Raw genomic sequence first — 128,630 nt, 5'->3', positions numbered from 1 at the left:
GGTGGGTCCTCCTGGAGGAACTCCAAAGGAGAGTCCAAATCAAGTTTACTGAGCCAGATTTTTATGCATAGGGCTATGAGGGGTTATAGGGACTGGTTTAGGTGGCCTGAGTAGAGGGGAAGCATAAGGCGGGGCACATCAACACTGGGGGTGTGCTGTGACCTGAGGGCGCCACTGCTCCCCCAGAGGGAGATGCAGGCAGCTGACTCAGCCACTGTGGGGCAGACAGGGGCAGTGCTCCATTTCTCTCATTATGAGACAGAATGTGTTTTCATACAATTAGGGAGCATTAATCTCTTTCATGGGAATTTTCTGAACCTGTCTCTTTCCCATTTATGATTTACTTTTAGGTATCTGGGTTCTCTGGGATCTGATAAAGGGTCCTGGAGTGCCCATGGCACAGTGCTGGGGGTGGAACCCAGGGTCTCACACGTGCTAGGCGAATGCTGTGCCACTGAGCCACAGCCCAGGGCCACACCCTCTCTTCCTTCTCTCTCTCTCTCTCTCTCTCTCTCTCTCTCTCTCTCTCTCTCTCTCATATTGGGGATTAAATCCACATGAATGCTTGGCAAGCATCCTGCCACTCAGTAGCCCCCAGATCTTTTTTTTTTTTTTTTAAATTTATGAGACAGGCCCTTGCTCTATTTCCCAGGCTGGCCTGGAACTTGTGATCTTCTTGCCTCAGCCTCCAGAGTGGCTAGGATTACAGGCCTGGCAAGACCACATTGGTGTCCTTAGCAGTCTCTGGGCTTCAGCCTAGGGGAGTCACATGATTCTGCACAGGATGCAGCTCAGCTCAGGCTGGAGAGCAGCTGCAAGGCCACTGCCTCCCTCCTCATTTATTAGAATTTGAGAAATTCACCAAAGGCAGGGTAGGGGGGCTTCCTCTGCACTGAGGGTTTGTTCTGAGGGTTAAATGTGCTCCTATAGCAAAGCTGTTACCTCACCTGGCCACAAAGCCTGGGCGGGCCAGGCCTGGGTCCATGGGAGCTTGGTAGGGGGGTTGGTGCTCACCCCAGGTTGCCCTGTCCACTGCTGGATTGATCGAATGGAAGAGCAACCACTGTCACCAGCTGTCTCCAGAACACGGCAGGGCAAGGTGGACCAATGGCCCTGGTTGGGGAAGAAAGCAGCTTACAGGGAAGCTGGAAGAGCTAGGTGGCTGCCAGGTGGCCTTTGAAAGCAGAGCAGTAGGTACAGAGATGAAGCAGTGTGCATGCCTGCCAGCAGGTGTTGGCATGCACTCTGAGTAGTACTAAGCCATGAAGAAGGATGCATTACCATCTGTAAGAAAATGAATGACTCTTGAGAACTTAATACTAAGTGAAATAAATCAGACAGAGAAGGTTAAGTAGTGCATTGTTTCTCTGAGACCCAAAATATAAATCATTTAAAGAGCAAAACAGATAATAAAAAACAAAGGTAAACTGTGGAAAAGGGCGAGGCCTGGGGAAGGGGAGACCAGGGAATAAATAAAAACCATCAAGATGTGACCCATGTGTGTTTCATCCCCCAAGAGGACTTCAATCACTGCATCACCAACACAGACAAACAAGTAAAACAGGGAAGCCCACCGGGTGTGGTGGTGTACGCCTGTAATCCCAGCATTTGGGGGAGGCTGAGGCAGGAAGATCATTGCAAATTCGAGACCAGCCTGGGCTACAAAGTGTGTTGGAGATCAACCTAAACTACATAGCCAGACTCTCTTTCAAAAGACAAAAAACAGGGCCAGGACGGTAGCTTAGCTGCACAGCACTTGTCTGGCAAGCATGGAGTTCTGAGTTCCATTCCCAGTACAAGATAAAAAACAAAAAGACAAAAACAAGGGGTGGGGATATATTTCAGTGACACAAGCACCTGCCTGGCAACTTCGAGGCCAGGAGTTTGAGTCCAGATACCAAAAGGAAAAAAACAAAGAGGAGTACTTTCAGGAAGACGGCGGAGCCGTGGGCAGCGGAGAAAACAGCCTCTCTGAGACACCTCTAGGCGCAGGAATATGGCCTTGTGCGAAGACAGGAAAAGTGGGTTCTCCGAGCCCAGGAAGAGTCTGAAGCGTGAACTGAGGCCCGCAGCGAGTAAAAAGAAAAACTTCGAGAAGGGAGTGTAGCTGGCGTCGCTTTCACCTGGAGCCAGCTCTGCATGAGGGGAGCTGCTGGAACCTGGGGACCGCTGGTCACGGTGACAGTGGCGGCAGGAGACCCGCAGGCCTCTGCGAAAGGACTGGGCGGCAGACGTGGAGGACCGTGCGGGCTGGCGGTGAGTGCTGAGGCCTGCGTCCTCCCGCGGGAGGAAGGCTCGGGCTGGGAGCCATTTGGGAGCTGGGCCGGACAAGCCTGGAACCAGAACTGGGGCCCTCCAGTGGCCCCCAGCTGGGCGCAGGCCCTGGAGACTGCGTGGACTTCGGAGGCCCAGAAAGTCAGGCTCCGGGCAGGCCTGCTGGGCTGTCTGCTGCTCCTGGCTTGCGGGGATACTGTGACACGGGACTGGGGACGCTGTCTTCACAGCTACCAGGGAATCCAGAGACAATCCTGGAAGTGGACTCTCTCTTTTTGAGTGTGAGTGTTCTACCTTGTATCTCTCCCAGCTCTCTTTTTCCTCGGTTTTCTATATCAGTTTCCCCAAGTTGGTGGGATCCATCTTTGTCCTTCAGCCTACTTGTAGTCTCTTTATCTTTACCCACTTTCTGTTTTCTCTTTAATCCATTTTGAATCTTAACCCTTGAGGACAGAATTGGCATATTATGGTCTTATATATTGTATATAACTGTTTTGCATTCCGTTGAGAAGATAAGAGAAGACACTTGAGATACAACCTCAGATGCCCAGTTTACCAAGGCAAACCCAGGGGGCAGTGAGGCTGGAAAATCTGAAAGCCCCCTATCAGGGCTCCCGGAAGTGGTATCAACACAGTTAAATGAGGCTCTGGAAAAAATGAAATCAGAAATAATCTCTCAAATAACTGCAGAGATTACCAAAATACACATCATGCTTAGTGATGTTAGAGCAGACAAAAAAATAGACGAGCTTAAGCAAATTATGGAAGTGTGGCACAGGAGACATAAAGCAGATTCAAGCAAATATCCAGTAGAATAAAAACTTTTGAAAGTATTCAAAGCAGATTAGGTCAATTGAGAACAGGATTTCAGATACCTAAGATAGGATTGCAGTTAGTGACCAGGAAAAGAAAGTTTTCTCAAAAGTAGGAACATGAGAAATCAATCCAACAGATGCTAAACAAGCCAAAGAAGAATAGTTTAAGATTAATTGGAGTTCTAGCTGGGGATTTAGCTCAGTGGCATATGCGCCTGTCTGGCAAGGTCATGAGTTCGATCCCCTGTACAAAAAAAAAAAAAAAAAAAGCCACGCTGGTAATCCCAGCACTCAGGAGGCTGAGGAAGGAGGATCATTGTGAATCTGAGATCAGCCTAGGCTATAAAGTGAGCTCAAGGCCAGCCTGAACTGCATAGTGAGACCCTGTCTCAAAAAGACAAAATGTCTTGTATCAGTCAGGGGCAGAGTAGACAACAGTCCTTTGTTCATCCTAGCTTGATGCCTGGGTGGTGGCCAGAGCTGTTTCATGCTTAGGACACATGAAAAAAAAATAAAAAAATAAAAAAATAAAAAAATAAAAAGACAAAATGAAAAAAGATTAATTGGAGTTAATGAACAAGCAGGAGATACCACAAATGACATGAAAAACATCTTTACAGACATACTGACAGAAAACTTTCCTGGTAAAGAAAAAGAATTTGACGTACAACTAAGTGAGGCATATGGGATTCCAATTAGCAACAATAAAGAAAAAACCTGGGCATATCATAGTCAAGATTCCAGAAATTCAACACAGGAATAGAATTTTAAAAGCTGAGAAAAGAAATAAATCACTTACAAAGGAAAGCCTATCAGAATTACAGCTGACTTCTCAACACAAACTTGCAAATCAAGGAGAGCTTGAAGTAAAGTATTCCAAATTCTAAAGGAAAACAGCTTTCAACCCGGATTGATGTGTCCCACAAAATTACCTTTCAAAATTGAAGGAGAAATAAGATACTTCCATGGCAAAGAATATCTGAGGAAGTTTATGACTACCAAACCAGCACTCCAAAATGTTCTGAAAGAACATTTTAGAAAGAGATAATAAGGACTGCAACTTCATGAACCATAACAGAAGAAATCCACCAGAAAAGGCAAATAATTAGAGGGAAGGGAAAAAGAAAAAAAAGAGAGGGGGAGGGAGCCAATTATAGGAAAATAAAATGATAAGGATAAATGAATATATATCAGTTTTGACAATGTTAATGGTCTCAATTCACCAGTCAAAAGACACAGATGGAAGAATGGGTCAAGAAGCAAGATCCAACAATATGCTGTATACAAAAAACACATTTTTTTTTTGTCTTTTTCGTTTTTATCGGTACCAGAGATTGAACTCATGACTGCCTGCTTGTAAGGCAGGCACTTATGCTGCTGAACTAAATCCCCAGCCCCCAAAAATCACATTTAATCCAAAAAGAAATTCATAGAAGAAAGTTAAAGGATGGAAAACAATATTCCATGTACCAGGAATTCAGAGAAAAGCAGGAGTTGCCATTCTGTTTGCACATAAAGTAAATCTCAAGCCAAGACTGATTAAGAAAGATAAAGAAGGTCATTATATCCTGGTAAAGGGAACAATCCAAGAGGATTGCAACAAATATTAGTGCACCCAGTTGTATAAAACAAGTATTAATGGACATGAAAAATCAAACAAGCCTTAACACAATTGTATTGGGAGACTTGATACCCCACTATCACAAAAAGATCAATTAGACAAAAAATCAATAATGAAATATTAGAACTAAATCAAACTTTTTAGCAAATGGACTTAGCAGATGTCTATAGAGTGTTCCACCCCACAACATCAGAGTGCATAGTCTTCTCAGCTGCACATGGGATGTTCTCCAAAATAGACCATATACTGGCTCACAGAATGTGCTCAAGTAAATGTAAAGGAACTGAAATTATCCCATGCATACTATCAGACTGCAGTGCAATGAAATTGGAGATCCATGTCAAAGGAAACCACAAGAACTTCATCAACACATGGAAATTAAATAGCACCCTATTGAATAATCAATGAGTCACAGATGAAATTAAAGAAGAAATTAGGGGCTGGCTTTAGCCTAGCGGTTCCTTCAACTCTGGCTTCCCAGCCGCCTGGGCCACTGGCTTCCATCAGTCCAGTGGTTCGAGACCCACGGGCGCTCTCCAGTCCTTTAAAAAAAAAGAAAAGAAGAAGAAGACATTAGACAGTGTGTACAGTTCAGTGATAAAGTGGAAGCAGTCTTAAGAAGGAAATTTATAGCTGTAAATGCCCATATCAGGAAAACAGAGCAAACACATATAAACAACTTAATGTTGAACCCTAAACTTCTAGAAAAAGAAGAGCAGGCTAAACCAAGAGCTCATACAAGAGAGGAAATTACAAGGATCAAAGCAGAAATTAACACACTGAAGACAAAATACAAAGAACCGAAGAGTTGGTTTTTTTAAAAATTAAATAAGATTGACAAACCCTTAGCCAACCTTATCAAAAAAAGAAAGACACAAATCTATGTAATCAGGAATGGAAAGAGTAAATTTACAAAAGACCCTGTAGAAATCCAGAAAATCATCTGGATCTTTGAAAACTTGTATTCTAATAAGATGGAAAATACAGAAGAAATAGACAGATTCCTAGATACATATGAATTACCAAAGCTGAATCAAGAAGATATCTAAATCCTAGATAACCCAATATCAATCAGTGAAATTTTCTTTTTTCTTTTTTCCAGTACCGGGGATCGAACTCACGACTGCCTGCTTGCAAGGCAGGTACCTCAATCAGTGAAATTGAAGATGTAATTAAAAGCCTGTCAACAAAGAAAAGCCTAGGCCTTGATGGATTCACTGCAGAATTCTACAAGAAATTTAATGAAGACCTAACACCACTACTTCTTAAGCTCTTCAGTGAAATTGAAAGGGAAGCAATACTTCCAAATTAATTCCTAGAAGCAACCATTACTCTAATTACAAAACGAGAGAAGGACTCAACTAAGAATTACAGGTCAATCTTTAATGAATATTGATGCAGAAATTCTCAATAAAATACTGGCAAACAGATTGCAACAAATCATGAAGAAGATTGTACACTATAATCAAGCGGCATTTATCCCAGGTATGTAGGGATGGTTCAACATATGTAAATCCATAAGTGCAATACATCATATTAACAGAGCCAAGGGCAAAATCATATAATCATCTCAATAGATGCAGAAAAAGCTTTTGACAAAGTCCAGCATCCACTCATGATAAAAATTGGAATAGATAGTCTCTATCTCAATCTGATAAAAGCCATCTATGACAAACCCAACAGCCAACATCATACTAAATGGACAAAAATTGAAAGCTTTCACTGTAAAAACAAGGATGTCCACTGTCTCCATTCCTTTTCAACACAGTCCAGGAAACTCCAGCCAGAGCAATAAAAGAAAAAAAATAGGAAAAGAAGAAGTTAAATTATCATTATTTGCAGATGACATGCTACTCTACTTAGAAGAAGGAATGAAAATAGGAAAGAAGAAGGAATAAAAATAGGAAAGGAAGAAGTTAATTTAAGAAGTTAAGTTATCATTATTTGCAGATGACATGATACTCAGAAGATCCCAAAGATTCTACCAGAAGACTTCTAGATTTAATAAACAAATTTATTAATGTAGCTGGTTATAAAGTCAACACTCAAAAATCAATAGCATCCAAAAAAATGAAACACCTAGGAATTAATCTAGTGAGAGATGTTAAAAACCTCTACATTGCAAACTATAGTACTTTGAGAAAGGAGATTGAAGAGGATATTAGAAAATGGAGAGATAACCCATGCTCTTGGGTAGGAATAACCAATATAGAGAAAATGACTATACTTCCAAAACTGTTATACAGATTCAGTTTAACTCCAATCAAAATTCCAGAATTAGAGAAAACAATCCTAAAATTCATCTGGAATCAGAAGAGATCTAGAATATCAAGGCTATACTAGTCAACAAAGACAGGGGCATCACAATCCCAGACTTAAAATTTTACTATTAAGCTACTGTGATAAAAACAGTGTGGTACCGGCAAAAAAAAAACAGACCTAAAGATCAATGGAATACATTAGAAGATACAGAAATAACTGCAGACACACTAGGCCATCTTATTTTTGATAAAGGTGCCAAGCACATTCACTGGAAGAGAGATAGTCTCTTTAATAAATCATGTGGGAAAAATTGGATTTCCATGTGCTGAAGATTAGAACTGGACCCGTATCTTTCACCCTGTACTAAGCTAAAGTCAGAATGGATTAATGATCTTAATATTAAAAAAAATACTAAATCTTCTGGAAGACAGAGTAAGTAAAACTCTTGATGACATTGGCGTAGGCGAAGACTTCATGAATAAAACAGTGTGCACAGGAACTATCGCAAAGAATCAACAAATGGCATCTCACCCTACTGAACAGCTTTTGCACAGCAAGAGAAACCACCAACAGAGTGAAGAGACAACCCACTATGTGGGAGAAAATGTTTGCCAGCTGTTCCTCAGTAAAGGATTATTATTGAGAATGTATAGAAAACTAAAAAGAAAACAGTCCTCCCAGATTTAAAGACCCAATCCAAAAATGGGCAGCTGAGATGAACTCACACTTCTCAGATGAAGAAATATGTAAATATGTGAAAAAATGTTCAACAGCACCAATCAATCGAGAGATGCAAATTAAAACAACACTGAGATTTCACCTCACCCTAGAAAGAATGGCTGTTATTAAGAAACCAACCAATAACAAATGCTGGAGGGGCTGTGAGGAAAAAGGAACCCTTCTCCACTGTTGATGGGGGTGCAACCACTGTGGAAATTAGTGTAGAGATTCCTCAAAAAACTAGGATTGGAGGTTTTTCTCTTCTTTAATAAAGAAGAAAATTTCTCTTCTTTAATAAAGATTCTTTCCAAAAGAATTAAAAATATCAGGGGCTGAGGGTTTAGCTCAGCGGCATAAGCGCCTGCCTTGCAAGCAGGCAGTTGTGAGTTCGATCCCCGGTACCGATAAAAAAAGAAAAAGACAAAAAAAAGAATTAAAAATATCATATCACAGTGATATATGTGCCCCCATGTTTATAGCACAGTTTATAATAGCCAGATCTTGGAAACAACCTAAATACCCATTGACTGAGGGATAGATAAAAAATGTGATATTTCTATACAATGGAATACTATTTAGCCATAAATAATGATAAACTGGACATTTTCATAGGTTAGTGAATGTGCCTTGAAAACAACTTAGTGAAATAAATGTCACACATGCATAATCATTACATTATTTCATTACTTATGATAAGGAAAAAACATTTATTTCGTCCCAAAGAGAATGACTTCCACCATGCAGCAACTCAGGCCATATCTGCCTTCACTTTGATCCACTGTGAGCCATTTTAAATTGACTTTTGGATGTTTTAAGAAATTTTTGATGTGTTATAAGGTTTGGTTTTTTGCATGTGGATATCCAGTTGTTCCAGTATATATAGTAGAGTATAATCCTTTTTCCACTTAGTTACTTTTGCATCTTCACCAGCAATCAATTGTCTGTTATGTGGATATCTATTTTGGGATTTCATATTGGTACTTTGGTGGTTTATCTATCTTGATATCAATGCCATTTTGGCATGATTGGTGTAACTTTGGGATAAGTTATGGGGTTGGGGAGGGTTGTAGCTCCAATTCTGTTCCTTTATCAAAGTTTTTTAGACTATTCTGAGTCCTTTTTATTTTTACAGAAATGTAACATTCAAAATATTAATCTATGTGAAAAATGATATTGACAGTTTGAAAAAAAAAAGAAAAAGGAAAAAAGAGAAGCCTATGAACATTCCAGATATTATCTTTTTTCTTTTTATTTCACCATGGAAGATGCATGGATATTATCTTTATAGAGTGGATTTGGACACACTTGCTTTTCCTGCAGTGATTATACACACACACATTTGTTAAAATAAGTGAGTATGAATTTTGTAATCAAAGAAAATTTGGAGTCTGGACGTGGCAGTCCATGTGTGATCCCTGTCAATGCTTTTGGGAGCTTGAAATTGGAGGATCTCAAATCTGAGCCCTGCCTGGGTAAGTTAGCAATTTTGTAAGACAAAACTGTTTCAAAATAATTAAAGGTGCCCAGTGTGGTGGCCTGTAATTTCAGCTCTCTGGAGGCTGAGGCAAGAGAATCCTTGCAAGTTTGAAACCAGCTGGGGCTACAAAGTGAGCCTAAGGCCAGCCTGAGCTGCGTAGCAAGACTGTCTCAAAAAGACAAAAACAAATTAAACACAAAGGGCCGGGGTTAGCTCCCTGTGAGAGGCCTGTATCCCACCTCCCTCAGAGGGCTTCCTGGAGGTCTCAAGCCTAGGAGCTGTGGAAATCTGCTCAGCCAGGTCTAGGGCCTGGCCTGTGTCCCTGTGGGCTTCACAGACTGGATCCATCCTCCCCAGACTTCACTGGGAACTGTGACCTGTGGTTGAGTAAGTGAATGAATGCACATCCTTATTTATTTTTGGTACCAGGAGTTGAACTCACGACCTGCACTTGCCAGGCAGGCACTTATGCAACAGGGCTATATTCCTGGCCTCTTTTTTTCCCCCCCTGATACTAGGGATTGAACTCACAACCCTGTGCTTGCCAGGCAGGTACTTACACTACTGAGCTAAGTCCTCAGCCCTCCAGATCTCTTGTTATCTGTGAACATGGTTCTTTCTCAGCTATGGATCAACGATGGGAGGAAAAGCAGCAGAGAGTGAGACTATTTTCAGGTTGCCATTGCTCCCTGACACTGAGCAACTAAATAAAGAAAATACAATTTTTAAAAAATCTTTTTCGTTTTTTATCGGTACCAGGGATCGAACTCACGACTGACTGCTTGCAAGGCAGGTGCTTATGTCGCTGAGCTAAATCCCCAGCCCCTAGAAAGTACAATTTTAACAAAAAGAGAGACCAGCTGGTACTCATAATTGAATAGAGTATTGTAGGCTCTTCACTTCTGATAGGAGACTATATAGCATTTTATTTTGTTAAGATGGACTCTCACTATGTAGTTCAGGCCAGTCTTGAACTAACTGTGTAACCCAGGGTGGGCTCCAACTCACAGCGATCCTCCTGCCTTAGCCTTCTGAGTGCTGGGGTTATAGGTGTGCGCCATCACACCTGGCTAAGTCTCTCTTTTTCTTCAGTTTCAGAGGTGCTGTCCCTTAGAAGGGGTGAAGGCTCGGGTTGGGAATGTGACACTCTGCGGTTCAGTTAGAAGCTGGGGAGACTGGATCTTCCTAGCTTTCTCCTGCTCCTCTTCCCGTTACTAAACTGCAAGCTCCGTTCGGACCTTGAGTCTTGTCCTCTGCCCCCGCACAGTAAGGAGCAAATTGGCAAATGAATCTGATAATGATTTTGTTAGTGACCACCAGGTGGCTCTCGTTTCCCCAAGTCACACTGGACTCTCTGGAAGCCTGTGACCACTCGGCACCTGGAGGTTTGTGTGGGTGAAAGCTGTTTGCCCGGATCTCACTGTTGGCTGGGGACGGCGGGGTGTGTGTGGGGTCTCAGGGGTGGGACCTCGCTCACGGCTTCAGCAGCACCCAGAACCTATTCCTGGAGCCGCTGTTCAGTGTGGCCCTTTGGGCCTTGAACTGGGGACAGCTACTAAGAACCCCAGCGCCCAGCCAGTGCGCCCACTCTGGGCCTGGCGGGCTAGCCCTCCTTGGGAGCCGAGTCAGGACCTCAGGTGTCCCCGGTTCAATGACTCTTGGCGACTCCAGGGGCATGCTAAGGGCTCCCCGTGCCTGCGAACCCGATTTTCCCAGCAGGGCACTACCGACACCAATGCAAAAGGACTCTTTTCGTTATCTTTGGACAGACTTAGTAGTACAGGCTGGCTGCACACAGTGGTGACCCTCCTGTCTCAGCCCCAGAGTTCACTGGAAGCTTAAGATGGGGCCATTTTTAGGGGTCAGTGGCCGTGTGCGTCCCCCAAGAAACTGAGGGCTGTGGTGCTCACTGGCTTGCTTCTTCTGGCACGAGTTCCCAGTCCTCCGCCCCTTCCTTACCCTTTAGTGTCCTCCCTGACCATACCCTAGAGTCATCAGGGGGTGAGGAGGGGCAGTGCCTCTGGGCAGTTTGTGCGGAGCAGGGGCACTGCTGGGTGCAAATGCACCCCGCAGCCTGCGTGTGCTGGGTCTGTGTGCAGCCAGAGTCTGGAAGCGGAAGAAAGAGGGAGCTGAGGCAGTGATTACTACAGGGTCTCAGCCTTCACAGCTTTTCAGAGGGTAATGAATTGTCCAGGCCACTGGTTCTCAAAGGGTAGTCCAGGGTTCCAAGGGGTTCCTGGAACTTCCAGAGTCTGAGGGTGAAACTGTTCAGTGACAGGGTCACAGCCTTTTCCACTTCTGTTTTTAGCCCATAAGGATTCTCCAGGGACTGAACAATGTGATGTCACCGCTGAGAAGACCCAATGTGTGCCCTTATTTGTGTCTTGAAAAATCTCCTTTCTAACATCACAGGTATCTGCACATACAGTCCAGAAACACTCTCCAGGTATGGGCTTGACATCGTGGCACACATGTGCAATCCCAGCACCTGGGAGGCTGAGGCAGGACTGCCACCCTGGGCGATGCAGGGAGACTCCACACAAAGAACAAAACCCAACAGCAAACTCAGAATAGACTACACGGTTTCATCTCTCCTTTAAAACTGGGGCAGGAGAAGGCTGTTGCCGAGGAGTCAGCTGGGATGGCAGCTTCCTGCCAGCCACTGTAAGGACACAAGGAAAGCTAGGGGATGAAACCAGTGTGCATTGTGAGACAAAGCCTGCAGCTCACTGGCAGTTCTGGTTTTGCACTGGCTGAGCTCTGCACCTGCCCAGCCCCCCTCTGAGATGCCCCAAGTGAGCCCCCTACTAGGTGGGTCGCCCTATGACCCCTGAAGGAAGAGACACGGTCACAAGGTTGTCATTCACTTTTCCGCATACTTTATTTGTTACAAACATACAATTTTTTAAATATAGACTGTAAAACTCCATTTGCAAAAGTCTGCTATCATAAGGAGTGCACACCAGCAGGAAGGGTTCTTAGACTTTTTTCTGTGAGTTTTTCTGTCAGTTTTGCTTGTTAGTGGTAAATACGGGACCCGCCACTTTACAGACCTGTCTGAAGCTTCTGGCTGGATTCACATCGCTTTCTCCAAGCAGCCCTGCTCGTCTCCAAACTGGTAAGAATCTGAGCTTCAACCTACAGGCAGTGAGGCCAACAGCCCGCCCGGACTCTGCTTTGAACGTTTTCAGGAAGGGTGATTTCTGAATGGGTGCTGCACCTCACGGTTGGTTTCAATTGCCCGTGCAGCTGTTTGTTAAAGTGCATTCTTCTTTTACAAAATAAGCAAGAGGAATAATCTTTACTCTTTAACCAAGGTACTTAAAAAAATGAACTTTTTGGTCTCTCAGCAGATATTCCCAAATTGATCCTAGCACTACAAATTTTAGTGTTCTATTTACAAACAGGTATAGGGTTCCAGGTGGAGGGGACCTTATAAAATGAAAGGTGCGGCTTCACTTGAAGCAGAAATCAGTTCTACAAATTTATACATAGGCAAACACACTTGGTTTACAATGCATAATAAGCACGCTGGTATTTACACAGATTGAAGACATACCAAAAAAACCCTTTTTAAAGTAGTTTCCAACCTACACTCTAATTGTACATCTAGGTCAGGAAGCTGTTTCCTGCTACCAAGATTTGGTTTTAATTCACTTAAATGACTTCTGCATCCCTGGCAGTCCCAGTGCAGGCGCAGAGAGATGCCTACGCAACGAGCCAGGTGTCGGGAAACATGTCGCAAGATGGGTGATTCTTATGATAGTCTTGGAAAGACATCTGGATGAAAGTTCCAAAGGGAGAGTCCATCTCTATCAACCTGACTGTTCCAGAGAATGGCTTCAGAAGAGGGAAGTCCATACCTCATACAATCTTAGTTGCTACTGAGACACGGTTAAGTCTTGGAAACATAAAGACCTGCCTGCTACCAAGATCTGTAAGTCCACAGACTCCTGGTAGAAAGTATCTGCTGATTTAAACATAATTCCTAGACTTTCTGCCCAATCAATGACATTTAGGAAGCCAGAGATTCTGTCCACAGGGGGTGTCAGGTCAGAGAAAGGGTTTATGCTTAGTATCAGTTTAAAATGAAACTCCTGCAGGGTGTGATGGCACACGCCTATAGTCCCAGCACTTGGGAGGCTGAGGCAGGACTACTGTGAGTTCCAGGCCAGCCTGGGCTACATAAATGAGTTCAATGCCAGCCTACACCATATAATGAGACCCTGTCTCAAAAACAACAAAAAGAAACTCAAATTTCAAATGTTTAGTGATATAATCCTGTTCTTTTAAAATTTCTTGGAACCTTCCCTATAGTTTTTTGTCTTTGAAAAAAAATGTATGGAGAAATAAACCACTCACCATTCTATTTCCAAATATTAAGATTTTACTAACCATCCCGATTTTGCAATAGAAGTAGATAAAATATTTTGCCTTAAGAAAAATAGGACAGCACCCAAATAAATTTTCTTAGCTACTGACAGTACAGGGGGAAAAAAAGACATAACCTGCCTTCTGCAGAATGCTAACACCACTGACTAGGCTTTCTCTCCAGTACCTGGGACCCACATTTCATCACACAAAAAAGGTATGGTCAGTCGCCTCTTATCTATGCAGTGAATGTTAAATAACATGGGGAAAGTGAAACTGGCTCCTTAATTCAAAGTCCCATATTCTGAAAGTTAGAATCTTTCATCCAGAAAACAAAACAAAAAGCCAAAAACTTTCCTTAAACTGTTAGAATCATCTACGGAAGAAAATGGCTAACATGTCAGCTTCTCACCAAGTTCTGCCGTCTCTTTACTCCAACTCTTTACTCCTACTGAGCAGTAAGATAGCAACCTGGTATCTGCTGCTGGAACATGGCTCCTCTGGAATGTCTCACTAGAGCTTCAGATGAGAGATTGCGACTAGAGATCACCTTGATGGCATACTCCCTATTTCACCAGGAAATATAAAATACATTCATAAAGGCCTTACGTGGATTGGGACATAGATATTAATTGGGAATCACTAGGGGAACAAGACTTCATGACAACATTTTATTATTTTTCCAAATTTAATTTTTAATACTGACACCTGGACCATTTGTTCAAACTCAGTCTGTTAAATCCATTATGACCGGCCCAGAGGACTTTAACCAAAACTCACCACTCCAGAGTCCAGTTATCTCTTAGAACTTCTGGGGACTAACATTTTAAAATTAATGTCTTTGTTTCTCTAAGTAAAGAAAAGGGGAAATGAAGTTATATGTGTCATTTCCTCGTTACCTCTGGAACATCAAACAGAATATAGGACATGACCTTTTGCTTTTTCATCTCTATTTTCTAAAGGTAAACATGGTTCTTTTTTTTCTCTTTTCTTTTCTACAAACCATCTCCCCCCCACCCCAGACCCACCCTACACACCCACTATCCAGTCTACTGAACAGGAGTTGAAACTCTTTAGGAAGACAGCTAATTGATTTACAGTACTCTAAAACCAACCCTGAAAACAGATAATCTCATTCATTTACTATAACTTCAGTGCTGTTGTTGACAGAAAAGAAAAAAAAAATTACCTTAAGGCTCGAGGGAAAGTAACTCATTAAATTGTGAATGCAGCATTGTTTACTCTCCCATCCATTGGAAACTAGCAAAATGCATTCTGGATCAGTAATACAAACTTCCTAACATTAGCAAAGATTTCTACTCTTCTGACACAGAGTTAGAACAATATTCATAAGCAGATTATCTAGGGGGGAGCCTGAGAAACCATGATCCACATCACACAACGATTCCATGTATTTCATGATCAAAAAGTGCTTTATCATTGAGAAATGCCAGGGTTAAAATGGAAATATACAATGCAAGCTCACTTGACTTTTTCAAGTGAAGTACAGAGCGGAAAAGGAGCAAAAGGATGGAGGCTCTGCTTGGTGAACAGGCCTTCGTATGTGACTTCTGGGTACACGAAATTAAAATTGTTTGAATCACAATAGTGGGATTTTACACCACTATATTTTAAAACCTGAGATTGGATATCAAAGCAGTCAACTTTGTTTTTCATCAGAGCAATTCTGATACTTCCTAAAAACAGAAGAAAACTCAATTAGGTTATCTTCAGGGTCAGAAACATCGACTTTCCCCAATCAAAAAGGAGACTGATCAAAAACCACACCAAGAGTGCCGCAAAGTCGCCACTCTCAGCATTTTTACATCAGTGAAAAAGCCACTTCTCTCCTCCCTTTCTCACTCATCAAGGCCACACTATTTTCAAATGAATATCTACTGAGAGATCAGTTGTGCATTGGACAAAGTACCATAATTGGGTTATAAATGAAAACAAAATTTACAGTGAAGAATACTTATGTGCATGGCTTACACACTCCAGCCTCCCCTTGGCGCCCTCTACCTCGAGCGCAACGCAGACACAGCACAGTCACCTCAGGTAGACTACACCCGACCCCCTGGAAAGCCAGTCAAGGTCACATTCACACAGCGTCTGAGCGACCGACTGTCGTGCCGGAAGTGTGCTGCCGTTTACAGACCACTCAATATGAGGGCATTATTATAACCAGCCTCTTCTGCCCACAACCCTGCATTTTCAGATAAGACAGGAGAATTGTTTTGTTTTGAGAAAACCGAAGCTTGACTTTCTTAAAAGACCTGCAATTTACTGCAAAGTGACCCAGTGGTAACAAAGGGAGCAGGAGGTTAATGGCTGCCTGCGCCACGAGCCTCTCAGTCACTCTGCAGTAAATAATTATGGAAAGTGACATATGACAAGCAGCCGTGGAGGCCACTGTCACTGGTACCACCTACATGCCTCCAACAGTTACATAGGGTGTCTGGGTTTTTGGTTTAGTTTTCACTTGGATTTTTGGTGCCATACAGATTTGTGTTTTGTTTTGTGTGCAGCATATGCACTGAAAAATTTGCTGACTACAACTGCTGTTTCACTGCTAAAACGATGGGTAGGGACAATAGAAACCAGAAAGGAGCAGGATCTCATTCTGTTCCTAAAATCCGACTTCTCGTTCGGTAGTTAAGGTAGTTAGAAAAACAAACCTTCCACCGATTATTTGAAGGAGCTTTAGAGTTCCCTGCTTCTCAGGAATACAACTGTTTTGATTATCTGGGATGCCTGCCAAATTTAAAAACCTCTAAATCCTTCAGAGTACTAACATAAACAGCACTCAGCGCGAAAAACAAAAAAAGTTGGTTGTTTCCCATACTCTGTACAATGCCATCGTCTCACTGGGGCTGACAAAGACCATTTCCTTCAAGAAACTCATATTTACGATCGAATCTCTGTGATTTGCAGGTTTCCATTATCCCTAGCCACTGGAATGAGGATCAGTGAAATGCTACAATTAATCTACAACCTTCTGCAATCTTCCTACAGCGGGAAGAGAGGCTGCTAACCACCCTCTGCAGGAGAAATAAACCTTAGAGATTGGTTAAGACTTAAAAACCCACCACTATGACATTTACCACTTAAATCTTACATAGGCAGGTCAAAATTTTAATATAAATTACTTTTGCCAACACATAGCTTATGCATTCTTTGCTCCTTTTTTTGGAGGATTCTCAAATTGATATCTAAAGATTTACATATGATATATTACTGTTATATGGTCTAATGACTAAGAAAATTTCTCTGGTAACCAAAGCTGATGCCATATATGGTAGTGTTCTTGGCATATTGCTCTATATGCCTCAGACCACTTCCACATTCTTTCTATTCAGCTAATTATAGCTTAGTAGCCACTGGTGAAGGATTGTGAAGACCCTGTCATTTCTACAGAGTAGAATGGCAAGGCTAGTCACTGCAATTCAGCCAAACAAAAAGAAAAATAAACCAACCCCTTGAAAAGGAGAGGTACTGCACCTTTGCAAAATTGAACTGGCTCACTGCAGCTGAGCAACAGAACCACCGAAGCAAGAAAACAAGTTGGTCTATACAGGAATTGTACATGGTTTGAAAGCGCAACAGTTACAGCAATCAACTAATGGCTGCAACTTAATTTTCATTGCTGCCTCAGAGTTGGAAACTTAAGCAGTTTCTGCAAACCTAATGCTAGCTTCTCAGCTCCTTTACTAAAACTAGGAATTTGTTCTCCGCAGCAAAGAAATAAACACTCAAAACACATAGGTAAATACAGCAGGACATTATTGAAAACAGCTGCCTTGTAGTACAAAATACAGTACAAGTATACGGATGTCATTAAAACATCAAAAATACTATTGCTCCCATACAATTTAGGAAACATTCTTTGCAACGGAGAAAAATTTAAAAGAAAAGCTTTTAAAAAAATCTGTTTAAAAATTCTACTGTGGATGATGAGAGTAGAGAAAGTCTGAAAAGGGCACCAATGTTTGTGGCTCTTCCACTTTTTGTTGTTGTTTAAATCTAAGATCAACAATATTGTGAATCATAATCTATTTTTAAAAAAGCCTAATTTATATACACAATTATTTCCCTCGATCTCAGCCACAGATACATGAAAACCTTTTTGTATATTACTTATTTCCCAATAAATACAAAAAGATTGTATAGATTGAATAATACCAAAATAAGATAATAAAAAGGATATGCAATAAATTAAAAAGGCAGCTCAAATGAAGGGCAGGCATGCAGTTAAAAAAAATACTAAGATTGTGGAGGTGGAGTTACTTGCCTCCTGTTGAGAAAGTGTCACACCAAGAATACCTGAAAACTTTGGAAAGAACATGAGCTCTCATTCAATTCAAAGTTACCTAGGTCTATGACATTTCTAGGAATACCTTTCGATGGGAGTGGGATTAACTTGACTAGTAAAAATCATTTCTACTGAAAATCCACTTAAAATATAGAAGAGGCGATCCTTGAAAACCCCAACTTTTATTCTTGAACGACAGCTGGATAAACTGGCAAAAGCCAGTCTGTTGAAATTTCAAGATGGTATAAAAATGCTTCTAGGATGTAGTCAGCACATTCGTTCACTTCAGTTCCATTCGCAGATGGATTTCCGCTTCCACTGGTGCATTGCTTGAATCACTCATCCATCATTTGCCAACTCTGATTGTGAGGTACTGATACAATGGATCAAGTTCTTAAAAATTTATTTTAAAAGAATAAATGATGCTGGAATTCTGGACCTGAGGATCTTTAGTATTCGTAGAAATCCACAGATTAAACTGAAGGTAAATTAAGACTTCAGTTTTGGTTATTTCCAACTTTCCTGTGAGGATGTATATTCCATTAAAGCTCAAGCTCGTAGCCACACTGTTCCTTTTGCAGGTAAGTCAAGTTTTATGGTTTAAAATGCAGCCAACCAGTGGCCCAAACAGCCGAATTAGCCATAATTCACTGGCTCCTACGTTGGAGCCATAGGGATCTGGCTCTCAGTCATATCCAAGCCATCTCTTGGTAATGACCTCCATACTTAGAGATCAAGGGAAGAACTTTAGTGAGCAGCAACCAATCCACTCAAACAGTCTGCCTTGTGCTTTATGTCTGACTTCTTGTGCCTACCTCAGCAATCCCCAACATAAACTTGCTTTTATTTGTGGAAAAAATAATTTTGCCAACTTGTAAAAACTGTTTTAGTAATGGATTCTTGTTGAAGCATTGATAGCCGGATTCATTTGCACCCTAGAAAACAATTCTGCAAATTAAAGACATGGGCCTTGGTCCAGGTTTCATGCAGAACCATTTTCTAAAAAATGGATTCAAATTGTTTTTCTGCATTTTCAGTGGCTTCTCAAATTATTCTTCTGCCCTGTCCGTGACTGTGTAAAGTTGCATTCTTTTCCATAAACCTGCACCCCAGAACTGGGTATCTGCAAAGGCCTCTTTCTTCTAAAGACTCCACGAAGATCCAAATCCAAAATGCTGATTTCAATGGAGGTGAAGACACTGCAACAGTGATGAGGCCTAGTGAGATCTTGAGATTACCCAGGTACAACACAAATTCAACTATCAATGGGTGGGGTCTGGGAACACTCAGATGTTTTGGGAACCAGATGTTCAAAGATCTACTCTAGAGCTCCATGGTTCACCTGATGGATTTAGGAACCCGGGTTGGGAAACAAGCTCAAACTTTTGTAGGTTGAGGAGACGCTGTTGTCCTTCTTTGCAGGTTGCTGTCAGTTCCTTGTAACTTTACTTATTTCCTCGTATTGTCCTCGACTGTTCTCTTAACTATATTATTTGTTTTGTTTTCTTTTCGGCGGCCTCCCTCGCTCTCTCTCCATGAGCTCACCGCGGATGAGCAGGAAAGAGAGCTCTCCAGCCAAGGGGACGATGGTGGGGTGGGGGAGGCCGCACGCTTCAATCCTCATCCACCTCCTCGCCCTCAGACTCGTCGCCACCGCCGCTCCCCCCAGCGCGGCGCTCGTAAAGCTTATCCCTCTGTCGCTCCTGGATCTCCTTCATCTCATCCGCGTACCGGCAGAAGGCGCCTCCGAACTTGCCCCAGGCCTTGAAGGGCACAGTGATGGCGTTGCGGTAGGACGGCTTCACCTCGCTCACTCGCAGGAACACGCCGTACTTGTTGCAGCCTACGTCGAAGAAGAAGCGCTTGGAGTCCACCGTGATGGAAGTGCCCTCGGGGAGCTCCCCATAGAGGCCGCCCCCGGGCCCGCCGCCGCCACCCGGGCCGCCTGACAGCTCGTCGTCTTCAGCCCCGTAGTCGTCGATGAGTTTGGCTAGCGCATCTCGGAACTCGATGAGGCCCTGCGCCGGCAGGGCGATGGTCTGGCCGCTCTGCAGGCCGCCTGGCCCGGGCCCCGCGCCGAAGCCGCCGCCGCCGCGGTTCACGGTCTGGCGGATGCGCAGGAAGCGGCCGCGTTGGTTCTCCTTGAGGTCCAGGTAGTATTTGCGGTTCTCACGCACTAGGAACTCGCTCTTGAGCGCGCGCCGCGGCCCGCCGCCCTCCTCGGCGCCCGCTGCCAGCTGCTCGGGGCTGCTGGGGCCCAGCTGCGCGTAGTGCTCGATGAAGTCGCCCAGCGAGTCGCGGAACTCGGCGGCGACCGCCATGGACAGAGTAAGGCGGCTCTTGGAGCCGCCCGCGCCCACCTCAGCGATCTTGAGGAAGCGGCCCTTGGCGTTCTGCTTCACGTCCAGGTAGAAGCGCTTGTTCTGAATGTCCAGCCGCTTCGAGGCCAGCTCCTGCGTCTCCTGCTCGCCGCCGCCGCCGCCGCGGGGCGCGGGCTGGAAGCTGCCGGGCCCGCCGCTGCTGCCACCGCCGCCACCGCGCTCGCTGCCGCTGTCGCCGTCCGCCATCTTCTCGGCTGCCGCCTCACCGCCGGCCGCCGCGCTCGCGCCCCCGCCCTCCGCCCTGCGGCTCGCGCTCCGGGGCCCTCCGGCCTCGCCCGCCGGCTTCTCACGCGCACCCGCCGCTCATCGCCGGCTACGGCCGCCGCCGCCGCCCCACATCGCCTCCGCGCCCCGCCCCCGCGGCTTCCGTGCAGCTTGGTCCGCTTCCTGTGCGTAGCTTCCGGTGACGTCACCTCAGCCCGCCCATCGCCTGTCTGGCGGCCGGAAGCTTCGCGAGCCACGGCGGCGGGGCGCAGAGGTGACATCACGGGCGCGCCACACCGTGGCCCGCCCCCGCCTCTGTGTTCGCGCGCTTCCAGGGAGCCTTCTCCGAGCGTCCCTGGGGCAGCCACTTGCCTACTCTTTCCCAGCGCCCTCGGCTTTCCCCGCGCTCGGGCGCGCCCGGTTCGGGCACTGTGGACGGAGACTGTTTGCGCGCTGCGCTAAGCGGCGGGAAGGGGAGCTGCAGAAGGCGAGGGAGAGGGTGACCGGGCGAGGATCAAGGGACAAGGCCTACCGGAGGCCTGAGGACCAGCCAGGTTGCCCCTGGGTTTAGGGTTCCAGAAGACTGAGCCCTGCATGGGGGCTCGGTGCCCGGGCTGTAAACTCAGAACAGTTGAAGCTTGGGGAGTCTGGGAAGATGGAGCGGTCAGAGACGAATTTCGGAAAGACCATCCTGAGTTTAATGTAGATGGCTAGGAAGATGAGATTTGGGATTTATAGTTCAGTTCACAAGGTCTTGCTGTCCTCACACCTCCTAGCCACATCAGAGGCCTACGTCAGTGCGCCCTGCCAGACTTTAGTGTGTTTACATGTAAAATATGAATAGTTCCTGTGGAACCTTTGGTTGTGAGCATTGCAGTGTGCGCAGAGGCCATGTTGGAAGAGCATTAAAAAGTGTAGGCGTGCCGCCTCACTGTTGAATCTATGTCACCTTGACCAGCTATTTTTCCAAGCCAGTTACCTTTTTCTTTTTGCCTGAGACAAGATCTTACTTCTCATTCAGTCTTACCTTGAAATGACTATGTTGCATTCTCCTGTTTCAGTGTACTTCAGTGTACTACAGGCGTGGGCCAGCATGCCTGGCAGATTTTTTTTTTTTTTTTTTTTTGTCTTGAGACGGGCTCACTATGCAGTTCAGGCTGACCTTGAGCACACTTTGTAGCCCAGGGTGGTCTCGAACTCTCAATGGTCCTCCTGCCTCAGCCTCCCGAATGCTGGGATTACAGGCGTGCGCCACCACACCCAGCTCTCTCATTCTTTTTTAAAAATTTTTTTATTCTTTTTTTATCAGTAACAGGGATCGAACTCAGAACTACCTGCTTGCAAAGCAGGCGTTTATGCCGCTGAGCTAAATCCCCCGCCCTCTCATGCTTAACTGTAGCAGTTATGTATCCGATGTCTAGCTGTCTGGAATACATAAAAGACACTAACAAAACTATAAAAATAGGCAAAAGATGTTAACAGGTATCACAAAAAATATACAGTAGCTGGGAAGAGCATGAAACTGTTGGTGAAATGTAACTTCATATCATTATAAAATAGCACTGAACACCCACCCACTAGAAAAGCTGAAATGTGGAGAAACTGGACCACTGCTGATAGGAACATAAAATGGTATAAACACTGTGGCAGCCTAAAGTTATTTTTTGTTTAAATTAACAATAATGGGTCGGGGGCTGGGGATTTAGCTCAGCGGCATAAGCGCCTGCCTTGCAAGCAGGCAGTCGTGAGTTCGATCCCCGGTACCGATAAAAAGGAAAAAGACCAAAAAAACCCCCAAAACAATAATGGGCCAAGGATTTAGCTCAGTGGCATAAACTATTGCCTGACAAGTAGAAGCTTGTGAGTTTGATCCCTAGTACCAAAAAAAAAAAAAAAAAAAAACAAACCCCAAAACAATAATTGGGGTATGTATATTCATGGGGTATGTATATTGACACAGATTATATTGTTTAGATCATGCATTGTAAACTTATCTACCGTGTGGCCCACTCTCAACTGTCCATTACTAGGTTTTTAAGGAAAGTAAACATATAACTGTACAAAGCACAGCGTATGACTGTATGGATATAAAAGTTTAGAAGTTCATGTATGGGTGGGAGATGCAGCTGAGTGGCACAGCATCTGGCTGGCAGGCATAAGGTCTGAGTTTGATTCCTGGTACAAAAAAAGTCACATATATATATATAATTTTATATATATCTATAGATATAGATAGATATCTATCTTATAGATATCTATGGATATCTCTCTCTATATATAGATAGATAGTAGCCATTGGGCCATAGGTTGAAAAGGTCCAGCAGGAAACAACGCAGTGACAGAGATACTCTCTGTCTTGGTTATGGTTGTGGTTTCATAGATGTGCCCAAACTCACTGAAACATAGTTCACTTGCAGACATTGTGAGCCCATAAAATAGTTATTATTTTTTGGGTTTTACCCTTTAGTTATTAGTTTTGGAAAAGGAAATTAAGGAGGATGTTAGGGAACATATGCGCTAAAAATATGATTGTTGGCCAATAATCCTTAAAAAATATTAGGCAGTATGTAAGTTATATTGGGTTCTCAGTACATCAAGAGAGGTGAAGAGTAGAGATCAGATTTGGATCCTCCTGTAGACAGGGTGGATTTGATGTCCAATTTCTAGGAGGAGGAGAGTCCAGAGTTTGGTCTCAAACATTTCCATGCCTGGCAAGGATGCTGATGTTTCAGATCCCTTGGAAACCATTTTTTTTTTTTGTCCTTTTTTTAAAAAAAAATACAATCTTGGGGCTGGGGATTTAGCTCAACAGCATAAGCACCTGCCTTGCAAGCAGGCAGTCATGAGTTCAATCCCCGGTACCGATAAAAAGGAAAAAGACAAAAAATACAATCTCACTATGTAGTCCAAACTGGCCTTGAACTCACAGGCTGGCCTCAAATTTGTGGCAATCCTGCCTCAGCCTCCTGAGTGCTGGGATTACAGGCGTGCACCACCACTCCCAGCCTATCTCAGGGTTTTGATGAAAAATGCCCATCCTATTCCTCAACTTTCTGATTTCTACCCTAAGGCAGCTTCCCTGTGTGGAAGACCCTGAGGTGGGTTCCAGCCCAGCCACTATTCCTTACCAGTCTCTCACTCTGGTTTTAATGAATCAACTTCTATTGATGAGTTAGATGGATTGCTTGTTTTCTTTAAAATTTCATTCTTTGCTTTTCAGCCTAGAATATTCTTTTCTTACATCCATTTTATTTCAGAGAGGTGGGCCAGGGATTTAGCTCAGTAGCCTAAGTGCCCGTCTGATCAGTGCAAGGTTGTAAGTTCAATCCCCAGTACCAAAAAAGCCTAGAATAGTCTCCTTTCAGATATTCAATAACCACATATTTTAAAGGCTTTTATTTATTATACTTTATATGTAATAATATATTATACTTAGATATTTAAAGGCTTAATTTTTAAAGATACGTGATTATATTTTTTTGCTTTAACTTGAGTATATCTGAAATATATTTTGATGTCGAGCATGAAGTGAAGAATCTAAAACATTTCCTTCAAATGACTAACCAATTGTCCCAGTACTATTTATTCAGTAATCCTGCCAGGATGGATCTCAACAGGTGGAGATGGGGGAGGTTATTTTGGGCAGAGGGAACACATGGCCCCAGATGGTAGGAAGGAGTTTGGCTGGAGCCCAGGGGCTTCAAGGAGTGGGTGGTGAACAATGGAACCAGGGTGGGGGGTGATGACTGGAGTTGCTGCGGAGCCCTTGGTTTGCAGGCGGGGAGCTGGGGCTTGGTTGAAGAGCAAACGGGCAGCCATCAGAGCCACTTAAACCAGAGTTAGGTGGCTCTGGAGAGAGCAGAATACAGTGTGAGTGGGCTGGAGCAGGACCCAGCTTGGCTCTTGCTGGCTGGCTGCCTCAGGAGAGATGTCCCCAAAGCTGAGGGACCCAGAGAAGTGAGTCCCATCCCAGGGTGAGGGGCAGGCTGTGGGCTGCAAGCGGACAGGTAGAGGGACAGGCAAGCAAGATGAAGGTGATGATGGATCACTCCTGGCCGTTTCTGCTGGGCCACATAAAGATTTCCCGTGTGTCTTAGAAGTCACAGTTCTTAGCAAGTGACACAGGAACTGGGGCTCCAGTCTTCCAGTCTGAAGGCTGTGTCTCTGATGGGGCCAGGGCAGGAGATGGAAGCCAGATGTCAGAGTGCTTGCAAGTGACGGTGTGGGTCAGGACGCCCCAATCTGTGACAGGGGGCAGAGAGGATAGGACTGTGCACAGAGAAGCTGGACAAAGGCTGCTGTGTCCCAGAGATGTGAGGGACACTGAGGGATCAGAGCCTGAGTGAGAGACCTAGGGCCAAGCAGGAGATGGGGGCTTGGGGAAGGAGCTGGAGAAACACCCTTCTCCATCTGGAACAGGGCAGGGAGGAGGAGCCACGCGGGCTTCTGGGAGAGGGAGGGAAGTTACAGCAGCTCCCCACAGGGCCCTAGGCCAGGCCACATGCCAAAGAGGTGGTCCTGGGGCACTGTGGGGCCAGGCAACCAGAAGCCCTGCTGCCTGGCCCTGGCCACCATGGCTAGGAGAAGGCCGGGCCTCAGGGCAGCAGATGGGAGTTGGTCTTGCCAAATATAGGGGGTGCCAGGCCTGGGGCAGTAGCCTTGGATGGCCAGCATGGGGGAGCCAACTGGGCTTTGGAGAGAACTGGGCCAAGATGATGAAGAAGGGCAGACATAACTTTTGCCTTCTTTCTTGTTATTTTCCATTTTAGTTTAGTTTTGTATTGTTTTGTTTTGAGACAGGGTCTCTGAGCAGGCTGTTTAGGCTGGCCTTGAACTTGCTGTGATCCTCCTACCTCAGCCTCCCAGGTTCAGGGATTAGTGGTATGGGATCCTATGCCCAGCTCTTTTCCATTTCGAGCTTGAAATTTGAAGAATTAAGATGTGTTATGTACATGGACCAACTCTCCACAATAACCATAATCATTATATACTGAAACATGTACTAATAAAACATGTAAAAAATAAAAAACAGTAAAAAAAAAAAAAAAAAGCTGGGTGTGGTGGTGCACTCCTGTAATCCCAGCACTTAGAGGAGGTTCATTTGCAAGTTTGGGACCAGATTGGGCTGCAAAGTGAGCCCAAGGCCAGCCTGACCTGCATAGGGAGACCCTGTCTCAAAAAGGCAATAAATAAATAAATAAATAAATAGGTAAATTTTATGTATTTACCACCATAAAAATACAATTACTCCCCCCCAAAACCCCTGATACTTCTTTAAATTTAAAGGACAGTCACAAGAGTAATGGCTCTTCCCACAAATTCCCCTGATGATAACCTCTCACATGTTATCACCTGTCTCTTGGTCTCTGTCTTTGTGTCTTTATCTCCCGTCTTTCTCCATCTCTGTTTTCTCTCTCTGTCACTCTCGACTCCCTGTGACTCTGTTTGTCTCCATCTCTGTCTATATTTGTATTTCTTTCTGGCTTGTTTGAGAGTGAGCTGTGGGAGTGATGCCCCTTCACGCTTCGCTAGTCTGCATCTCTTTCCCAAGATGGAGACCTCCACTTATCTAACTGGAGTGCCAAGGTCACAGGCAAGGAACTGGCGTGGTCACACTGCCGCCGGCTCCCTGCTTTGCAGATTGATTCAGGCCTTGCCTGGGAGAATCCAGAGCATTCGTGGCTGGTGGCCTCTGTCCCACCTGGAGCCACCCGGGTCTGTCTCGCAGATCAGTGACATTTGGAAGCGTGTAGACCCGTCGCTTGAGTTTGGAAGAGCTTCTTGGCCATGCTCTAGGCCCATCTGCCGCCCTGGCCCATCTGACACCCAGCTGCCAGCATACTGCACCCCCGTGTCCAGCCAGGCTGTGCCTACAGCCAGGAGCAGGAGAGACAGTTGGAGGCCCTGGGTCACTGGGAAGAGGCTGGGGGCCAGTGCAAGGGGTTTGTGACCAAATCCACAGTGGAAACCATGCTCACCTCTTGGGCTTTCCTGCTGAGTGGCTCTGAAGCAGTGGGACCCCGTGGCCTTTTCTGCCCTCACCCATCTGGGGTAAAAGCAGCCTGAGAGGTGGCAAGTGAGAGGTGGCTTGCAGGGACCCAGGGTGGCAACTGCAGCCAGCAGAGCTGCTGCGACTCCTGTGGGCCCCTGAGCCTTGACCACTCACCGCTGTGGCACTTCTGGCCAGGTCCTGCCCATTCAGGCTTAGGTGACATCGTGACATCATTGTCCTTGCACCGTTCAACAGGGTTGCCTGTCCCAGGCCCTGGGCAGAGGCTACACATGGTGTTTGCAGCCAAGCATTCTGTCCCAGATCCAGTCTTCCCACAGGCAGCAGTTTTTCAACCTCAGCAGCCAACCTGGTCGCCCTCTGGCAGCTCCCAGTCCTCCTCGCCTGTCCACTCTGCACCATACCCCACCTAGGTACACAGGGCAACCGCATCCAGCGGCACCCATGGGGGCTGCCCTGCTTCCAGGGTTCAGGTACAGGGCGATGGTGTGCATTTGCACCTCGAGGTGTGCGCAGGTGCCTTGGGGGCCAGCACTGACTGTCACCAAGCTATGGGAGCGACCTGGAGGCACGTCGATGGGCAGTGTGCATGGAACAGGGTATTCCTCATCCGTGAGGAACAGCCAGGTCTGTCATTTGCAAGAAAATGAGTGCGTTTGGAGACCTGCATGTTGAACTAAATAAGCCACACTCAGAAAGATGAATGTTACATGCTGTCCCTAACATGTGGAATCTAAAGGAGATGCAGGAAAGTGGAAGGGAACCTGTGATCCCAGAACTTAGGAACAGGAGGAGGGCCTCGAGTTCAAGGTTAGCCTGGGCTGCATAAAGAGTTCAAGGCCAGCCTGAACTACACAGGGAGACCTCCTCTCAAAAACGAAAAGTAGAAGGCAGACTATTACTAGGCAAGAGGAAGAGATGTAGAAGGAGGGCAAAGAAGAACCATGAGGGGGAGAGACGGGGGAGATGAAACAAACCAGAAAATACACTGAGCCTGAGGGTGGGTGGGGAACTAGGCGACAGGTGTGTGTGTGTGTGTGTGTGTGTGTGTGTGTGTGTGTGTGTGTGTGATGGTACAGTTTTTAAAATGATACTTCTGAGATAGTCACAACTAAGACAGAAGTCAAAATAACAGCTACAGTTTCTGATTTTTTTTTTTTTTGAGACAGGGTCTTACTTTGTATTTCAGGCTGGTTGCACTCACTGTGTTGCCCAGGGTAGCCTCAAACTCACAATGATCCTCTTACCTCAGCCTCCTGAGTGCTGGATTACAGATATATGCTGCCACGCCCGGCTAAGAGCTACAGATTCAAAAAGAAAGGAAAGAGGGAGGAAGGGGGAACGAAAGGGTCGCTGCTGCTATTGATGGGCTCCAAGGGGCAGCTGAGCTTTCTCCACAGCCTTGGGGCTGGCTCAGAAGGGTGCTGCTGGCCTCAGCCAGTGTTGCGTGCAGAGAACACAGAAATAAACCAGACCCGCCTTTGTACGTCTGTTGGGCAGCAGAGATGAAACCCCAGACACACAACCTTCCAGGGGCCTCCTACAGCAGCGAGGTCAGAGACAGCAGCGAGGGATGTGTGGTCCGGAAGCCTGGCCTGGGCTGGAGATTGAACCCCGGGATGGGGGAGAGGCTGCGCATGGGCTCTGGAGGGGCAGCCACCTCCCTGGGCTCCCCCGGGGTGTGGGGACAGCTGAGGGTGCAGGCTTCGGGCAGCTGCCATGCGCACAGATCCCCCAGGTAGGGCTGTTGGCCCAGCTGCTGTGGGAACAGGTTCGCCCTTGGCTACGCTGCCTGCCGTGGCTTTCTGCAGAGCCGCCAGCAGCCCATCTGTTCCAGCTTCTCACTCGCCCAGAAATCCCAGCGCTCCCCCCACTCCGCCCTGTCTTCCTGTGGATTCTATTTCTGCCTCCCCAAACCTTCCAGAAGGGGCTTCTGGCTCAGAAGCGACCCCCGCCTGCTTGCTCCATCTGCCCTTCTGCCCGATCAGGGCAAGAGTCTCACACAGACCCAGCTGCACCCCAGTCTAGAGCACGCAGAGCCAGGCCGAGTGAGGGCAGACGACTGGACGGCTGTCTTCACGGTACATGGCCTAGGAGTCTTCTAGGAGCTGAGGAGGAAGCTGCACAGATACAAAGCCCAGAGAGTCAGTAAAGCCTGCTGGATTGAGCAGAGGCCAGAAAAGTTGGTGTCCATGCGTGATTTCATTACATGCGTGTGTACACACATACACACATGATAAGAAACACAAGCATCTGTACTCACGCAGAAGTATAGAAATACAAAAACACACACACATACCTACAGACAGATAAACAAACACACCTATGCACAGACAGCCATGCAGAGAGATCCAGATACGAGTGTATGTATACTCACACACATGTAGAATATGCACACATAGACTCAGTGAGACCAAAAGAACTGGGGATGTAGCACAATGCAAAGGCCTGGGGTTTGAACCCCAATAAGATATTTCTTGTTTCTCAGGAAGCTGGGGCAGGAAGATCACAGTGAGTTCAAGGTTAGCCTGAGCTACAAAGTGAGTTATTTACTATTTGGATTTACAACCAAGGCATAAGATCCACCACTCAGATTTACAAGCTGTCTTTTTTTTTGACAGTTCTGTACATCCTGTTTCTAGAGCTTCAAATTCATTTTTGAAAAGTATAGTTTATTTTTTGAGACAGAGTCTCACCATGTAGTCCAGGCTGGCCTTGACTCACCAGGATCCTCCTACCTCAGCCTCTTGAGTGCTGGAATTACAGGCATGCACCACAACACCTAGCTCCTACCTTGTTTATATTGTACTGTATTTTTGCTTTACAATACTGTGTGTAAGAGCTATGCAAATAAAAGCAAAGTCCTCAGGTGGGAGTTTCCTTTGACCATGTCTTTGTTTTGAATGTTACAGTGTACATACTTCATACAAAAACCAGTTCAGTGGGGCTGGGGATTTAGCTCAGCGGCATAAGTGCCTGCTTTGCAAGCAGGCAGTCGTGAGTTTGATCCCTGGTACGGATAAAAAAGAAAAAGACCAAAAAAAACAAAACAAAACAAAACAAACACCAGTTCAGTTAATGACCACGTCACAGGAATGGAAATCATCAGTTGTTAAATGAACATCTGTATCACAAAACAAACTGTCAGTCAGACATGGTGGAACACACCTGTGATCCCAACACTGGGCAGGCTGAGGCAGGAGGATCAACATGAGTTTAAGGCCAACCTGAACTATACAGCAAAACTCTGTCTCAAAAAAACAAAAACAAAATAATAATAATAAATAAGTAAGTAACAAGGGCTGGTGTTGTGGTTAGTTCAGTGTGAAGAATCCTCATTATGAGAAATTATTTTTTTAAAAATGAATAAGTAGGGGCTGGGGATTTAGCTCAGCAGAAAAAGTGCTGGCCTGGCAAGTTCGAGGTCGTGAGTTTGATCCCCAGTACCAAAAAAAAAAAAAAAAGAATAAATACATCCTTGTATATATTCATGTACACAAATACATACAGGCAGAAAAGTACAGAACTATGCAGACACGTAGGACTAGACGTACACATTTCCACAAGTAGACACAAAAATACATCTGTGCTCACACACACCACACTCTGGTAGTGTGGAATATACACAGGTGGACACCTAGGTGTGTATGTGTGTTTGTGTACACCTAGAGCCAGGGATGCCCCATGGGAAAGACACATCCAGCATCCAGATCTCAGCTTCTTAGCTTGGTTCTCCAGTGAAAGCACCCAGATGGAGCTGGTGACATGACTGACTCCAGGGCTTGGGGAGAGGGAGCCAGGAGTGGTGGTGCCTGCCTGTAATCCTGGCACTCTGGAAGGCTGAAGCAGGAGGGTTGCAACTTTGGACCCAACCTGTTCATTTAATAACTTAGCAAGACCCCATCTCAAAATAAAGTGGGGCACTGGGGATGTAACTAGGTGTGAAGGTCCTAACTTCAGTCCCTACGACTCAAAAAGAAGGGACTTATCAAAAGGGTACTGCTCACGGCCAAGTTTGAGATCATTTTAAGCACCAAATAGATAGTGGTAGGGCTGGGGATTTAGCTCAATGGTATAAGCACCTGCCTGGCAAGCATGGAGTCGTGAGTTCAATCCCTGGTACCAAAAACAAACAAACAAACAAAAAACTCAAATAGATAGTGGTGGTGACAGCTCCACAGGACGGAGTGGGATTCCACCCACATGTGCCGATGTAAATAAACAAACAGGGGAGCCAGGAGAGCTCTCCCTTCTAGTGCAGCCCCAAGAGTAAATACAGAAAGAGCTGTGAACCTGAAAGCCGTGGTGAGAGGTGCTGAGTGCAGCGGGTATTAACGCAGCTTCAAGACCTCTGCCCTAAAGCTACTGTGATCAAAACAGTGTGGTACCGGCCAAAGACAGACTCGAAGATCGATGGAACAGATTAAAGGTGAAGGAGCAACTCCAGACACACTAAACAACCTTATCTTTGACAAAGATGCCAAACACATTCACTGGGAGAAAGACAGCATCTTTCGTATATGGTGCTGGAAAAACTGGCTCTGCTCATGCCGAGGATTAAAGTTGGACCCGTATATTTCACCATGCACTAAGCTAAAATCAGAACGATCAAAGATCTTATTACTAAAAGAGAAACACTAACTCTGCTGGAAGATAGAGTAGGTAAAACGCTCAAAGACACTGGTGTAGGCAAAGATCACTGACAGAGTGAAGAGACAGCCACAATGTGGGGGAAACTGTTTGCCAGCTGTTCCTCAGACAAAGGATTATTATTGAGAATGTAAAAGAACTAAAAAAAAAAAAAAAAGAAAGAAAAAAAAAGAAAGAAAATTAGTCCTCCCAGATTTAAAGACCCAGCCCAAAAATGGGCATCTGAGATGAACACACACTTCTCAGGTGAAGAAATGCAAACAAGAAATAAATATGTGAAAAAATGTTCAACATCACTGGTCATTTGAGAGATGTAAATTAAAACAACACTGAGATTCCATCTCACCCCAGAAAGAATGGCTGTCATCAAGAAATCAAGGAATGAGGGCTGGGGATTTAGCTCAGTGGCATAAGCACACCTGCCTTGCAAGCAGGCGGTTGTGAGTTCAATCCCTGGTACCAAAAAAAAAAAAAAAAAAAAAAAAAGTTTAAAAAAAAAGTCACACAGCCGTTGTTTCCAAAAAAAAAGAAAAGAAAAAAAGAAATCAAGCAATAACAAATGCTGGAGGGGCTGCAGGGAAAAAGAAACCCTTCTCCACTGTTGGTGGGAATGCAGACTGGTGCAACCACTATGGAAATCAGTGTGGATATTCCTCAAAAAACTAGGACTAGAGGTCCCATTTAACCCAGCTACTTCCCTCCTGGGTATCTTCCCAAAAGAAATAAAAAGATCATACCATAAAAATATATGTGCACCTATGTTTATAGCAGCACAATTTGTAATAGCCAGATTTTGGAAATGCCCATCCACTGAGGAATGGATAAAAAAAGATGTGGGGCTGGGGATTTACCTCAGTGGCATAAGTGCCTGCCTGGCAAGTGTGAGGTCGTGAGTTCAACCCCCAGCGCCAAAAAAAATAAAAAAATTTTTAAAAAGATGTGGTATTTTTATACAATTGACTACTACTCAGCATAAAGAGGAACAAACTTGAGGCCTTTATAGGTAATGGGTGCAACTTGAGACTGTACTCATAAGTGAAATAAATCAGACTCACATTTGTAAACATTGTGTTGTCTCAGTGTGAGAAGCTGAGAGAAATAACATGTGTATGTATATATATACATATATACATATATATGCGTGTGTACACACACACACACACACACACACACACACACACATTACAAATCCTACTATGTGGGGCTGGGGATTTAGCTCAGCGGCATAAGTACCTGCCTTGCAAGCAGGCGGTCATGAGTTCGATCTCCGGTACCAATAAAAAAAATGAAAAAGACAAAAAAAAAAAAAAAAAAAACCCAAATCCTACTATGCAAATGATGTGTAGCACTGAGTGTTTTATTTTTTGTTTGTGCTGGAAATGAACCCAGGCTCCAGTGCATACTAAGTGCTGTCAGAGCCACAGCCCCAGTTTTTTGAGATGGAGCCTGAGGGTCTTGCTGTGTTGCCCAGGCTGGCTGCAAACTTGACATCCTCCTGCATCAGCCTTCTGAACAGTAAATTTTTGTTTCATGAGCAGAATTAAGATTTACCTGTCTATCTGAGAGACTCATTTTAAGGAGTTAGCACATATTGTCATGTCAGGATTGCATTTGGAACCTGCAGGGAAGGCTGCAAACTTGAGACCAGAGTGCCGGTGACACTACAGCTGGAGTCTGAAGGCTATCTGAGGCCCTAATCCTCTCTTAAAAGACCGCAGGCTTTGAAGGCCTTCAACTGATTAGGCGAGGGCCACCCATACCATGGAGCATCATCTATTGAAAATCTGCTAATTCAGCTGGATTTGGTGGCACATGCCTGTACTTCCAGCATTCAGGCAAATGAGACAGGAGGATCACTATGAGTTTGAGGCCAGCCTACACTACATGAGACCCTGTATCAAACAAAACGAAACAAGAATCTGCTAATTTATCAGGGCACGATGATGCATGCCTATAATCCTATCACTAGGAGACTGAGGCAGGAAGATTGCTTTAAGGTCAAGGTCACCCTAGTGTACATAATAAATCCAGGCCATCCTGCCCTCCCGGTGGTGCCACCTTCCCACTGATGCCACCAGGCTCCACGGTGGAGCTGTCCCTGCACAGGTCCAGTCCCTGCCCACTGCTGGCTATGGCTTGGGGGAGGGTTCCACATGGGCCACCTCCAGCTCACCAGCCCTGACTTCCTGTCACTGCTGGACCTGCTTGCTTTGCGTGTGTGGTGGCCGCATTGCACATCCTGCCCAGCTGTGGGCTCTGTGGGGTGGCTGAGACCAGTCCCCTGAGGCCCCAGCCCTGCCCACCGTCCCTGTCAGAGGCCACATCACACCATCTGCTTCCTCAGGATCAGAAATGGAGTCAACGTCGGCCAGAGCCCGGCCGCCACAGCCTCAGTGGACCCTGTTCCAAAGCATGGCTGCCCTGTCCTGGATGAGGCAGGGCGGCCTGGCAGGGTGGCTGCTTCGGGAGGGGTCTTTTCCTGCTGGCCGGCACAAGGGCAGGAGATCCCCACCTCTTTGTCCTCCACTGGTTGACCTGCTTTCTTTCTTTCTTTCTTTTTTTTTTTTTGTCTTTTTTGTTTTTATTGGTACCAGGGATCGAACTCACAACTGCCTGCTTACAAGGCAGGTGCTTATGCCGCTGAGCTAAATCCCCAACCCCTTGACCTGCTTTCTTGCTTAGTCCAGTATTAACTGAGGCAGTAGAAGCCGTTTTAAAATTATATTTTGTTAAAAACTTACTAAAAAGTTCCCAAAGGAAATTTAAAATGAAAAAAAAATTCCTGATTGGTGTGTTTTGAAATTTTGTTTTAGTTTTCTTTCTCTTTGAAAAAAAATTTTTTTTGTTTTTTTCTCTTTGAAATAAAATGGATGAAAAAAAAAGAAAACTAATTTCACAAGGTTCACACATGGTACACACCTGAAATTCCAGCACTCAGGAGGCTGAAGCAGGAGGGTCACCTTGAGTTCAAGGCCAGCCTGGGCTGCATAGCAAGATCCTGTCTTGAAAAACAAAAGACAAAATCAAAGAAAAATTCCTAGAGTCCTGTCATTCCATGCACCTCCTCTCCACTGCCGTCTGTGTTTTCCGATTCGCTTCTGCTTCCTAACAGTGTGTGCGTCTGTTTCTGTACCAGGGTGACACACTGTTGTCACACACAGGATACTGAGAGCGAAACAGTTGTCTCGCCCCTCCTCCGTACTGCACAAAGGAGGCTGTGGTTTCTCGTCATCTCAGTGACTAACTTGTTTTATATTTTATGCACTGGGAATTGAACTCAGGATCTCATGCTTGCTGGGCAGGCCCTATACCCCTGAGCAATATCCCCAGCCTGAATAAAAATTTATTTATTTATTTATAGCAATTTAAATGGTCTGGTATCATTATTTAGATGTTTTGTGGTTGGACATTTAGGCCATTTCCAGTTCTTATTTTGTTGTAAGCTAATTCACATAAGCAGCTGGGGTTCCCACTCTCTGCCATACTGAGGAGTGAACCCAGGGTCTTTGCACTGATCTGCATGCCCAGGCCTTGTCTTTTTTAAAAATTTTGAGACAAGGCTTCATTAAGTTGCCCAGGCTGTGTTTGAACTTGCAGTTCTCCTGCCTCAGGCGTCCCAGAGTGCTGGAATGACAGGCACGTGCCACTAATGAACAGCTGTTTTTACTCGGTAAACCTGCAGCACTGACAGCTGGCAGATCCTGTAACACACACTGTAGAGCTTTGCTCTCTTTCTTTTTTTCTTTTCTTTTTTTTTTTTAATCGATACCAGGGACCGAACTCATGACCACCTGCTTGCAAGGCAGGTACTTATACTGCTAAGCTAAATCCCCAACCCAGAGCTCTGCTTATGTTCTGTTTTGTTTTGTTTGTATTTTGAGGCAGGCTCTTGTTACATTGCCCAGGCTGAATTCCTAGACTCAAGGGATCCTCCTGCCTCAGCCTTCAAAGTAGCTGGAACCACTGTTATGTGCCACTTCTCCTGTCTTTTTTTTTCTTTTTCTTTTGAGGCAGGGTCTTCCTATGTAGCACAGGCTGGTGATTCTCTTGCCTCAGCCTCTAGGTTGCTAGGATTACAGGCCTGGTCTCCTGTCCGATTGTAGCTCTCTGAATCTTTCCCCAACACTGTGGTCTGACTGTTGCCCGTTAGCCAGGGTCCAGGCCATGGTGGACCCCTGCTTGGCGCTGTCGCCTTGTCCCTTCTCACTGAGCATGGCTGACACTTGCATAGGGCACGGCATGAGGTTTGCAGATGGCAGTCGGAGAGGACGGAGCCTCCCGCTGTCTGCACAGAGCCTGGTTCAGCACCCGGGAAGGCGAGCAGTTGGATCTGTATAAAACCGCAGGGTTTTGTAGCTTTTATAGAAAACGCTCACCAATGTTTCTTGGGAGAGCTTCTCTGCAAACACACATGATAAAGGAATCTTTCACAACCCAGGAAGCCAGTATGGGGCTGGGGGCCTGGCTCAGTCATTGTGGGTGCCTGGCATGTGTGATGCACTGGGTTGACTCCTGTACCCCCAGATAGAGGGGAAGAGAGCCCTGTGGCAGGGTCTCCCCACACCCTGTCCTCCTGCTCCCTCTGCTATAATCAGGGCTCAACCTTGACATCATCTACTCCTGAGTCCCGGGGGTTCCCACTGCCAAAACTTAGTGGCTAAAAGCAATACATACTGGTATTAGGGATTGAGCCCAAGACCTTTGCACTTAGCTACATTCCCCCACCTCTAAAAACTTTTTTTTTGTTAAAAAGCTTTTTGAGGCCAGGTCTCACTAAACTGCTAAATTAAGTGAACTGGGGCTCAAACTTGCAATTCTCTTGCCTCAGCCTTCCAGGACTACAGGCCCATGGCTTCCTGGGATTACAGGCATCTGCCACAGTGCCTGACTACTCAAAACTCCACAGTCGAGCAGGACTCAATGGGGACGCCCATGGGTGCTGTGGAGGTAGGGGCCAGGGCCTTCTGATGCTTCTCACACTGGCTAGGGTGGCCCAGGCAGGGCTGGGACTGGGCCCACTTGGGGACCTGGGCTTCTCCTTACCGTGGTGGACAGCAGGAGAGTGATACAGAGGAAAGAAACTCCCAGCCTGCTAGATGTCTGGCAAGAGTTCGGGTTGTCTAAAACTGAAGAATGAACTTTAGGAACAATGGAGCAGAATGTATTTGAGAAAAAGTAAGCTTCTGTCTGGGAGAGACAGAAGGGGTACTGGGTGGGTTGCCAGGGGCTCTCTTTTGTAGGGACTTCCCTAGAGTAAAGCCACAGAGTAAGGTGGGTCTAAGGTGGAAAAAATGGGAACTTGAAAGGTTGGCAGAGGTGGGACAGAGCTATGGTCAACCAGTAAGATTAATTGCTCAGGTAAAATTGATTAAATCGGGGACAAATGGGGAAGCGAGTCCCGTAACAAGCGGGCATCCATACAGAGCAGTGCTTTTCCTGTAGGGGGTTGGGATGGTGACTCCTGGCTTCCTCAGGGTGTCAGAGACCCTGTTAGAATATCAACTCCTGATGTTTATCCGTAGGAAGTATGTGGGTACATTTGATTTATCTTTTGTCTTGAGATCTGGCCCACAGCAGAGGCATCTGTCTATCCTACAGTTGCAACATGTCTGGCCTTCTGCACTAGCTCCTTTGAGGACTCAGCCTTGTCTGACTACCTATATTTCTATCTAACTCTGTTGCCTGTTACAGGGTGATTGGAATAATGATCGTACATTAACTAAGCTGCCATCTGTGTTTGGGGAAGATGTTTAGTATGTATATATGCATATATGTATGTGTGTATTTATAGAAAGGGTCACTATGTAGTTGTATTGGTTACTTTTCTCTCTTTGCTGGGCCAAATACCTGACACCCAAAATTAAGGGAGGAATGTTTATTTTGCTCACAGTCTGTGTCGAGGTTTCAGTCAGCTGGCTCCAAGGCAAGGTGGTGTGGTGTAGATGTCAAGGTGACAGAAGACAGCAAAAGCAGCGAGAGCAGGAGGGGAGAGAGAGCCTCTTTTCCTCCCTTGAATTGTAAGCAGGCTACCAGCACCCCAGGATGGATGTAGTAATCACAAAATCTGGGGTGGAGATGTTGCCTTTGCCACAGCCTTCTTCAGAGCTGGTCTTAAATTTCTTGTGTGGGTTGATTTCTATTTCTCTCGGACTCGTTATTTTAGATTGCTGGTTCCCAGACATTTGGATTTCAAAGGCAAGCAAAACTCTCCCAAGTTTCATCTACAATCTCTCCTTAGTCCAACCTGGGCTTAGTGGATCCTGTCTCAAAATTTAAAATAAAAACAAGGCTGAGAAGGTAGCTCAGGGCGAAGGCTGTGAGTTCAATCCCCAGAACTGTCCCTCCCACCAAAAAACTCTAAGGGGCAGCTGAAAATCAGGTGTGGAATTTGTTTTTTTTTTTTTTTTTTTTTTTTTGAGAGAGGGTCTCACATAGTTCATGCTGAACCTGAGCTTGCTTTGTAGCCCAGGTGGGTCTAGGACTTGCAAGGATCCTTTTGCCTCAGCTACCCGAATGCTGGAGGAAATTCTTAGTTGGGATAGACATTGTGTGTGTGACCTTAGGAGAAAGGCAAAACCCATTCATCCTCATCCCAGCCCTGACTCTGCAGCCCTGCTGCCCAACACCCAGTGTCTCAAAATGCAGGTCTCACACAGGGCCTGCTGTACTTGTGGTCCTTGTTCTGTAAGGGCTCTCAGAGTGTGAGTTATGAAAATGCCTCAGGCAAATAAAAGAAGGTCGAGAGGATTAGCAGTGCCGGGGTTTGCCCTGAATGACGTTAGTACACCTCAGTGAATAAAATCATTCGCATCTGTATCCACAGCCATCCAAGGGTGATGCTGTGCAATTCAAGGCCCACTTTCCAGGGGAAACACGGATGTCAAGCAAGGCCACACCTCTGGGTGTCAGTGGAGACTCCCCCAGTTCCCCGACGGTGCTAGGAAAAGGCCTTCTCCCCTCTGAGATGAGAGAAGACAGCAGACCTACAGCTGGGTGTGCTGTCACACGCCTATAATCTCAGCAGTCTCGAGGCTGAGGCAGGAGGATTGCTGTGAAGTTCCAGGCCAGCCTGGGCTACATAGTGAGTTCAAGATCAGCCTGAACAGCACAGTGAGATCCTGTCTCAAAAAACAACAAAATGGGGCTAGGAGTTTAACTCAGCAGTGTAAGCATCTGCTTGGTGAGCACAAGGTCATGAGTTCAATCCCTGGTACAAACAAAAACACAAAACAAACAGTCTGGAAAGATCTGTGGGCTCATTTCAGTAATTCTGGTCAAAGGTACAATCAGGCCAGGTGTGGTGGCCCCCAGCTGTAATCCCGGCACCCAGGAGGCTGAGGCAGGAGGATTGCTTTAAGATCAAGGCCAGCTCGGGCTACAGTGAGTTCAAGGCCAGCCTGGGCTACATAGCAAGACCTCATTTTACATTTTGTGCCAGGGATTAAACTCACAACCTGGTGCTTGCCAGGCAGATGCTTATGCCACTGAGCTAAATCACCAGCCCCTAGACCTCATTTTTTTTTTTTTTTTGTCTTTATCGGTACCAGGGATCAAACTCAGGACTGCCTGCTTGCAAGGCAGGCGCTTATGCCGCTGAGCTAAATCCCCAGCCCCTCTCATTTTTTTAAGAAAAGAAAAATTTATTAAAAGCAAAAGAAAGACAAGGACCAAGGCCATCATAGCAGAGCTGCTTCCTGTAGTCACAGCCTCTTTTACAGTGCTAGTGTTCAGGTGGTGCATGTCTGGAGTCCCAGTTGCTGGGGAAGCTGAGGTAGGAGGATCGCTTGAGCCGAGGAGTTTGAGACCACCTCAAGCAACAAGGTGACGCTGTCTCAAAAGCAAAAATGAAAAAAAAAAAAAAATCAGCGCTGATGGGACCTGCGTTTTCTTCTTTGGACGCAGCCTCGTCAGTCCCTGATTCGAGGAGCCCGAGTCCCTGGGACGCTGCTGGCTGCCCGGCAGCAGACTCCGGCTCAGCAGCGCCGCCTGGCGTGGAGGAGCTGGCCCTCTGCCACCGCAGCACCACTTGGCAAGCAGGCCACGGAGGCCTGGCCTTGAGACAGAGGAGAGTGTCTTGCCTGTCCCCCTGGTCAGGCTGACAGCTGTCATGCCCCTCCCCTCACAGCCCTCTCCTTCCACATCCAGACCCGTTAACATCCCGACCTGGCCAGCCTCCCGGGACCCCCTGTTTGGCCCCGCCATTTGCATGGAAACGCAGGCTGCCAGGTCCCCTCCAGGAGGTGCTGGCCTTAACCTGCAGTGAGCTTGAATCTGAACCAAGTCGTAGAATTGAATTTGGACCAATCAGCACGCTGGATTCGGAAGGCTTGAGATTAGAACAAGTAGGCCAATTAACAACAGTCATGGATTTGGACTAATTAGCAGTCTCAAACAGGGACCCAGTCACAGACCTGCTGGTGCTCTGTAAGCAGCCTCTGTTGGTCTCCAAAGGCTCTGTTCACACGTGACTCTCTTCTCCCGCATGGTAGCCCAGGTCCTGTTCAATGCAGCCTCACTGTGTAGACCTGTAAATCCGCCTGTGATTTATCCCTTGGGCAGTGTGAGCTCAGAGGTGCTGTAAATCTACTTAGGATTCTTAACCTAAATAAAGTGACAGAAAAGCCTTTAGACAAGCGCGGCTCTAATCTCTGTGGCTGCCTGAAAATCTTCCATGAACAGCGGCCAGCAGGGATCGTGTCACAGGAGGTCACCCAGCACTCGGTGACTTCAAAGGATGCAGTGCCGGCTGGCATCAGCAGGTGGCATCATTCCCTGGAGCTTAACGCTCAGGGCTGAGGCGGCTGCTTTCAGGCCCCAGGGGCCTTGGCAGAGCCGCACCATGCAGTCAGGGCTAGCACGTCCACAGGTGGGTGAAATTCTTAGGGTTTTTGTTTTTTATAAATGTATTTGTTTAGATCCAGGGTCTCACTATTAGTCTAAGATGGCTGCAAACTCATTATGTAGCTCCAGTTGGCTTTGAACTCATAATCCTTCTATCTCAGCCTCCTGACTACTGAGATTCCAACATGTACCACCATGAGCTTCTTCTTTGTTTATTTTGTTTTGTTGTTTTTTTTTTGTTTTTTTTTTTTTTTTTTTTTTTTTTTTTGAGACAGGTCTCACTACACAGTTCAGGCTGGTCTCGAGCTCACTTTGTAGCCCAGGCTGATCTTGAATTTGCAAGGACCCTCCCGCCTCAATCTCCTGAGTGATGGGATTACAGACATGAGCCACCACACTAGGCTACCATGTGCTTCTCATTCTTGATGCCTTTACTCAAAACTGGGAAACAAAATTCTTTTTTCGGGGGTAGTATCACTCAGCCTTAAACAAGAGGGAAGTTATGTCATTTGCAGGAAAATGGTTGGATGTGGAGATCATGTTAAGCAAAATAATCTAGACTCAGAGATACTACCTTTTCTCTAATATAAGGAATCTAAAAGAAAAGGTGGCATAAAAACTGATGTAGAAGGTGACCTGAGCAGCTCTGCTTGAATGCAGAACAGTTACCTCTGTGTTAGTTAAATGAACCCTATCTCCATTTACTAATACCTACAGAGCTGACTGAGCTGTTTCCTTCTCCCTTCAATTGGCTCTAAGAATGTAAATAAGGCTGGCTGAGGTCCTGATATATAACCCGTGAAGCCGGCCGACAGCTTCCTGACTCCATGAATTGTGTTCCCTGTAAACAGTTGAGCACAGAGCGGGATGGCAGAGCCACACAGCTCCAGGAACATCAGCTGGGTTCCAGCCTCAAGATGAAAGACTGTCTACGGCCATACCACCCTGAACGCGCCTGATCTCGTCTGATCTCGGAAGCTAAGCAGGGTCGGGCCTGGTTAGTAATAAAAATACAACAGAACAAGAAAAAGAAAAAAAAAAAAAAAAGATGAGAGACTATGACTTCCCAGGGCACAAAAGTTTACATATCAGAAACTGAAACAGCAGCCTCCTAAATCATTCAAATTCTCCCCTAAAAATGTGGATTGGTCTTTCTGCACGCCCTTCTCCCTGTATATTGCAGAGATGCTTTCTCTCCATCAGGCCAGCTCAGCTCAGTTAGTCATGAAATTCCTGCCATCCTGTCACTCATCCTCCAGCCACTCCCTCTTTACAAGTTAATAAACGCTGGGTGAGGCCTTGGATCAAGGCCTTTGTTCCCTGTATCCTCACCTGGACCAGACTCAGGACCCCTCGGCTGCTTGTAACTATGAATATATCTTAGTGTCTTTATGCTCACTGTGGGGTTGCACTGGAGGTGGCAGATTGCAGTTAACTCACTGGGATTCCAGCAAGGTTTCAATGGGATTTACAAATATAAAACCTCCCGGACCTCCAGGAGGTCAGAAGACGGAGTGCAGTAATTGGATTACCATATTGTAAGAGATTACATTATTGGGATTACAATAAACCTAAAGGAAATTTACCAGACCAGAAAAAGGAGCAAGGAGGAGGAAGCAAGGTAGAGGGAGGTTGAGATGATCAGGATGTTGTATGCATGTATGAAAATCCCACCTCTCACTCCAAGGTGAGACCACAATGCTTGGTCACAAGACCTCATGAATACAGTAAAATTACTGAATCGCACATTTATCAAGTGGTGACTGGGATGGACTGAAAGTTAAATGCTAATAAAGAAGCAGCAGCCACATATCCAAGGATAATTACAAGAATTAAGTCTAAGCGTTTGTTGGAAGGAGACTAATTTAAGTTTAAATTTTAAAAAAGATATCTACATAGCAAGGTGAAGGCCAGCCTGTACTGCATAGTGAGACTCTGTCTCAAAAAACCAAAAATGAACAAAAAAAAAAAAGAAGAAGAAGACAAAGGCCACCTTTAGGATTGTCCCTTTGAACTCACCATGTAGCCCAGGCTGGCATCAAACCTGCAGCAACCCTCCTGCCTCAGCCTCCCAAGTGCTAGGATCACAGGTGTACCTCACCACTTCCTAGTAGGACATGTGAATGGGCTGTGACAGGCAGAGAAGCTGTCTCACATCAGTGGCCACATCCCAACACCCAGGTGTCACTCCTGAATACAAAATGACTCTCCTGTCCGATGGCACCACCTACGTTGTGTGTTGAAATGGATTGTGTGGGCCTGTCACTGAGGTCACTGGTATAGGGAGTCCTGGCACCCGCCCCTTAGGAAATGAGGTGCTAGGAAAGTCCTGGAAATGCTTTCCTCACCTGGAATTAGGGTGTTGGTGATGATGTATCATGTGGAGGACACTCTGGAAGTGTTAGAGATGGCACTTGCTGAGCGCCATGCAAAGGTTTGCAGAGTGACATAGGGCATGTATGAATGGTGCCCTAGGGCAGATACCAGTGGCCTGGCCTCCTGCACCCCTGGGTGCCCTGAAATCTTGTGCTGCAGGAATGCTTGACTGTGCATGCTCTGTGTGCACACATGCATACCCGCCTTAGGGTTCCCTAAGGACCCAGGAGGCTTTGTTTGAAAAGGGTGTTGACCCCACAGCCCTGGCAGGGCTCCAGGGAAGGCATTTGGACAAAAGCCAGCAGATGCTGCTGGGTGCTCTGACAAGGCATTCCTCAAAGGACCAGGGACACGGCTAATGTCCAGGACAGCCCAGGGGACCCTTCGTGTCCGATTGCTCTGAGGGGCTGGATTGCTCAGAAGCTGCCAGATTTGGGGTGGGTGGCACTGTGGTGGCTCCTGGAGATACAGGGTGGGCACCTTAGCTGCCAGTACCTGCAGATATCTGGCTGCATGGGCACTGGGCAATCCTCAGTCCCTGTGCCTCAGAGGTCCTGGTGACAGACGCTGAACTTCGACGCTGCCGTACAAATGAGCAAGGGTATGACCCCAACCTGAGTCCCAGAAGGGAGGTCCCAGCAACATCGTGGGAGAGGGGAAAATGGAGGCTGGAGGCTGAGGGAGTGAGGGGCTGAAGACACGGCTCCGGCCCCTGTGGCCCTGGCCAGTGGGTGCTACTGCTGCCTGACCCAGGTTCTCAGCAGCCCTTTGGGGAGCGAGTCCCACCTCCCACACCTCACTAGTAACCTGGCACAGACAGTGAGTGGCCAAGGAGCTGTTGGCCCTGCCACCAGCCTCTCTCATGACAATCCAGGGCTGTTCTGTGCCCCAGTGGCCTCCACAACCTGCTTACAGCAGTGACCCTGGGCTGCAGTCTCCTTGAGTGTGGGGCTGTGACCAGGATGCCACAGGTGAGGCAGGGGGACGGGGTCCCTGTGGCTAGCGGGGGGTCTAGAGCTTCCACATACCCAGGGATGGTGCCATGCTCAGACCACAGGCTTCAGGCCCACCCAGATGGGGCTCCAGGCCACATCCTCCAGATTGGGAGACCCCCTCCCACCAGCAGTGATGGGAGTCACCAGACGCCCACACTGCCCATCTACCAGGTCTGACCGCACTGGACGTGGACATTGCATCTTTATTAATCAGTGTGCAGCACCATGTAGGGACAGCTGTGCTGGCTTCCAAGTGGCCGGACTGGGTGTCATGGCTGCACGAGGGGCTCAGCGGCTTGGCCAGAGAAGGGTGAAGGCCCCACGGCTGCAGCGGAAGTCCGGCTCCGGCTGCTCGGGCCTGTGCTCCACCGACACGAGGCGCCGGGCCCCACGCTGGCTCAGTGGGATGCAGTCGGAGACGCGCACCTCCAGTGCCTGGCCCTCCCTGCAGCAGGAGTGGGGGGGGGGGTCAGGCGGGCAGGGCTCAGGGGGGCTCATGGGACTTTCTGAGCCCCATTCCCACCCCCCAGGCTCACCCCTGACAGTGCGCGGCCAGCACGCCCACCAGCTCCCCGATGCGGTTGTCCAGCGGTGGGTGGGAGCGGTGCAGACACACCACAAGGTCATCCTGGTTCCGTGCGTGCAGCACCACCAGCTGGTCCTGTCCGCTGGTCACACTCAGTCCAGTCACCTGGGCACAGAGCTCAGGCTCATTGTACCTCTCCCTAGCCAACCCCAGGGAGCCCAGCCGCCCCCAGCACCCCACCTTCCCACTTGGGACCCTGCCAACAAGAGGATGCATTGAAGCTAGGCACAGTGGTGCATGCTGGTAATCCCAGCACTTGGGAGGCTGAGGCAGGAGGATCGCCACTGCATGTTCAAGCCCAGCAACAGTTACATAGTGAGTTCAAGACCAGCCTGTCAGCACCATTACTGGGCGGGACTTCACTCGCTAGGAGTTTCTGCCCTGACAGAACATTCTAGATCTTTCTGTTGGTCACAGCACCACTGCTCACCCATGGCTATGAAGCTCTCGTTTGTGGTACTGAAGTAATTTTCCCATTTGCCTTTTGCATACCTGGAGATTGAACCCAGCGCGTTTACACAGAGCTACAGTCTCAGCCCACCCCACTCTGTTTTCTTAGTCTTGCTAAGTTGCTGGGGCTGGCCTAGAACCTGCGATCCTCCTGCCTCAGACTTTAGTGCTGGGATACCAGGCAAGCACAGCACACCTGGCCAAGGAGAGGAGCTGAGGTTTTAGTTTTCTTTCACTTTAATTACACTTTGGTGGCCACACTTGCACCTGGCTACTGCCTCTGACAAGAGCCTGATAAAGATTACACTGCTGTGACAGTCACAGGACCCCAAAGTGGGGAAGCCCTGGCCCCTGCCCAGAGTGCTCCTCCTTCTGTTGGGAAGAAAAATTACAGGAGCAAGGAGGCCACAGAGCCAGGCAGGAGTGGACGTAGGGACCCTCTGGAGATAGTAGGGACGCTGTGGCCCTGATGGTGGGGACAAACGCTGCAGAGGATCCAGGTGCCCAGGTGTTAGCAGAGACTGAGGCAGCGCCCCCCCACTCAGGGCCCCTCCCCCAGCTCACCGTGTCCAGGGGCACAGAGCGCATCACCCGGTACTGCCGGCCGGGGTCCAGCTTGTAGAGGTGCCGGTCTGTGAGCAGGAGGGCCCGGTCCCGCCTCTTGCGGAAGCGGTTCACCTGTGGGAGGGCAGCTGGACCCAGGCTGGCGAGGCTCACCCCCCTGCACCCCACCTGGGGCACCCCTCCCCTTCTTGGACCTGCTCCCACCTCACCACACTGAACATTTCTGGGTTTTAGGAGCAGCCGAACCTGGGCCTCTCTGATCACCCCTGACCCATGTCCCCCATGGTCCCAGGCCAGGTCCCAACCTTCCGGACATGACTAGAAAAGAGCACAGCCCCGAAGCCGTCCTTGTCCCGCAGGGTCTTCAGTCGATCGGCAAACAGGCCCGAGGCCGCAGGGTTGTCGGAGCCCTGTGGACAGAGGGTGTCAGGGTTGACTGGGGTCTCGGGTGCCTCTCATTACCGCAGCTGCCCTTTGCTTGGGAAACTGAGTCACGGCAGGAGCTGGGCAGTGATGGGCTCCATGAGGGCCGAGGCACAGAGCCCTCTGTCTGGGATACCCAGGGACACCGACCACCCTGCCGCCCTCCCTGCCCTGCTGCTCTGCCCGGCTGGTGGCTGCTACCCCAGCCCTCTAGATGCAGCTCCAGAGACAGAGCAGCTTGGATGGGAAGCGAGATGGAGGGGTCAGGGGTGCAGCTATCAGCAGCTGCAGGCACGGTGCACCTCCAGAGCCCGAGGGCCCATGCAGCACTCACAGATGACAGGTAGTCCCGGGCCCAGGCCCGCCGGCAGCCCCAGTCCTGACGCAGCCCCTGCAGGGCGCCCATGGCTGCCACCTTGGCCTTGATCTGAGCCATATCTGAGGGTGGGATATTCTTCACCAGCTGCCGGGCCCGCCACCTGTGAGAGGGTGAGATCAGAGGCCAGAGCCTGTCGCCATCTATTGTCCTCCCATTGGGTCTGCCTCTCTGGTCTCTGCCCCTTGTGGCCAATGCTTGTTCCCAGACCCTCCCTCTCTAAGCATACTTGCACGTGCCCTTCTTCTTGGAGAACTGCTACTCGTCCTTCAACGCCCTACTCAATTACAGAGTCCCCTACTGCCCAGCCCTGATGAGCTATATTCCCCCTTGCTGACTATGGCCTTGAACCTTGAAGGCCAACACAAATGCTGGGAGAATCAGGTCTCTACCACCAATCCTAGGTTGTGACAGCCAGCCTGTGTTGTTCACTAAAGGCACTGGTGTGTCCGGTCTGATGTCCCTAGGGTGCTGGGGAAGGGACTAGCATGGCGGGCAGAGGGCCTACCTGCAGAAGAGGGCCTGGCAGGTATCCTGGAAGGGCTGCAGCACAGCAGGCGGTGAAGGCCACTCAAGGTCACGGCCATAGAGAGGGGGCTGCCGTGCAGCTTGGAACCTCCGCTGTAGCTCTGCCAGGTGAGCTCGGACCTTGTGTCTCCGGAACCAGCGCATGATGGTGTAGACGGCCCGCAACCGCCGGCAGCGCCACCTGGCCAGGGTGCCCCGCCATGCCTGGGGGCCCGGCAGGATGGGACAGAGAGTCAGGCCCAGCCAGCCCTGCCCCCCAACCCAACCCTGGCCATAAGTGTCTCCCGGGCAGCCCTGTGTGCCTCCTGACCCAACCCACTGTCCCAGGAGCTTTGGCAGATGTGGCCACATGGCCAACTGGACCAGCCCAGCTCTGTGTGAGGCCTCTCAGAGTCAGGAAGGAGCAGCTGGTGTGTGCCAGGCTTGGAAAGCTGGGGCCTGGTATTGCGGGGGCCGTAGGTCCCCCAGGAAGGGAGCCAATGTGGGCAGAGGGGTGGCAGCAGGTCGAGGTGCTTTCTCACCCCTGAGAGCACCAACAGCTCTGGGAGACCCCAGCACATGGCCATCAGTGTCAGACTGGACACTCACGGGGCAGACACCACGCCTGCAGCCTAGGACCCTGACTTAACCTGCAGACACCCCTCCTTGGGCCCCATGTTGCCCCCACCCCCAGCACCTTCTGCAGCAGCAGCACGATGATGGGGATGAGCTGGGCCCGGCTCTGCTCCAGAGTGACCAACGTGCGGGGCGAGCGGATGAACAGCTTGTTGTGGCCGAAGGCCACGTCGCCCTGCAGCCCGTGCTGCTCCAGCAGGGCGCTCACAGCCGCTTTGTCGGAGCCCAGCAGGTGGTTGGGCCAGGTGTACTCACAGGTCATCTTGTACCTGTGGCCGAGGGATAGGGTAGTGGGGACCTGGTCCAGGAGGGATACAGATGGGGGTCCCTGGAGCCCTGTGGCACCTGTGGGCATACCCTCACCAAGTGTGTCTTTTCACACCTGTCACTAGTGTCATGTGGCCCGGCTCACACCTCTGTGCACAAGGCCCTGCCTGGGGACCCTCTGTGCCCCCCCAGCACTGCTTGCAGGGGCCCTGAGCCGATGCCTGTACCTCAGCAGGAATCGTGGGTAGGGCTGGCGGGAAGCGAAGCCAGCCCTGCGCACCCGCACGTTCTCCAGGAGCCCCAGGTAGGAGACCTGATGGCGACAGTGGTTCTCATCCAGCCTCCCGGGCACTTTGTCCTCGTTGGGCTTAATGCAGCGGACATAGAAAGGCTCCTGCAGGGACATGAGGATGTAGGGGTCCCAGCCAGTGACTGCTGTGTGTCCCACCCAAGCAAAAGCATCCCTGAGGGATAAGGGGGGGAAACAAGGAGAAGAGGTGGAGAAATCACTGCTCACCAAGGTTATGCAGGTCCAGGGCAGAGAGGGGAGGTGAAACCAGAGGTAGAGAAGGGGCCAAAGGCAGGGGGGCAGGATCTGAGCATGAGGCAGGAAGGGGAGGGGCCGGGAGAATCGCCCATTCTGGAAGGGCTGGAACTAGCCCCACCCCCTTTCCCATCCTAGCTGGCTGCTATAGTCTTCAGATCTGGGGCCTGGTCCCCAAGAAAGTGAGTGCCTGTTTCCTGTCTCAGTGGTCTCCCAGACCCTCCTGCCCAAGAGGCAGTGGGAGGAGTGGAGGGTCAGGTTTGAATCCTGCCAGTGGCTCCCTGCCCTACCAAGCCTGACCCTGGGGTCCCATATCCGACCTTTGCATTGGGCAGACAGTGCCGGGCACGGAGGAGACTCTGGAATTCTAGGTGGAGGGGCCCAGGGTACCTTGGAGGCCAGATTCTCCACCAAAGCCACCATGGAGTTCTTGAAGATTGTGCCTGCTGTCAGGGGCCGCTTGGTCACCTCCGTGATGTCCTGCTGCCCATCTGGCCACATGGCCCGCAGAGTGGGATCTGAGCTGTAGACACACGCACAGGGGCTGGTGCCCAACAGCCTCGGGACAGTCCATACCCCAGCCTGGAGCTCAGCTGTCACCTGACCCAAGCACCCAGCGGCCACGCTCACCTGTTGTACAGCAGCCGCTTGAAGTCCTGGAAGAGAAAGTCCCGGTTCTTGTCGATGAAGCCGTCCACCGAGTACCTGCCAGGGCCAATGTGCTGAGGGGACAGGGCCCAGGGACACCACACACCTCCCACCTGCCTCTCCTCACAGGCCAGGCTGCCCTGGGGCTCCTCTGTCTCCCACATCTGCATTTTCTATCATCACCTAAGACTTGCCGGTGGAAGTTCCTCCACGGGAGGACAAATTCAGTGGCCAGATGCCCTGTCCCATCCCAGAATCACAGCTTTGCCCGCATGGGTGCTGTGTGACTTGGTCCAGTGGCCCAGCCTCTCTGCTTCAATTATATCAAACGCTTGAACAGGACCCACTGTGATTCTGTGCCAGCGGCTGTAATTAAGATCACGAACAAGTCTTGGGCATGAACACCTCAGCACAGTGACCTCCTTGGATCACCAGCAGGCTCGGTGCCGTGTCCCGGCCCTGCCTAGCCCTGTGAAGGCTCAGGCATGGATGACAGAACGGATCTCACACCCAGCTGCTGCACCTCCAGCCTCTCTAGTTCCTGCCCTGGAGAAGCTCAGGGTAGACACTTGACCTCTGTGAGTCACCTCAGATCCCTTGGGCTGGGTGAGAGCCAGGACAAGCCCCAGTACTCAGGAGTGCCTGAGGACCTCAGCGCGTGGCCCAGGGGGAATTCGCAGGAGATGCAAGATGGAACCCCTCGCCCCACCTCCAGCCTTGCAGCACTGGACTTCTTTAAAGGTTGCCCAGGATACAGTGGGAGGTGTAAACTGCATCCTTTCCACCTGTGTCCTACCAGGCATGATGGTGCATGCCCATCATTCCAGCACTCTGGGAGGCTGAGACAGGAAGACTACAAATTTGATCAGCCTGGGCAACTTAGACCCTGTCTCAAAAAAAAAAATTTTTTTTTTTTTTTAAAAATCTGAGGACATAGCTCAGTTCAAAAGCCCTGGGTTCCATCCCAAGAACTCAAAACAAGCAAAACCCAAAACACACACATCCTGCCCTGTCCATGTGCTGAGTAAAGATGGAATTTCAGCACCTTCAAAGGCAGGGACCTGGCTGCTCTTTGGGGACATGCAGAGGATCCTGCCACCACCCGGGCCTTACGTGACGTCGCCTGCGTAGTGCTTGATCCGAAAGTCTCGGCCGAACTCCATGGTCTTGTCAGTGGGGCAGAGCTATGGGATGGACCGGGTAGAGACATGGAAGGCACGGTGAGGGGACAGCAGGAGGGGACAGTCCTAGAGCACCTGCCTGGACAGAGGCAGCAAGCTGTGTTCCTCCTAGGACCCATGCGGCGGGGGCGTGGTGACCCTCTGGGCACGTGCTGCCACCCTCTGGGGCCACTCAGCGCCCCCAGGACTCCGCACCTGGCGGCTGGAGTAGTGCGGGTGGTGGCGGTGGTGCGTGTCCAGCGTCTGCAGGAAGATGCGGTCGGTGATGGTGCCCGCAGTGCTGCAGGCCTCATCCAGCACCGCCAGGATGCCCCGGTGGGGCCGCTCCACCAGCTCCACGATGGTGGCGTTGTTGAAGTACTCCACCTGGGGAGGAAGCCAGTAGGGGGCGCTGGGGTCGATCCTCCTGAACCTCGCCGCCCCGCGCTGGCCCGCCCTGGTGCCCGGCCTCACGCTCTGCCAGGCGATGCCCTCGCGCTCGTACTCCTCCTGCTCCTGCTTCAGGATGAGCTGGATGAACAGCTGCTGCAGCTTCTCGTTGCAGTAGTTGATGCAGAACTGCTCGAAGCTGGGGAGGGGTGCAGGGCTTTCAGGGGGGCTCCTGTTCCTCCTCCCCTGCTGGTGCAGGACCCTATATGGCCTCCCTGTGGCTCAGGCACCTCCAACCCCTCCTCTGCCACCCATCACCATGTACACATTCTGGGATGGCCACGGGCAGGAGAAGTGAACCCCAAAGGTTGCCTTGCAGGAGGGCGTCCCTGGGCTGGGGACAATTCCGGATGTTCCCGTCTCTCAGCCCCAGCCCAGCTCCCCTCAGCCTCGGTGGCCCCAGGGGATGGGGTCCAGGTGGGGTGCCCTAGCCAGGCTGCCCACCTATTGACAGGGAACACCTCAAAGCCGTAGATGTCCAGCACACCGATCACCGTGTCCTTGCCGTCCCGCCTTGGGTCTCGGTCCCGGGCTTCCATGATGCCATTGATCCTGTCCACCACCCACTCGAACAGCCTCTGGTACACAGCCTGGGGGACAGCAAGGCCCATCTGCTGCCCCAGCCTGTCCCCCCAGCAGGACACCTGGAGTCCCCTTCCAGTCACCCATTGGGTACCTTGGCACAGGCATCCCTGGCGTAGCTGGCCTCGGCCACTGTGTGGCCCTTCTCAATGAGGTCACGGCCGCCTGAGGCCACAGTGCGAGCCAGCAGGGAGCGGAGCACGAGGTCCCGGGGCGTGGTTGTCAGCTCAGCCACATGGTCCACCAGCGCCTCCTCGGCCACTGCCAGGCCGCCCTTCTGCAGCCCATTGTCCTCTGTCTCCACAAATTCAATGTTTCCCTGGGGATGGAGGTAGGCTTGAACAGGAGCCCAGCGCCTTGTGTGTGTCGGGCAGGGCGGGAGGCCCGAGTGGCCCTTGGCAGGCTCACCAGGTGCAGGATAGCAGCCAGAACGCGATGTACCGTCTCCACCTCCTCTCTCCGGAACCCGATGACCCTCATGGCCTCTGTCACTGCCTGGTGGCTGCTCTCATCGCTCTCCAAGGCCTAGGGCAACAGGACTTTACCACCCAGGCTGACAGGGGGCCAAGGCCTGCCCCTTGGATCCCCATTCTCCCTCCCGATTGACTCCTCCAAGAATGCTGGCCCCCACCCTCTGGTGCCCTTGGCACTCACACCGTGGGCCCCCGAGCTGAGTCCGGCTCCCTGGCGAGTGAAATTGTACAGGGCCGGGTTCCTCTCCAGGTGCAGGCGCTGCAGCTCCTGATCCTCAGAGCCCCTCAGCAGCTGGAGGAGGCAGAGGCGCCTTTATCAGGCTTCCTGGCCCCTGTGGCCCCACACAGGTAGGAGGCCCTGTTCCTAGGGAGCCCCATCCTCCGGTGTGTGGGGTAAGGGTGACGTTTGGAGTGGGTGGGGAGATGGGTAGGTTGTTTTATTTTTTCAGTACTGAGGATGGAACCCGTTTGCCCTGAGCTACATCCCCAACCACCGCCACCACCACATTAAAAATTTTTTTAGTATTTTGGTGCAGATTCTCTCTAAATTGCTAAATTTCCCGGGATGGGCTTGTGCTTGCCAGCCTCCTGCCTCAGCCTCCCAGTGCTGGCAGAACAGGCATGCACCACTATGCCCAGAGATTGGGATGTTAAAGGAGGGTGGAAGGTGGGCCTGCTCTCCCTCTTCTCATCCCTCTTCCCCTCCTCTTCCCACAGCTTACCTGGTAGAAGGCGTGGAAGTTCCTCTCACCCACGTGCTGCTTGAGTACCCTGGACTGGAGAGAGGGGGTCCTGTCTGAGCATTTCCAGGTGCAGCAGAGTGTCTGGGACGCAGGGACACTGGGGCTCAGGAGTGGGCAGGGTCTCAGCCAGTGTCCCCGCCCACCTTCTCCAGCAGGTAGCTGTGGATGTGTCCTCCGACGGGGTCCCCCTTGAAGTCAAAGTTGATGTCCATGTACTTGCCGAAGCGGCTGGAGTTGTGGTTGCGGTTGGTGCGGGCATTGCCAAAGGCCTCCAGCACACAGGTGGACTTGAGCAGCACGTCCTTCACCCTGCGGACAGAGGGGCTTGGCTCCAGCAAAGAAGTCCTCCTGAAGACCCCCTGCCTCAGCCTCCTGAGAGCTGGAATTACAGGCGTGCACTGCCACACCCTCTGTTCAGGTGTTCTCTGCACCTTTTGGTCCCAAGCTGTCTGCAGTCTGCCTCCTCCCTTGGTCCCCGTCTCACTTCATCCTTGGGGTCCTTGCATGGCCCCTGGGACTTCCTGCCTGGGCCTCCTCTCTGCCCTGGGCCTGCAGGGGCCTCCACCGACCCTCCCCTAGCACGGAGGCCCCGAGGCTGTGCTCACCTCTCCACCTCGGCCCTCTGGCTGGGGTTGGTGACAGCCGCGATATACTGCATGATGTGCTTGCTGGCTTCCGTCTTCCCTGCCCCGCTCTCCCCTGCCAGGAAGACAGGAGATGGAGACTGGAAATCGGGAGGCTGAGCCCCTTAACGCGGCTCTCAAGCTGACCTGCACCTCCAGCCTGCTGCAGGCTCCAGTACCTGAGATGACGATGCAGGTGTCCCTGGACCTGCGCTTCATGGCCCTATAGGCAGCATTGGCCACAGCGTAGAGGTGGGGTGGTCGCTCGTAGAGCTCGCGGCCCTGGTACCTGGCGATGGCCTCGGGCCCATACAGGGGCAGCTGCTTGTAGGGGTTCACGGACACCAGCACCTCGCCGATATAGGTGTAGATGAGGCCTTTCTCGAACCTGGGCACAGGGGCCAGGCCTCAGTGCCTCAGGTCCTGGGCAGTCCTCCCAGGAGAGGTCTCAGGTGGCCAGTGCCCCAACCCCAAGAAGGGGCAAGGGCTGAAAAGTGGGGAGGGGTCTTCTCAGTGCCACCATGGGGAAACTGAGCCACTCAGAGCTATCTCTGCAAAGCATGGAGTGTGGGGTCTGTGATGGTCTCTGTGGGGTTCCTGGTGTCCCAGTATTCAGGACACCCCTGTCTCACAGGGGCTCGGCTTGGGCAAGGCCTTGGCAGGGTCTGGGCTGAGGTGGGTGGCTGGGCTCTGGAGGGGGCTTGGTGCAGAGCAGGCCACGCCTGGCTGCTTCCTGTGTCAAGGCCCCGGCGGGAACCAGAGACGGAAGGGGCCCCGCCCTGCCCCACCCGTCACAGTGACTGCCACACTCCGAGTCCCGCCAGCGTCCCCAGCCTGCACTGCTCCAGACTTCCCCATCCTTCCTTTCCCAGACGCTGGGAGGCTGTCTGTGCCTCTCTGGCTGTTGCCCAGGTTCCCAGCTTCAGGTTCCTGGGCTGTATGAGACCCCGCTCCTCTCCACGACCTCATCAGAGGAAGGTTCCTCTTCTGCTGTCTCAGACACAGCCTCCCAGCCTCCCGAGAGCGGCTTAGCCCATGGCAGGTCATGCAAGCCCTCTCTGGGCCTGGTAGTGATGACACGATCTTCTCATTAGTGTGAGATTGGGGAATGGTACATGCAAAGCTCCAGAGTGATTGGGGTGTGGTAGCACACTCCTGTAATCCCAAGACGCAGGAGGCTGAGGTAGGAGGATTGCCTCAAATTCCAGTACAGCCTGAGCTACATAGTGAGTTCATGGTCAGCCTGAACTCACAGCAAGACCCTGCAAGCATAGAAAAGAGCTGTTTCCTGGCTGCCCTAGCTCTACTCAGACCATGCAGCCTCTTGATTGCATGTTTCATGGGGCTCCTGGTCCCTGAGCTGTCCCCAGGGAGGTCCTCAGCACAGGGCAGTCTTCCTGGGTGCCCGGCTCCGCACATGACCACCTGCCTGCCCACGCCCTAGTGCCTGGACTCCTTCCTTCCTGCCTGTTGTCTGCTCTCCTCAGTGGCATTGTGAGCTCCAGTGTCACTTCTGCTAGGCATGTTCTGCAGCCCTGGCCTCCCACCGCCACCCCAGGAGCCAGGGCTCTTCTCACACTGGTGAACCCAGGATGGGCTGCCCGCTTTGACCAAAGCTGGCCCCACATGTGTGTCTGATCCCTTTCTGTCTCTGGGGCAGGCACTGGGGGGTCATGCCCCATCTGTCACAGGAAGGATAGGATGACAGCAGAGTGCAGGGGTGCGCAGGGGCCTGTCACTTTCCTACAGCCACTGTGCCTATGCTTTGTGGCACTCAGGTGAACCCTTGAGGTGGGTGAGCGCGTGCCGCCGCCCCATCCCTAACCACAGCCACGGGCACCCATGTGCTGTCTGTCCCTGGTTCTGAGTCTGTGAGGGGTGGGTGGAGGAAAAGAGAAACCCGTACCCTGGCCCCATCTACCTGAGTTGCAGGTTCCTCATGAAGTCCTCCATGGTCACCTGGTCCAGAAGCACAAAGTCGGGCTTGCCACACTCGGGACCTTCGTGGTCCTCCATCCTGCCGGCAAGGAAACACCCAGGCAGGAGCACCCCACCTTTGTGTGCAGGAGGCAGAGGGGAGGGGAGCCCCGGGAGGCCCAGCCCCTGCCAGACAGAAAGTAGGAAGTGGGTTTGGGCCCTGGGAGGGGCAGCCCTGCTCACCCGCTGCTGCTGCTGCTACGGGGGTGCTCTGGCTGCTTCCTGCACCCACGCCCACACCCACGATAGCCCGAGTCCTGCTCTTGCAGGGAAGAAGACTTGTTGGGTTCCTGCCCCACCTTGTCTGCTTGTGGGAGTCATTTTTAGGGCTCAAAGGGCAGATTTCTTCACATGGTCATGGTTAACCAGCTGTATGGGGAACCATCTCACCCCAGAACTGAGGTTCACGTACATCGTGAATTTTGCTTTATGTACTTTGTGCATTACATTAACACAAAAATAAAAAGGAGGTGGGAATAGTGGTACACGCTTGTGATCTCCACACTTGGGAGGCTGAAACAGGATCGCTGTGAGTTCAAAACCAGTCTGAACTACAGCGTGAGATTGTGTCTCAAAAAAAAACAAAGGATACAGGTGCCCAGGCCTTTGGGTAGGGGCCATCACGGGAATTCACCATGCTCCAACTCCCCAGCCCAGCAGTTGTGGGGAGATGACCCTCTGAGACTGCTGTGCAGACCTCTGCTCTGTCCCTCCACCCTCATGGACAGTACCTAGTGTGTGGCACAGTGCTCAGACCCCAGCCTTGGCCACCTCACAGTCAAAGAGAGAGAGCCCAGAGAGAAATGTTTGCCCGATACTTCCTCATTCAGAGGCTGGAGGGCAGAGCCAGGGTCTCAACCCATGTCACTCATGTGTCACCTGGAGATTTGGTTTAACAATCGTTTCAGCTTACCATGGTGGGGCACACCTGTGATCCTAGCACTCGGGAGGCTGAAGCAGGAGGATCACTGAGTTCAAGGTCAGTTTGTACTACAGGTGAATCCTTGCCTCAGAAAACCCAAAAACAAACAAACGAACAAAATACCACCACCACCACCAAAAACTCAATCAGTTTAGTCATTTCACTTCGTAGGCCTTAAATCGATGATGCAAAATTATGTCTCCCTGATATCCATGACAGTGGATGTGTGCTAAGAAATTGTGCGAATCCAGGAATCTGCTGAAATGAGGCACCGTAAGAGACTGGAAGTAAAACCCCCAGATCTAAAAATGGGGCTCTGGGTCCTCACTGGGTGGGGCTGTGGCTCCTCTTACACAGATTCCCTACCAGTCTTATCCAGGCTTGGCTGGGGGTCTCCACCCGGGCCATCTCTGGCAGGTGCTTTCGGAGGGTTTTCCAGCTGTGGGCTAGGTCAGGCCTCTGTCACTCTCAGGTCCCCATGCAGTTTCAGTTCCTGGCCCTCAGGGAACCACGCAGACCCTGAGCTGTTTAATATTTTTAAAAGAACTGACGTGAGAGTTTAAAAAACCTGATGTGGCTGAGTTCCAGTAAAACTTTAGGCACGTCAGATTCTGAGCTTCAAAAATTTTCCACCTATTGTGAGATACCCTTTGGGTTTTTTCTTTAACCACTTAAAAAACCTCAAGGCCAAGCTTAGCTCAGACTGGCCGTGGGTGGCCCTAGAGCCTGGTTGCCAAGCAATCAGGGTGGAACCACAATGCCAACTGTCCCCTCCTCCCATCAGTTTGCACAACTGTGTGCCACGCACGGTGTCTCATTTGACCCATAGGACCACGTGGTGGTGACTTTGACCCGTTCCTGTCTCCCATCTGCTGGACCACGGCTGGGAGATGAGGTCATACCAGAAATTCTTGATGCACCAACCCCTGGTCCTCTTCTCAGCTGGCAGCTAGTGGCAGTTCTCCCAGGGAATCACGGAGGGATAGCAGGGTGGACCTGAGCCTGGCGCTTGTGGGCACTGAAGAAACCTCAGGGCCCCCAACTAGGGAGCACTTTTATGTCTAGGCCTACTTGTGCTGCAGCTGGAGGCCCTCCTGACTTTGGACTGGCTGTTCCTCCTGCCTCAGCCTCCCAGTACCAGGATCACTGGTGTGCACTGCCAGGCTGGCAGCTCCAGGCTGTACCCTGGTGTGGGTCTCTCATGTCCTCTTGCCAGACTTCTCAGCTTCCCACACAGCAGAACCGAATTCAGAGCTGTATTTAACTTCTACTTCATCTGAGAATGTACTATTGGCTCAGTGGTAGAGGTACAGTCCCAAGGTGCCCTAAAAACCCTGGGGTACGGAGTCCCTTATGTCCAGTAGAGTGGGATGGGGACCTGTCCCCAGCAGCCACTGCTCTTCTTAAACCTACAAGCTGCCCTCAAACTTCCCCCAAATGCCTGGAGCCCAGGGAGCTGGCACCTCAGGGACACCCTCATCAATAATCAAAGGACAGCCACTATGTTCTCCTCAGTGGTTGCTAGAGTCTGGCCTCGCCTGCACAAAGATAACCCCACCAAGCCCTGAGCACAGCCCTTTCCAGAAGAAACCCCAGCTAGCTGGGGCAGACTGCTCAGGCAAAGGCTTCATGTACCTTGATTCTAACTCAGGTAAGGGCTGCAGTACCTGAAAAAGACCAAACACCCGACCAGCCATGGGCCAAGTGTCACTGGAACCAGCCCCACTCTAGGACACACTTCTTTTATGCCAGCGGTAGGTAGCAAACCTATGGAACACGTGGTTAAGGCAAAAATGTTAACTGTGAGTTGGTTTTCAGCTGGGAATGGTGCACACTTGTAATCCCAGCACTCAGGAAGCTGAGGCAGGACTGCTGGGATTTTGAGGCCAGCCTGAGACACAAAATGAGTTTAAGATCACCCTCAACTGCATAGTGAGAATGTCAAACTAAATAAATTTTAGTTTTTTCTAAACTAAAACCTCAATATTTGGGTTTAACTGCAGTGTTGGCACTTTGCAATAAATAAGGGGCTTGGGGTTGTAGCTTGGCACTTGTCTCTAGAAGGTTCGCCATCACTCCTGCTATGGTGAACCCCACTGCACCCCTGCCAGTGTCCTTGGTGACCACCCAGGTCCCAGGGCCCATGGATAAGCCTGGAGCATGGAGAACAGAGATAAACCACACATTTCAAGTCATATTTATTATTAAACAGCCTTTCATTCAGGAGATGCAGAAGGGCACCTCCGGACTGTGGGCTCACGAACAGGGACCGCAGGCCCCGGACTCTCACACCAGCCCCGAAACTGCGATTCCTCCTGCAGCTGGAGCAAGTGTGATTCCAGTCCGCTGTGTTCAGGCCCAGGTCCTGCTCCCTCCTTGCTTGGTGACTGGTCTCAGCACCCACACTGTCACCTGAGAACGTGAGATTGTGAGATTAGGAACACCATGGGGGCCTGTTACAACAATTAGAGATTAGAGACTCAACACACACCTGTGGGGATGGCTCCCTGACCCATCCCAGGAGCAGAGGGACCTTTGGCCACACCTTTCCAAGGGAGAACCCACCCCTACTGCAGGGGAACCCACACCCACCTTCAGCCTCACAGCCACAGGAGGATCATCCCAGGTCTCCGTCTCTCCTAGCACTGGGTTCACAGCATTGCTGCTGCAGAAGACACCAGGCAGATGCTATCACCGAGCCACGTGCAGGTGGGGACAGAAAGTCTCAGATGGCCCTCTTTGTACGAAACACGCTAGGCAGATCATTTCACCAATGCTGGTAGAAAACATAAAACTCCCCAATTACAAATAAAGCACAGGAGACTCAGCAAAAGCTGCAGCCAGAACACCAGGACTCAAGCTCTAGGGCGACAACACGGCAAAAGGGGCACAAGTTCAAACCCAGCCCACCCTAACCAACTCATTGAAGATAAAATAATGAAAGGAAGCCAGGCATGATGGCGAACGCCTGTAATCACTTGGGATACTGAGGCAGGATGACTGTTGCAAGTTCAAGACTAACTTGGGCCACAAAGTGAGCCCGAGGCCAGCCTGAACAGAGAGACCCTGCCTCAAAAAAACAACAAAAAAGGGAGAAATAAGACGATCTGGAAAGCAGACCCTGGGATCAATGCCTGGTACCTCTCCGCAACAGAGTAATGGGGTCAGAAGGCGACCACTGTGGGGCTCACCAGATGGAAGAACCGGAGGCCTGGCTTCAAGCCTTCACCTGCGGTTCCTGGCTGGGCAGCCCTGAACACACCACTCTGCCCTGGGGCTGCCCATGTGCTTGGCTCCCCAAACCACTCCATGCTGATGATCAAAGCCTGCCCCCCCCCCCCCCCCGCCTCTCTACTCTCAGTGCCCAGCAGGGTGGCGCCAAGGTCTCCTCCATGGGCCTTCTGACTTCAGGGCCTCTTGGGCAGAGCTCCTGGAGCTGTGCTCTGCCTTGCTGCTTCGGCTCCCCCCACCCCTGCCGCGCTTCACTTCGAGCTCTTGTAAAGCTTGTTTTAAGGATATAATAAAACCTGCACTGAGCCCAGTAAATGCTCAACAACTTCCTGTGCTTTTAAGTGAGCCCTGCCCAAAACATCTAGAGACAGCAATGTCCCTTGGGTCTACACAAGCCATTCACTGACGTGGCTGTTGAGCACCTGAGATGTGGCTATGTGTACCATAAAGTGGGCTTTACATTTTATTTGCTTTTAACTTAAGCACACATGACAAGCGGCTGCCTTGTTGAGATGTACTTGATTTGGAGGGCAGCAGACAACTGTCTGAAATTTCTATAACCTTGCTCTGGATAGAGCAGGGCAAGGCCTCAAACCATTTCAAAGCTGCTCTAGCAAGCGCTTTAGGAATGCACAGGGCCACAGCAGACCCAAGCACGCTGGAGGCTTGCTACCTACACCCCATGCGCCCCAGCAATTCGAAGCATCCTGCAGCAAGGGACCAGCAGAGCTGAAAGAAGTGTGCTGAGCTCGGTTCCAAGAGTCCATGGTGAGGATACCCTCAGCAAAGTTCTTTATTAGTCAAGGAATAGAAGGGATCTTCCTCCAGGTAAATCTTAGTTAAGAGATCAGACAAGATGAATGTCTGCAATATCCTCCACGGTCTGTTAACTCTGGTATGGTAGGGCTGGGGATGTGGCTCAGTGGTAGAGCTCCTGCCTGCATGCAGGAGGCCATGGGTTCGATCCCAAGCACCACAAGGAACCCCCCCCCCCCAAAAAAAAACCCCAGCTGTTTTGTTTTCTTCCTCACTCGTTTTACATTTTTTGTGGCCCGGGGGATTAAACCCAGGGCCTCTGCACTGAGTTACATTCCCCAGCTCTTTTCATCTGGAGAGTGAGTCTGGCTAAGTTGCCTAACACTTGGGCTCAGCCTCCAGGCGTGGGCCACCACACCGGACTTCACCAGGTAAGTTTATGATTTTGAAACAATTCTGCGCTGCATTGTAGGCCAAAAAGCACTGAGTAGATTCAATGAGGCCGTTCCTCACAAAATACAGCCTAGCACTGCGGCACAAGCCTGGAATCCCAGCACTCACTGGTTGAGGCAGGATTGCTGTGAGTTCAAGGCCAGCCCGAGCTACATAATGAGCTCAGGGGCAGCCTAAACTATACAGCGATCCTGTCTCAGAGAAAAAAAAAAAAAAAAAAGGTTCAGACAAATGTGGGATCAATTCCAGAAAGGCAGTACCGGGACCTTCACAGTGTGACTTACCAGATCATCTTCCAGAACAACTGCGGAACCATCAGCCCTGTCATTTTGGGTCCAACCGGCCAAGGTTCCCGCCTAGAAGAGGACAAAGGCCGTCAGATCCAGCCTGCGCCCACGAGTCACGACCTGAGTCCAGCCCCGAGCGCCCGAAAGCCCTCTCTCGGGGCGGGTCTCCCACGAGGTCACTAGCCCTATTCCGGCCTGGTGGTATTCCCTCCAAGGTCACATAGAGAAACACTTCTTTTCAACTGAGACCCTAGGAAGTCGGGCGCAGCCCTCTCCCCCGGTAAATGGTAGGGGTACAGTCCCAAGAACCTTGCGTGAGTCTCCGTAGGTTCCCACACCCCACTCCCCGGAAGACGGGTGCAGGGCGCGCTCTGGCTCCTCGGGAGGCTGCCGCACATGCGGGCAGCCTCACCCACGGCGGCCCGACCTTCCTCCCCCGCGCCTACAGCGTCCTCGACCCCTACCCGGGTTGAAGAAGGAACAGGCGCAGCCTGAAGACCCTGATGGCAGCGGATGCGGAGATCAACCGGAACGCAATTGCCTACTCGTAGACGCGCCGCCGCCGCCGGCCGTGGCTATAGTCACCGGACACTGGCCCGCGCCGTGACGCCATCGCGCAGTCCCGCCCCGAAGCCGTACGCAGGCGCAGTTCGATCGCCTTTGGCTGATGTCGTCATTGGGGGTGTGGCTTGGCGCGCAGTCAGGGCTAGTTGAGCTGCGGCCCAGTGTGTCAGGGCGCCCCGCCAGGTCGCTGTCGGAGGCGGGATCAGACATCAGGCATCTTCCTGTGCGTTCAGTGGGAATCTACTGCTTTCTGTGCCCCCTTAGCGACCTGGAACCTGGGCTTCTGTCATCTGCACGAGGTCCGTGTCCGACCGGACAGAGAACAGCGCCCGGCAGCCCAGTTGGGATCTGCGCTTGGGGTCCCAGAAAGACCCTGGCTGAGGGAGGCACAGCCCTCAGACCTCAGAGCCCTGGGAATGGAGGAGCTGCCTGTGGGCGCAGCACGGGACAGCGATGCAGGTGGAAAGGCAGGCGTGTGAGGCACGACTTTAGTCCCAGCAGGTGGGTGGTAGGTAAGAAAACAGCACTGGCTGTGCACAAGACCCGCACGAGCTTGTGGTTTCAGACTTCTGCCCAGGAGCACATGACATCCTCCAGGTATGCAAGGGTCAGAGGCCCATATGCCTATACGTTAGGGGTTGGAGAAACCTCACCGTCCCACAACGAAGTAAATGGAGACACCTAAAGACTAACAGGGACCAATTTCTCGCTGAAATCGGTAAAAACTACCAATTTTATTTATACAAAACATAAAATAAGCAAGCTGAGTGTTGTAGCACATGCCTATTATGTCAGCACTTGGGAGGCTGAGGCAGGCGATTGCCTCAAATTTGAGACCAACCTGGGCTGCATAGAGCCTGTCTCAACGCACACTCGTGCATACACACACCACAAGGAACAAGAAAAAAAGAAAAGAAAATGAAGGTGGGGAAACAGAATCCTGAGCTTTAACTTGCTGCCCATCAAGATATGATTTGTATTTTCTCCTGGGACAGCCAGGGACTACAAGCTAATTTTCCTATGAACTTGGGCTTACAGGTACCCAATAGGTAACTAAAGGCCGAACAAAGTTAAGACTTTCGAACTGGGAGGCCCAGGCAGGAGGTTTGTCATGAGTTTGAGGCCAGCCTGAGCTACATACACTCTCTCAAAAAACCAAGAAAAATAAAAAAACTTAAGTGTGACTTTTATGTTGTACCTTTTGTTGCTGTAAAAAAATTGGATCAAATGTCTTCTCAGCTTTGCAGATGGATGTGTTAGTCACTTAGGATATCTGTGTTAAAGGTGATAAGCTTTGTTGATTAGCTCCAAATTTACATGATCTCACTCCCTTTGAGGTTGAAGCCACAAGGCTGGGTGATTTCCAGGGACATCCAACTGTGTTTGAGAGGTCATAGTCTTAAGCCTTAAATCACCTAGCAACAAAACCTCCTCCTGCCATAAAGATTCTGAAACTGATGCCAGGCCTGCTGGCACACATCTCTAATATCAGCACTTGGGAGGCTGAGGCAGGAGGATCCCTGTGAGTTTGAGGTCAACCAGGACTACAAAGTGAGACCCTGTCTCTAAAAATAAAAAATAAATTGTAGAACTATGAAAGCGGGACTCAGATAAGAATCAACCAGCCTCAGTGCACCAGCTAACCCTTAAAAGCCAGCTGTTTGCTTTTGGAGAGGCAGGGGCAGTGTGGACCTCTGTATTAGTGTACCCACTCCAGCACCTGAGCTACAGCTCTTTCCTACCTTCCCTCTGCCTTTCTAGTTAAAGCTTTTTCCTGTAAATATGTACTTCAGCTTTAATTTCCATCGTTACTAAAAACTAAAAACATCGTTACTAAAAACTAAAAACATCGTTACTAAAAGCAGGACCCAAGGTAGCTGGTGACAGAAAGGCAAATACGAATTAGACACAGAAGCTTCATGTTTCCTGAAGAACAAAGGAAGGGCATCCATGCCCAACCTCACCCCGTTCTATTAGAATTTTATTCTCTCTCTTTGCAGACACATGCCTTTTAAAAATGTGGTGCCACTGGGGGTTTAGCTCAGCGGCATAGGTGTCTGCTTGGCAAATGTGAGGTCATGAGTTCGATCCCTGGTACCAAAACAACCCCAAAACAAACAAACCAAAAGAATCTGTAAACTTGTAAACTTGTAAACTCAGCACACAGAAGGGTGAGACAGGAAAATCACTGCAAGTTCAAGGCCAGCTTGGACTACCTCACAAGGCCCTGTCTCTAAAAAAAAGAAAAAAGGTTAGAAAAGTTGATGGTCACTTTCAGGAATGGTTCCTGGGAGCTGTCTCTTTGAAATGTAAATGTCAGGGGACACAAAGCCCAATCTTTGGATTTCCTTTTTTCAGAAGGCCAGCCAAGAGCTGACCTCAGCCTGAGGAGTGGGAGATAAAAACATAGCTGCCACTGGCTCTTGCCCACTGTGCTGTCCGTCACAGTGGTCTGCTCTCACCCTTAGAGTGTACTTCTTCTCCTGCTTTTAGTTGGCCTGAACTCATTTTGCCAGGCAGCCACTTATACCGCTGAGCTAAACTCCTAAACTCCTAAACTCCTAGCTCCTTTTTTTTGAGACAGGCTTGCACTGTGTACTTCAGGCTGCCTCAGCCTCCTGAGTGCTGGAATGACAGGCACGGGCTGCCACACCTGACTATCTATCTTTTCTTTCCCTACTTTTAAAATATGTAAAATCTCCCTACTTTGCCTGCTTGTTTTGACCAAGTCTGTTCAGGACAGAAAGAACCTATAGAAACCACCTCTAGCAGGAGATTCCAGCACCCTAAAAGCCAGAAGCATTATAGTTTAATGCTTAATCATAAAATTATTTTTTCTTTTACATTTGTGGGTAAGTTTTCTGAGGCGAGAGAATGAAGATTTGTGTTTTTAATTATAACTCATCATACAGGCAGAGGAAAATGCACTGGAAGTCCCTGGTGAGAGGCAGTGGGTAACGGGGGTCTGAAATACCACACATCCCCAGTTTAGTGAAGGCGCGAAGATAGCCATGTATAATACACATCGTGGGGGCTGGGGATTTAGCTCAGCAGCATAAGCGCCTGCCTTGAAAGCAGGAGTCGTGAGTTCGATCCCTGGTACCGATAAAAACAAAAAAGCAAAAAAAAAAAAATACACATCGTGTACGCTTCCTTCTGATACTGGCCACCTGGCAGTCTAACCAGGCACATGGCATTCCTGGCTGCTGTCACCTACATCCCAGAGACATCAGTAAAGGAAATGTTCCTTAAAGACCTTCCTCCCTTGGGCAGGGTCTTGGTTGAAATGAAGAATTCATCTTTTGTTAAGAACTGAAAACATCATAGTACAGTGATACATGTGCACCCATGTTTATAGCAGCACAATTTGTAACAGCCAGATCTTGGAAGTTGCCCATCGACTGAGGAATGGATAAAATTCCTTGATCTTGCCCATTGACTGAGGAATGGATAAAAAAAGATGTATTTTTATACAATGGAGCACTGCTCAGCATAAAGAAGGATAAACTGGAGACTTTTATAGGTAAATGGATGCAACTTGACACCATGCTCCTAAGTGAAATAAATCAGACACACATGTGTAAGCATCCTATTGTTTCATTAGTGTAAAAAGCTGAAAGAAACAACACATGTGTATGGGTAACAGTTAAGATAGTTATACTGCTGATTTCTCTAAGTTCACTGAAGGGAAAGATTTGTGCTGGCCACTGTTCAGATAACTACACTCAGATGTCTCATGCTTTGGGTGAATGATTTGGGGATGACAATGCACAGTGTATGTACCATTGTTACCACACTGGTTCATGTGCTTTAAAATTTTATTGTAGTTTTTCTTCTTTTTCTTTTCATCTATGAATAAAATGGATTTGGGAAAAAAACTTGAAAAAAAGAATTTACCTCTTTAAGTTTTTTACATGATTAAAACCTTTGAGAAAGCACTGACCATCTAAATTCCAAAGTAACTTCTAGGTAAAATGTTGATAAGTATCATACTTACCCTAGTCCCCCAGCTCCAAGAGTTAACTTTTTTGTTTTTGAGACGGGATCTCACTATGTAGTTCAGGCTGGCTTCAAACTCCCAGTGATGTCCTGCCTCAGCCTCCTGAATGCTGAGATTATAGACCTGTGTTTACCACGCTCAGCTCCCAGAGTAACTCTTGGGTGCCTAAAGATGTATCCAGATTTGAGAGGCAGGCAGATGTCTTTCTGGCGCTGCCCACCTTCTGGCCCAAACGTGTAACATCTGCTTTACAGTAAGTTCTTCCTAGACTTCTGCATGCCTGAATGTCATGACTGAATTGCTTTATCAAAGGCACAGAGAACCCAGGCTGAAGGCTGTGGGGATCCAGTGCTTCTGGGTCAGGACCCAGCTTTCCGGGGACACCAAGACCAGGAAGAGCAGGTTTGGTTGGAGATTTAGGAGAGCTGCATGGGGTTGCAGGGTGCTGAAGGGGGTCATGAGGAGAGGTAGATGAGGACCACATAAAAGGCTATCGGATTGAGACACTGGTTCTGGAAGTAAAAACCACAATTTACATTTTATGTAAGGCAGTACACATCCAGACATTTTACAGTAATACACCTTTCTTCATTAAATACAAAAGGCTAATGGAGTGGTGGGGCCCTGGTGCCTTGGATCCCTGTGAGGGTTTCCAAAGCTGGGGGCCCCAGCACAGTGTCAGGTGTCAGTGAGGGGCCTTAGTATTGTCCTGGAACTTTGTATTGCCTTCAGCTGTAGTTAAAGAATACAGTGTCATCACACAGTCTCTGAGGAGCTGAACCTAAGATGCAGAAACAGATGTGTTATGTTTGATCCTTTACAGCAACTACAGCAGAATGGACCCCCACAAACCCTGATGGGCCCACAACAGATTGAAGAGGGCTGGGGATTTAGCTCAGCGGCATAAGCGCCTGTCTTGCAAGTGTGTGGTCATGAGTTCGATCCCCAATACCAGTAAAAAAATAAAAATAAAAATAAAATAAAATAAAATAAAATGTTTGCAAAGGGATTGGGTGTTTAGCTCAGTGGCATAGCACCTGTCTGCAAGCATGAGGTGGTGAGTTCAATCTCTGGTGCCAAAAAAAAAAAAAAAAAGAAAACGTTTGCAAAACATGAATGTGTTGGGCATGGTGGTGCATGCCTGTAGCCCCAGCATTCAGGAGGCTGAGGCAAAAGGCTTGCTGTGAGTTCAAGGGGCAGACTGGGTTACAAACTAGGTGTAAGTCCAGCCTAACCTGCAGGGTGAGACTCTTGTCTCAAAAAAGGCAAAATATAAAAACAAAACAAAAAGCCTCAAACAAGCACAAAGATCTCTAAAGACAAACATTTTTGGAGCTGGGGATTTAGCTCAGTGGCGTACGCACCTGCTTGGCAAGTGCAGTGTTGTGATTTCATCCCGGGTATCAAAAAAAAGGGTGGGGGGAGAGCTGGTGATTTAGCTCAGCAGCAAAGGTGCTTGCTTGGCAAGGGTGAGGTCCTGAGTTCGATCCCCAGTACCACACACACACACACACAAAACACAAACATTTTTCTAAGAAAGTGACAAGAACTCCCTTGAGAAAATTTTGTGCACAGATTCGGAGAGGTCAAGACTCATGCAACTTTCAGAGACATCCAAATGGCAATTGGATGAAAAAACTGAACTCAGAGGCCAAATTTCTGTAATAACTTTTAATTTTATTTCACTTTTTTTTTTTAATAACTTCTTAAAAGTAACCAGTTTAAACAGGTAAAAGCTTAAGATTGTAGTTTGAGGGGCTGGGGATTTAGCTCGGCGGCATAAGCACCTGTCTTGCAAGCAGGCGGTCGTGAGTTCGATCCCTGGTACCGATAAAAAATGAAAAAGACAAAAAAAAAAAAAAAAAGATTGTAGTTTGCCAGAGAAACTAGAAGGCATGAAAACATCTCTTTGCAATTGCCTTTCTTCAAGGATTAGGCATCAAAACTTAAAAGCAGCCTACACAAAGAAGATCAAGGAGATCAGGTTGATATACTGTGTCAATTTAAGAACTAAGGGACTCAGCAGGGAGCCAGGATCCTTACTTTGTAAGGATATTTACTTTGTAAATAAGGATACTTTGTAAATATCCTCATCTGGTACACGAGGAGGGCACAGAGATTTTATGAGTGCTACACCCGCCCTGGGGTGAAGGGGTGGCCTGTGTACTATATGAGGAAAAGAGGCTTGCTCTTCCCCTGCTTTGGCTCTGGCTGCTTTTGCTGTCTTCTGCTGCCTTGAAGTGTTGCCCCCCACCTCCTGCTTGCCACCCTGCCTTGGAGCCAGCTGTTTGTGGGCGGAAACCTCCACAAACAGTGAGCTAAATAAACCTTTCTGTTCCCTTGTGCTGTTTTTATTTTTTTTAATTTTTATTTTTTTTATCGGTACCAGGGATCGAACTTGGGATGGAACTCACGACCAGCCCCTGTGCTGTTTTTAAATGCAGCTTCTGAGGTCCTGAAATACTACTGTGAAGGCTCAGAGAGGAGCAGTCTCCCTGCAGCATCCCAAAAGGGGGCATTTCAGTTCGGTAAACATTTGTTGTTTTGTTAAAAAAAAAAATAGCCTAAAAAAAAAAATAGCCTAAGAGATAGGGCAGGGGTATTAATTCCAAACTACTCACAGAGTGTGCGGGTGACACAGGAGTATAATCCCAGCTACTCAGGAGGGCTGAGCAAGTCCCCTTGATTCTGGGGACTTGAGGTCAGCCTGAGCAGCATTCCAAGACTCTGTGTTATGGTTGATACATTGTGTCAATTTAGGAAGTTTAGGGGCTGGGGATTTAGCTCAGTGGCATAAGTGCCTGCCTTGTAAGCAGGGAGTCCTGAGTTCAGTCCCCAGTACCGATAAAGAAAAAGACAAAAATAAAAATAAATTAAAAAAAAAAAAGAAAAAAAAAGTTTAGAAGTTTAACTAAGGGATTCATCAGGGAGCCAGGATCCTTACTTTATAAGTATCCTGAGCCCCCGAGAGGACAGGGAGATGGTGTGTTACTTTGGCCGTGGGGAGAAGTATCCTGCTTACAGTATAAGGCAGGAAAAGAGGCTTGCTGTCCTCGCGTTTGCTCTTGCTGTATTTGTCTTCTGCTGCCACCCTGCCTTGGAGCCAGCTGATTATAGACTGAAACCGCCACAAACTGTGAGCTAAATAAACCCTTCCTTCCCTAATTTTGGTCCTTGGGTATTTTGTCCCAGTAATGAGACAAAGGTAACTAAGACTCCCGGTCACCAAGGTGGGGAAGGATAATTCCGGATTACTGACCTGGAAACCAGCACACATCCAGAAGAGGTTGAGTGGTTTAAGATCTTGCGATGTGTGCTGTTACAGGGTCCTAGTATGGGGTTTAGTGCTGTGAGATAAGGGTGATGACTTCAGAGACCAAAGTGGGAACAGAGGGCAGGTGAACTCCTGGGCATTTCACCTGTCACTCACTCAAAGCATGGCTTATCTTTTCTTCTGAGGCAGTCAGGGACTTCAAAGTGCTTTTTGCTAAAAATTGTGAATTTGGGGCTTACAGTTGCCTGGTAGGTAACTAAGCAGAACAAAGCTTGACCTTCATCTCTATCCTTTATTACATAAAATGTTGGGTTGTGGGGCATTGCAGTCTCCTTCCAAAGTGGCTTCTAGATCCCTTCTGTCCTAAGCAAAGAACTGGTTAAGACAAGCACAAACCGCAGCGAGGTTTTACGTTTATTAAAGAAGGAAAAGAAATAGGCTCTTCAGAGCCAATTTGGGCCAAGCAGGAGCAGGAAAACAAGGAGGCTTCACGGGTGAATCAACCACAGTGCAAGACAGAATTCAGTAGCAAAAAGCTCTGTCCTGACTCTCCTTTTTGTTATCTCCCATGCCTCAGGCTGTCAGGTGTACATCATTGAAGACTTTCTCAATTTCTTGAGAAAAGTCCAAATGCAGGGATTTGGGAATGGTTCTGCATATGTGACCTGTTTTGTCTTTTCTTTTCGAGAAAGAGTTTTGCTTTGTAGCTCAGGCTAGCTGTGAACTCACTAGTGATAATTGAACTTGTAGCAATCCTCCTGCCTCAGCCTCCTAAGTACTGGGGTTACAGGCATTCACTATCATGATCTGTGCATCCTGGAATTTTATGATTAGTAGGTCCCACCTACTTCCTCAGCCAGCTTTGCCACAGCCTAGGTTTCTGCCTTAGGCATATTAGTCATTTAGGAAAAATTGGCAAAACAAGGCTTATTAGCATTAAATTTGTTAATTTAGTGCTGCTCCCGGGCTAAGGATATTGCCTGATATAGTGGTACATATCTGTAATCTCAGTGCTCAGGAGGTGAAGGCAGGAGCATTCCTAGCAGTTTGAGGCCACATAGTGAGACACCAAGGTAGATTTATAGGGAAGCCAGGCCTATAACCCCAGCACTCACAAAGGCTGAAGCAGGAGAATTACAAATTCCAGCACAGCTTGGGCAATTTATCCATTTAGCAAGACCTGGGGATGTAGCTTAGTGTAAAGGGCCTGGTTCAGTCCCAAGGAGGTGAAATGTACAGGGACATTCAGCTATGCCCAGAAGTCACCTCGTCTTCCAGCAGAGCCTTATGGGGCTCAGGGACAGTCATCTCATGAAAACCAAAGAGTCATGTAAGCCTCGAGGGTTTCTTCCCTGCGAAACCAGTCTGGAGATGATGCTCAGCCAGGCCCAGTCTGCTACAGCCCCCAGAAGCTGGGCTCCGTCGTCTTACCCTGGCTCCTCTCCCTTTCTCAAGCCGAACCCCTTTCCCGTTGTTTCCTCACCCTCTGCTGTTAGGGGAATGCACCCAGTCTTTGCTGTGCTCCCCTTTCTTTTCTTTTCTTTTTTTTTTCCCTGGTACTGGGAACAGAACCCAGAGCCTTCACGCTAAGTGACATTCTTGCTTACTTGGAGACAGGGTCTTGCTGAGTCCCCAAGTTGCCGACTTAGCCGCAGCTCCAGGATACTGGGGCCACATGCTTGTGTGCCACCACGCCTGGCTCTCTTCCTTTCCAGGGATCTCATTTTCCTGTGAACGTTCGCCTGCTGAATGCCTGTTTTATTTTCAATCATTACTGAATCGAGGGTCCCCGCCTCCAACTGGTGACAGTTTTGCTAGTCCTAACTGGAGTTTGACTTAAGTGGCAAAATGAAAAGCCTGCAGCTATGCCAGTGTGCACCGTGCTTTGGGGCGAATCCTAAGGTTCCTGAGACCTCCATGGGGACTGTGGCAAATTACACCCTATGGCTGTCAAGGTGCTTGTGGATTCCTTGCTGCTGCACGTCTACTTTACTGTTGTGTTAGACTACGACAGGAAGTAGAACAGAATATTACAAACTGGCTGCTCCATGGCCCATAAAATAAAGAGGGGAGGGATAGAAAGGGGGCAACGGCCCGCCCCTCCCCTCGTTTGGGCGCCCCGCCTCCTCGCGATGGCCCCGCCCCCTCTCCAGGCCTCCACCCTTCCCAGGATTTTGAGTCCCCCTCCCCGAGCGCGGTGCAGGCCGGGAAGTCGGTCGCCCTAAAGATGGCGGCAGAATTGAAAAGTTGGAGCCGCTCCCGCGCGCGCTCGCGCAACGCTGAACGGCGCGGAACAAGTTGAGGGGGGTGGTGCCTTCCTTGGGAGAGGGTGAGGCGGACTTGGAGGCTAGACTGGGGCGTTTCCGCAGACCTGAAGCAGAAGGGGGGGGGTCAACGAGGCCTTAGCCCTCCTGAGGGGCGTAGCAGGGCGCCTTTGTCGTGGGCGGGGACCTGGGGGGGCGGAACCTTCGCGCTCCGCCCCCTGGAGCGGTGGGATTGACAGCTGGCGGGCGGGCTTCCCTGGGCCAGGAAGTGTGGGTGCGCTGGTGTCGGGGCGGGGCCTTTCGCGGGGCGGGGCCTTCGCGGGGCGGGCCCGCGCCCTCAGGCCCGGAAGTGCGAGCGCGGGGCGCGGCCGGGGCGGGGACTGCGGGCTGGCGGGCGGCGCCGGGAGCGCGGGGGTGGCGGCCCGGGGCGAGCATGTAGCGGCCGCTGGCGGCGGGGCTCCCGGGGCGGGCCGCGGGGGCCGCACGCGGCGACATGGAGGAGGAGGGCAAGAAGGGCAAGAAGGTGAGCGTCCTCGGCGCATGCAGCCGCGGCGGGCCGGGTGTTGGGACCCCGGGCGGGCGGGGGTCCTTCGGGGCAGGCGGGAGCGCGGGCAGGGCGGGCCCCGGCAGCGTTCGGGTGGGCCTGGGCGGAGCAGGAGGCGCCGCGTCGCTCGCCGGGGCGCAGACACCCGCCCGGCGGTCGGGCTGGCGTTGGGGAGCGGGGAGTGGGACGGCCGGTGTCCCGGGCCGGACGGGCCGTGGGCGGCGCGGGGGGCTCAGAGGCGGCTGCTGTCCCCCGCCCGGGCCAGGCTGCCGGTTGTGCACGGAGCGCGCAGATGGGTTCGTTGCACGGCCCGCTCGCTCTTGCTCGTACCTAACACCATTGAGAGAGTCAGTGACGTTATAGTTGGCAGATGGGATTTAGGACAGAGTTCAAGAGACTCCTTAGTTTATGTACTTTAAAAATGTGGCTTTAATTACAGGCTTGAGTAGTTGATAAAGAACATTTTAGGGGGACTGAGACAACGGTGTGTATTAAGGTACTCTTTCAAGTGGAAAATGGATTTTAATGAAATGTATCCTTTTCAAATAAATGGTTTATAATCTTCACGTCTTGCTTATCATTTTCATTTTGAAAAACGTGTGTGTTCAGTTTTATGGACAAGTTGAAAACAGATCCTGATGTCCTGAGTATGTTATCATGGGGCCCTGCAAAGGAGACAGTGCCCTCTAGTTGACCACACTTGTCCCCTCCTTTTATGGGGTGCCCCATTTTTAAAAAGTCTTCAGAAATGGAATGTAGCCAGGTGGCCTTCAGAGAGTCCTGTGGTGCTGTTCCTGTCTTGTTTTGTTAGGAACACGTGTGTCGGCTGGGTGTGGTGGTGCACATATCTGTAATCCCAGCACTCGGGAAGCTGAGGCAGGAGGATCACTTCGAGTTCGAGGCCAGCCTGGGCTACATAGTAGATTTAAAGCCAGCCTGAACTATATAGGGAGACCTTGCCTTAAAAAAAAAAAAAAGGCACGCATGTCTCAGTTAGATGCAGTGTTAGTTGCAGTTACCTGCAAAGATGGTTCCACCACGACAAGTGATTCAGCCTGCAAGGGTTAGACTCCATCAGTGGAAGGAGCTGAGCGGTGGCATGTGGGGTAGCTGGAGAGGAGAGGCGGGGACCCGGTGCGTGCTGAGATGAGTATGAGGGATGCTGAAGTTGCAGGCTCCGAGGATGCCCCCAGCCAGCATGCTCCTCCACAGGGGTCTCCTCGGACACTGGCCCACCTGCCTGTGACAGAGAAGCATGGGATTGGCTGGAGCCTTCTAGCAGTTTGAGGGGAGGCATTAAACCTTTAGTGCTACTGGGAGCCTGAGACATTTAGAGTTTCTTTGGAATGAAAAAGCTGTGAGATTCCTGAGTTGTGGGAATGGAAGTAAAGGAGTCAAACTGTTAACATTGTGGGAGAGAATGAAAAAATATGGGCACAGCCAGGGGTGGTGATGAATCTCATTGTCTCTGAATGGAGGGATGATTGTTATGTCTTCACCCTAGCTGGAGTTCTGTATTTTGTCTGTGTCCTGCAAGTTCCTCAGGGAAGGTGAGACATTGAGCTCCTACTTAGCACACTGAGCTCATCCGCTGAGCTCAAGTGGACAGAACTTTCCTCTTTTGTTCTTTCAGTGTCAGATCCTAAAATTCCTAAATTCCTAAATTAGGAATTTAGGAGCCTCAGTTATTCTTTTTTTTTTTTTTTCAGTTATTCTTCTTAAAATAGTAATTTTTTTTTTTTTTTAATCACTACCAGGGATCGAACACACAACTGCTTGCTTGCAAGGCAGGCGCTTATGCCACTGAGCTAAATCCCCAGCCCCTAAAATAGTAAATTAAACTTGGCATGGTGTTGTATGCCAAGTAGTTCCAGCTCTTTGGGAGGCCGAGGCAGGAGGATCACCAAGAGTAGGTTAGCCTTTAAAGAGAAATGCAGATTTACGTATTTAAAAATGTAGGTTGGCAGGCTTTACCCAGGCTCAGGTACTTGTCTTGGTGTCTTGTCAAGCAATGGCTGAGATGTGTTCCACTGTGGCTTATTCTTGGGACAAAGGAATTGGTGAGCCACCGCAGTGGGTCTCATTGACATGACCCTGGGAATAGCCCTACCCTGCTAGCAGCCCCTGGATGTAGCCTTGGTGACCACCGTTCACCTTCACAGTTCATTCACAAGCGTCAGTGGAGCCCCTGTTGTGTCCTCTGAGACCCTGGGATGTAGGAAGAGCCGGGGACCTGGAGGAGCTGGTGCACACGGCACAGTCTTGGAAGGATGGGTGTCTGTAGAGAAACCCACCGGCTGCTGAAGCTGAGGGGCCCTGAGAGAGCACTAGCAGGAGCCACTGCTTGGGGCTGCCCTGCCCAGTGTCTGTGGAACAAGGCTGCCCTGTACAGGACACACTTGAGAATGGTATGTCGTGGGCCTCTTCTATCTAGGTGTTGTTCCTTGTAAAAAATGTTGGTGCACACGTGGGTGGGATGTGTGTGTGTTTAATACTGAATTTGGATGTGGACCAGCCCCAGAAGCCTCAACTCTGATGCTGGTTTCAGCTTCCTCTGCCTCTGGCCCAGGGGCCTTAGATTATAATGGTCGTGATTTTGCCGTGAGCAAAGTTAAATATTTTTGTGGTTGGTCTAATTTACTTGCATTATTTCCTTTTCTTTTTTCTTTATTTGAGACAGTATCTGGCTATGAAGGTCAGGCTGGTTTTAAATTCAAGGTGATCCTCCTGCCTCATCCTCCCAAGTACTGGGATTATGGGGATGCACCACCAGCTGATTTTTTTTTTGTACTGGGGTTCAAACTCATGACTTTGTGTTTGCATGGCAGGCATTGTGCTGCTGAGCTACATCCCTGGCCCCACACCAGCTAAATTTTTAAAAATGGTTATCAGGTTGCCAAGAATGGAGGATTTACCTATAAAATTAACTAAAAAAAAAAAAAAAAAAAAGGAAATGTAGCACTGAGTATAGATAGGATGGACATTGCTACTGACTTTTTGAGTGTCATATTTGTGTTGTTAAGTCCTGAAGTTTTTATAGGTGAAATAAGTTTGTCTTTGGGCTTTGCTTTACTCCGATCAGAAAGAAAGGAGAGTGTGTATCTGGGTGCTTGGTGTTACCCTTCCAAGGCTTCAGCCCTCAGTGCTTTGCCCTGGCTTTAGGTGTCCCGTAGGAATGAGGGGACGCATTCAAGCCGTGGCACTTTGGTAATGGGATTAAGCTGTTCTTCACACCTTTGGATATTTTTGTCAGTTCCCACAGTAAAAAGTGGGGAGGAAATGTACCATGGCTTGAGGGCCCTGGGCTGTCAGCTCAGCCGTAGGCCCACATCTGAACACTTGAGAGCCTGCTGGGACCAGGCCTTTGGCAGAGTTTTGGTTGGCGGTGCCCCTCCCAGCCCATCATCCTTGTGCAGTGTAATTAAACAGCAGGATGAAACCCTGCACATCTCACTGTGCAGCCTTTAAAACAACTTTGTTAGCCAGGCTTGGTGGCTCATACCTGTAATCCCAGCATTCAGGAGGCTGAAGCAGGAGGATCCTTGCAAGTTCGACACCAGTCTGGACTACAAATGAGCCCAAGGCCTGCCAGAACTGCATAGCGAGACACTCTCAAAAAGACAAAAGACATAAAGAAATCTTTATTTACTTGCATGTCCTGGACTTGTACAGTGCAAAGAGGCTAGGGACGCTGCAGTCTGACAAATCGGCCACTTCCACCTAACCCTGGGGACCATCAGAGCGACGGTTGCTGGGTCAGGAAAGCCAAGTCAAGGGGGAACCCAGATACTGTGTGCTGGGGCTTGGAGGTGCTGAAGTTGCCTCGGCTGGGGCAGGTTGACGCTGAAGCTGCTGCCTGTCTGGATCCATCCAGTCTTGATTGGTGGGCCAGTGTAGACCCAGCTGCTGGGCAACCGAGATGTGCAGGGAGCATCCTGGGACAGACAGAAGAAAGCTTTGCTGATGATGCCCCACATCCAGCTTCCGGTGAGGACAGCCGCATGCAGCGCAATTCCCCGCATCCCTGGCCCCAGCGCGGTTGGGCTGCATGGTGTCCCCAAATTCATGCGCTGAAGCCTTCAGGAAGCAACCATCTTTAGGGATGTGGATCTGACTGAGGTTGCCTGGCTGGGCGTGATGCTGCACACTTCTAATATCAGCTATTTCAGAGGCCGAGGCAGGAGGATTTCGAGTTGGAGGCCAGCTTGAGCATCTTCGTGAGACCCTGTCTCGGAATAGAAATGTCAGAAGGCCTGGTGCGCCCCTGGGTTTGATCACCAGCACCGCTGAAAGAAGGCAAAGTTGAAATGAGGTCAGTAGGGTAAGCTCTGATCCAATCTGACTTTTGTCCCCGTAAGAAGAGGAGGTTGGGACACATGCACCAAGGGATAACCACTAGAGGTCACGAAGAAGATGCCTGTCCTTCCTGCCCTCTGGGCTTCTTTAGCTTGATCCTGGAGGAGCAGCGTTCAAGCGATCACAAATATGTGAGGGGGTTACATTTGGATTTCTCAGCTGAATCAGTAGATGGTGGTTTGGTGTGTGTACATGTATGTGCATGTCCCCTATGCATGTGCATTTTGGCTTTTTTTTGTATCGAGGACTGAACTCATGACCTTGTGCTTGCAGGCAGGTGCTTGAGCCACTGAGCTAAATCCCCAGCCCTGGGCTTTTTTTTTTTTTTTTTTTTTTTCTTTTTTTTTCATTTTTATCGGTACCGGGGATCGAACTCACGACTGCCTGCTTGCAAGGCAGGTGCTTATGCCGCTGAGCTAAATCCCCAGCCCCAAGCCCTGGGCTTTTTGAGACAGGGTCTCACTGTATAGTTCAGGCTGGCTTTCAACTCCTTGTGTGCCCAGGCTGGCCTCAAACTCCTTACCATCGTCCTGCCTCATCCTCCCAAGTGCTGGGATTACAGGTGTACACTACCACACCTGGCTGTTTTGTGGTTTTAGCTTCAGTTTTTGGTGCTAGGATTGAACCCAGGGCCATATACATGCTAGGCACATGCTCTGCTACTGAACTACACCCCAGCCTACGCTTTTCATTTTTGTTTTGTTTTATTTCATTTTTAGTAGAAATAGGAAGGTTTCTTTTTTCTTTTTGTGACACTAGGGACTCAGCATCTAGGGAGGTTGAGGCAGGAGGACCCACAACTATAAGCCCAGCTTTTTTCTGAGACAGGGTCTCATATAATTGTCCAGGCTGAATTCAAAATTGTGATCCTTCTGCCTCAGCCTCCCTTGATGGTGGCATCAGAAGCCAGGCATGGTGACACACATCTGTGTCAGGTGTGTGCTACTGCACCCCGATTAGAAGTGGCAAGTTTTTCCTTAGCTTTGTGCCTGGTCCCAAATGTGGCACTCCTTTTTCTCCCAGGGTATCTGATTGGTAACAGTTTTTTGTGGTGATTGTGTGAGGAATTAGGGTGTTGATTGCAGGCATTAGGTCGTGCAGTGGAAATAATCCCCTTTATTAAGCACAGAAGGCAGCCTGAACTTGGCTCGTGGTCTTAAGTGAAATTCAGGATCCGGTAACCCAGGAAGATGGAAGGAAGACTTGGGCTCTGACAGTGAGCAAATAGGTCAGCCCACACCTGGGATGTTGTGTTTGTTGGTGGTACTGGGGATTGAATCCAGGGCTTTCCCCCTGAGCTACATTTTTGCAGCTCAGAGCTGTGGAAAACTGGCACAGTTTCATATCTGAGAAAAATTTTTAAATTGTTTGTTTGAGATGAGACCTTGCTAAGTTACTAAATTACCTAGGCTCACATTTGGGATCCTCTTCCCTCAGCCTCCTGGGGTGCTGGGATTATAGGCAATGGATCACTGTACTCTGTGAGCACTGGTGTTCTGAAGCCGCACTTAGTGGGGGGATGTTACTTGGTGCAAAATACTGCTTAATGTGTGCTGTCACTTGTAACTTGGGGATAATAATAAGTATTTATTTAAATCTCTGTATCCTACAGTCTATAAACTTCCAAGCAAGCGTGTATGTAGTTTGAACCTGGGCCTTTCACACTGAGCCACTTCCCTGGTCCTTTTCTTATTTTGAGACAGGGTCTTGCTGTGTTGCCCAGGCTGGCCTCAGACTTGCCGTCCTCCTGCCTCAGCCTCCCAAGGGCTGGGACGACAGGTGTATGTCACCATGCCTGGCTTCTGTGCCAGTTTTCCACAGCTCTGAGCTCCTTTCTGTGTGCTGTGACCTTGGGCTTTGGTCAGATACTTAGTGTCCTGTGCCCAGTCTCCATGCTGGTTTGGGTGGTGGAGGTCATTAAGGAAGTCGCTTAACTTGTGCATCGACTCCATCAAGCAGTCCCAGGTCTGATGAGGTCTGGCCAGGTTTTTCCTGCATTTGCTGCATGACTGAATGGCTCTTCTCCATGACGTTCTTGGACATGGTTGGTACCCAGAGCCCCTGCCTGCACACACCTGGGGTCCGACCCAGTTCTGCTTTATATATCTTTGTTGCCTATCTTTAGCTTTCTGTTCCTAGCATTTTCTTATAAAAAAATTTTTTTTGAGACAGAGTCTCACTATGTAGTTCAGGCTGGGCTTGAACTCACACAGATTCTCTTGCTCAGCCTCCCAAGTGCTGGGATTACAGACATGTGCCACCATGTCTGCCTGCCCTGAGAATTTTTGAATGCACTGAAGTTGAAGAATTTTACAGTGAATGCCCACACACCCACCACCCTTGTAGTGCCAGTGACCATTGCTATGCCCTCACTTTGTCCCCTAGCTTGCTGTCTGTCCATCCCTCCCCTCATCTATCAACCCATTTTGTTTTTCTGATGTAAATTCCAGACTTCCCATTCCTCTGAATAGGTCAGCACACATGTCTTTAACTATGGCTCAAGATTTGCTTGCTATTTTCTTTAAAAATATATATTTTTTGGTACCAGGAAATGAACTCATGACCTTGTGCTTGTCAGGCAGGTGCTTATGCTGCTGAATTAAATCCCCAGCTCCTAAAAACATTTTTTTTGAGACATGGTCTTGCTGTGTAGCCTGGAGTGGTCTCAAATTTGTGATCTTTCTGCCTCAGCTTCCTGAGTACCGGGATTTACAAGCATAAACCACCATGCCTGGCTAATATTTTCTTTTGAGGAGACATTTACACATGATGAAATGTATTTATTTCATGTATATATCTTACTGATACATTTAAATAAGTTTTGACAAATGCATACAACTGTTTAACTTGTATTAGTTGGCTTTCCAGTACTGCAACAAAACATCTGAGATAATAAGCTTACAAAGTTAAAAAGTGTAGAGCCGAGCATGGTAGTGCATGCCTGTATCCCGGCACTTAGGAGGTGAAGGTAGGAGGATCGTTGCAAACTGGAGACCAGCCTGGGCTACAAAGTGAGCTGAAGTCCATCCTGTCTGAAGTCCCTATCTGAAAAAAGACAAAAACACACACAAAAAAAGTTAGGAGGTTTATTTGGGCTCATAGCTTCAGAGGTTCCATTGTATCATTTGGTGGCCCCATAGCTTTGGGCCTTAGCAAGATCATCTAACAGGTGAGGTGCGTTTGGGGAGCAAAAACTGCTTTCATCAGAAGCCCGGTAGTAACAGGAAAGAGAGCTGCTGGGTTCCACAGGCCTGGTCAAGGGCCCTGCCCCCAAGGTACACCACTACCAGTGATTCTACCCAAGCGCTAGTTCTTTAACACGTGGACTTTGTGGGGGTTTTGCAACATCATAACTATGGAGTCACCCAAAATCCCACCACAAAATAGATCATTATTCTCACTGACAAGATGACGCTCTCCCATACCGTTGTTGTGATTATTTTTTTATTATACCCAGGTTAATTTTGTCTGACCTAGAACTTCATACAAAGAAATCCATAGTCAGTTCTTTTGTGCAAGGGTTACTTTATTCCGCATAGTTTTTTTTTTTTTTTTTTTTTTTTTTTTGTCTTTTTGAGACAGGGTCTTTCTATGCAGTTCAGGCTGGCCTTGAGCTCAATTTGTAGCCTAGGCTGATCTCAAACTTGCAACAATCCTCCTGTCTCAGCCTCCCGAGCGCTGGGATTACAGGCATGAGCCACCACGCCTGGCTCCGTGTAGTATTTTTGAGAGCCATCTGCTGAGCAGTATTTTTTCCTTCTTGCTGAGTAGCTTTCTGTTGGATGTTTTTACCACAGTTTGCTCGCCTGTTCGCCGTTCTCAGACAGTTCGGTCTGTTCTGTCTGTGTCATTGTAAGAACGCCGCCCTGAGTGTTTTTCTGTGTGGTATTGGAACCCAGGGCCTTGTGCCTGCCAGGCCAGCGCTCACCACCGTGCTGCCCCAGCCCTGCTGTGAAGTTTTGTGAGCGGTTCATCACAGGGACAGGTTTTCATTTCTCTAATGATGCCACTGCTGAGTTCCATGTCAATTATATTTTAACTTTTGTTTTTTTGTACTGAGAATTCAACTCAGGACCTTGTGCTTGCCAGGCAGGCTCTGTGCCACTGAGCTTTGTCCCAGACCTGTTTTTAACTTTTTATAAGATACCACCAAACTGTCCCTACTGAACGTTTTGGCTATTAATTCCCTAAACTGGGATCGAACTCCGGGTCTTTACATTGAGCTACATTCCCAGCCCTTTTTATTTTTTTATTTGGAGACAGCATAATAAAGTTGCTGGTGCCCAGGCAGGGGCTTGAAGTTGGGCTTTTCCTGCCTCAGCCTCCCTCAGTACTGAGATTAAGCATGTAAGCGGCCATTTTTGGCTGCAGCTGTGGTTTATAAATGTTAAAAACTCGATCTGAGTGGAAGGTATATGGGTGCTTTGTATATGATACAAATTTAAAATTATTTCAACATAAAAGTTGCCAGGTCAGTTATTTAAAGAAAAAGCAACAAGCCAGGCGGGGTGATGGATGCCTGTTTTCCCAGCACTCTGGTAAACTGGGGCAGGAGGATTGCAATTTCCAGTCCAGCCTGGGCAATTTAGGGACTTAGTAAGATCCTCCCTCAAAAAAAATGTCCGATGTAGCTCAGGGCCAGTACCACAAAGAAAGAAGAATAACTGCGAAATAGTGAAAACAACCCAGAACCCCCAAATAACAACAAAGAAAAGATGGGCTGCTGATGTTGCTGCTGGACCTGAGTGGCCCTCACTGTCCCACCCAATCAGGACACTCAGTCGGTCACTGGGTCACTGTTATCACTGGCTCCATGATCTCAGCAAGTCTTGCTGATGAGTGTTTTAAGACAGGGTCTTGCTGGGTAGTTTAGGCCATCCTCAAGCTCATGGTGATCCTCCTGCTTCAGCTTCCTAAGTGCTGGGAATACAAGCATATACTACCAGCTTCTTGTGTTTGATGACTGACTTTCTTGCTTTCTTTTATCCATGAATCCATCCATCCATCCTTGGACTGGGAATTGAACCTGGGCCCTTCACATTGGACTACATTCAGTGTGATAAATTTATTTTTTATTTATTTTTGGCTTTTCAAGGAGTCTCACTCTGTAACTCAGGCTGGCCTTGAACTTGTGATTCTCCTGCCTCAGCCTCCTGAGTGCTGAGAGTACTATTTCACCAGACCTGGCTTACTTTATTTTCTTCAAGCAGTACATCACTTTGATTCTCTTCTGTCATTCAAGCTTGGCTGGAACATTATGATAGGCGGGAGGAGAAAAATAACTGTATTTTTCAAACTCCATCAGCCAGAAGTGTAACTGCGGTCTGGGGAAGAACAAAGCGCTGGGATGAATCTGGTGGGTGGGGGCGGGGAGTGGCCTGCGGGTGCTGTGCGTGGGGGTGGAGGTGATGAGAAGGGTGCCAAGATTGCCTCTACGCGTTCTGCGTAGAAGCACCCGAGTGGGTGCGCGATTGGAAAACACTCCTGCAAGCGTCCTGCGTGGAAACTGAGGGTTGCGTGGATCCAGTTGCGTTCAGTTTCCCCTGGGCCCGGAGATCTATGGTGGGCTTCAAGGAGCGGGTTCCGCGAGGCTTGAGGGCTGCCCTCAAAATCTCGGGGGTCAGGGTCTCCCTGCTGCTCTCCCCGGGAGGGTCATGCTCTGCCCACTCTCCTGCCAGGGTCCCCAATGGGTGACAGTGCCACTCATCATTGTGACCTTGGGAAATCCCACGGGTCCCACAGAGGCAGCTCTGTACCCTGTGGTCCGCCTGACCTGTGCACTGAGCCCTGGGTGACCATGGGGACCATGGAGTGTGGCAGCGTCGTCCTTGGTAGGGCTCCCCTCCTGCTCCTGCCTCTAGATGGAATTCGGATTCATTCCGCCCTGCAATGCCCCACAGTGCAGGTAGACGCCGGCTGCATCTCCTGCATCTCTGTGCCCTCTTTCCGGGCAGTGCCTGCCACACCGCTGGCCTGGCGAGGGCGGAAGAGCAGGTTGCCCACCCTGGATGGGCAGCAGGGGCGTAGGCAGTATCGGGTCTCTCATTTTTAAGTTTTGAGTCAGAGTTGCTAAGTTGCCCAGGTGTAACAACTTGAATTTGTGATCATCCTGCCCCAGCCTCCCAGAGTGCTGTGATTACTGGTGTGCACTGCCATGCCTGGCTCGGATTTCCTTTTTTTTTTCTTATCTTTTTCTTTTTTATCGGTACTGGGGATTGAACTCACGACCACACACTTGCAAGGCAGGCGCTTATGCCGCTGAGCTAAATCCCCAGCCCCTCAGATTTCCTTTTTGATCCTGTTTCTCCAGAAAGATCCCCCACTGTCCATAGTAGCTAAAGCATGGTGGGGCTGCTCTCCAAGTGTGACCTGCTTGCCACACCTGGTTCCTTTTTGCCTGGCAGCCAGGCCTGGGGGGAGGGCAGGTATGGAAAGGAGGGCTCTGAGGCTGTGACTATGCTTTTTTTTGTTTTTGTGGTTGTCATTTGAGACCTGTTCTGCCAGCCTGTTCTTTAACTTCTGGGCTCCAGAGATCTTCCTGCCTCAGCCTGCCAATTGGCAGGGACCACCAGCAGTGACCTCTGCCTGGGGTTCTGCCTCTGGTCCTAGAGAGGTAAAGCGACAGGCTAGTTAGTGCCAGAAATGGCGGCCCATCAGTCTGCCTCCAGGACTGCTTTCCGGCATCTGTGCTCTCTACGTCCACTGTTTGAGGTACAGAATTCTGCAGCTATCGGGCTTTTCCAGTTTTGGTTTTTTGAGACAGCATCGCTGTGTGTAGCTTAGCCTAGCCCAGGCCTTGAAGTGATCCTTCTGCTTCAGCCTCCCACGTGCTGGGCGACAGGCATGCTACCACTCCCAGCAGCCGTCAGGCATTTCAGGAGACAGAGGTATTAAGCTCTGTGACGGGGAGTGACGCTGAACCACTGAAGTGGTTGTCATTTTTCAGGTGACACAGAACTGAGAGCCAGTCTGGATTGGGATTGATAAAATGGCACACAGGTGGTCTCTGCCTTTGGTTTGGCCTCGGGCTCTCTCACCTGTCCACGCCTGTGGCTGTGCTGTCTTCATTAGTCAGCACGGCTTGGTGAGTGATCCAGTGGTCATGCAAAGCGGGCGTGGCATGGAAGTGCTGGCGAGCTGCAGGATGCTGCAGGTGCTGAGCTGTGGAAGGTTGTGTGGGTTTGTTGATTGATCTGCGGGCGTGCACAGGCTCTCTCCTTCACCAGCACACCAGTGAAACGGCTTTTCCTGTTTGCAAGCCATTCTGGAATATTCAGCATCATAAGGGCCTTCACTAGCCCCAGATCCAACTTCTCCTTTTCTGCATTACAGACTTAACTCTCGACAATGTGAGCTTGCTCGTGGATACGCACTATGTAGTTTTTGTTTTGTTTTGAAACAGGACCTTGCTATGTATTTCAGGCTGGCCTTGATCTCGATATGTACCCCAAGTTGGCCTCAAATTCACACCAATCCTCCTGCCTCAGCCTCCCAGGTGCTGGGATGACAGCCAGGCACCACCAGGCCCAGCTGTATATTTTGTTTAGTTCCAAACTGCTTGGCCAGGCGCCTTAGAGCCAGGCATGTCTTGCTTGAGCCCCACCTGGAACGCACCTGACCCACAAAAGTCCTGCTGCCCCTACCAGGGGTGAGGCATGGTTCCCTGAACCACCGTGTCCCTATCCCCACCCTAGGAGCTGAGGCCACCCGCCCTGGGTCCTCATCCTGCCCCCTCCCCTCCCCGTCACTCAGCCTTGGCACTCAGGTGGCCAAATGCAATGGTCTTCTGGATCGCCTGCAGGAGTGAGGGGACTCTTCGGCTGGGGGTGCCTTTCAGGTTGTGGCACACCCTGCTGCTGCTCTGGCAGGCAGTTTAAAAACTGTAGAAACTGTAAACAACAGCAGTGAGCTGCGCAGGAGGAACCTGCGGTTTCTGGTTTTCCTGCCCGCTGGGCTCTTCTCAGAGGGGGCTCCCTGGCTGCAGCACTCGCTACAGCAGGTCCGGAGTTGCGGGAAGATGCGTGGTCGCTGTGAGCACAGGGCCCGGACACTGGGCCCCTGCCGAGGAGTCCCTGCCCTCGAGGAGGCTGCGGCAGACAGCGAGGTGGGTGCCCATCCATAGGGAGTCCTGCAGGGGCCGTGGGGTAGGGCACAGTCACCAGCTTCCTGGGCTGGACCTGAGGCTTCTGGTGGAGGCAACGTGCAGGGCTCTTGGGCTTATGCATCTGTTTCTGTTTGCTTTTTGAGACTACTACTGTGTAGTTCAGGCTAGCCTCAGGCTCGCGGTGGCCCTCCTGCCTCGGCCTCCTCCCCAGTGTTGGGATTGCAGGTGTGGGCCACCACGCCTGGCTCCTCCATTTTAACTCTAGGGAAGAGAGGCCAGGGGTTTTACATCTCCCAGGGAAAAGATTTTGCTGTGGATTTGGAGTAACTTTGGGACTCAAGATCTGAGACAAATAATGGTAGAGGGAAGAGGTCAACACTTTGAGAGCCACAGATTGGGTGTGACGACACGTGCTTGTAATCCTGTCATTTGGGAGGCTGAGGCAGGAGGATCACCAAGTTTTAGCCCAGAGCGGGCACTTTAGTAACTTAAGGAAACTGTGTCTCAAAATAAAAAATTAAGAAAAGGCCCGAGCATGTAGCTGAGTACCAAGGTCGTGGGTTTAATCCCCAGTTCTGAAACTGAGAGCAGCTGAAGCTGGAGAGATTCGTGCCTGGACCTGTGCCCGTCGCGCCTTTCCAGGCCGTGCGTTTGTCACCAGGACCAGCTGCCCTCCGGGGCTGAGCCCTCCTGCTTGGACTCAGGCAGTCCCAAGTGAGCATGCGCTCAGCCGTCTTGGGCCGGGCATGCGCACAGCGCTATTGCGTGCGTTATTTTGTCCCCAGGGCCCCGAGAACAGGTCCCTTTTCCCTCCCGGGGCACTGAAGCCCTTGATTTCCTTGAGAGTGGCAAATCTGTCCCGCGGTGTACGTTTGGCTGGGAGCGCTTTGTCACCGAGAGCCAGGAGGTGGTGGGTAGCTGGTGTGGATGGCAGGCGAGTCCCCTCTTTTCACAGAGGTCGGGCTGTGCTGAGTGGCTGCCTGGGGCCCTCGCATGGAGCTTGTCCTGCTTCCTCTTGCCTTCCTGTCTCTACCAGGCCAGCAGTGGCTGTTGGTCTGCCTCTGAGACTGGGGGTGCCCTGGGGACACACATGGGGCACCTGGGTCACAGCACACTACCTAGCCATGGGGGGAGGCTGGACACCAGCCCAGGCTGGACAGGACCTTGCGATCCTCCTGCCTCAGCCCCCCAGGGAGCTGGGATCACAGCCCTCCTGTGGTTCATTGTGAGGATTCAGTCAGGCCGGAGGAGGGTTCTCTGCTCCAGCCTCTCCCTTTTTCCTTTTTTGGAGTGGTTAGTGCTTTCTCCAGAGGGTCCCAGCGAGCTCGTCAGCCTTGGCACAGAGGACCATTTCCGAGGGTCCCCAGAGGCAACCGTCCCAGGGGCCTGGATGTGCTGGCTTTTCCCATGCACGCGTTTTGCGTTGTACATTAATAAACAGATGCTGCCTTAGAAGTTTGTCTCAGAAAGTTTGCTTAGTTGCCCAGGCTGCTCACAGTCTGCCTCCCAGGGAGGGGCTGAGGTGTAGCTTCGGCTGCTGCTTCTTTTGTTCTGACTGACTTTGAACTCACTGTGTAGCCCATGCTGGCCTTGAACCCCAAGTGATCCTCCTGCCTCAGCCTCCCAGTGCTGGGATCACAGATGTGCACCATGGTGCCGGGCTCGAAGTTGAGCTTCTGATCTGAGGAAACTCAAGCCCACAGCAGACCCAGAGCCAGCCTGGGTCAGCAGAACCCTTAGCTGGGCCCATCTTGAGAGGGTCCACTGCCTGGAAAGCTCACAGGCTGGAATCTCAGAATCAGGGTGTTTTTTTTTATTTGTTTGTTTGAGACAGGATCTTGCTGTGTAGCCCAGGCTGAGCTTAAACTGACAGAGATCCTCCTGCCTCAGCCTCCCAAATACTAAGAAATATTTTTAAAAAGGGAATGCTGGAAGTGGTGGTGCATTCCTATAAACTCAGTGCTTGGGAGGCTGAGGCAGGAGAATCTCTGAGTTCCAAGCCACCCTGGGCTACATAGTGAATGGGCTACATAGTAAAAACCTGTCTTAGAACAAAGCAGAACAAAAATAAATAAAATCCAAAGAACCAAAAACTCAGGATGAGCAGATCCCCTGGCAGTAAGAGGTCTCCGCAGGGGGCGTCCTGGGGACCCTGCTGGTTTCCTTGTCTATAAGTGTCCCTGCCTGTGCTACCCGCTCGTATTTCGGTCTGCTTGAGGGGTGGGGCAGTCACGCAGCCTATGAATCTGTCTGCAGACTCTAATGCTAGGAACGGACATCACCGTCGCGATGACATCAGCGTTGCAAATGATGTCAGCGTTGCAATGATGGTGTGTGGATTCGCAAGGGCTTTTTCAGTAGAGGTTGAGCTTGGCGAATCTCTGCTCCAGAATAGGGTTCCTATTGCCCCCACCTATAGCTCCCTAGCGGCTTGGATTTGCAGGCAGCTTCCGGAGGGGCGGATGGACGGGCTGGGCCGGGCCTCCGGTCAGTGTCTACGCCATGGCAGCTGCTGCTGCGGAGGCCGGTGCCATGAGGGCTGCAGGCAGAGGTGGTTTGGGGACAACCAAATAGAGGAGCGCCAGCTCCTCTATTTCTGGGGTAATGCAGCTTCCCAGTGCCTAGTGGGCAGGACGCACGTGCCTTTGTATTTCCTTGAAAACACCCCCGCCCCCTTACAAGTCAAGAACGGTGAGATTTTAAAAATTCCAAACCGGATGTGGTGGCGCAGGCCTCCAATCTTAGCACTCGGGAAGCTGAAGCAGGAGGATCGTTGTGAGTTCGAGATCAGCTGGGCTACAAAATGAACTGTGGCCAGCCTGAACAGTATAGCGAGACCCTGTTTCAAAAAAAACTCACCCAAAATATTCCCTTTTATTAGAACACGCTTGCAGTACCTGTTGGTCATGTCCATTGTAGAGAGCTGGTACATGGACGTCACACATCTCAATTCTTTTACCCCCACTCCATCTCTTGGTCCTCTGCCCATTTGCAAAATATCTGTCTCCCTATTCCCAAGTATCCAACTTCTGTTTTGCTCCTTAACATTATTTATACTTTGAGTTTCACATGTAAGAGAAACCAAGCTTGTGTGTCTGATTTACTTCATGTAACATTATGTAGTGTCCAGAGGCGTCTGTTTCCCTACAAATAGTTCAGGGGGGTTGGGGATTTAGCTCAGCGGCATAAGTGCCTGCCTTGCAAGCAGGCAGTCATAGTTCAATCCCCGGTACCGATAAAAAGAAAAAAGACAAAAAAAAAAAAAAAAAAAAAAAAAATTCAGGCATATCCTTCTTTATGGCAGAGTAGTACTCCATGGTGTGTAAACACCACATTTTCTTTCTTTTTTGGTACAGGGGATGGAACTCTCGACCTTGTGCTTGCCAGGCAGGCACTTAGGGCCACTGAGCCAAACCTCTGGCCCTCACCACATTTTCTTTTTCCACTCATCTGCTGATGGACACCTGAGCCGCTTCCACGATTCAGCTGGTGTGAATCGTGCTGCGGTGAACATGGTGTGCAGGGGTCTCTGTGTTGAATGTCATTCCTGGCTTTACTTTCTGAGGACCTCCACACTGGCCTCCCCCGTGTCTACCTGCTGTCTCTGCCCACAGTGGGGGACAAGGGAGCAGTCTGCATGTCTGGGCCGGGGCTGAGGGAATCGGGTTGACCATGGTTGTTGGCGGGGCTGACCGAAGCCTGGGAGAGCCTCTCTGCATCCTGTCTCACAAGGGGATCCCGGGCACCCCTCTGGCTGGTGCTGGACTGGCTCTTCCCAAGTACTCCCCTCTGGGGTTTCTCCCAGGGATGCCAGTTCTAAGACTGAACCCTGGGCCTTGTGCATGAGAGGCAATTACTCTACCACTGAGCTCGTCACAGTTACATATATGTATATATAGTGCTTGCCAGGCAGGTGCTGTGCCGTGAGCTATAGCCCCACCCTCTTTTTATACTTTTGAGACAAGGTCTAAGTTACCCAGGCTGGCTTTGAACTTGTGCTTTTCCTGCCTTAGTCTCCCAACTAGCCAGGATTTCTGGTGTGCACCCCTCTTTATCCTCTTCAGATGTGTACTATTGCTGGGCGTGGTAGTGCACACCTGCCATCCCACCACTCAGGAGGCTGAGGCAGGAGGATCGCTGCGAGTCGGAGGCCAGCCTGGGCTCCGTCATGAGTTCAAGGCTAGCCCAGATTACATAGGGAGACCTGTCTCAAAAAAACAAAACACACAAAAACAACAAACATATGTATCATAGCAAATTTCTAGTATAAAACACTGGAAATAAAAGTCAGAGAGCCATGCGGGCAGACCAGCAGCTCCAGGGCGCCTCTTGCGCATCCCTCCGGCCCCTGACGTCCCAGCCCCGGCTTGCATGTGGCCCGCGGTGGTGGTTCTGGTCTGTGAATAATGAACTCCCGTCATTGCCATTTCTGCCTGCAGCCCGGGATTGTGTCGCCGTTTAAACGAGTATTCCTAAAAGGTGAAAAGAGTAGAGATAAGAAAGCCCATGAGAAGGTGACAGAGAGGCGCCCCCTGCACACTGTGGCGCTGTCCCTGCCGGAGCGCGTCGAGCCGGACAGACTGCTGAGCGACTATATCGAGAAGGAGGTGAAGGTAAGTCGTGTGGCGGCTGCACCGAGGCCGGGCCCTGGCTACCTATGCCGCTGTCTCTGCTACCCAGAGTCCCGGGACCAGGTCCCTGTCCCCGTCCTGATCCCTGTCCCCAGCCGGTTTCTGGTTCTCGCTGCAGCAGCCTGCCCCCTTTGTAGCCCCAGCCCAGGACACCCATGCCTCTGTGGTTTGCAGGCGATGGGTCCTTGGCCAAGGCCCTGGGACCACTGTGTCACAGTCACTGCCTGGAGCCATGTCCTCAGACTGGGGTCTGGGGCCTGTCCTGAGTGTCAGAGGCCTGTGCCCAAGAGACCAAGTATGGGCTATGTGGTGTCTCCCGAAGTGAACACAGGAATAAAGAGGTATAAAGCCAAGGTTGGGGAGCAGGGAGAAGGAATGGCAGGCTGAGGGGCTCAGAAGGGAAGGAGCAGGCTGGAGAGGGAAAGGAAGGGGACAGAAGCTGCCTGAGCTTTAAGGGAGGGGCCTTTGCGGGTGCAGCCCAGGCACAGTCTGACTGGGGTTGGGGAAGTCGCATCCAGGCCTCTCATGGGTGGTGGGTGGTCCAGCCCTTGTCTGTGGCTCCCAGAGGCTGCACAGAGGCTGTATGGGGACACTGAGCACCCATGCTGACCCAGGTTCCCATGCCAGCAGCCTGGCAGGTGGGACCCCATGCTCACTGCCCACAGTCTCTGCAGCTTCTGCTGCATAGGTGGTCAGGAGCCTGGGCCTGTTCCCCTGAAGCACAAATCACCCTGAGTTCCATGATGAGAGAAGTAATTCAAGTAGCTCTGTAACTTAAAAAATTCTGTACCTGACTTGCAAACCCTCAAATAAAAAAAAGTCCCCAGGCTCTGGTGGTTTTACTGGAGAATTCTATTGAACACTAGAAAAATGTGCACCAATTCCATAAATTCTCTTGCAGAAGGGAATTGGGAAATGAAATGGGAAGGACACTTTCTGACTCATTTTGGAAGGGTATCATTACCCCAAGCCAAAACCAAGAACAAAGAGTATAGGACAAAAAGAAACAAAATTCTGTAACAAAATATTAGCTAAGATTTAGCGGGATATAAAAAAATTCTACACCATCACCAAGTAGAGTCCCTACCAAGGATACAAGGCTGGCTTACTATCCAAAAATGTAATTTATTATAACAGTTGATACAGTTATCAGACAAAATCTAAGAGCGATTCCTGATAACAACTCAGGAAAGGTGGGCTTGGTAAGGTGCACGTCTATCTAATCCTAGTACTCCAGGAGGCTGAGGCTGGAGGATCCTAAATTCAAGCCCAGCCACAGCAATTTAGCAACATAGTGAGATCCTGTCTCAAAATAAAAAACTAAACCAGGGCGGGGGATGTAGCTCAGTGGGAAGGGCCTGGGTTCCATCCCCAGTAGCACAAAAATAAATGAAAGAAACCCTCAGGAAAATATGATAATATATGTGAACAATGAATGTATGAAAACTAAAACTAAAGGTTACTTACTTAAAGTTACTTAAAGTAGTGAAGTACTTAGGTAAAAATCTTAGCAAGCACAGAGAGGGTTTTGGTTGGAAAGCTACATGGTGCAGATGAAATCAGAGGAGATCTTGGTAAATGAGGATAGAGGGCGGCTGAGGCCTCTGCCCCCTGGTGATGCCCCTTTTCCCTAGAGCCCTGATTGCCACAGGGGGCCAGAGTGTTGCAGTTAATTCAGATAGGAATGGTTCGCTTTCTTTCATTTAAGGGAATGATTCTCTCCCAGCAAGGTCTGTTACAGATATTACAAGATTATTCTGAAATTTCTACAGGAAGGAAAAAGAAGTAGTAGAATAACTAAGGCCATTTTCAATGAAATGAGCCAGGCATAGTGGTGCATGTCTGTAATCCCAGCACTTGGGAGGCTGAGGGAGGAGGATTGTTGCAAGTTCGAGACCAGCCTGGGCTAAAAAGTGAGCCCAAGGCCAGCTGAACAAAATAGCAAGACTTTGTCTTTTAAAAAAAAAAAAAAGTGAGGCCTCCAGCTGGCCAATTTGGGGAGTGGAGTGGCGACTGTGAACCCGGCCGCTGCAGTTCCACAGCCTTCCGGCAGATGGCACCAGACAGGCGGACTCCATGGCAGCCCTCGCCCTCACCTCACACCTTGTACACAAACAAACGCAACGCGGATCGCGGATCGTGGGCTTAAGTGTAAAGCTACAAAAACCCTTAAGGATACCGCACAGGGCTAGGCGTGGAGTTCTTACACTCCCAACACGAAATCCGTGAAAGGTAGAATTTCATCAGAATGGAACACTGACCCTGCAGGAGACAGGAATAGACAAGGAGGAAGCCATGCACACTGCGCATGCGTAGGAGGTGCGTTTGCCGGGGCGTGCCGGGCCATGTCTCCTGAAGACACCAGGGAAACGTTCGTTCAAACCCCAGTGCAGGCCGGGTGAGAACTCAGCGGCACAGCCCCTGCCTGGCAAGCACAAGGTCCAGAGTTCAAGTCCAGGTTAGCAAAACAAAACATCCAGTGGCATAGATAGAGCTACAAAGCTCACAGATGACTGAAATAAGCCCTAAGTACCGAGGATGTGGAGGGGGCCTGGCCGGGTTTTAAAGACCCACACATGGGGAAGCTGGAGGACATGGTGGAGGGGTCCTATGGTCACCACCACTAGTGTCAGCCTCCTTGGTGACATCTGCCATCCTGCAAGATGGTACTGCTCGAGCACAGGGGTGTAAGGATGCAGAGGGTCCTCTTGTTTTTTGCAAAAACGTGAATTTATAATAATTTTTTTTCAATACAAACAAAATGCCAAAGCGGGCAGAGTGGTGTACACCTGTAATCTCAGCACATAGGAGGCTCAGGCAGAAGGATCGCCCCAAGTTTGAGGCCAGCCGGTGTGAGTTCAAGGCCAGCCTGAACTGCATAGTGAGACCCTGTCTCACAACAAAACGCCAAGAGCACCGTTGATAACCCAGGTGTATGGTTTTTTTTTGTTTTTTGTCTTTTTCGTTTTTATCGGTACCGGAGATCCAACTCACGACTGTCTGCTTGCAAGGCAGGCGCTTACGCCGCTGAGCTAAATCCCCAGCCCCATGTTTTCAAATTGAAACACTGGCGGATGTTTCCTTTGCAGTTAAGACCTTGGTTTTCGTCCTTTATTTAAAGTACAGGGCTATGTTACAGTTTTGAATCATTAAGAGCAAATTTCATGATAAAAGGACCAATGGTGAACTCAACCGCAATCCTGGGTTACGTGGCAGCGCAGTTCAGGAGTGGGGGAAGCAGGCAGGTGCAAGACTACCTCCAAGGAGAAGAAAACTGTGAGCCACCAAAGATTGGCGCTTCAGGGGCAGAGAGCGCTGCCGGCCCTGGGTAGCAGTGTCATCCCACCTTCTCCGCGCCAGCAAATCTGGATCTCCGGGTTTCCAAATGAACTGTAGGCAGGAGGAAGTAAGTCCAGAGCGACTCAGTCTGCAGACTCCTGCAGCTGCCGGGGAGTGGAGCAGGGGGACAGGGACGACTCCGCCTCCTCACGGTGACCCCTGAGCGGGAACTTTTCGTGCGCCCCCAGGAGGCGGTTGTGGCCGGGAAGTGCTGGGCTCCTGCGCCCCTCAAAGCCCCCATGTGATTTATTTGGGCGCAGGCTGCCTGTGTTCCGCTCTCTGAACCTGTGCTTTGTCGCCATCCCCTCCAGTTCCTCCCTGGAGCAGAGCTAGACAACCCGGCGCCTCTTGCCTGTCAGCGTATTCGGAATCTGCGCATTTCCTGGTTCAGACCAGGCCACCTTCTGGGTTTCCTTGGTCCTGGCCCCCCCAGTTATGAACTCATCGGTAACATAAACCCATCCGTGTCCGAGACCCCCCACACTCCAGCCTCTCCCCAGCCAAATCTGTGCCAGGACTCCCTGCTGCTGCCCAGGAGAGGTCAGGAGCTCAGCAATTGCTCCTCAGTAGCAGCCTGGAGCCAAAAAAGTTTAAAGAAACAGAAGACTAGGTAGTCACGATGGTGCATACTGGTAGTTCCAGGTACTTAGCGGGCTGAGGCAGGAGGGTCACTGGAGCCCAGGAGGTTGAGGCCAGCCTGGACTACATAGTGAGGCTTCATCTCAAAAAAGGAAAAAAAAAAAGTGCATGAAGACTCAGCATATGTGGGAGACAGAATGTTTGCAATAGTGATGGGAGCACTAGGACTTGATCAAGTAAAAAATGACCTGAGTCTCAATCGGCTGTGGTGACGCACTCCTGTAATCCTAGCAGTCGGGAGGTTGAGGCAGGAGGATCCTTGCAAGTTTGAGACCAGCCTGGGCTACAAAGTGAGCTCAAGGCCAGCTTGGGCTACACTCTTAAGAAAAAAAGAAAGAGGGCGTAGGATTCCTACTGTAATTGAAGTCAGCAGTTTCTCTTAAATTGGTAAAAGAAGCAATGGCAGGGAAACAGTTACTCCTACGTGTCCTAGACTTATGGGAAGGGTGTTGTTTAGAGTGAGTGTTGATAAAACCAGGCCGCGAGAGCTTGACGGTGGCTCCCATTTTTGGAATGCTTGCGCAGTCTTAGTTAGTCCTAACAAAACCTCTGTGAAATAGAAGCACCTTCCCCTTCTCCAGCCTGAGGTGACCCCTGTCCCCATGTGTGTGCTGCTGATGGCTGGCTCACTGTGGCCAGGTGAGGTCTGGTGATTCTGAATGGATTCACATACCAGGCCTGCAGGCTGTGTGGGGAGTCAATCCTGGGGGAGGTAATTATATCTGTGACCCCCAATCCAAGAAGCTTCTAAATTAGAATATTATTTATTTATTGTTTTGGATAGAGGGTCTTGCTGTGAAGTTCAGGCTGACTTTGAATTTAAATGTGTAGCCCAGGAAATCCTCCTGTCTCAGCCTCCCGAGTGTTGGGATTACAGGTGTGCATCACCATACCTCCTTAGAATTGCTATATTTTTATTTAAACTATTTTAATTGAATATGAACTGTCAGGAAGGCATCCCTGACATCAGTGTCTGGTGTGTCTGATGTGACGTAGATACTGTACCTGTCTGTTAGCACCCTGTAATCTGTGATTACAGGGTGATATCACTTGCCCCTCCTCCTGCCCATCACAGTTACATTTTGCTCAAACTCTGGAGAGCAGACTGGCTGACTCAGTGGCTATGAAGGGCAAAGCCATCCCCAGGATCTGCCCAGTCCTGGCCAGGAAAACGTGTTTTCTGTAGTGGTCCCAGGCGCCCGATGTACCCAGTGGGCTCTCTCCTGGCTGGGTGGTCTCCTGCCCATGACAGCCTGGTGTCCTCGAGGTTATCGTAGGTCTGCACCTCAGGGGCTGCAGCACAGGGCTGGGCTCCTTGCTCCAAGCTGGGAAGAGGTGGTGCGTGGCTCAGCTCTGGAGTGCAGTATGGCAGGGGTGTGGCAGCTGGGCTGCCGGAGGGGCTGGTGAGCAGCTGGTCCAGTGTCCTCCTTGGGTCTCAATGTGGCTATGCAGTCATTGGGACACCCAGCTCTTGCAGAGGGGCCCTCAGTGACCCTGAGGATCAGCCAGGGAACCTGGAGGCTAAGTCACCGGGGTAGGGGGAAGCCAGAAGGCACACCTAGGGACTAGGCCTTAATTGTTCCTTTTTGAGAATCATTGCTTTACAAATATCAAATTTTTAGACAGAATGCATTTTGTAGCCCAGGCTGGTCTTGACCTTGCAACATCCTCCTGCCTCAGCCTCCCGAGCTGTGCACCACCACATTGGGCCGGGCTGTGTCGTAACTGTTTTCAGGCATGCGGTGCAGTGCGTGGAGTCCACTCGCCCTGTTTTGCAACTCTCCAGGATGACCCACAAACCCATCCTGAAACTGTCCCCATCAGTCAGTGTCACCCTCTGGCCTGCCCAGCGCTTGTCACCATCCCACTGTCCACCTCTATGCGTTGGGGTCTCCTGGGATTGCGACCCCATGCTCTGTGCTCCTGTGACCCCAGTGTCCTCCGGCCCCACGGTGTCCCACATGTGTCAGCATCCCCTTCCCTTGTGGCCGATGGGGACACCGTGGGGTCCCCACACTCCAAAGCTGAGACTTTTCGGGCTTTGCCTTCACTTGTCTCGCCTGAACCCTGGGAATCCCCGCAGTCACTGTGCGCTGCAGGTCTGCTGTGACCGAGGTGATGAGGGTGTGGGTGTGGATGTGGGTGGGGCGGACCCTGCGTCTCTGTCTCTCCTGGGGGTGGAACCTGGCAGGGCCCCACCCGGAGCCACAGCCACATTCAGTGTGGGGAAGCCTCTGCTCTGTGCCCTTCCGGCAGGTTTCCACTCGAGGTCTTTAATGGGCTCCGAGCTAGAGTTGTGTGTGCTGTTTGGAGAGGCCCAAGTGTCACGTGTCTGCATGTGGACGCCCAGTGTGCCCAGCACCTCTTGTTGTCCCTTCTCACTCAGTGGCCTTGCCCCTTGAGTCCTTTGACTCCACATGTGAGGGCTGATTCCTAGGCCCTCCGTCTGTCCCCGGGGGTCCTTACGGTTTTAGACAGAGCCTCAGTGTGTGGCCTCAATCTCACAGTGATCTTCCTGCCTCAGCCTCCTGAGTACTGGGATTACAGATGTGTGCACCCACGCCCGGCTTGATGGAGCATTTTATATGATTGCATTTTTCTCTTACCACATTGATTAGACTTCTTTTAAACATTTTACTGGTTGCCTTTGGGTTTGCAGCAAACTTGATAGCTGATTGGAGTCGTCTCTTAGGCTATGCCGTTTTTCCTCTGTGTAGCTCAGTGTCACGTAACTATGGGTTGGGTGTCTGCCACCCAAAATGCTTGTGCCTGGAAGTATTTCAGATTTCAGAGTGTTTTAGATTTTGAAATATTTGCATAGGTTTTACTGGTTGAGTGTCTCTAATCTGAAAATCCAAAATCTGAAACATTTTATTATATTTTATCCTATTTTGTATTTTTTGAAGCAGGGTCTCGCTACACAGTTCAGGCTGACTTTACCTGATGCTTAAAAACATATTGGCTGGGGCTACCCACTTGGGATCCCTTCTGTCTGTCTCTCTCAGACAGAAGCTTTCTTTCTCTCAATAAATGTATTCTGCTCTTTAAAAAAAAAGTCTCAGCCATGCATGTGGGGTGGCAGATGCCTGTAATCCCTGGATCACTGTGAGTTCAAGGCCAGCCTGGGCTACATAGCATATTCAAGACCGTCATAAACTACATAGCCAGACTGTGTCTCGAGTGAAACAAAGTCAGGCCAGTGGTACGTGCCTGTAACCTCAGCCCTCTGGAAGGATCACAAGTTCATGCCTGGCCTGGGCAATTGAAAAACACAGTAACAAGATCCTGTCTCAAAAGCAAACCATCCAAAAGGAGGTAGTTCAGGAACGTGGCTCAGCGGGAGAAGGCATTGGGTTCAAAACAGCAGCAGCAGTGACGGCAGTGCTAAGACCCTGGCCTGCCTGCCGTCTCTGAGTGCGCAGTCCATGCTGCGGGACACTGTGGGAACTCCGCGTCTCATGGCTGCAGAGGCAGAGAAATCCAAGAGCGGGGGACACACTGGCCAGCCTCCTCCGAGCGCCGCGCTGTGGCGGGCTGGGGAAGGGGTAGGTGGGGTGGGGGGGATGGGACCCTCAGCCACCTCAGTGTCACAGATGAGTCCTGCCTTCCCTGAGCTCCACCCGGGGACTCAGTCTGCCCCTGGGGAACTTGGGACAGACCATAGCCCTTCGTCTCCCGGGCTGTGGTTGTGACTCATGATTTAATCTGGGTTTTTGAGATAGGGCCTTCGTATGTGCTTCAGGCAGGCCTTGAACTCACCAAGCAACCCAGCCTGGCCCCAACTAGCAGTGACCCTCCTGCCCCAGCCTCCTGAGTGCTGGGATTCAAGAAGTGCCCCATCATGTCCCTCACACAGTTTATTTTGAACCATGCCGTCCATGGTGCCCTTGGGTTTGGTCTTCATGTGGTAGTCAGGAAGCTGGCTCCTTCCCCGTGCAAGCACATCAAAGCCAGCTTGAGGGCCTCTGCATGACTTCCTGTCAGGACCCTGGGTGTGCAGAGGCAAGAGATGCGGGAGGCTGCTCTGGACCCTTTGGCCCTCTGGTCTTCTGAGAGAATCCAGATTCACGGGGTGGGGGAGCCCTGGGCCTGGTGGCCTGAGGATGGGGAGCAGGCTGGGCTGCGGCTGCAGTGGCGATAGTGGCTGTGGGTCCCGACCTCACACACCGCTCTTCCCTCTGCAGTATTTAGGTCAGCTGACATCCATCCCAGGGTACCTGAACCCCTCCAGTAGGACGGAAATCCTGCACTTCATAGACAAAGCCAAGGTAACCTCGCCCTGCTGCATGCTCTGCCCTGGCCCGTCAAGGCCCCTTGCTTAGGACTCCTGCCCCCAGAGGGGGGTGACCCAGTTCTGCTCTGGCCACAGGACTGCTCTTCAGTCCTACATAACTCTATATGGTGTGGGGCTGTTTCCAAATTTCAGTTTCAGTTATTCTGGATCATGTACTATAAACTGGAATCTCAGCTGGGCCTGGTAGTGCACTTCTGTCATCCCAGCACTTGGGAGGCTGAGGCAGGAGGATCACCATGAGTTCAAGGCCAGCCTGGGATACTCAGTGAGACCCTGTCTCACAAAGGAAGGAAACACACACATACACATCCCAAAACAGGCACCCCAAAAGCAGTTCCAGGAGAATCCCCATGGGGAAGTGCCTGCCTGTCCCCTTTGTGACACTGGCCAGCCCAGGGCTCCCCAGGACAGTGGGCATCTCTGAGGCCCTGCCTCCTCTGCAGCGTGCCCACCAGCTCCCGGGACACCTGACGCAGGAGCATGACGCTGTGCTCAGCCTGTCTGCCTACAACGTCAAGCTGGCCTGGCGGGACGGGGAGGACGTCATCCTCAGGGTGCCCATCCATGACATCGCCGCCGTCTCCTACGTGCGGGACGACGCTGCGCACCTGGTGGTGCTGAAGACAGGTGTGGGGCGGGGCAGCCGTGGGGGGCCAGGTCCTGGGCTGTTGCATGGCTTCCGTCTGCAGCACTGTGCTGGTGCCTGGGGCCCTGGGGCCTGTGTCCTACACAGAGCCCCTTGAGGGACACAGTGTCTGGGACACTACAGAGCTAGGCCCCACGCCCCCCAGGTGTTGGGACCCCAGAGGTGCGCTGCTTGGCATCCCCAGAGGCAGGACAGTGGGGACCCGGCCTGCACAGATGCTGGTGTGCAAGCTGCTATCTGCTGCCTCATGAACCCTGGCCTGGCAATGGACCCAGGGAGAAAGGAAAGGAGAAACAGTGGTGTTCACTGTCCCTGTCGGCCGGCACGGGCCTGCTGGTCACCTTGGTCCCCAGAGGGACGCCAGGCTCGAGGTGTCAGGCCAGGGAAGCAGGGTTTCTGCTGGATGCCAGTGGTCCTCAATGGGGTGCAGTGGTGTTCTGTGTCCTTTGAGGGAACCCCCAAGCGCCTAGAGCTTCCCTTCCCCCCAGGCCCTGCCTCCCGTGAGTGGCTTAAGGGATCGCACTTCAGCACCTCTAGGGACCACTCCACACCCGAGCTCCTTCTCGACACTTAATAAGCAGTCAGCATTTTTTTTTCTTTTTTCTTTTCTTCTTTTTTTTTTTTTTTTTTTTTTTGAGGCAGGGTCTCACTATGCAGTTCAGGCTGGCCTTGAGCTCACTTTGTAGCCCAAGCTGGTCTCAAACTCGCAATGATCCTCCTGCCTCAGCCTCCCAACTGCTGGGATTACAGGTATACACCACTAGGCTCAGCCTCATATATAGTCAGTACTGAGCCATTTTAATCTCTAAAAATGGAGACTTGATGGGGCTCAGAGCAGTCCAGAGTGCTTTGCCTCTATTCTCTCATTGGACCTCAGGAATCTGGTGTGCCCATGCCCAGGCGCAGTAACCGAGGCCTGCCGGCTGGGCTGGTGCCCAAGGCTGCTCAGAGCCCCAGTGACCAGCCCCACCGGACCCTATGGCATTGGCCTTGAGCCCTGCCGGGAAGGGACCCGGTCCACCAGGCCATGCAAATATAACCACCCAAGCTAGTGTCCTCTTCTTGGCCAGCCGTGAAGCCCCATGGTGGTGGGCTCCTAGGCTCACCTTGATGAAGGGGTGTCATGCCCCGGTGTCAGGAGCCTGGTGCCCAGTGTCAGTTGGGGACAGAGCAGCTTGGTCTCTCTGAAGGTGTCACACCTTCCACCTTCACCCGGCCCCTCTTCCCCCTCACTCACACTGGCCTGGTTCTGCCCTTTTCCTGCCTGCCCCGGAGGAGCTGCCCCTTGATGCTGGGGGTGGTAAAGCCGCTTCTGGGCCTCTGACTGGGCCTGGTGTCCCCTAGCTCTGACCGCCCAGCTGTGTTCAGCCTTTGCCCTGGGCATTAGGAATCACGGTCATCTGGGGTGGTAGAGGGTAGGGTGCTAAGGACATAGCATCCGGGCGGGGCTGTGTAGGTTAGCACCTGTTGTCAGGCCCGGCCTTGTGCCTCAGTTTACCCGTGTATGAGAAGGAAGCACCAGAATACATGGAAACTTCCTGGCCTGGTAACATGAACCCCGTGAGACTACCTTTCATGTGGATGAAAAGCGCTGAACAGATGAGTGTGATAGTACATGGCAGTCATCCCAGCACTTAGAAGGCTGAAGCAGGAGGGTCTTGATTTTGAAGCCAGCTCGGGCTATGTAAAGGGACTTTGTCTTGAAAAGAAAGAAAGGAAGAGAGACAGACAGACCAGCCCCTAAATCCTGGCCATCCTGTGTCTTCTCTTTCCCTAGCCGAGGTCTCACGGGTGATACCTCTGAGATACCACTGCCCAGCGAGGTGGCACACAAGGAAGGGCGATGGGGGGACTGTCTTGTTGAGTGCTTGTTCAGGGAGGGCAGGGACCTGCCCAGAGTGGACACCTGGCTGGGCAGAGGGGTCCTGAGTGCCCTAGGTCTGTCTTCCCCGCACTGTGCCTCGCTGATGGCCGTTCACCCCCAGCCCAGGACCCGGGCATCTCCCCCAGCCAGAGCCTGTGTGCAGAGAGCTCCAGAGGCCTTGGCACGGGGCCCCTGCCGGAGAGCACGGTGGGGCCGGTGGAGGCCTGCTGCCTGGTCATCCTGGCCGCCGAGAGCAAGGTGAGAGGAAGGCTTCCCAGCCCAATCCCTGCCCTCCCAACCTGTTCTTGCCACCCTCAGGCTATCCCCAAGGTGCTCAGTGGAGTCCACTTGTCCTTGTCCTCAGGGTGCCCTTGAGCAGCTGGTAACCCACACCCCAGGCCTGCCTGCTGCCAAGGGTGGGGGTGACAGAGGGAGCCTGTAGGTTATAGGTTTGATTCCCCTGGGGAGTCACTGGACACCTTTCTGGGTTACAGCTATATCTGCAGGATGAGTAGCAGTGACCACTGCCTTGGATGTCCCTGCCTGGTGCTCTCAGCCTGGGCAAGACTCACGTGTTCAACCAGTGAATTCTTCACTGGCAGGGACAAAATAATGTCATCAAACCCGGCCACACATCCCTGGGTGGGCAAAGTGACCCCAGGAGAAAAGCCGGCTGTGAACAGCTCCCATCTCCCAAGCCCTCTCCCCTTGCTGGGCATCCATTCACGCCCGGGCTGGGTGGGCAGCAGGCAGCTCCCAAATCCAGCACAACCCCTGGGACCCTGGGAGGCCGCCTAGGCCACCGTCCCTCCTAGAGTCTGGGGTAGTTTGCTGCCTCTTCTCCTGGCCCTGCCAGCCACTCTGACATGGCAGCTGCCACTGTTCCCCCCTCCCCACCAGGTGGCCGCAGAAGAACTGTGCTCCCTACTTGGCCAGGTCTTCCAGATCGTTTACACAGAGTCCACCATCGACTTTCTGGACCGAGCAATCTTCGATGGGGCCTCCACGCCCACTCACCACCTGTCCCTGCACAGCGGTACGTGCGGGCACTGCTGGAGACAGGTCACTGTGGACTTGGACCTGGCTGCTCTGGGCTGAGGGACCTGCCAGGCCACAGGGACCCATGTGGTGCTGCTCAGGGGCCTGAGGCTGAGGTGGGGGGCAGGGAGGAGGCACCAAAGAAGCCAGCACTCCCAATATGCACCGTGCTGGGCGTGGTGCAGGGGGCGTCTTGTGGACACACTCTGGGGTCTGCCAAACCCTGCAGCATCGGTCTTTGCAGCCCCCACCCAGCTACAGAATGATGGTTTCTCCACACTGGGGCACGGGGAGGAGAAGGGGGGCCAGCTTCAGGCCCGGGGCCTCCATGTGTGGACAGCAGCCCTGCCCAGCCCTCCCTCGAGGCTCGCAGGTGCACAGCCCCTTTTGTGGCCCAGGTTGGGACAGGTACCATCCCTCAACAGCCAGTTCTGTGCTGCCTTGAGCCCCCAGCCCCCATGGACCCCACTGTGTCTGGGTGACAACAGTCCTCACTACCTCATCGAGCCCACCCATGTCACCAGTGGGGAAGCTAAAGCATGTAGGTTGGCCTGACTGCTTGGCCTTCAAAAAATGCTATTGAGGCTAGGTGTGGTGGCACACAGTTATAATTCCAGCATTTAGGAGGCTGAGGCAGGCGGATTGCCATGAATTTGAGGCCAGCCTGAGCTACACAGCATGACCCTGTCTCAAAAAACAAAAAAGGCTGTTGAATCCCATTGAGTTTCTTTTCTTTTTTCCTGTGACTGGGGATTGAACCCAGGGTCTTTGCACTAAGCTACATCCTCATCCACCCACCCCCTTTTGGTACCAAGAATCAAACTCAGGACTTTGTTTTGTTTTGTTTTGTTTTTGTCTTTTTCGTTTTTATCGGTACCAGGGATCGAACTCACAACTGCCTGCTTGCAAGGCAGGCGCTTATGCCGCTAAGCTAAATCCCCAGCCCCTAAACTCAGGACTTTGTGCTTGCCAGGCAGACCCATGTGCCACTGAGCTATATCCCTGGCCCCTCCAGCCCCCACCTTTTTTTTTTTACTTTTGTTTTCTTTTCTTATTTGTAGACAGGGTTCTTACCCCTTCCTCCGCCTCCCGGAGTATGGGTGTGCATCACCGTACCCGGTCAGAGGTTTGTTTTTTTAACTGAGAGACACACACATCATGCATTCATTGCTGCGCGATTAACAGAGCAGACCAGAGCAGCGCCATTCTTGGGGCTCCTGGGTCTCTCTTTCCTGTCCCAGCTGCCCGCGATGCTGAGCTGCTTGAGTCCTAAAGCAGCCTGCAGTCTTGGTCACAGGGACAGAGGCGTCACTTGCTGAGCCTCTCACCTGGGTGGCTGCTCTGTGCTAGGCCAGGATCAGACCACCCGACCCCATGACCTGGGACAGGCGAGGAAACCGGGCTGGTTTGGTTTTGCGCACAGGCAACACCCCGAAGGTGGCCCAGGCTACGGGGCACAAGGGTCCCCAGAGGCTGGGGCGGCCCCTGCCTGAGCGTGGCGTTTGTCCGTCCCCGCATCTTCCCACAGATGACTCCTCCACGAAGGTGGACCTGAAGGAGGCCTACGACGCGGAGGCCAGCACCTTGTGAGCACACCGCCCGCCTGCTCTCCGCGTCCCCTGCCCTAGCTGCCTTGTGCACGGCCGGGCGGTGTCGCCCTCCAGCCTCCTTGTGGCAGCTCAGCCTGCGCGCCCTGCCGTGTCCTCTGTGCCCTGTGCCCCACGCCAGGCTGTGGACACGCTCCCTTTGCCTGTGTGACCGTCACACCCTCGGGGCCCCAGGAGCGGGCGGTCCACTTCTCCCTGTCCTCCTCCCTGTGCTTCTCTGCTGGCCGGGATGGCACCTGGAGCGGGGTGGGGGGCCGGGAGCCGCCGGGCCCTCATGCCGCGTCCCTTTCTAGCTGTTTCCCCGACTGCGCAGACGCCGGTGGGCTTCCACCGCTGTCCTGCATGCAGGCGTCGCCCCACGGCAAGACGGTCAGCGAGAGCGAGCTGAGCACCAGCGCGGCGGAGCTGCTGCAGGACTACATGCTCACGGTGGGCGTCGCCCGGTCCAGCCCCGCCCCAGACCGTGCCCACCATGCCCTGGCCCCGCCCCGCCCCGCCCCGCTCCCGGGTCTTAGCTGTGCCCTCTCTGCCCTGCCGCCCTCCAGCTGCGCACCAAGCTGTCTTCGCAGGAGATCCAGCAGTTCGCAGCGCTACTGCACGAGTACCGCACCGGGGCCTCTATCCATGAGTTCTGCATCAGCCTGCGGCAGCTCTACGGGGACAGCCGCAAGTTCCTGCTGCTCGGTAAGGGCCCTTGGAGGGAGTGCAAGTGGGGGTAAGGGTGGGGGCGCCGGGCTCTCGCCAGGCGCTAAAGAAGAGCTAGGGGCTTTTCAGAGAGGTGACACTCAGAGTGGGTTTTGTTGAGTGTGCAGGAGTTTGCGGGGGGGGGAAGAGGCAGGGACACCATCTCAGATGGAGGGATCAGCTTTTGCCAAGACCTTTGAGGAGCTTGATACCTTAGGTCAGTGGCTGGCTGGCTGGAGAGTCACCCCACCAGCCGTACCAATGCTGCCCCTTAGGAGACATCGACCTCACTATGGTTTCCTTTCTGCCAGCACTCAGCAGTGGGTCAGCAGAAGCCACAGAAGGCCTGCTAGGTCCTGGTCCTGGGTCCCAGTGAACCATAGAGGGCAGGGTTATCCTCCCCACTGCCGTTTCTTTTTGAGGCCTTTGCACTGAGCTGTATCCTTGGTTGTTAAGGTAGCCAGGTGATCCTCCTGCCTCAGCCTCACAGAGTTCTGGAATTACAAACTTGTGCCACCTCGACTGGTTTATTTCATCCTTTATGGGCCTAGCAGGTGTTAGCTGCCCCCGAGGCCCCACTCCTGGCAGGACAAAGGGGAGGCAGCCAGGCTGCTCCTGGAGGCCTCTCTAGTGAGCCTTGCTCTCTGACAGGCGCTGTTTGTCACGGAGTGAGTAGCAGAAAGCTGAGCCATGGGCTTCTGGCCACTCCCACTGCCCTGGCTTCCCCCTTCACTCAGAGCCCTGGGGGGGCCGGGGCCTGGCCACTCCTCACTCTGGGTTTGTGCCCAGGATGGGGCACACCCGCCTGTCTACCTGCACTGGGATTCAGAAGCCCCAAGAGGCCCTGGGCCTCCAGATGGTGGTCACCCCAGGCCAGCCCGCCCGCCAGCGTTGGCTTGAGCCTGGCTGGGGATGGTAGCTCATGGCCGAGGCTGCAGTGGCTTCAGAGAGTTCCCCAGGCCTTGCCTTTGTCTCCCGGAGGATGAGGACTCCCAGGACTGATGGAACAGGGGTCACCTTTGGGGTCCTGGGGCACGAGCATGCACTGTCCAGGTCTCAGGTGGGTGCTGGGGGTGGTGGGTCCCTCCTGGGCCCCTGAGCTGTGTCCATGCCCGGCCCGTGTCATAGGTCTGCGGCCCTTCATACCCGAGAAGGATAGCCAGCACTTTGAGAACTTCCTGGAGACCATCGGCGTGAAGGACGGCCGTGGCATCATCACCGACAGCTTTGGCAGGCACCGGCGGGTGCAGAGCACCACCTCTGCCTCAACCGCCAACGGGAGCAGGGCCGCGGGCAGCCCCGATGACCACTCGGGGCCCTCCGAGGGGGACGAGTGGGACCGCATGATTTCGGACATCAGCAGTGACATAGAAGCTCTAGGCTGCAGCATGGACCAGGACTCAGCGTGACAAACAGTGGCTGAGCGTCACACTCTACCAGGCCACGCCAGGCCACCTGGGAGGAGGCCCTGGCCCCGCTGTGGGCCCTCAGTGCCCACACAGGCGGGCTCTCTACTGTGAAGGGGCGCAGACGCGACCTGGTGCAGAGCAGAGGCTTCATGCTCATCCCGGGCTCCACGGGGCCCTCAGAGGCCTCGAGTGGGGAGGCCAGGCCCAGCTGTGGCGGCAGGAAAGCCAGGCCTGTGGCCAGGCCAAAACAGCTGTCAGTTTTGCACATGATGTTCCTCATGTAACTCTCAGAGACCTTAAAGAAGTTTACTGCAATGTGAATAATTTAATCTTCTGGTGCCAGGCTTCTTTCTGGTCTGCCTGGATGAAAGCCTTGTTGCCTCGAGGGTCGTCCTGTCCACTCTGGCCTCTATCCCTGTGGCTATGGGGCTCTTGGGGATGCAGGGTTGGGGCCAGGACTGGAGGTGACAAGGCTGCCTGGTTCTGTCTTGTGTATGGATTCACACAGGAACATGGCTTACTGTGGCCTTTGCCTGGCCCTTGGGTACAGATGCCAGCTGTCTCGGCCCAGGTTTGGGGGCTTCAGGGAAGGCCCATGCCCTGTCCAGTCCCTATCTGTAGTCAGCCTTGCTGGCCTCCGTGTGGCCTGTGTGTCCCGGGCCCTTAACAATGTTTTGTAGGACACAGGGCTGGGACGTGTTCCTCCAGACTTAGCTCTGTGGAGAACCCTGGGTGTGTTCAGGCGGCTCCCAGCTGAGCCCACATGTGTGTCCCCTCCCGCCCACACTGGGGGGCCTGTGCCCACTGGGGAGAGGGACACCCCAGACACAGTGTCCCAGCCAAGCTAGCAGGCCCTGAGCGAGGTGGGTGGGTTGTGTGCTATCACAGCCCCACACAGGGCTCCAGGCCAGGTTTTTGTTCTTGTGAGGCAGGATCTGGATATGTAACCCAGGCTGGCCTTGAATTTGCAACACTTCTCCTGCCTCAGCCTCCTGAGAGCTGGACTTTGATGAGTGGACAGAGGCTTCCCTCTGTCATGGGCTGTCCTCCTCTAGTGTTGGAGCTGTCCTCCAGCCCTGGCTAGTGGGTCCTAGTACCACATGGGTGGAGCATGGCCTCGGTGCCATCTCTGAGGTCACAGCCACATGCCTGACGCCACAGCGCAGCCCAGACACAGCCAAGCTTGGCATCTACCAGCTGCCAGCAGGAAGACAGGCTTTGAGGTAGAGGGTGCTCACAGAGCATGGTAAGGGGACTCCGGGGAGTGACGAGGGGACACCATTTTGGGGAGATGAGCAGGTGTCAGAGGGATGTGAGGGGCTGGAGGGTACCAAGGGAACCCCCACAGTTGGGGGGACACCGAGCCTGATGGGAGGACAGCAGAATGACATGGTGACACCTCAGGTGGAGAGGGCGCCAGAATCACATAGGTATCTCTGCTGTACGGGGAACCACAGGGTGAGCTGGTGTCCCCAGGCTGATGACATCAGGGCATACTGGGGGGTCTTGAGAGTGACCGGACAGTGAGGTGACAATGCGTCGGGACACCATTTATTGGGTAGCAGCACTGGGGAGGGCAGGGTGGACATGGCTCGGGTGGCAGCTACATTGTCAGCTCCTGCAGGGAGAGTAAGGGTCCAGGGTCACACCAAAGGCCACCGCAGCCCAGCATGTCCCACAGCCAGCGGGGCCCACACTTCTCACCATGATGGCGTTGACGATGTCACTGTGGTTGTCCCTCAGCGCCCGCACAGCCTTAGCCCTGGACACGTTGGCCTGTGCCATCACCAGCTCGATGTCACGCAGCTCCAGCCCTGACTCGTCCACCTGCAGGGAGTGGGGACGTCACAGGGGCTCTGGGCACCCCCTTCCACTGGGCCCCAGGTTCCAGGCCTCACCTCTTCTTCCTCCTCCTCCTCCTCTTCACACTCCGGCCTCAGCTGGGGTCCAGGTGCTGACTCTGGGACCAGGGCCAGGGATTCTGAGGGCACCTTGAACTTCTCTGCCGCAGCTTTGTGCACTTGCTGGGACAGGTCCTCGATCTGCAGCACGGGGTGACCATGCATAACAGGGCTTGAGCACATACCTGTTCCCCTGCCACAGCCCCGTCCCCCTGCCATGGCCAGTGCCACAGCTGGACAGACCTTGGCCTCCCCAAAGACCACGTAGGTATCGGAGGCAGGGCTCTTGAAGACATCAGGCTTGGCGATGACGAAGAGGATGTTCTTGGACTTCTGGATGGTGATCCTTGTGACACCCTGGATCTGCCGCAGGCCCAGCTTGGACATGGCCTGAGACAGGGGACCCGGGTCAGGAGAGCGTCCCTATAACCTGGAGTGCCTGTGACTCGGGTCTCAGCTGTTTAGGGGATGGGGTGCAGGTTCCTGGATGGCCCGGAAGTCCCCTTCTGGCTGGGACTTCATCAGCACGGGTGAGGGTCTTCCTGTGGACATCCCTGCCCTGTGCTTCCTGCTATGGGGTCCCTGTGGGGCTCCCCTTACCTTCCGAGCTTTTTTCTCACTGCGGCTCTGCTTGGCTTTGGCGATGGTCTCCTCACTGCTGCCTGTCGGGGCCTGTGGGGAGGGGTCTCTGAGTTCCTGTGGGGCCACAGGGCCTCCCCGAGGCCACCCTCTGCCGGGGTACATCACCTGGGCTGGGCGCTGTGCATGAGGAGCTGGGACGTCCTGCTCATCCAGCTCGGCTGACGACTCCCCGTGGCTGTCTGAGTGCTGACCAGAGCCTGGGGCCCTCGGGGAGTCTGGGGAGGGACAGATGTGAGACCACTCCAGCGCCTGGTCCCCAGCCCGGAATGGCAGTGCCCCCCCCCCAAGAGAAATCCAGCAGCCCGAGCCACCCAGCCGCTCACCTTCTTCCAGGCTGTCCTCGTCTGCTTGCTGCTCGGAGGCTGGGGGCCCTTGAGGACGGCGTGAGCCCCGGGACCCCGAGGGAGGAGGCACTTGGCAGGGGGGTGAGGTCCGAGAGGCTGGCTCTTTGGCATCTGCGGGAGCCGCCTTGGGGCTGAGAAGGGGGGGCTGGGGCGCCAGGCCAACGTGCTGCCCAGCTCCCCGAGGCTGTGTGGTTCCTGAGGCAGCGGTGACCCGCTGGGCTCCCACTCGGGGTTGCGGGGGACCCCGAGAGGCTAGGGGCTCCACCCCCTCCATGGAGTCATCCCGGGGACCCCGATGTGGGCGAGAGGCACCAGGAGCAGAGGGGTTGGGGTCCAGGAGCCTGCTGCGGGGCTCACTGGGTGGGCCCCGGTTCGGGGTTCTGGGGTGTGATGGAGGGGATGGGCTAAGGAGACTTGGGGTGGCCAGGGGCCGCTGGCCACTGCCCGGCACAGGCTCCTGCTGTGGGGAGGATGGTGCCGATGGGCCAGGCTTTTTGGGGCTGGACATGGCCCTGGCTGGAGACCCTAGGCAGGAGCCCTGCTGGGCCTCAGCCACTAGAGCTGTGGGGAGCCTGGATGCTGGGGTGCCCTTTCCTCCCAGGGCCCTGCCTTCTCTGCTTGGGCTCTGGGGCTGCACCTGGCTGGCTTCAGGGTAGGTGGCACAAAGGGTTTTGGGAGCCCCCCTTGCACCTCGGGGAGCTGACCTAGGTCCCTGTCCCTGCGTTGGTGCCTTGGGACCCCTAGCCCTCTGGTTCTTAGGCCCATGGGCCTCCTCTGGAGGCAGGCAGGTCTCAGCCCCATCACCTGTGGGTACTTGGGCTTCCTTTTCTGCAGGAGGTAGGCCTGGAGCGCCTTCTTCTGCGGGACCAAGGGCAGCCGTAGGGCGGTTGGGAGCCTTTGTGTCCAGGTTGGGACCTGTCCCTTCCCTCTGAGGCCTAAGCTCTCCAGCCTCTGCCACTGGCTTGGGGCCATCCTGGGGAGCCTGGTTCAAGGCCACAGGCTCTGGGTCACTAAGGGGTGCTGCAGCCCACTCCTTGGGCACAGGCTTCTGTCCTGAGGCCACGCCTAATTCCTGTTGGGCCAGAGAGGCCACAGCCTTGCTCCCTGGGGTACAGCCTGCTTCAGCCTTGGGGGCCCTTGGTGTGGCCACAGCTATGGTCTCCAGGCTGGAGATGGAATCTTCATCTTGAAGAGGTGGAGACGGTTCTGGAGGGTCCTGGGGTAAGGAGATGCCCTGTTTGGCCTGTAGAGGGCCTTGAATGGCTACAGCCATGACCTCTGGGTCTGAGGTGGGAGATTCGTCTTCCAGGGGTAGAAGAGGAGCTTCATGAGAGTCCTGGGGTAACGGGACACCCCCTCCAGCCTCTTGGGAGGCCAGTGTAGCCACAGCCTCCAGGCCTGAGATGTGACCTTCATCTTGCAGAGGCGGAGGTGAAGAGTCTGGAGACTCCTGGGGTAACCGGACGCCCCCTTCAGCCTTCTGGGACCCCAGAGGGACTGCAGCCACACACTCTTGCTCTGGGATGGGATCTTCATCCAGCAGGAGTGGAAGCTCTGTCTCAGGAGAGTCCTGGAGTAACAGGACACCCCCTTCAGCCTGCAGGGACCCCAGCATGACCATAGCCATGGGCTCCTGTCTCGAGGCAAGATCTTCATCCAGTAGGGGCAGAAGCTCTGTCTCAGGAGAGTTCTGGGGTAACAGGACACCCCCTCCAGACTGCAGGGGCCCCAATACTGCAGCCATAGGCTTTGGGCCTGGAGTGGGATCTTCATCTTGCAGAGATGGAGGTGAGGACTCAGGAGAGTCCTGGGGTAACGGAACTCTAACTTTAGTCTGCAGGGGCCTCAGCGTGGCCGCCGCCACAACCTCTAAGTCTGAGATGGGATCTTTGTCCAGCAGGGGTGGAAGTGCAGACTCAGGAGGGTCCTGGGGTAACGGGACACCCCCTTCAGCTTGCAGGGGCCTCAGCGTGGCCGCCGCCACAGCCTCTAGGTCTGAGATGGAATCTTTGTCCAACAGGGGCAGAAGTGCAGATTCAGGAGAGTCCTGGGGTAACGGGGTGCCCCCTTCAGTCTGCAGGGACCCTGGTGTGACCGCAGCCATGAACTCTGGGCCTGGGATGGGATCTGCATCTTGCAGAGACAAAGGTGAAGAAGACTTGGGAGAGTCCTGGGGTAACAGGGTACCCCCTCCAGCCTGCAGGGGCCCCAGTGTGACTGCAGCCATGGACTTTGGGTCTGGGGTAGGATCTTCATCTTGCAGAGTTGGAGGTGAAGACTCAGGAGAGTCCTGGAGTAACAGGATGCCCCCTTCCGCCTCTTGGGACTCCAGTGTGGCTGCAGTCACACACTCTAGGCCTAAGGTTGGATCTTCGTCCAGCGGGGATGGAAATGCAGACTTGGGAGAGTCCTGGGGTAACGGGTTGCCTCCTTCAGCCTGCAGGGGCCTCAGCGTGGCTGCAGCCACAAGCTCTTGCTCTGGGATGAGATCTTCATTCAGCAGAGGTGGAAGCTGTGTCTCAGGAGAGTCCTGGGCTAACAGGACACCCCCTTCAGCCTTCTGGGACTCCAGCATGACCATAGCCATGGGTTCCTGTCCTGAGGTGGGATCTTCCTCTAGCAGGGGCAGAAACTCTGGCTCCGGAGGGTCCTGGGGTAACGGGACATCCCCTTCAGCCTTCTGGGACCCCAGCATGGCTGCAGCCACAAACTCTAGGTCTGAGATGGAATCTTCATCCAGCAGGGGTGGAAGTGCAGACTTGGGAGGCTCCTGGGGTAACGGGGTGCCCCCTTCAGTCTGCAGGGACCCTGGTGTGACCGCAGCCATGAACTCTGGGCCTGGGATGGGATCTGCATCTTGCAGAGACAAAGGTGAAGAAGACTTGGGAGAGTCCTGGGGTAACAGGGTACCCCCTCCAGCCTGCAGGGGCCCCAGTGTGACTGCAGCCATGGACTTTGGGTCTGGGGTAGGATCTTCATCTTGCAGAGTTGGAGGTGAAGACTCAGGAGAGTCCTGGAGTAACAGGATGCCCCCTTCCGCCTCTTGGGACTCCAGCGTGGCTGCAGTCACACACTCTATGCCCAAGGTTGGATCTTCATCCAGCGGGGATGGAAATGCAGACTTGGGAGAGTCCTGGGGTAACGGGTTGCCTCCTTCAGCCTGCAGGGGCCTCAGCGTGGCTGCAGCCACAAGCTCTTGCTCTGAGATGGGATCTTCATCCACCAGGGGCAGAAGTGCAGACTCGGAAGAGTCCTGGGGTAAAGGGAGGTTCCCTTCAGCCTTCTGAGACCCCAGCATGGCTGCAGCCACAAACTCTAGGTCTGAGATGGAATCTTCGTCTAGTAGGGATGGAAGTGCAGATTTGGGAGACTCCTGGGGTAATGGGTTGTCCCCTTCAGCCTGCAGGAGCCTCAGTGTGGCTACAGCCACAGACTCCAGGCCTCCAGGGAGACCTGGGGCTTCTTGGTGTCCCCTGGGCTCAGGAGACTCTGGGCACATGGTGCTGCCTATTGCTTCCTGCAGAGCTGGCTTTGCCTCTGTGCAATCAGGTGGCTGGCCTACGGCAGTGCCCTTCTTATCCTGGGTGGGGTGAGCTGGTGCCCAGGTGGCAGGTGCTCGTCCAGCCACAGAGTCAACCTGAGGGGTCAGCCCAGGGGTTGCTTGCCCAGTGTGAGGGGTTACAGCAGCTGCAGGCTCCTGGCTAGAAGCCAGGCCCTCTTCCATGACTCCTGTGATTGATTCTTGGCTCTGGCTGAGACAGGCTTCTCCCTCTGGGACCTGAGGGGTGCGGACTGTCCCCATGGCCTCTGCTGCCCAGAACACAGCCCTGTCTGCACACTCCTGCTCTGCCTTCTGGCCAGTGTCCAGCAACAGCACGCTGGGTTGGGCGTGGGGCTCCCCGCTGTACAGCCTGTCATCGTCAGCCCCTGCATAGGACGCTGAGTCCGAGTCCGAGGAGGCTGCTGAAGTGTCATCCCGGAAGGCAAAGGCTTCATCCATGCCCTCGGTGATGGACAGGTCAGACAGTGATTGCAGGAAGGAGGCCGAGGTGCTGTCCTCATCCTCTCCAGCTGCTTCCCCAGCTGGTGCTGGGGTGTCAGCTGCCACCTCTTCCTCCTCCTCCTCAGCGGGTAGTGGTGTCACCTCCACCGACTCCACTTGGAAGATGAGGCTACCCTGAAAGGGCAGAAGGGCTGCAGGGATCATTGGGTCATTGGCCAGGAAGTCCAGGTCAAAGAAGTGGCCCTCCTGGCCCCAGGAAGAGCCACTGTCCCCTGACAGGCTGGACTCAGAGGATGGGGTCTCAGCAGGGGGCGGCTCCCATTCCTCGGCCACAGACTCCGGCTGGGAGAGGCTCCAGCCTGAGGGAAAGTCCAGCCCTTCGGTGGGGGCCAGCAGGCTGAGGGAACAGGAGGGTGACAAAGTCCCACTGTCCCCATCCGCTGTAACATAGGAGCCCGAGGGCGAGGAAGCCAGTGAGTCCAGCAGCTCTGCCTCAGGGTCCCATGTGTCCCTGTGCAGCCCTGGGCTGAGGAGTAGGGTGCAGGTGGCCTTGGTGGGGGTGGAGGGAGGGGTGAAGTAGGGTTCAGGGTCTGGGGACCAGGAAGGCACAGGAGGGTCATCCTGAGAGCACAACTCCTGTTCCCTGAGTGCTGGCAGGACGGCCCTGGGTGACGGCGGTGCCTGGCATGTCTCCTCGCCCATCACAATCCGGGGCTCCAGCGTGGCAGGCAGAGCCTGGGGATGCAGGCCCTCAGGGAGGAGGTTGAGGCTGCCCTCTGCTGGGTCTGCCCAGGCTGAGGGGCCCCCGCCAGGCCCTGCATCCCAGCTGGCTCCCTCAGGCTGGGGCCGGGTACCCGGCTTGCTGGGCAGGAACGCAAGGGCCAGGGGGCTGGGCCCTGGGGTCAGGGCATGAGGGTCCCGCTGTTCCCCTCCCAGGATGGTGGCAGCAGGTACATCACAGGTGAGATCTGCAGAGACAAGAGAAAGACATGAGGTGCCCTGGTCCCATCTCTAGGCCAGGCCAGGCCACGCCAGTGAGCTGGACATGGGGCAGGGGACCAGTGTCCACTTTGAGGGGCCCAGAGAGAGCTGGCTGGAGAAGGCAGGAAAGAAGAGCACAGCAGGGGAAAATTTCGAAGAGTTTTGCAGAGCTGAGAACTGCTGACGGAGCTCTGGGGCTGGAAGGGCTGGGGGCGGGGAGGGCTGCTGTGTTGTAAACCCAGTGTTTTCTTGAGAACGCTTCAGCAAAGATGTGATGAGCACTCTTCCCTTTGGTGACAGCTGGCTGTTTCCTTCCTTGCCATTAGCATGGTGCAGTTGGCTTGGCAGGAGCAGGGGGCCCCCCAGAGTCTTGGGCCTGGGTGGCTCCCCCATGGTGGGGAGAGGAGGGAGAACATGAAGGCATTGTGTGTGGCCATGTCTCTGGATGGTGGAGGCAGATGTGTCCCGCACAGGCTGGGATGGCGATCAAAGTAGGCATGGATGGTGACCATGAAGAAGAACAGCAGTGTGGCCAGGTCCTCTCCATAGTGACAGCCACCCTATGGTGTGCACTAGGTCCCCTTCGGCGCTGGGAGCTTCTTCCTGTCCTGGGCTCTAAGTCTCCAGATGCCCAGTGAGGAGCCCACAGGTGCTCAGGTGGCACCCATGAGCTGATGAGCTGCTCCATGACAAAGCCAGGCGAGGCTCAGACAGGACTGGGGACAGGGGAGGGGCTTGGGCAAGCAAAGGAAGCCAGCTCTGGGCTCTCGCTGACCCGCATCTTATTACCCTGAGGTCACTCTGCACGCTTTTGAATCTTCGGTCTCACTGAGCATCATCTGCTAAGTGCTCTCTGCGCTGAGTGCTCACAGCTGCATTTTTAATGCTCCAGAACAGCCTTCCCTCACCTGGACGGGGGCCAGAGACTCATTTCTGGCCCTCCTCCTGCCCCCAGAGCAGCCTGCAAGGCCTCCAGCCTCCCCAGCTGGTGACAGCAGCTGGCTTCATCTTGGCTTTCTCTTTCCCATCACAAAGTAGGATCGCCAGGGAGGAGGGCCGCTGCAGAACCTCCTGGCCAGGTTGCCCAATCTGCCCCCAGCAGCCTCAGGGCACGGGCCCTTGGTCTCCAGCCAAGCTCCTCAACTGAGGCTGGGAGGAGGGTGGAGTCCTTGATCCCTTGGAGCAACATGACACTGAGAGTGGGTGTGGCCGGTGAACATCGCTCTGTGCCCTGAAGCCAGGCCCCTGGCACTGCAGTGACCCTCATGTGGCCCCAGGGTTGGGGCAGAACTGGGCCAAGGTTAAAAGAGAGGGAAATAGAAAGCCAAAGGTTCTGCCACTCCTGGGAGATGCCCAGGCCTGAAGAGGGCCAGCACACAGCTCTAGGTCTGGGGAGTCCCAGCCTGGGCTACCCACCTCCTGACTGACAGTGGCAGCAGCTGTGTCCCCTCTTGCCCAGGCCCCTGGCCCAGCACTGGTCCCCTCCCCAGGTGACTTCTAGCCCACAGCAAGGTGCCCTTGGCCCTGCCCCAGCCACACTGGCTGCCCTCCAGCAGGGACTGTCCAGGTGGGTGGTCCCAGCCAGCGGGCCTGTCCCTGCCTTAGGAGGATGCGGAGGGTTGCGCAGGGGGCACTGCTGCTCAGGCCCAGCTCTCTCCTCTCCGTCCTGGGCCCAGCATCCCGCGGTGACCAGGGACCTGGGCAGCTTGGCCTGGCCTTCAGAGCCCCGGGTCCCCTCACTAGTCTGCAGCGCAGATCAGGGCAGAGGTCGAGGACGCAGGTCTGTGTGTCGCCTCGGGTCGCCCCTCCTGCGCTCCCTGAAGCGCCAGGCGGAGCGGAGGGCAGAGCTCAGGGGAGGGGACAGTGGGGGGCCCAGCGATGGGGAGACGCGGCCTCACCTGTGTGCGGCTCGGTTCCGTCCGCCTCGGGCAGTGGCAGCTCGGCGCGGGCAGCTTCCCCGGGCATGGCCTGGGCGCCGTCCCGGTCCTCCGTCCCTTGTCCCTCCGCTCCGTCCGTCCGCGGCCGCCGCCCCTCGGCCAGAGGGGGGGGCGTGGTGACGTCACGGCCCCGCCCGCCGGCGGCCGAGTGAGCGTGCGCGGCCACTGCGGAGGAGCAAAGGAGCGTGGGGGTCCCGCCCTCCTGCGGCGCGCCCCGCCTTCCCGCACCCCCTTATTGAGGGAGGGTCTGTGGCCCTTCCAGGCGGGGCCCCTCCCAGGGTGCCATCACCCCTCGCCGGGAAGAGGAGGGGGCAACGCCGGAACCAGGGTGCGGGCGCGGGGCCCGGGAAGGTGGTGATGCATGGTTCGGGACAGGGTGGCTTGCCCACCCCTCGCCAGCCAGGCACAGGGCACCGAGGCCCGCCCAGCCTGATGCCTCCAAGCTGGAACCGCAGCTCCAGAGTGATTGGCTGGTCCTTGCCGTCGTCGCTCTCCATGGCAACCGCCTCCAGTCTCCTTGGCAACCAAGGATGGAGCCTGGGAGGGCGCAGCGGGGAAGGCGGCCTCAGATGAGTTCACGGGCTTAGCTGGGTCTTTGGGGCTCCCCGGAGCTCGTGGATCTGCCCCCACCCAATGCCTTCGCCCCCCGCCCCGCCCCAGTTCTCTAAGCTGGGTAAGGAAACGGGGAAGAAGCGCCTCCTTCCACCTCTGGCAGGCGCTCTGCCACTTGGACAGTGGAGCCGCCCCTAGGCCTTCCTGAACCGCGCTATTGCTTCCACACAGGCCGCTGCTCGGCCGGGGCCAGCCCCCTCCCTTCCTGGTGCCAGGCACCGGGGAGACGGATGAATGACACATTGTCATGTCTCTGAGTTGGGTTGGGGGATCAGAGTCATCACTGTGGCAGGCAGGGAGGGAGCCTCCAGTCCCTGCCTTCAGGTTCTGCCCTCTGGGAAGCCGGGGCCTCTCTGCCCTGCTCCTCCCTGGGTCCCCCGGGCTCCAGGCAGTAGACCCTGACCCTAAACCTACATCCAGGACCTGCCCCAAACTGGCCACTCCGCAAATAGCAGCGAATCACCCACCTTTCCACCCCCCACTGTGGGACCTGCGTCCTCCCTTCCCACTCTGCCTGAGGACCCCAGGCTCTCTCCTCCTGTGACCTTCGCTCCCTAGCTGAGCTCGGCTGCACCGCTGCCTGCAGGCTGTCTCCTGTCTGGTCATATGGCCCTTCTCAGAAGCCGAATACCCTTAGCGGGTCTGGACTACGAGGCGTGGGCTGGTCACTGCTCCTTCCAAGGACAACCATAGATGCCTGCGATGAGAGAAAACCAAAATACAATTCGAGGATGCAGGGAAGTGTGGAGCACAGCCGAGGGTGTGGGGTCCCCACCAGCAGGCAGGAGACTCAGGCCTTGTTGGCTGCCCCCCCCCCAGTGGGAGGAAGACCAGGAAGACCCTCTTGCTCCCCTACAGGGCAGAGGCTGTGACTCTGCCCCCAGCCTAGTGGAACCAGCCAGGGCCTCAAGGGGTGCATGCATGTCTCCCACCCCTCACCCCATCCTGAAGCTCAGGGAGTGTTGTATTAGCAAGGGAGGTTCCCCCAACCAAAGGAGCCAGCACTCATGAAGGAAGGAAAAACTGGTTTGGGTGAGTCCAGCCCTGGGTTGGAGCTGGGCCCTTTCTGCTTTCGAGGCCTCTGGCTCTGACCCTCTCTGCCAGTCCCGCACCCCCAGCTTCCCGGGACATCATCTGGAGTGGCAGAGCCAGGCTGGGGTCTTTCCCCCAGCACCTCATGTTCTGAGCAGCCTGGACACACTGCAGGGAGCAGACCCGGATGGTGCGGGGTTGAGAGGACCCAGGTGGGTCCCTGCAACCCAGGAAGGGGCCAGGTGCCTGGCAGGTGGGACTGTGGGGCCAGAGGGGTAGGTGCAGGTGGAGGTGACACAACCTAGGCTAAGGTCTGAATGCTGGGGGACAGCAGTGTCTTGGGAATGACAGAGCACTGGAAGGAAGGGTCAGGGAGACGCAGGACCTGCCTGAATGGCACTTTTCAGGACTGTGATTCTTCCCAGAATAGCAGCCAAACCAAGAGGAAACAAGACCAGGCCTAATAGAGGTGGCTCTTTTTAGTCTTCGTTGCACTGGGGACAATTTCAGAAACTCTTATTAGCTGGGTGTGGTGGTGCACACCTGTAACCCCAGCCTTCTGGGAGGCTGAGATAGGTGGACCACAAGTTCCAGCCCGGCCTGGGTAACTTTGCAATTTAGATCCTGATTCAAAATGAAAACACGTGAAGGGAATGGGGCTCAGTGTGAAGGCCCTGGGTCAATCCCCAGTCTCACACACACCCCAAAACAAACTCCTTTTTTATTGAGGAAGTTCTCAAATATGCACAAAATTACGGGAAAGTGAGAAAAAAATCGAAAACCATTATGGATGGTTTGGAAGGCAGGCATCCCATTAGGGAGCTCTCTGGTGACTGCATATCTCCACCAAGTGGCCACTCCCAGCTTGGATTTGCAATTTTCTTTTTTATTTGCACCAGCGATCAAACGCAGGACTTCGAACTTGCCAGGCAGGCGCTTGTGCTACTCAGCTAAATCTCCAGCCCCTCCCAGATGCATTTACAACAGTGTAAAGGCACACCTCAAACTGATACTGAAAATATGTTGATATTGCCAACTAAAAAGTCGTTTTCATGCTTTAAAGGTATGGAAATTCAGTTTTGCAGGATGAGAAGTTCTGGAAGTGGGTTGCACAGCTATGGGAACGCGGCACTGCTGAGCTGTCCTGGTTGGCTGGGCAGGATGGTTGCTGGGAGTGGGGATGCACACCTGTAATCCCAGCACATGCGAGGCTGAGTCAAGAGGACCACTGTGAGTTCAAGGCCAGCCTAGGCTACAAAGTGAGCCCAATGCCAGCATGAACTGCATAACTAAAGCCTGTCTCAAAAAAGACAAAAAAACAATTAAAATTTCTACATCAAGAAATATGAGAGTCTGGTATGATAGCATACATCTTGCAGTCCCAGCACATTGGCAGGCTGAGGCAAAAAGATTCCAAATTATAGCTCAGCCTAGGCAATTCAGTGGCTGAGCCAGAGTGATCTCAAAAAAAAAAAAAAAAAAAAGAAGAAGAAAAGAAGCGCAGGGGTGCTAGGGATATAGCTGAATGGAAGGTTCTGGGCTTCTTCTCCAGTACCACACACACACACAAAAGGTCATCTACAACCATCAAAGAAATCCAACTGGTAATTCAAAGCTCCCGGCTGGATGCCTCAGGGCATACCTGCAATCTCAGCACTCCTGCAGCTGAGGTCACAAATCCAAGGACAGCCTGGCCTACAGGACACATTCAAGGCCAGCCTGGACTGCATAGTGAGTCTCTGTCTCAAAAAACAAAAGTAAAATAAAAGACCTCAAAACAAATCCCCACCTGAGTGACCCCTTGGGCTCAACACCCAGTACTGCAAAAACAAACACCAAAATCAAAAAACAACAACCAATTTGAGGCTCGGACTATTTCACTAAAAGATTCTGCCAAGAATTTACAGCTGGGTGTGCTGTCACCACCTATAATCCCAGCACTCAGGAGACTGAGGCAGGAGGATCGCTGTGACTTGGAAGCCAGCTTGGGCTGCATCTGAGACCTTGTCTCAAAAAAACAAACTCAATTCTAGATTCTAAGAGATGTGAAAGCTGTCACCCTGGCAAAGGTTCCTTATCATGAACCTCATCAAGCTTATCCAAAAGATCTAACCTGCCCCTGCCAGGGCTGGAAAACTTCTATGAGCTTTGGACAGATGTGGGTGGTTTCATCTATCCTGGCTATGGAGATTTATCTGTGTCCTCCTGCTCAGTGCCATCCCCACTGTCCTGGAGGCCTTGTCCTCTTACTCCGGGCTCTGTGCTCAGCAGGGCGGTGCTGCTGCAGCCCGGTGGTCAGGTCCTGCAGGGTTGCGCTGTTCTCTACAGTCAGCGAGCTGCAGGAGAAACCTGCTGAGAAGCTGGGGCCGGAGGTGGTGGCCCGAGGAGAATTTGTCAGATGCAGAGCTACTGAAAATTTCGGGATTGTCAAGCCCCCTGCTTAAGGGAAGACAACTTCTGTGTGTGTGGTCCCTCTGGATAAGGTAGGACAAGGGAGGGCCACATGTGAGGCAAAAGCTGCTTAATGCAAAGCGGGTATACTTGCTGGCCGGCTGGCCAAGGGCATATACTCTGTTGGTTCCCTTCCTCTCCCTCACTCTGGCCTTGAATTCACTGTGTAGCTCAGGCTGGCCTCCAGCTGGTTGGGACCCTCCTGCCTCAGCTCCCCAAGTGCTGGGATGATAGGTGTGCACCACCATGCCCAGTTGCTGCTACTTGCTCCTACCCCGTGGGTAGGGGCAGACGTCACAGGTTACAAGCTGCTCTGCATTTTTGCTTAGAACCTTACCCAGCATCTTTCAAGGAGCCTTAGGCCACTCCATGCAGGATCCTTGAGGCAGTTTTGCAAGTTTCTAGGAATCTGGCCCTGAAATGGCGTGGGTTTCCTGCTTGTGACAGAGGCGAGTATTTCTGAGGAGAGTCCTGGTGCCAGCTGTGACAGAGCCGTTCTGGGGGTGCTTCCTGCAGCAAGTGGTGGAGAGGAGCACAGGAAGGCTTTTTTTTTTTTTTTTTTTTTTTGTCTTTTTCCTTTTTATCGGTACCAGGGATTGAACTCACGACTGCCTGCTTACAAGGCAGGTGCTTATGCCGCTGATCTAAATCCCCAGCCCTGAAGGCTTGGTTTTTAATGAAGGCATTGAAAGAGTTTTGGCCCAGACAGGACACTGTAGCTGGAAAAGCCTCAGGCGGAACCAAGGGGCTGTATCTTCTCCACCCCTAGGAATTTACCTCTGGTGCCAAAAGAAACCAATGGGCTACCTGTGCATCCCTAATGCCCCTCAGGCACCACCCCCAACCTAAGCTAGGTGTATGCCCCCACTCCACGTGTTCCACGGAGAGATTGCCGACCCTGGGGGGAGATGCCACACCCAGGGGATCAGGGGTGTCTCTCCACGCATTCTCAAAGTAAAGGTCATTTATATTTCATACTTCTTATATTTTCAGCTGCTGGCGGTCCCCACAGTTCTATCAGGCGTCAGTGTTTTATCCCACTGTTGGTCAGAGCCTGGATGGGTATTTAGGCTGCACAGGCTGCCAGGTGCTGTCTCTTTTGAGTTTTGATGTTTTAATGGACTGAAAGCACTTGAGATTATCTTCCTCTGCAACACTGGTGAAATTAACTTTTCAATAAAATGTTTATACATATGTTTTTTCAATATTTTTTTGGGGGGGTCTTTTTGAGATGGTGTCTCGCTATGCAATTTAGGCTGGCTTCCAACTCATGGTGATCCTCCTGCCTCAGCCTTCTGAGTGCTGGGATTACAGGCATGCACCACTATGCCTGATTTTTTTTATGTGAGGGGGGTGGTACTGGGAATTGGAATCAGGACCTTATGCTTGCTAGGCAGGGGCTATACAGCTAAGCCATATCAACCCTCAGTTCTTTTTTTTTTTTAAGGGTAATTTTTTTGAAACGATGTCTCACTATATAGCTCAGGATGGATTTGAATTGACTATGTTCCCCAGACTGGCCTCAAACTCATGGTGATTTTTCTCCTCCAGCCTCCCAAGTGCTGGAATCATAGGTGTGTGCCACCACACCTGGCTTAAGAGTCTTTGCTATGTCCATAACTCTATCTTGGATGGGATGGAGATGCTGTGTTGTCAGAAGGATTAAAAAGCTAACTGTAGGGGGCTGGGGATTTAGCTCAGCGGCATAAGTGCCTGCCTTGCAAGCAGGCAGCCGTGAGTTCGATCCCTGGTACCGATAAAAACAAAAAAGACCAAAAAAAAAAAAAAAAAAAAAAAAGCTAACTGCACACATTAGGTAATAAAAGATTGTTAAAGTTTAAAAAATTGGGGGCTGGGGGTTTAGTTCAGCGGCTCGCTGTAACTTGGAGGCCAGCCTGGGCTACAAAGTGAGATACTTTCTCAAACACAACACAACAAAACAAAACAAAACCAGAGAGGGGGAAAAACACCAAAATAAAAAAACAGCAGAATATATGAGAAGACATCTCTTAACTCATTTTATGAGGCAAGTTAATATCCTGACACCAAAACTAACAAAGATAATACCAAAACTTAAAAATTATAGACCAATCTCTTTCATGAATTTAAGCACAAAAATTCCTAAAAAGGCATTAGCAAATCATAGTCAAGAATCCATATAACGAATATACACTGTGACCAGACAGAATGGAGGCCAGGTACGCAAGGCTGGCTCAACATGTGCAAATACATGAACGGTGTCTCTGACACCAACATGTTAATGAGGAGAGTAGTGCTAGAGTGTGTCCTCGAGTGTGTGAGCTAGAAAATGCAAGACTCTCTAAAAGGGGACAGCATGAGGAGGCAGTGAATGCAAGGAACCCAGAGAAATGGAGGGGTCCCAGTGGCGCCCTCCCTCCACTGCTGGAGGACGTCCTGCTAGGCGAGTGGCCAGCCAGCTGCAGGTTCTTTCGCTCTGTCTCCATCGGTGGACACCGGCTAACCCCGGATGCTGTCAGTTGGTCCTGTCACCCTCCGCTCTCTGCCTCTGGCGGCCCCTGTGATGTGATGCTGCCAGGGACTGCTGGGGTGGCCTCTGTTGCTGACCTATCTTGGTCGCTGGTCTCTGGAGCGCTTTGGGCCTAACAGCCCCTAGTGCTTTATTGTGCTTTTGACGACTACTCCATCCATCCTACTCAGCTAACAGGCTTCCAGGACCTTCCAAGGCCACGCTATCCAAGAAATAAATCAGGAGCAGACTCACAGGACCACTGGAGAAAGTCTTCACCTGAGCAGCACCAACCTCTGCAAGCAGCACAGGGCCACCTCATCTGACTGAGCTCTCCTGTCCCAACCTGGAGATGTGAGGGGGTGCTGCTTATACAGCAGCAGCAGGCTTCTGATTGGTTTAAGTGTAAGGCTGTGACTGGGCCAAGTGGCTGTGGGGCCCCAGGACAGGGGCAGCTGTCATGGCCATCATCCGGTGAGAGGGCTGAGGCTAACAGACTGGCAGCTGTCCTGTCTTTCGGACAAAGTACTGGGGCTGAACCCTTGGAATATTCAAGTGGGCTGGAGGCACTTGCTCAGGGGCTTTGGGGTGGCTGGGGTGTCATCGACGGATCCAACCCTCTCAGGCCCCATCTGCCCCGAGTTGGGATGGTCCCCTTCTTCAGAGGCCACAGCAGCAGCTGAGCTGCACCTCTTGCTGTAGTGGCCCAGATTGCAGCTGTGAAGTGCCTCTTGGTGGCAGGGACACTGAAGCAGGTGTCTTCTCAGTGCACCCAGAGAAGGGTGAGGTGCTGGTGGGAGTCCAGTGCTGCTCCAGGATGGGTGCTGCCGCCCCGGTGGGGGGCTCTCCTGGGTGGTGCTGGGCTGGCTGCTTCCTGTCCTGCTCCGGAGGCTCAGCCTGGGGAGTGTGTTCAGAGCCCTGACTGCACAGGAGCTGTGTTGTGGGCACAGTGCACCGAGCACATTGGGCCCAGCCGTGTCTCGGGCTCGTGGCAGCTGTGGGGCAGGACGGTTCTTGGATCTCACGAAGCCCCAGCCAGCTGCAGAGGCCTGGCTCACAGGAGGAGACTGGGGAGCCTCGGGGCTCAGGGAAAAAACCCAGCACAGACCTTGGGATCCACCGCACACAGCTGCGTGGCTGGAACTCACATGCCACATTATCGGGAGAGCTGACATCTGCCAGTGGCAGTTAGTGAAGTCTCACAGCTGGGCATGGGCGGGCGAGGAGAGAGTGCTGCGTCCCTGTCCCCAGGGTGGCTGACTGCGTACAGACCTGCACCTTGCAAGGGAGGCAAGGCACTGTGGGGTGGGGGTTGGAAGACTTCACAACCCAGCTGTCACCAAATGGTGGCACCCAGGAGGGCAAGGCCAAGCCTGGGGAGAGGGGCTGCTCACTGCTCACTGCTGCTACAAAAGAGCCTTTGCAGCTTTCCCCGCAGAAACTGGAAAAGGTGGCTGGCAGAGGCTGTCAGAGGGCGGCTAGACGTGGCCTGGACAGCCCAGCTTGGAATATTAAGAGGCAGAAATCAAGATAAACAACCAAACGGGAACCACAACGGTGAAAAGCACAAACCCCCAAACCATGCGGTAGAGGGGCTGGATTCACAGCAGCTCTGAGCTGCCAGAAGAATCGTGAATGGAGTAGTGCACGCTCCACTAAAAAGAAATAGCAAAAACTCAGGGAATGGGACCATGGACCACCGAGTGCGCCTGCAGACTCAGCATGAGGACACGGGGAGGGCGGGAAGGACATTCCAGGAGCAGTGTGGTTGAAAATTTCCTGGGTTTGAGCCAGGCGTGGTGGCTCATGCCTGTAATCCCAGCTGAGGCTGAGGCAGGAGGATCGTTGTGAGTTCGAGACCAGCCTGGACTACAAAGTGAGCTCAAGGCCAGCCTGAACTACATAGTGAGACCCTGTCTCAAAAAGACAACAGCAACAACAACAACAAAACCCAAAAACTTCCCGGGTTCCCTGAGAAATAATCCACACACCCAGTAAACTCAATGAACACGGAGTTGGGTTACTTGGAAGTACACCCAGCCTGGTTCAGTGGGTTCAGCTTGGTTATCCGATCTGGAATCACTGCATCAGTCCACTGTGTGCTTAGCAGCGTGCAAAGAGAAATCCAGAATTTAAGGGGGGGAGCACAGATGCATTCTATAAATGTCTCAGCTCCTCACGACAGGCGCAAATATATACTAATAAAGTTAAAAAACCACTTAAAAAAAAAGTATGCCATTCAGAAGGGCATTAAACCAGTAAACGTGTACGTGCATACCTGAGTTTGATCCCTAGTACCACCAAATGTAATAAAAATTTTTAAAAAATAAAATAAGTAAAATAAGAATACATTTAATAAAAGTCGTTTAAAATGTGTACTCTGGAAATGTCAAAACAGCATGGAAAAGAATGAAGCCAGGCACAGCAGTGAATGTCTATGGTCCCAGCACTCAGAGGCTAAGGCAGGAGGATCAAAGTTTGAGGCCAGCATAGACTACATAGTGAGATTCTGTCTCAAAATAATGGAAAAAAAGAAAAAAGAGAGAAAGAAAGGAAGAAAGAAAGAAAGAAAGAAAGAAAGAAAGAAAGAACTGAAAGAATACCCCAGCAGACGTGGAAATGCGCTGTCCATGAGTCAGAAGAGGAGCCCTGTACTGATCTAAAGGCCCCCCAACTCCTTCTCTAGAGAGCGCCTCGCTTATTCTGAGGTTCCCGGGACCTGCAGGGGACCTGGAGCAGCCCAGGCAATGCTGAACAAACACAACACAACACAAGGCCTTGATTTCAAAACTGACCACGCAGCAGCCGTCACTGAGAGACTACGCTGCTGGCAAAGCCGATGACGCTAACAAGACTGAGGCCCGGAAGTGACCCAGACAGTGCAGGTGGCTGACCTGAGACAGAGGCATCAAGCCACTCATCAGGGGGGCAGGATGGCCACAGAGTGGGCAGCTGGGAGCCGTGTGTACAAGGGAGACACGCGGCTGTGTGGCTCAGTGCCCCAGGCCCTGGGCCCTCCTAAATCTAAATCCAAAAGAGCACTGCAAAAGAATGAAGGTGAGCCTTCATGTCACATATAAAAATTAGCTCAGAATGGATCAAAGATCAAGATATCAGAGCAAATGTTATAAAACTCTTAGAAGAAAACATGAGGTGAACCTTCACGATCTTGTATTCACCAAAGGCTTCTTAGGAAGGAAACCCAAAGCACAAGCAACCCAAGAAAGAAGTTCGACTTTTTCAAAATTTAAAACTTCTGTGCTTCGCAGGATATCATGCAGAAGGTGGAATCATACTGTTGGCTGTGGTGGCACGTGTCTGCAGTGCTAGCTTCTCAGGAGGCTGAAGCAGGCAGACTGCAAGTTTGAAGCCCATGTGGGCCACTGTAGACTGTGTTGTGAGACGGTCTCAAAACACAAACAGGAGACTCATGAGAGATGGGTCAAAGGATCTGAACAGGTACTTCTCCAAAGAAAAGCTATGTGATAGGTGAGTGCATGAAAAGAAACAGTGTGATCACTGGAGAACTGAAAATCATAGCCACATCAGAGCCTGCTTTGCTGCCACGGACATGGCCAGCGTGGCTGGTGACGAGTGCCGCTGGCTGAGCTGGGATTGGAAGTTGCACGTGCCGTGGCCGGGAGCTGCTTGGGTGACGGCGGCAGGTTCTCAAGCAACTAAACACAGTGGGGAGACCAATGACCTCTCTTGGGATCACGTCCAGCAGGAGCTGTGCGCAGGTCTTTATAGCAGCAGCACTGTGTACGCTGGCCACAGCGGCTGGGGGATGAATGCAGAAGCTGACGGGGCACCCGGGCTCCTGCGGATGCTGCCCTCTCCCAGCTCACGTCTGGGTTCACAGTAGCGTCTTTGCACACTCCAGCTGCCACAGGCTGGCCCTTGCTTTGGAGCTTGGAGCATCTAGGACAAGGGAGGCGCCGCACGGACACTGCCCTGTTAGGTGCGGGGAAGGACGGAAAGAAGTATGTGCGTTCCAGGACGCTGCCGCTTTTTCATCTAACAGCCTCCGTTTGTGGTCGGTGAACCTACAGGTACAGAGCTCAGAGGCAAGAGATTAGCATACAGCCACACAGAGGCTGACACTTGGCCTCGAAAAGCATTCTTGTACGCCATCCTTGCTAAAGCATAGACAGACTGGGTAAACAGTACTCTGAACCCAAGAGGTTAGAGTTAGAAGTTTCAGTTAGAGGATTCCATTCACATGCAAGTGCAGAGGAAAGAAATCTACAGACAGGAAGATTAGTGGTTGCCAGGTGTGGTGATGCAAACCTATAATCTAAATACTCAGGAGGCTGAGGCATGAGGTTGCTGTGAGTTCAAGGCCAGCCTAAGGTACTCAGCAAGACCTCGTCTCAAAGAACAAAAAGATTGTTGCTTAAGACAGGGAGCAGGAAAGAGAGCACAGGAACTAATAACTAAAGAGCTGGGTTTCTTTATGAGATAATGTTTTTTTTTTTTTTTTTTGAGATAACACGTTTAAAAATTATGGTGATGACTGCACACACCCATGAAGAAGCTACAAACTGAGTTACACATTTTTAATTAGATCGTGTCAACTGATACTTAATGCTATCACTGCCACTTGCATATCTCATGCAATGATTACTGCATATTGTTATTTAATAAAGCTATTAAAATGTCAGGTGCAGCGACATGCCCCTGAAATCTCAGCCTCTTGGGAGACTGAGGCAGGAGGATCAAAGTTTGCTCTCAGGCTGAGCAACTTAGTGAGACCCTGTCTAAAAGAAAACACGGTGGGTGGTGTTGCTGGGGGGGGGGGGGGAGGATCCCTGGGTCCCATCTTCTGAACTGCTGAAAACAGCAAACAAAGCAACACATGAAGGGCACAGAAGGCATGCCCGTGTACCCAGGAGAATGGAAACACGCTGAGAGCTCAACAAGGTCACACCAGGCTGGGGGCACGGTGATGCTCACCTGCAACCCCAGCACTTGGGAGGCTGAGGCAGGAGGACTGCAGTGAGTTCGAGGCCAGCCTGGACTGCATAGTGAGTACTAAGCCAGCCTCAAGTATATAGGGAGACCCCGTCTCAGAAAACCACAATGATAAAACCTCCAAAACACAAACAAAAAAACCCACACCAAAACCCAGCCCAACTTCCATAGACTAACAAGGGATTCAGGAACGAGACTAGAACGGTGCCACTTATGGGTGCATCAACAGGAGCTGCACAGCGCTGCCAGGGGCTCAGCAGGTGAGCGGCGAAGGTGTGGTCCCCCAAGCTATCACCGGTGCAGCTGGCTCTGAAGGACAGGACTTCCAGTGACTTGGATGATGGTGGAAAGCACCAAGAGGTTACAGCAGCCTTTAGGACTCACTTAACCCAGTATTAGGGGTTTTGTTTTGTTGACTTTTTTTTTTGGTACTGGGGATCAAACTCATGACCATGCTTGCAAGGTAGGCGCTTATACTGCGGAGCTAAATCCTCGGGTGTTTTTGAGACAGGATCTCACTATGTAGCTTAGGCTGACCTCAAACACTCTCTGTAGTCTAGACTGTAGCGATCCTCCTGCCTCAGCCTCCCAAGTGCTGGAGTGACTGCTATGCCAAGGCAAAGGTTTGCTTTACAGTAATCATCAGCAACATGTGATAACTGTGATGTCACCAGTGGGACAGATGACACAGCAACAGCACAAAAAATAAGAGGAACGCAAAAACGCTAACCTTCCCACAGAAGCAAGGCAGGAGTAAGGAGTGCCTAGGAGGTGGGTAAGAAGTGCCACTGGGTCGCCATACCAGTGCGGCTCAGGAACAGCTGGGTCCCCAGGGGTGAGACGCCCTTAAGTTTTGCCGTCTGGTGGGAACGCTTGTTTGTCCTTAAACAGAAACCATCCGCTTGCCCACACTTAGAAAGGTGGAATCTCAGAACGTGGCCAGGGCAGTTAAACCAGAGGGGCTGAGGAGACAGCTAAGCAGAGTAGCGCCTGCCTCCCCCACTATGAGGTCCAAAAGAAAAAAAGCCACAGTAAAACTGATCCCTGGACTCCATGTGAGTTTAACACTGTGCTCTGAAGAGCTTGCATAGGTGCAGAGGTGGCAGCCTGGGAGGTGCAGGCCACACTGCCACCATTGTCTGGGGCTGACTGGCCCCAGGCCCTCAGGACAAAGGAGGAGGCTGCAGGAGCCTCCACAACCAGCTAGCGAAGCAGAGGTGAGCAGACACTCAGAGGCTCTGCTGGGGAACCCACTAAGCAGGACCACCCAGCTGGGCAGTCCAAATCAGGGATGCTGGCAGGTGGCTTTTGTCCCACCTTGCACGTGAAGCCCAGGCAAACGGAGACTCACACAGGAGGCTTTTGTGTCACTTTGTCACTGGCCTTCTGCTGATGTGGTCAGCCCTCAGGACAAGAGCCATCCAAGGAAGCTCGAGGCGGCTCAGCTTGCCTTCAACTCCAGCCAGGAGAGGACGCAGTGTTAACCACCAGTGTCCCCAAACACCCCAAAATAAAATGCAGTGGGAGCAGGAAACAGGTTTGAACTTTATTTTCTAACTCCACCTACTGCGTGCGGGAGACAGCACCTGAGCCTGCACTGTGTGGGGTGGTTTCCCCTCCTACTGGGCTGGGACCTGGCCTGGGTCACCAACTACCTGAGGACCAGGACCAGATTGCTCTTCACAGGATGGGGTCAGGTAGGTGAAAGGCAGCGGCCCCGAATTGTTCAGGGGTGAGCCACAGCCCTGACAGTTTGGCTCTGGGTGGTGGTGACAGCTGAGTGGGCCTTTTCTTTCCAGGTGTCTATGCAGCCCTCTTATCACTCATCACTAGAGGCCACTAAGGTCACCCTCAGGCCTCAGCCTCATCTCTAGGGAGGCTTGAGTCGAGGGCCACACCCTGCAGGCACAGGGGTGAGAGGACAGATGCAGAGGTGGGACAGGAGAGATCCTCAGAAGGAAGCCAGAACACCCCTTCGCCTGTGTGTGTGTGACAGCCACGACACCAATAAAGACGGGATGGGACTGTCCCTCGTGGGGAGCAGCTGACCACTCTCTGGCTTGGCCAGGGGGCTATTCAGAGAGCATCTGTCCTCCAAAGTGACCCCCTCCTGCCACCCAGCACATAGAGCTGGCCTCCGAGTCAGCCCTGGGCATGGGTTTGTCACTTGGCCAGCTCCTCAGCCATGGCTTTGCGCATCTTGTCCTTGAGGTAGGCGCCTTTCTGCCACTGAGACTTGAGCTCCAACCACTCGTAGTATGGGACCTGGAGGGAGGCAATGTGACGGCTTGCAGGGGCTGGGAACCACCTGCCCTTCCTTGCCTAGCCTCCATCCACGTGGCCGGGCTTTGACGGAAGGCCCAGCTCCCTCAGTGCAGAGGAGCCTGCACCAGACACACAAGTGTTGATGAGAACCTCCCATAAGCCCGGAGGAGAGATGGCGACAGAGCCATGCTCAGGCCTTGAAGCTAGACTCTTAGTTCCTGTATCGTGGCTCCAGGGCAGGTCTTCAGGGTCCCTGTCCTGAGAACAGGCCCTTGGGTACCAGCTGCACCCCTCACTAGCAAGCCAGGAGCCTGCCCTGCCCACCACAGGAGCTGGACAGGCTCAGAGACGGGCTGGCACCTGCCTGCTCCAGGTGGCTCTGGCATGGGGACCCTCCCTTCCCAGCAGCTACTCACATCTACCAGCAGGAATCCTGCAGCCTGCAAGTGCCGCCTGGCCAGGACAAAGCGACCCAGCAGGTCTCTGCTTTTGGTGCTGAAGTGGGGGAACTCCCAGAGCAGGACCGCGAGCCTGCAGGAGGGAGGAGATGGTCTGCTCTGCTGGCCCCTGGGAGCAGGGGTCACGGGAGCAGGGTTAGGGGACCTGGCCACCCACCTCTTAGCCCCCGGGGGCAGTGGGCGGCCTTCTGCTGGCTGGGCAAGGTGCGGTGCAGCGAAGTCCTTCAGCGGCAAGAACTGGCCATCCGTGTCCAGCAGCACCTCTGCATCTGGGGAGGGATGCGTACAGGTGAGGGCTGACTGGCCTGACCCCAGACACCGTGGGGCAGGTGGAGAGTGGTGGGGCAGAGTGAGGAGCCCTCACCCAGCACCCAGCCGTACTGCGTGACCACATTGAAGCTGCCCTGGCTGGCGTTGCCTAGCAGCTCCTGCAGTGTCTCCCGTAGCTCCTGCTGCAGAAGGGTCACCTTCTGGTCAGGGCTGGAGGGTGTGGGGCCCACGGCTGTGGCTGGCAGGAAGGGGCCCTGGTACTCTGGGTGCTCCAGCTGGGCAGTGGCGTTGATGTTCATGAGCTTCAAGAAGGTGCTCTGGTCTTTCGGAGACGTGGCTCCTGGGGGAGAGGACAGTGAGGAGAAGGCAGGGACCCCAGGTGTGCAGCTGCCTGTGTGAGGCACAAGGCTATGCTTGTGGGTGGGTGAGGAACTCACCGAGAAACTGTGTGTAGAAGCTGGGGTCCAGGATGGCCCGAAGCTCGGTCTCCTGCACCTGCTGTAGCACGCAGAGCGCCCACACCACGTCCACCTGCAGTGCAGGCTCCAGGCTTGCCAGCTCAGGCCCCAGCCGCTCATGTACCTGGGCAAGGACAGGCTGTGAGGGGACACTGGCTCCACTCAGGCCAACAGCACCCCAGGTTGGACCACAGTCCAGCAGGCCTGGCAGGACATGCCCCAAGACCAGGTATTTAGCCAGGCTGCCCTACCGCTGCACATGGGTGGAGGCCTTCCCCAGCAGTGTCCATGGTGAGTGCTGGGGAGGGGGGAAAGGTCCCCAGCCCTCTCGGGCCCAGTGATGGGTCTTGGCCCCCTGGCCTGCCAGCTTCTGTGCCCTGTGTGGGGTTCACCACAGGATGTGGTACCCCTCACCCACCCACACCAGGTGCCATGGTCCCTGTTCTTTTACTTGGGCCGGGCTGCTCCTTGGGTGTCCGTACCAGCTTGAAGAATTGGTTCCCCTGCTGTGGATGGAAGTTCAGGCGGGAGAAGGCCAGCAGGACGCTGCACAGGTGGGCTGTGGTGACATCTGGGGCTCTGAGCAGGAG

The 128,630-nt window shown here is 51.8% G+C and overlaps 5 protein-coding genes, 2 long non-coding RNA genes and 1 other non-coding gene across 14 annotated transcripts in view; 1 reads left to right on the top strand and 7 right to left on the bottom strand.

Annotated features, from left to right (window-relative positions):
* Positions 1-12,025: 12,025 nt before the first annotated feature.
* Purb (purine rich element binding protein B) lies at positions 12,026-20,599 on the bottom strand. Its single transcript, XM_023563331.2, has one exon. The coding sequence runs from the start codon at positions 20,417-20,419 to the stop codon at positions 19,466-19,468; it is 954 nt and encodes a 317-aa protein (XP_023419099.2). The 5' UTR covers positions 20,420-20,599; the 3' UTR covers positions 12,026-19,465.
* A 5,036-nt stretch (positions 20,600-25,635) lies between these two features.
* On the bottom strand, positions 25,636-39,841 carry LOC134472545 (uncharacterized). The gene is made up of 3 exons (XR_010042423.1): positions 39,509-39,841; positions 34,017-34,095; positions 25,636-28,567 (listed from the first exon to the last, which is right to left on the bottom strand). It is a non-coding gene; the product is annotated as an uncharacterized LOC134472545 (long non-coding RNA).
* Positions 39,842-43,492: 3,651 nt separating this feature from the next.
* Positions 43,493-54,445, bottom strand: Myo1g (myosin IG). Of its 2 annotated transcripts, none has more exons than XM_063234393.1 (22): positions 54,263-54,445; positions 52,521-52,729; positions 52,324-52,417; positions 51,862-52,027; positions 51,698-51,751; positions 51,157-51,267; positions 50,911-51,027; positions 50,597-50,821; positions 50,365-50,510; positions 49,945-50,059; positions 49,687-49,857; positions 49,424-49,494; positions 48,293-48,367; positions 48,053-48,185; positions 47,346-47,512; positions 46,913-47,120; positions 46,217-46,440; positions 45,667-45,811; positions 45,215-45,319; positions 44,910-45,005; positions 43,846-44,000; positions 43,493-43,754 (listed from the first exon to the last, which is right to left on the bottom strand). In XM_063234393.1, the coding sequence occupies exons 1-22, from the start codon at positions 54,355-54,357 to the stop codon at positions 43,598-43,600; spliced, it is 3,039 nt and encodes a 1,012-aa protein (XP_063090463.1). In that variant the 5' UTR covers positions 54,358-54,445; the 3' UTR covers positions 43,493-43,597. The 2 variants fall into 2 exon arrangements, with proteins under 2 accessions (XP_063090463.1, XP_003465851.1); XM_003465803.5 differs by having other exon boundaries at positions 44,910-45,023; positions 54,263-54,443.
* Positions 54,446-57,421: 2,976 nt separating this feature from the next.
* On the bottom strand, positions 57,422-60,606 carry LOC101789036 (uncharacterized). Its single transcript, XR_001200337.3, has 4 exons — positions 60,432-60,606; positions 59,965-60,036; positions 57,833-58,016; positions 57,422-57,652 (listed from the first exon to the last, which is right to left on the bottom strand). It is a non-coding gene; the product is annotated as an uncharacterized LOC101789036 (long non-coding RNA).
* LOC111755634 (small nucleolar RNA SNORA9) lies at positions 59,011-59,143 on the bottom strand. The gene has a single exon (XR_002790196.1). It is a non-coding gene; the product is annotated as a small nucleolar RNA SNORA9 (small nucleolar RNA).
* Positions 60,607-70,437: 9,831 nt separating the features above from the next.
* Positions 70,438-103,553, top strand: Ccm2 (CCM2 scaffold protein). 3 transcript variants are annotated; one of them, XM_003465784.5, is made up of 10 exons: positions 70,438-70,592; positions 87,513-87,686; positions 95,867-95,950; positions 96,420-96,603; positions 98,608-98,744; positions 99,387-99,522; positions 101,053-101,110; positions 101,425-101,560; positions 101,677-101,815; positions 102,944-103,553. In XM_003465784.5, exons 1-10 carry the CDS (start codon positions 70,563-70,565, stop codon positions 103,222-103,224), a joined length of 1,359 nt encoding a protein of 452 aa, XP_003465832.2. In that variant the 5' UTR covers positions 70,438-70,562; the 3' UTR covers positions 103,225-103,553. The 3 variants fall into 3 exon arrangements, with proteins under 3 accessions (XP_003465832.2, XP_023419098.1, XP_013003670.1); XM_013148216.3 differs by lacking the exon at positions 70,438-70,592 and adding an exon at positions 82,783-83,073; XM_023563330.2 differs by lacking the exon at positions 87,513-87,686 and having other exon boundaries at positions 70,487-70,592.
* Positions 103,554-104,753: 1,200 nt separating this feature from the next.
* Positions 104,754-113,447, bottom strand: Nacad (NAC alpha domain containing). The gene is made up of 8 exons (XM_003465783.5): positions 112,994-113,447; positions 106,091-111,082; positions 105,873-105,982; positions 105,726-105,797; positions 105,369-105,515; positions 105,123-105,266; positions 104,929-105,051; positions 104,754-104,842 (listed from the first exon to the last, which is right to left on the bottom strand). The coding sequence occupies exons 1-8, from the start codon at positions 113,058-113,060 to the stop codon at positions 104,828-104,830; spliced, it is 5,670 nt and encodes a 1,889-aa protein (XP_003465831.3). The 5' UTR covers positions 113,061-113,447; the 3' UTR covers positions 104,754-104,827.
* Positions 113,448-126,122: 12,675 nt separating this feature from the next.
* Tbrg4 (transforming growth factor beta regulator 4) overlaps positions 126,123-128,630 on the bottom strand; it is an 8,250-nt gene continuing 5,742 nt past the window's right edge. For all 4 annotated transcript variants that reach the window (XM_003465788.5, XM_005001917.4, XM_023563329.2 and 1 more), the window contains 6 exons: positions 128,523-128,630; positions 128,020-128,164; positions 127,677-127,922; positions 127,470-127,581; positions 127,271-127,385; positions 126,123-126,854 (listed from right to left, as the gene is read on the bottom strand). The exon at positions 128,523-128,630 is cut by the window's right edge and continues 3 nt beyond it. In XM_003465788.5, coding sequence (XP_003465836.1) covers positions 126,753-126,854; positions 127,271-127,385; positions 127,470-127,581; positions 127,677-127,922; positions 128,020-128,164; positions 128,523-128,630 — 828 coding nt within the window. In that variant the 3' untranslated portion in view covers positions 126,123-126,752. The remainder of the gene's footprint in view (positions 126,855-127,270; positions 127,386-127,469; positions 127,582-127,676; positions 127,923-128,019; positions 128,165-128,522) is intronic.

The sequence above is a fragment of the Cavia porcellus genome, unplaced genomic scaffold (genome assembly GCF_034190915.1).
Source record: "Cavia porcellus strain 051 isolate PalLab524CR breed Dunkin Hartley unplaced genomic scaffold, mCavPor4.1 scaffold_23, whole genome shotgun sequence".
NCBI lineage: Eukaryota > Metazoa > Chordata > Mammalia > Rodentia > Caviidae > Cavia > Cavia porcellus.
The sequence above is the reverse complement of the archived record's forward strand: the minus strand, read 5'-3'. Positions and strand labels throughout refer to the sequence as shown.

Excerpts from the sequence above, each read along its gene's own strand:
- Purb (XM_023563331.2), bottom strand. The coding sequence starts at position 20,419 with ATGGCGGACGGCGACAGCGGCAGCGAGCGCGGTGGCGGCGGTGGCAGC.
- Nacad (XM_003465783.5), bottom strand. The coding sequence starts at position 113,060 with ATGCCCGGGGAAGCTGCCCGCGCCGAGCTGCCACTGCCCGAGGCGGAC. Across the intron at positions 111,083-112,993 it reads CGGAACCGAGCCGCACACAG|ATCTCACCTGTGATGTACCT; the intron begins GTGAGGCCGCGT and ends TTGTCTCTGCAG. Across the intron at positions 105,516-105,725 it reads GTGAGAAAAAAGCTCGGAAG|GCCATGTCCAAGCTGGGCCT; the intron begins GTAAGGGGAGCC and ends CCCCTGTCTCAG.
- Myo1g (XM_003465803.5), bottom strand. The coding sequence starts at position 54,357 with ATGGAGGACCACGAAGGTCCCGAGTGTGGCAAGCCCGACTTTGTGCTT. Across the intron at positions 47,513-48,052 it reads TGGAGAATCTGGCCTCCAAG|GAGCCTTTCTATGTCCGCTG; the intron begins GTACCCTGGGCC and ends ATGTCCCTGCAG. Across the intron at positions 45,812-46,216 it reads TGCCAGGCCCTCTTCTGCAG|GTGGCGGGCCCGGCAGCTGG; the intron begins GTAGGCCCTCTG and ends ACCCTCTCACAG.
- Ccm2 (XM_013148216.3), top strand. The coding sequence starts at position 82,987 with ATGCGTGGTCGCTGTGAGCACAGGGCCCGGACACTGGGCCCCTGCCGA. Across the intron at positions 95,951-96,419 it reads ACTTCATAGACAAAGCCAAG|CGTGCCCACCAGCTCCCGGG; the intron begins GTAACCTCGCCC and ends CCTCCTCTGCAG. Across the intron at positions 101,111-101,424 it reads GACGCGGAGGCCAGCACCTT|CTGTTTCCCCGACTGCGCAG; the intron begins GTGAGCACACCG and ends GTCCCTTTCTAG.